This window comes from Pipistrellus hanaki, assembly GCF_964339955.1.
Source record: "Pipistrellus hanaki genome assembly, chromosome: X".
Lineage (NCBI taxonomy): Eukaryota > Metazoa > Chordata > Mammalia > Chiroptera > Vespertilionidae > Pipistrellus > Pipistrellus hanaki.
Genome location: NC_140524.1, coordinates 22,270,314 through 22,414,492, shown reverse-complemented (window position 1 = coordinate 22,414,492; position 144,179 = coordinate 22,270,314). Strand labels below are relative to the sequence as shown.

The 144,179-nt window shown below is 40.5% G+C and overlaps 3 protein-coding genes and 1 long non-coding RNA gene across 8 annotated transcripts in view; 3 read left to right on the top strand and 1 right to left on the bottom strand.

Annotated features, from left to right (window-relative positions):
• Positions 1-5,035: 5,035 nt before the first annotated feature.
• On the top strand, positions 5,036-5,489 carry LOC311615325 (small integral membrane protein 10-like protein 2A). The gene has a single exon (XM_084870691.1). The coding sequence runs from the start codon at positions 5,175-5,177 to the stop codon at positions 5,409-5,411; it is 237 nt and encodes a 78-aa protein (XP_084726817.1). The 5' UTR covers positions 5,036-5,174; the 3' UTR covers positions 5,412-5,489.
• Positions 5,490-5,602: 113 nt separating this feature from the next.
• On the top strand, positions 5,603-8,570 carry LOC311615326. Its single transcript, XR_014793762.1, has 3 exons — positions 5,603-5,743; positions 6,558-6,713; positions 7,337-8,570. It is a non-coding gene; the product is annotated as an uncharacterized lncRNA (long non-coding RNA).
• Positions 8,571-58,034: 49,464 nt separating this feature from the next.
• On the top strand, positions 58,035-117,795 carry LOC311615032 (integrator complex subunit 6-like). 5 transcript variants are annotated; one of them, XM_084870186.1, is made up of 19 exons: positions 58,036-58,218; positions 58,417-58,502; positions 58,650-58,727; positions 83,282-83,431; positions 84,235-84,324; positions 84,560-84,743; positions 85,003-85,131; positions 87,308-87,471; positions 88,860-89,012; positions 93,980-94,112; positions 102,787-102,881; positions 103,873-103,983; positions 106,166-106,384; positions 107,231-107,354; positions 109,502-109,644; positions 110,883-111,117; positions 114,917-115,288; positions 116,164-116,257; positions 116,624-117,795. In XM_084870186.1, the coding sequence occupies exons 2-19, from the start codon at positions 58,431-58,433 to the stop codon at positions 116,724-116,726; spliced, it is 2,649 nt and encodes an 882-aa protein (XP_084726312.1). In that variant the 5' UTR covers positions 58,036-58,218; positions 58,417-58,430; the 3' UTR covers positions 116,727-117,795. The 5 variants fall into 5 exon arrangements, with proteins under 5 accessions (XP_084726314.1, XP_084726315.1, XP_084726312.1 ...); XM_084870188.1 differs by having other exon boundaries at positions 58,035-58,502; positions 110,883-110,985; XM_084870185.1 differs by having other exon boundaries at positions 58,036-58,502.
• A 17,643-nt stretch (positions 117,796-135,438) lies between these two features.
• The window catches only part of MMGT1 (membrane magnesium transporter 1), an 11,087-nt gene continuing 2,346 nt past the window's right edge, over positions 135,439-144,179 (bottom strand). Inside the window, exons 2-4 of the mRNA XM_084870247.1 lie at positions 141,962-142,014; positions 138,198-138,301; positions 135,439-136,146 (exon numbers count right to left, since the gene is read on the bottom strand). Of these exons, the coding sequence (XP_084726373.1) occupies positions 135,984-136,146; positions 138,198-138,301; positions 141,962-142,014 (320 nt within the window). The 3' untranslated portion in view covers positions 135,439-135,983. The remainder of the gene's footprint in view (positions 136,147-138,197; positions 138,302-141,961; positions 142,015-144,179) is intronic.

Here is a 144,179-nt window from a genome sequence, read left to right as displayed (position 1 = left end):
ACAATAAGATTAAAGACCCTAGTGGACCTTGAATCGATAACCTTTTCTTGGCCCCTTTACACTGGATCAGTTGCCAGGGTAACTAGCCATCCTTTACATCAGGATGGGGAACATCCAGCCCATGGACCATATAAGGCCTGCAAAATCATTTGGTCTGGCTCTGCCAGGGCAACCACAGGTGGGACTCAAAATGCAATAAATGTAGGAGCCTTTTTCACAACAACATACATTTATATTAAATGGGTTATAAATATCCAAATGGCTCTTGGCAGAAAAAAGGCTTTCTACCCCTGCATTAGGTGCTCAGAGACATCAGCACTCTGAAAGTCTCTTATGAACACACATTGCCTTGAGTTGTTTATTCATTCCTCATTTGTTTGGCATCTTTTTTTCTCCAGACACCAAGCCTCATTTCTTCATATTTCTTAGCACAGTGTCTGGAACTCTGGTGTAATCCCTTGCCAATTGTTAATGACTGACTCACAAACCGATGGATGGGCCCTTCACATTATATGGCAACTGCCTATTCTCTTGGCCATATCCCCCTTATTAGAAATTCAATGAAGAAACGAACTTGTCTGTCTAACTACTTGGATTAGTCCAGAATAGTCAAAGAGAAAACAATACAGAACAGTGCTAGATGTGCCAAAGCCAGAGCTTTCATGGTGTCCCAGAAATGGAGATTGATGGGAATGTGGAGTCTGAGAAAAGTGCAGGGACCCCCACTCCCTTAAGCCTGCACTAGCCTGCCACCACTAGAGCCAGAGAAAGAATGCACCCCTCTAGCCTCCATATCTTGCAGAAGTGCCTTTAGAATAGACTCTGTCTGGAACCGTGCCTGCAAGGGGTTATGGGCATGAGAATGGGATCAAATGAAAATGAAACCCAGAAGTTATTACCTGTTGCTTGAGTGGTGTGTGTGTGTGTGTGTGTGTGTGTGTGTGTGTGTGTGTGTGTGTATGTGTACTTGTGGGTATGTAACATTTTAGGGATGGCCAATACCTTTTATAGAGTCTAGTGGTAGTTTATCATGGAATTCTTTCTTAATCACTACTACCATTTGAAAAGTGTGTGTGTGTGTGTGTGTGTGTGTGTGTGTATAATTGATTTCAGAGAGGAAGGGAGAGGGAGAGGGAGAGCGAGAACCATCAATGATAAGAGGGAATCATTGATCAGCTGTCTCCTGCATGCCCCAAACTGAGGACTGAGTCTGCAACCTGAGCATATGCCCCCACCAGGAATCGAACCGTGACTTCCTGATCATAGTTTGATGCTCAACCACTGAGCCATGCCGGCTGAGCACTATTATCATTTTTGAGTGCTTACATCATTATGCTAGCCAGTTACTCTGTCAGATACATTTCCATTTATTCATTCATTTAATTAAAATTTGTTGAGTGTTGACTAATATATTATCCTGAGCACTTGGAATAAATCAATGAACAGAAAGACAAAAACTTTGGTCCATGTAGAAATAACATTCTTGTGGCTTGAGGAAAGGGTAGATGCTAAAGCAATAAATAACTAAAACATATGGTATCTTGGAAATTTGGGAAAATATACCAGGAAAGGAAGTTCTGGAGTGCTGGGGAAGGGTGGCAAGTTGTATGTTAGAATAGGGTAGTAGTCAGAATAAGCTTCATTAGAAAATTAATAGTTGAGCAAGGATTTGAAGGAGGTTAGAGTTAGTGAGATAGACACTTGGAATAAGAACTATCCACAGTGAGACTTTGAAATCATCCCCTTTAAGATCAAGATCAAGACCAAGGAAGCACTGGAGACTGAAAGTTTTAACTAGGTTTTGTAATGGGAAAAAAAACCATCAATATAAGGTTAGAAAAAAACAGAGAACTGTCATTCTTTACAGATTATAGGGTTTTCTACTTAGAACGCACAAAAAATCAGATATTTTTAAAAACATATTTTTGTTGTTGCTAGTATTACAGATATTTCCCATTTCTCCCCCTTCATCCCCTTCCTCCCAGCCTCTACACTCCCCTAGGTCTTCACTACCCTATTGCTCGTGTCCATGGGCTATGTATAATATATAAGTATATGAGTTCTTCGATTTCTCTCTCTTCGTGCCCCCAACCCCACATAGAAGTATGTCAGTCTGTTCCATGCCTCCATGCTTTGGGTTTTATTTTGTTGTTCAATTTCAGATATTTTTTAATGTTTATTTTTTATTAAATCTTTATTGTTTAAAGTATTACATATGTCCTCCTTATTCGCCCCATTGACCCATTCTAGCCAGCCCCTGCCCTCTGTCCCAGGCCTTCACTACACTATTGTCTATGTCCATGGGTTATGCATGTATGCTTACAAGTTCTTTGGTTAATCTCCTCCTACCCACCCCCATCCCCACCTTTCCTCTGAGAGAATCACATATTAATCATTCAAATTATTAAAAGAGTTTAGCAAGCATGCTAGATGTAAAATCAATCTAAAAATAATTTTTATTTCTACCAAACAGTCCAATAGAAAAGCGGACAGGGAAAAAAAAAAGTGGACAGAAGATTTGGTAGAAGCAGTTCTTAGAGGAGGGAGCCAAATTGCCAATAGACATTGAAAAGATACTCGGCATGCCAGGCCGCTGTGGTTCAGTGGTTGAGCATTGACCTAAGAACTAGGAGGTCATAGTTCGATTCCCAGCACATGTCTGGGCTGTGGGCTAGATCCCCAGTGGGGGAATGTACAGGAGGCAGCCAATCAATGATTCTCTCTCATCATTGATGTTTCTATCTCTCTCCCCCCCTCCCTTCTTCTCTGAAAGCAATGAAAATATACATTTTAAAAAAAAAGAAAATATTGAATAGAAGATACTTGGCTTCATCAGTAACTGGACAAATAAATGCATATTAAATGCACAATGACATGTCAATCCAGATCTCTCAGACTGGCAATAATTTTAATGGGTTATATCAAGAATAGGATAGGACAGGTGGTGCAACTTTTATCTACTGATGGAAGGCAAATGATTGCTGCTGACACTTTGGAATATGGAATTAGTTAATAAGTGTTCAAGATGCACACATTTTGGCTCACATTATGACTCTCCTGAGTGTACCTCATAGGGAAACGTTGCCCATTGGCAGACAAACACTACAAATAACCCTGGCACATAATAAGCACCCAATAACTCTAGGAAAAGGGGCTGCATAGATACATAAATTATGAATGATTCATAAAATACAGACTATTCAGCCTTCTACTCCAAGTGTGGTACAGCACCACAGGGTTCATTCTTACTTTCCTTCTTGCTTACTTGTAAGTTATTTCTGGGACAGTGATAACCTGATTTCTTATGTTCTGTGCACTCACTTTCATTTTACCAAAATGGTACTTTGTTATATACATTTCATCCTCTTTCTTTCTTCATCTGTAGATTTTCTATGTGTATATCTAGTCTCTTACTTTCAAGTATAACATACAATTTCATTATGTGTGTCCACTTATCTTATTGACCTGCATTCTTTGCAGAAAAAAAATATATTACCTAGCTGGTTTGGCTCAGTGGATAGAGCATCGGCCTGTGTACTGAAGAGTCCCAGGTTCAATTCCGGTCAGGGGCATCCCCAGTGGGGGCTGTGCAGGAGGCAGCTGATCAGTGTTTCTCTCTCATCAATGTTTCTAACTCTCTATCCCTCTCCCTTCCTCTCTGTAAAAAATCAATTAAATATATTTTTAAAAAATATATATTACCTTTAAAAAGAGCTTAGGTAAAGACTTCATCAACAGTGCCCAAGCAGAATCAACCTTACTGCATCAGCAATTGCTGTTCTCTCAACCTGGGTGGCTCTTCCTTTAGCTTTTTCAAAGCTATTTCCTTCCCAAGTCCCTTGGATTTCAGCTAAAATGTGACCTCCTTATAGTTGCTTTCCCTGACCAAATTATATGAAAGAGTTCTCTTCTAGTGTGAAACACTCTATTAAACACTCCTGCTATATTGTATGTCCCTGGTTACTAGCTGAAAAATCTTATCTATTGATTTACTTACAGATGAATTGTCTGTCTCCCCCCCACACCGTGCTCACACCCCCCCCACCCCCCATTAAATATTAGGTCCTTGGGAGCAAGGATTTTATTGCCTTTCTCTGCTTCCAGCACATAGAACAAAGCCTGGAGGATAATCAGTGTTTAATAAATACTTGAAGAAGTATTGAATGAGAGAAGTGTAATGTCCCAGGCAATTCAAGGCAACCTATGGAGAGGATCTGGCTTCAAAATGACCAAATCAGAACATTTCACTTTCCCACTTGTCTCTTTCTTAACAGTATTCCTTCTTATTCCTGGTAATGTTATACCGTTAGTTGTAAAGAGAAGGGGTATTGCTCAGCAGATCTGAGATCCAGATCTGAGATCCAGTCCTAGCTAGGTCTCTTCTTGGTTTTCTGCCCACAGGTTCCAGGCTACAATTTGTAGGTGAAATTGCCAAGGAACTTGGAATTTCTGTGATTTTTTTTTTAAACTCCCTGGTGTAGATGAGTTGCAGTCTGTAGTAAAACGATGTTCCTAAAGTAAGGTGACCAGATCATCCCGCTTTTGGCGGGACAGTCCTGATTTCTAACAAATTTTCCTGCTTCCCGCAGCGTTTTAAAAAAGTCCCGATTTTTGGAAAGAATCCTTTCCAAAAATCAAGACTGTCCCGCCAAAAGCGGGACGTCTGGTCACCTTCTCCTGACCTAAAGCAACAAAAGCTCTGTAAAAGACATTGGGGAGGGTCGTGAACAGGAGGGGCCTTCTGATGGGCCTACTGTACAGAATCAACAGAGCTGTCCATGCACTCCAACCCCCCACCCCTCTACACCTCTCCAGGGGAGCAGAGCCTTTAACTTAGCTCAGGCCCTCTAACTGCTCTTCAGAGCTTGGGTTGGCAAGCCCAGAGGCATCTCCTATGGGGCTTGCTTAGGGGCTGGCTCCATGGGCGGGGCTATATCTGCAGCCGCAGCTTATTGGCCCCCAGTGAGGGGCGTGCCCAGGATAGGGGCGGAGCTACGCTGGCAAGATGGCTGAGCAGCTCTAGAGCAGGGGAGGAGGAGCAGTAGCTGCTGCTGCGGTAACCAGTGCCTCGTTCCGGAGGAGACCGTGGGCGGGGCTTGAGGGTGCCCCGGCCTCAGGTCCCCCTGCCCTCGGCTGCTGCTCCAGCGGGTCCGCGGGGCCCGAGCCGCCAGGCCATGGCGGTGTCGGCGGCTCTGTCGGTGGCGGCGGCGGCCGCGGCCCTGTCCGGCGTGGCGGTGCGGCTCTCGCGCCTGGCGGCGACCCGCGGCTCCTACGGCGTCTTCTGCAAGGGGCTCACGCGCACGCTGCTCACCTTCTTCGACCTGGCCTGGCGGCTGCGCCTCAACTTCCCCTACTTCTACATCGTGGCCTCCGTCATGTTCAACGTGCGCCTGCAGGTGCGGATCGAGTGAGCGCGGGGCCGCGGGGCCCCCAGGAGGGCGCCGCTCCCGCCCCCCGCCGCATGGGGGCCGGCCGCGCCGCCCGGCTCTCCGGGTCGCGGCGCGGGAAGGAGGGCGGGTGGCCCGGGCCCCTGGCCCCCGGGGCTCCCCGACAGGACGCTGGCCACTGAGCCACCGGGCCACCCGACCGCGGACCCGGTCGGCCTGGTGCGCATCGCACAGACGCGGACAAAGCGGACCCTTCCCTGGGCTCCTGAAAATCAGCTGTTACCTCACGTTGGCCAAAGGGGGAACCAGACAGAAATGCTCCTGCGGGCCCTGCTTTGACCGGTCTCACCAAAAAGGTAGGCTGCCAGAAAGGCGGTTGGAGGGAGGCGGTTGCCATGGCATCTAACCGTCCAGGCCCCTGGGGTTGTGTGTGTGGGGGGGGGGGGGGCGAGGGGGGGAGGAATATGGAAGGACCCCAGGACTCCAGCCCAGAAAGCTGCTGAGCAGAGGCAGAGCCACAGGCTCCTGGAGTCCCTTGCTGTGATTCCAAATTGGGGGTGAGGGTGGCTGTGGCTTAGGCATCTTGCACCTCAGCAGTTCAGCCTTCCACCCATGGAGACCTGGGTGTCCTGTCCCGCCCACAGCCAGCTCCCCCTCCCCCCCCCTTCCCCCAATCCCGCTCTATCCCCAGAGGCCCAGGAGGTGTCACCTGAGAAAGAGGCCATGGAGGGGAATGGGCTGGGGTGGCCCCTGTCCCACACTTCACCCCCCTGGAGAGGCAGCCTGGAGCCCCAGGTCTGCCCCCTTCTCAGCACTCAGGCCCCGGCTCTCTGCGGCCCCCTGAGTCCTGCCCCTGCTCTCCCTGTTGCTCCCCCTTCCTCCTGGAGGAAGAGGGGAGAGATGCCCTCCTCCCTAGCCGTCCCCAGTTTGGCTCTTCTGCCACCTCCAGCCGTCCCCTGGCCACAGAATGCCGGCCTTTGGCCCAGACAGCGCCCAGGAGTGCCCTGTGAGCCCAGAGCACCTGGGAAACGTGGGTGTCCTTGAGCAGAGGCAGCTTCAGGCTGGGGTGGGGAGCACAGAGGGAGAAGGGGCTTGTGGAGAAGACAACACGTGGAGAACTGGGGCCTCTCTGGGTAGGGAGGCAACTCTCCATCTCCATTTCTTTTTCAGGAACCAGTGTTTGCAGCCAGTGACTCGCCCCCTCTCTGGCCTCATTGAGAGTCAAATCTGTGCCCAAGGACCCCTGCCCCCAGAGCTTCCTGGCAGCAGCCGAGTGAAGAGCCTGGCTGAGGAGAAGATGAAGGGCCTGCCCGGCAGAGGCCCGAGGTATGGGGGCGGCCCAGATGTCTGGTTGTGGCAAGGGAAGGACAGGACACTGTCACCTGTCACCGGGGCACTGAAATCTCCGAGATCACCCAGAGGGTGTTCTGTTCTCCCCACCTGCTGACATGGGAAAGGGTTCTGGGAGGGGCTCACATTTGTCCTTTCACACAGATAGGAAGTGGTGGAGCTAAATCTTCCCGAAGGCCTGCTCCCCCACCCGCACCCCGTCTTCTGGAAGACCTGGCCCAGTGGGATGGGCAGGGGCCCACAAGGCTCCCAGGGAGCTAGGGAGAGAGGTTCCGGGTGGGGAACGGGGGAACTAGCTTTCCTTGGAGGGGTATGGGCGGCCACAGGGAACACCAGGAGGACAGTCTGAGCTGAGATGGGCAGAAGACAGATGTGTCCAAGGATCCCCTGGGGGAGCTAAGGCCCTCACCCACAGAGCCAGGTCTCCCACCACCACCACCCCAGGCTTAACCAGGGGCTCCTCCGCAGTTGGTCACCAGCCTCTCAGTCTGGGAGGGGGAGGAGAGGTAGCTCCTGGGGACACGATGTGACCAGAGGGTAAGGAATGAACTGGGGGTGGGGAGACAGGGAACCATGCACGGCCCATTTCTCTGTCCCAGGCTCGGATCCCCCACGCCCAGGATCACACAGGAGACTCTCCTCCAGATGGGCTTGGATTTGTCCTGGAGGCCCAGCTGTGCTGCTGACTGGTGTACCGGCATGGCCAGGAGCAGCCCGGAGCGGAGCCCGGAGAGACCCTGGCCCTCACCACCCACCCCGGCCCCCATCTGCTCTGACACTGGCTGCTGCCAGCCCAAGTCCTCAGAGTTCCTGAGACTGAACACCACAGCAGTGTGCCCAGCCCCAGGGACGGGGTGGCCCGATCTCACCACGTCTGCCCTCTCAGCTGCCCGGCTAGAGCCTGGGGCCCCGGTGAAGTGCTCCTCCTGCCTCACCACAGGACTGGGGACCCCGGCTGCCACGTGCCCCTGCAGTTTCCCACCAACAGAGCCTGAGGGCTCCCTTCCTTGTGCCAAGTCCCCTGGGAGCCCCTGGTCCTGGTGGCCCCTCCGCCCCCACGCTGTCCACCCAGGACCACTTCTGGGAGCCTGCCAGCCGGCCTGCCAACTCCACCCGCCGATCTCCGGGGACGGCCTCAGGAAAAGGAGAGCAACACGGGCTGTGTAAGGTGGGAGGAGGGCCCGGGGCCTCCTTGGGGATGGTGCACAGATGTGCCCCTTCCTTTCAAGCCCAGGTCTCCCCTCTGGGCGACTCGATCCGCAGCTCCAGCCTCTTCCTGGGCTGGCCAGGGAGGAAGCAGACCTGAGACTGGCATGAGGGAGGCCCCTCACTGACTGTGGGCTGGTGTCCCACCGGGGAAATATGTCTCTGACCTCAGGGTCCCCCGGCCTCATAGACCCGCTCCCCTGCCAGGAAGCTCCTCCCCCTCCGGGGGGACCCAGGAAGCCCTCCAGCTCTGGCTCTGGCTGGCTGCTCAGAGGGAAAGGCTGGGGAAGGGGCCAGCCGCCAGCCAGTCCTTAGCCTGTTCCTGCGCTGCTTTTCTTACCATTTTGGCCTTGAGTAGTGTGAGCTGTTTCTGCTTTCCCACCTCCCCCGGCCCCACTGGGCCCTGGCTGCTCGACTGGCTCTCAGTGCACTTTACTTGTTAGCCGTCTGTGTTCCAGGCAGCGGAAATTCTGCCAATCTGAGACACCAACCTGAATTAGATGTCTCAGTTTTCTGTTTGTGTTCACTCTGTTCTGGTCAGAAATGTTCTTGTTTCTGGTGTTGTTCACAACTTGTTGTCTAAGTTATTAAAAGGTTCTCAAGTTCAATAAAGTAAATAAAACTGGAGGGCGCCTGTGTCTGGTGTGGGCCAATAGCCTGGGAGGACAGAGGGGCCAGTGGTGAGATCTCCGCCAGAAGGAGAGCTGCAGGTGGGAGGGCCTCCTCAGGAGTCGCTGAGACCCCACTGGCCCTGGACCAATGCCCCCGCGAGGGGAAGGCGGCAGCATGGGCCTGGCCCCGCGTTGGCAATTGTGCCACTCACAGCCTTGTGTGAAGACACTAATACCTAAGTCTCAGCTTCATTTCAGAGCCTGGTGCTACAAGGCGCTTCATTAAATTGAACCCAAGCGTGGGCAGAGGGAAGTGAGGTGAGATTGTCTGTCTGCTAATCGTGGTGTTTCACCAGAAGCCCCCCTGCAGCAGCAGGTGGCAAGGTCCCCATTGCCTCCCTGCCGGCCCCTTGGTTGCAGAGTTTTGGCGGAGATAAATCAGAGAAAAAGAAGCTTCCCTTCCCCCCACCTTAGATCCCAACTCCCATTGGAGCTCTGCTCCCAGTGCCTCCCCAGAGGAGCCAGGCCAGGGTGCTGCCTTCTGAGGCTGCTGCAGGGGAGAGGGTGGCAGGTGGGCAGAGGGCTGAGTGCAGGAGGCCCGGGGAGGAACACAGCAGCCAGGAGAGAGAAAAGCAAGTCCGCAGGCCACAGAAGGAAGCCGTCTTGAGGACGCAGGATTGTGGTGACAAGGAGGAGCACAGCCTGGGGAAGGGCCCTGGGTGCACTCCTCATCTGTCGCCAAGATCTCCCCAGGGGTCAAAGCATCCTGACAGGACAGACCCTTTCAACATCTGCCACCACAGGAAGGAAGGACCCAAGTGCCTTGAGCTTCCCACCCTTTGTCCAGATGGTCCAGTGCAGTCCCTGATGGTGTCACACCCACTCCAAGGACCATGTGTCCTGGCACACCAAGATGTGAGAGGATCAGAACAGAGCCCCAAGGCCCTCTGAAGAGGGAGGACCACTGTTCCCCAGACACACCCTGTTCTGGTTAAGATCTGTGCCCTGGCCCAGCTGGCATGGCTATCTATGAACCAGGAGGTCACAGTTCGATTCCCAGTCAGGACACATGCCCAGGTTGCAGGCTAAATCCCCAGTTGGGGGTATGCAGGACACAGCTGATTAATGATTCTCTTTCATCATTGATGTTACTATTTCTCCCTCTCCCTCTCTGAAATTGATAAAAATATATTAAAAAAACAAAACAGAAAAACAAAAAACGCTGTGCTCTGAGGAGGTGAAAGGAACTGGCGTATAATGAGAACCTGCTGAACTCCTGGTTTGCTCCCATCATCTATATCTATATATCTATATCTATCTATATCATCTATAATATATCTATATCTATATCTATCTATATATTTCTATCTCTATCTCTATCTATATATTAGCGTAAGTGACCATGTGACTGTTCGACCAGTAGCTATGATGTGCAATGACCACCAGGGCGCAGATGCTCAATGCAGGAGCTGCTGAGCTGCAGTGACTTGGCAGCTGGGGTTCTCAGATAACCCACCAGGAACCAGAGAGGAGGGAGCCAGATTCCAAGGTGTGTCACCTGAGAACTGCCCTCTCACAATCACAATCCAGGACCCCTTGGGGGATTTTGGAGAGCTGGTTTGGGCCCAATTCCTGCAGGCCAGGCCGAGGAACCACATTGATGTATGAATTCATTCACCAGGCCTCTTGTTTTATTATAATTCCACAGCCATCTATTGGAGGAGGTCATTGAGAGGATGTGACCACCAATTGACTCTTGAGCTGGACCTGGACAATTAGGCGCTTTACCCTCATCCTTGTCCTTGGGTTGGACATTTTGCCCACCATTTCCATAGGCAGAGCTGTTTCAAAGACAGAGCCTTGAGAGAGTAAGGTGTTGAGATCATCTGGACAATAGAGTAACTGAACCAATTAGGGAATCTATACAAACTTTAAGATTCTCACAGTCACACAACAAGCCTTGAATGTTAGTTCCCTAGCTTATTTAACCTTTCCCCCACCAATCTGAGTGGTCTGTCTCTAGTCACTCTACCCTTGTCCTCCATATTCATTGAGGTTGGAGGATGCATAAAATTTTGACTACATATCTTTCTAATAGATATATTTTATTAGTATAAACAGCCCCTCATGGACATGCTTAATGCATGATTCTTTGATTTGTTTTGTTGGAAAATGAAAATGCTATTTACTCAGCCATTTCTCCAAGGATTCCTGATCCTTCTTATTGTAGAACATTGTGTTTAGAAGCCAAGATCTTATTTCTGTATCTGTTGAAAACCATGAGGTTACAGCAGCACCTTCTGTGCCAGTCCAACACTACAGGGATCACACCATATTTCTTTCACTTTTTACCTTTCCATGTCTATAGTGCCTTCTGACAGGAAAACTCAGCCTCCCAGTATCCTCAATATATTTGCCTTTTTGCACAATCCTTGTGTATACACTTTGACCCTGCTGGGCAGCCTTTTCATTATACTCTAATTCACTCCTCTGATGGGCCCTGGCTTTCACTAGGCCACCTTCACACCTTTATGAGGAAGGAACCAGACTACCATCCTACCCTCAGTGACATACCAATTAGGAACAAACAGCTAAGACTCATCCATCTCTGCAGGGGTTCAAACTTCATTGGCAGAGAAGCAGTTGGAGACTGACACCAGGAAGGCCAAGACACTGCTGGGAGAGGAATGCTCACCAAAGAGGAATCACTTCCGAGCACACTGTGAATTTATTCCCATAGGGGAAAGCCCCTCAGGGGTTAGAGTTCAGAGATCAGAAATGGCTGCAGGGCCATGGACTGGGTGAGACCAACCTTCTGCCCTCCCTTCCCTGGTGTATCTTTTTGACACAGATGTAAAATGAGTTTGACAATACCATAACTTGTCTGATAAGAGTTTTTTGAGGATTAAAATTATGAATACCTTTAAGGCCCAGATGTAATGACCACAGAAAATCTTCTCATATTTTTCCAGATTCCCACAAAAAAAATATATATATAAAGCTTAAAATTGTCCTCTGAGTCATCAATTCAGTGCCATATTTGGGGCAGATTTTTAAAATCCAAAAGTGAGCAAGATAAATGCGTCCCCTGCGCTTCAAGGGGTGATAGATATATGACTCATCCTCTTGGCTTCCAATAATCCATTGAATTCCATTGTATCAATAAGGCACAAATTATTTATTCATTTGTCTAATATAGCAGCATATTCTATCTAACAAAAGAGTAATATGCAAATTGAGCCCTACAGGGGAGGGTCACTCTATGGAGAAATGAAGGGACTCAAAGAGTAACTGGCAGGGCCCTGGCTGCCTCGGGAACTGTCACCCCATGGAGTCTGCCCTGCTGCAGAAGAAGACCACAGCCATGTTCAGAAGCTTGACCATAGCCTGGGCACTCACCGCAGAAGAAAAAGCACAAGGCTGCCTCCTGACTGGCTGTAGTGACAAAGACCTCTCAGGGTCCCTCCTCTTACTTCACTTTGTTACTCATCCTCAAGGGCTCCCCACCGTTCTGTCCTAATGGGACCTGCTGCCATTCCAGGAGCTGGCTCACCAAGGCTGCAGACTCCCTACCCCTTAGTGCCTCTCCTGCAGGGCCTGTGTCCATCAAGGTCTGGCCAATGGGGGTGCAACAGGAGGGTGGGTTCCTGGGCCACTAATGGGCAGTGACTGGGCTGTCTTGGCTCCTCCCATCATTGAGAAAGACACAAATATGGTGGCCAGTGGGCTGGGTTCTGGGACCTGTGTGTGCTTCAGGGGGTAGAGGTGTTCCTCTGTGGTTACTCTGTTGCTGGGAGGATGAGAGGTGTGGCTTTTTGAGCAGGGCTGCAACCCTAGAAGAGACTGGTTGCTCAACACCACCAACACTAGGATTTCATTTTTTCTGCCTCATAGATAGCATTCTAGAATGCAAAATAAGGAGATCTGGCAAGGCCTGGTGCAAACACCCTATATATACCATGGCCAAGTGGAATTTATCCCAGGTTCAAAGCTAGCTTAACATCTGAAAATCAATAAATATGATTTCTCAGTAAGTTAAATATAGACTTACCATGTGTTCTAGTAATTCCCCTCTTAGATATGGATCTCCAAAATGAAATTAGGTTTTCAAATAAAACTTTTACATGAATGTTCACAGTGTCACTATTCAAAATGGCCAAATGGTTGAAACAACACACTTTTATCTACATTATTAATGCTGGGGGCGGGAGGAGTGACGGGGATGTCCATTGCAATAAATGTATAAAACATATTTGACATAATCTAACACCCACTCATTTTTAAAATGTTCAACAAATTTAGACTAGAAGGAAATGTCCTCAACCTAATATAAACTCCCAGTGTGCATAATAATTAATGGTGAAAGAATGAATATTTTCCCTAATATTGGGAACTATGTAGGATGTCCACTTTCACCTTTCTGTTCAACATTGTATTGGAGGTTCTAGCCAATGGAATAAGTGCCCCCATCCACTAAAATAAAACCATCCTTATTGAAAAGGAATAAATAAAATTTTCTTTATTCACAGATGATCCTATATGGAGAAATCCCAAGAAATGCACGTACACAAAAAAAAGCTGCTAGTTCCATAAAGAAATTTAGCAAGGCAAGAAAGCACATGATCAATAGTAAAATGTTGATTTTATTTCTGTATACTGGTGACAAAAATTCCAAAAATGAAATTAAGAAAATAATTTGATTCACAATAGCCTTATAAAGAATAAAACACTTATGTGGCCCAGTTGGTTGGGTGTCATCCATGCAACAAAAGATTGCTGGTTTAATTCTGGGTCAGGGCACATGCAGGGATTGAAGGGTCATCCCAGATAGGATGCATGCAGGAGGCAGCAGATTGATGTTATGCTCTCACATCCATTTTTCTCTCTTCTCCTCTCTCTCTACAAATCAATAAACTATTCTTTAAAAAAAGAATAAAACACTTAGGCACAAGTATTATAAACTATGCATAAAACCTGAATATTAAAAACTACAAAACATTTCTAGGTCAGATTTAAAGAAACAAGGACATTTCATAGATTGGGTAACTCAATATTGTCAAGATGGCAATCTTCCCCAAATTTATCTGTATATTGTCACAACATCTATCAATATCTCAGCTGATTTTTCTATAGAAATTGACAAGCTGAACCTAAAATATATGTGGAAATGTATGTTACCTTAAATAGCCAAAATATTTTGAAAAACAAAATTAAGTTGAAAACTTACCATACCTATTTGAAAAATTACTATAAAGCCACAGTAATTAACACAGTGTTGTATTAGTGCAGAGATAGCTATATATTCAATGAAACAGATGAAGACACTATAAAATCCTTGAATTTTATTGTGGCAAAATACATATATTATAACAATTGCCATTTAACCATTTTTAAATATACAATTTAGGGACATGAAGTAGAGTGCAACCATAACCACTATCTAGTTCCAGAATATTTTCATCATCCCAAATATAAATGCCATACCCATTAAATGGTCACTCTCCATTCGTTCCCTACCTCAGCCCTTGGAACACATAAAAATGCTTTCTGTCTTTATGTTTATGCTTATTCTGGATATTTCATAAAAATGGAATCATATGATATTTGGCCTTTTATATCTGGCTTCTTTAACTTAGCATAATGTTTTGGAAGTTCATCCGTATTGCTGCATATATCAGTATTTTTGTTCATTTTAAATGACTGAATTATATTCCATTGTATGGATATACCACATCTGTCTATCCATTCATATATTGGTGGATATTTGTGTTCTTTGTACCTTTTGGACATTTTAAATAGTGCTGCTATTCATGTACAAGTTTTGTTTGAACACATGATTTCAAATTTTTGGATTCATATTGAGAAGTGGAATTACTGTATCACATGGAAATTCTATGTTTAACTTATTGAGGAACCATCAAATTGTTTTACATAAAGGCTGCACTATTTTTCATTCTTGCTAGTAACGTTGATGGTTCCAGTTTTACAAATCCCCTCTAACAGTTGTTATTTTCGTTTTTTAGAATTATAGCTATCCTAGTGAGTGTGAAGTGGTCTCATTGTAGCTTTACTTTGCAATCACCTAATGACTAATGATATTGAATATCTTTTCATTTGCTTGTTGGCCATTTGTATATCTTCTTTGTAGAAATATTAAGTACTTAGGGGTAACTGATAAAATATATATGAGAACTGTACACTGAAAGCTACAAAAGAAATTAAAGAATACATACATACATAAATAAATGGGGAAACATACATACTATACTCACAGATTTTTAAAAATATATATTTTATTGATTTTTTTACAGAGAGGCTTGCACACCCCCTACTGGGGATGTGCCGGCAACTCAGGTACATGCCCTTGACCGGAATCGAACCTGGGACCTTTCAGTCCGCAGACCTATCACTGAGCCAAACCGGTTTCGGCTATACTCACAGATTTAAAGACTCAATATTGCTGTCAACTCTACCAAACTGATCTATAGTTTCAATGCCTACCAATAAAGTCATAGCAGGACTTCTTTTAAAAAACTGACAGGTAATTCCAACATTTATATTTATAAAACCCTAATATGCAAATAGACCAAACTTCGGAACAACCAAACAAGTGGTCACTATGATGTGTGCTGACCACCAGAGGGCGCATATGGAACATGGTGGACATCAGGTGTGGCAGGATGGTGGAGCAGGTGAGCAGGAGTGCCAGAACAAGGTGGGGCACCGGTCGCTGTCATAGGGGTGAGCCTCTGGTGGTTACTGAAAATTCTTTGCTCCCACATGCCACAGTCCCTCCCAGCGCTCACATCTGCTGCTGGCATTAGCCCCAATTGCACCCACTGCCAGTGTCTGGTACTGGCCCTGATCTCCCCTCAGGGCTTCTCCACCTCTCCCTGCTCCTAAGGGGCGATCAGGGCAGCAAGTACTGCTCACACCCAGTGATGGTGCAAGCTCTGCTCTCACCATCTGCTGGTGTCAGCCCCAATCGTTTCGTGCTGTCAGCAGATATGAGAGGGGCTGGCACCATCAGCAAGTGGGACCAGCGGGGGCAGGAAAGGGGGTTGCTTTCAGACAGGGGACCTGGGTTGAGGCAGGAGGGGCGAGGCAGTGATGCAGAGGATGGGCCAAAATTCACCCCTGTGCCCACCGCAGCCTCATGGCCCACAGTTCCTTTCAAGGTGCACAAATTTGTGCACTGGGCCCCTAGTTCATGTAGAAATGTAAAAGGCTGAAGACAGGGAAAAACACTTGAAAAAGAACAAAGTTACAGGACTTACACTACCTAGTGCCAAGATTTGCTGTTGAACAGCAATAATCTGAGCATGGTGGTGTTTCATTAAAATAGAGATCAATGGAACACAACACAGAGTTGAGAATATATTCACAACTATATAGACAATTGACTTTTGACAGAGAAGTTAAGCCAATCAAATAGAGGAAGATTATTTTCAACAAATAGTATTAGAAACAATGGAAAAGCATATCTTTGAAAACAAAATATGATTCTTATTTCACATCATATACAAAAATTAACTCAAAATCATAACATACTTGTAAGAGACAAAACCATAATAACATGTCACCTGCTTGTTACTTCAGTTCGAGGATGCAGTGCCAGGCCAGCATTTCCCTGGTGTCAAGGAATGAAGTCAGACCATATCAACCTGAGAATCAAGTGAAATTGCTAAAGCAGAGGCTCTACAACCACACGCTGACTTCACTCCCCCAGTCTCTTCCTGATCCAAAGGACCTTCCTTCTCTTTCCTTTACCAACAACACCTATTGTGCCCAGGTGACTGGGGCTCTGAGCTATACTTAGACTTTCTGATACAGTTCCAAGGATTAGGCAGTAGATGGCGCCGCTATACTAGAGCAGGCCAGACGGGGGCTGTGGAAAGGGGCATTTCACCCCTCTTAGACAGTCAGCTTCCTGTAATTGATCCAAGCACAAGAAGGAGAGATACAAGTTTTCAAAAGTTAGACGTGGTGCGAGCTTTTGAACAAATAAGAACCTCTGACCTGAGTATGTGTTTCTGATTTCTATGCACATTACAGCAGTGATTTGCAGATACAACCTGGGAGGAGGGCCCCTCCCTAAGTCAGGTTCCTTTCAGAACACCAGTGATACGGGGAGATGGTCAGTCCCATCTTTGGTCTTGGAAAATGCGGTTTCAGCAGGCTTGGGAGAGGGAAGCCTGGCTCTCCAGGTCACGAGCAGGGTGACTATGGCCAGCTCCCACAGACTGCCTGAGCTTCACTTTCTTCACGTGCAGAGCGGTCAGTACTTGAGAGGTTCTGTGAGGAATCGGTGAAATAGTGCACATCGCTCAGTGAACACTGAGCACCGTGCCTGACCCGTGGGAGGTGTCAGTGAAGGAGGACTAGTCTTTGTTAGCTATGAGCCTCATTCACCACCGGAGCTGTTCAGTCTCAGGGCATCCAAAGACAGCACCGAGTCCGTGTCAAGGGTCAAGGCACAGACATTGTCCTCAGATACAGCAGCTCTCCCACTTGACAAGGACTGTGGGAACCCCTTGGCCTCTCTGAGCCCCAGCTTCCTGACTGATAAAATTAGCTTGTGCACCACGCACCTCAAGGGACGTCATGGCAATCAAATGCCACTCTGTGTGTGTGGAAGTGCTTGGCACTTGGAAGGGCTCCAAAGGTGGCAGCTGCTGAGGCACTCTGCCAAACAGCAACACCAGCAGCCTGAGCTCCCCACCCCCTCACCCCCACCCACCCCCACCCACCCCTCACCCACCCTCACCCCATGGCAACAACTCATTCCTTCTGCCTTCACCTTCTCTGAGCCCTAATAATCTATTTCTCACAAGCTCTCACCCTCAGTTACACTAATCTGGTAGCAGATATTGGGAAGGGGGAGGGGCAGTGACATAAAACAGGACATTCTATGCATCAACAATTTTCTCAATTTGGAAAAGACAGTCACTCCATGACTTTGGTGGTTGTACTACAGCTTAAATCCACATTGAGCCTCCCCGACGCTCCCAGCCTTCCTCTGCTGGCCCCAGCTTTGCTGGAAACACACAGTGTCTTCAGTGTGCCTGATCCTTTGGCCTCCCGCAGCCACAGAGCAAGCTTCTCCAGGAGGGTGCCTCTGGGGCGGGCAAATGAAGGACAAGAGCCAGGCCACATTCCTGCCCCCACCATTTCTTCCTGTGAGTTGGCTGTTTCCCACTGCCAGGTTGAAGCAGGCCTTGTAATGCTTTGCAAAGTTTCCTGTCCTTGCTTCCTGAGAAGTCTCTTAAGCAGGCATACTTATTCCCCACTTGTTAGTTCAGTCCAGCCAGCAAGGCTCTGTGGCGTGGCTTGTTTATAGTGGAAAGAATTCTGAATCCCAGCATTTTAGGGACCAAACATAATCTATGTGTGTGTGTGGTTTTTTTTGTTTGTTGTTGTTGCTTTTTGTGTGATTTGGTTTGATTTCATTGTGATCACTAATAATATTATTGGACACTGAAGAGAAACATGGCCACTCTCTGCCATGCTTGCTTATTGATTATTTGTCTCTCATTAGAGAATGTGAATCCCAGGAGGGCAGCATCCTTGTCACACACACACACACACACACACACACACACACACACACCTCAGTTATCTCCAACACTTAGAACAGTGCCTGGCACATAACAGGAAGCTGGTAAATATTGGTTTAAAACTATCAAGATAATTGGACTATTTTTTTCCCTCTTTTCTTGAACATACAGTGATTCTCCACCTGGTTTTCTTATACTTTATAGTGATTTTAAGCTGGGAAATGGAAAAAGGATCCAGGTATGGATTCTTGTCCTTGAGGAATTTTGGATAAGTGCTTCAGCTTTTCTAAACTTTAGCTTTACTTAAGCCCTACTTACCTTATGGGCTCTTAGAATCCTATATAATAAAGAGGTAATATGTGAATTGACCGCCACTCCCTCACACAATATGGCTATCCCCATGTGGTTACAAGATGGCCAGCAGGGGATGGCAGTTGTGGGCAATCAGGCCTGCAGGGGAGGGAAGTTGAGGGCGATTGGGCCAGCAGGGGAGCAGTTAGACATCAATCAGGCTGGCAGGCAGAAGCAGTTAGAAGCAATCTGGCAGGCAAGTGAATGGTTGAGAGCCAGCAGTACCGGATTGTGAGAGGGATCCCAGATTGGAGAGGATGCAGGATGGGCTGAGGGACACCCCCTCTTCCCCCCCGAGTGTATGAATTTCTTGCACCAGGCCTCTAGTTAGATAATAAATGAAAGTGAAAGCTGCCGAAACCGGTTTGGCTCAGTGGTAGAGCGTCGGTCTGCAGACTGAAAGGTCCCAGGTTCGATTCCGGTCAAGGGCATGTACCTTGGTTGCGGGCATATCCCCAGTAGGGGGTGTGCAAGAGGCAGCTGATTGATGACTCTTTCTCATCGATGTTTCTAACTCTCTTTATCCCCCTCTCTTCCTCTCTGTAAAAAATCTATCAATAAAATATATTTAAAAAAATATATTTTAAAAAAAAGAGAGAGAGTCCACTGCATGGGAGAACATATTTGCCAATGTTATATCCAATAAGGGTTTAATCTACAAAATGTATAGGGAACTCATGCACCTTAACAAAAGGAAGATAAACAATCCAATAAAAAAAATGGGCAAAAGTCCTAAATAGTTAAAAAAATGAAAAATATAATAATAAACAAGGTAAAAGTAAGTGAGAGGGAAAAAATGTAGTTTCTTAAGTAAAAGATAAAAAATAAAAATGTGAAGTAGTGAAGGTCATTCACTTCATCTACTGTTCTGCTTGGCACGTTTTATTTTCTTTCAGGCAGTCAGCACAGTATTGAAGTTCCCTGTGATCCACTGCTCCTCTGTGTCATAAGCCGCAACCCTGTTTTTAAGCAGGCATGATCTCTCTGCCCTCTTTGGTTCTCAGCCTGCCTCTAGTTATATTTACATACACAAGTAAATTTCTGATACAACCCCTAGGTGGCAGTGTTTCTGTCTTAACATCCATGGCTAAAAGGCCTCTCTATCCAGCATTCAGATTTTGGTTTTCCTGACACACTCAATACTTGGTTGGGGGGACAGACTGCCCCAGAGCTGGTTTTCTGTTCTTTTCTCCCAACTCTGATCTCCAGTTTCCACAAAAATAACTTTCCTCTGCAGTCTTGGTGAGTGTTTTTAATTGGAAGATCTTATATACTGGACTTAGCAAGCAAAAGTAAGGATTTAAAAAGAGTAAAAAAGCCAGAGGAGGCACACCGACTGGAGTCTTTTTCCCCTGGCACTGCACGCAACTCCCCCCGCCACTCTCCCGCTCTGTGCAAGTCTCTGCGAGAGTCTTTTTCCCCTGATTCTGCAAAGTTGGCACAGAACTTCAGGCTGCCTTTCTGGGCCCAGTTCAGCTGTGGGTTGATTTCTAGAGTTCCCTTCTGTTTGCAGCTCTGTGGACCCCCTACCACATTCATGGGCTACACTGACCCTAACTACTGCGGATTTTGTGGGGGTTCAGTCTTCCTCTGAGACTCTGGTTCCTGCCGTATACGATTCTCCCTCCAGCCTGGATCCCAAATCTCACCATTCTTTAGGCTAGGGGTGTCGAACTCAATCAGAGAAGGGGCCAAAATCTAAAATCCAGCCTAAATCGCGGGCCGAATGGTTTACTGAACAGTCATAAACTGACAATGTCATAAACTGACAGCGGAGTGCAGTGATGACAGCGCGGTGCGGGCCACATTGCAAGGCCTGGCGGGCTGGATTTGGCCCGCGGGCCTTGTGTTTGACACATGTGCTTTAGGCGATCTATTTCTGACCTTTCTGTCTGTGGATTGCCTCACCGACTGTGTTTAATTGCCAGTTTTGGGTAGATGTTGTTAGATCCAACTATTTTTTTTTATTTGCTCTGTGAGAAGGCACAGTGCCTGTCCGCATTTTTGGTGTCTTTTTGTCTCCCCCTTAACAAACCTCCCAGGCACCCATGGTTGGAGAGGGTGGAGTCCCGCATTCACAGGTTCACAACTGAGGTAGCTGGTTCCTTGGTGTTGTAGCTGTAAGGTCCCGGAGGTATCCAATGTCTCCCCAGTTAAAGTTAAGACTGGGGTTCTGATCACATCTGGTCTCCCAATCACCGCAGGTCTCCCCTTCAAGATGATGTGGGCTCCGTGGCAGAGTTGGCTGCTCTGGGAGAGATTTCAGCAGCAGTAGAGGCTGCCTGGTCAGAGGGACCTGGTCTGCCAGCCCCCAAAAGTCCCTTGGAATCTAGCTGTCCCTCACTCACAAAAACAGACACTCACCACACATCCACACACTCTCCTTTCATTCTCTCACTCACACACTATCTTGCACTCTGCCGTCCCATCGGCAGCCATCTTCACTCTCCAGACTTTTGCTATTATATTTTACTAGAGGCCCAGTGCACAAATTCGTGCACATTGAAATGAAATTAATTAGAAGAAACATTTTCGCTATTCGCCCTTTCTCTATTATAGAAGTGTCAGCCAAATTCGCAATTGACAATGACAGATTGAAACACATGTGTGCGATTGACACCAGTGAGAGCTTTATATGTATCACACATGCACAAGCCAACTGAGCCTTTTAAAAAATATATATTTTATTGTTTTGTTTTGTTTTACAGAGACGAAGGGAGAGGGATAGAGAGTTAGAAACATCGATGAGAGAGAAACATCAATCAGCTGCTTCATGCACACCCCCTACTGGAGATGTGCCCACAACTAAGGTACATGCCCTTGACCAGAATGGAACCAGTGACCCTTCAGTCTGCAGGCCACTGAGCCAAGCTGGTTAGGGCTCAACTTAGCCTTTTATATAGAGAGAATAAACTTGCTTAATTAGATCTGCTTTCTGATTTAGCTAAACTTTTTCTAGCCCAGTGAAGCACCCCAACTTCTCTTTCAGGTAATTGTTAGCAGCACAGCAGTAAATATCAACATGAAGAAAATTATTATCATAGATCACACAGGGAGAACAAAACGTTAAACATTTAACTGCAGCAGTGTTTAACTTTATTCTATGTTGTGAGAAAACGGAAGGTCTCCAGTTCCATTCCCAGAAGATTTGGCTTTACTCTCCAGTAGGAGATGGGCAAGAGGCAGCCGATTAATGTTGATGCTTCTCTCTCCCTCTCCCTTCCTTTTTCTCTCCTGGTGCATCAGTTGATGCTCAACCACTGAGTCACACCAACCGGGCCAAGAAACATTTTATGATTCTGCTTTCTCCATAATGTTCTAAGTTCATCAACTGTAAATTCTCTTACTGTGATGATTTTCAGGAGCATAACCAGAGCAAGTGGAGAGAGACTACAGTATAGGTCTTTATCTGGCATGTTTGCTCTATTACATTATGCAAAAATAACTGTGACTTGACTTTAAAAGCTATAATCTTAAAAGCTAAATAGGAGCCATTATAAGAAGCTTTTTGTTCCCAAAACTATAGCCTGACCTGGAGCTTGGAACTATTTTGACAGTGCAGAATAATGTATTCTGTGCCCACGAGGTATGTTAGCAGGAGTAGTCATCTACTGTGATGATGTCTTCACAATTATTTACTAGGCCACCTGTGTGAATAGGGCTAGAAACAAAAACAAAAAACAAATAACCTGCCAGTAAAAAAATCCTCTATATCCCACTCCAGACACAACAATTATTCTTGCTTTGTTTCAGAGAAGGAATTATGCAATGTTCAAATTCTCCCCATAATTATTAGAACGTATGTCTGCTTAAGTCCAGGAAGTAACTACTGTGATCAAATCTCCTACAATTATCTATTGACCCTGAATGGGATTCAGATGGTCTTTGATGGCCCTGAAATTATAGGTATAATTTTGTGCTAATGTGAATTTGAGAGTGTCCATGGCTTTCATCAGTTGCCTATGGTGGCCTATGGCCAAAAGAATTATAAGATCCATTGATTTAAAGGTTTCCTGGATTGAGAGTGATGAAATACATTCCTTCATCCACCCCCACCCTCACCCAGATTCTTCAAAGACAGCTCTGAGTCTGGGGTAATCCCTGTACCTGCAGTTTCTTTGACACTATATCCAGGCAGAGGATGAAAGAGCTGAGGGGAAGAGTCGGAGAAAAACATGAAAAGACAGAAGGTTGCTTCCAAGCTCCTGACCAAAAAGGGTCTTCAGAAGGATCTATCCCAGCTATTAGAGTAACCCCAGTCTAGATGAGAGGGAAGCTGGATGTTTCTGGATGTAAGGACCAGACAATGAGTAACTGCCATGTAAGGAACTATCATGAACCATTTTCTAGTTGGATCCCTAGGAATTGTCCCTGGGACCCAGACAAGATAAGACCAACAGCCAGGGCTGAGTAAGATAGCCTGCCCAGCCTAGAGTGAAATAGGCTGGAACTGGGCATCATCCATAATATATAGGGAGAACTGAATAGCGGGACAAGTCCATAAATCTCAGTCCTTGACCAATTGTGTGCACTTGAGGAAGACCTCTTACCTTTAGAGATCTCATTTCCTTCTTTACAGACTGTGAGTTTTGGAATAATGACACTTAGGAGCATGTATCAGTTAGAATTTCAGATATAAATATTTGTTTATGTTCTCAAAACTCAGAAAAGCCTGACTTAAGAGCTAATTTCAGTCAAGTAAGATGTGACTCGGGTGATCACATAGTGTACCTATTTGGGGACTTGATATGCCTCACACCACAGATGAGTAGATTTTGATGTCTCAATTGCTATCTCAGAGTGTTTGGATTTGAATGAAATGCTAATAAAGAAAGGGCTGGAAGTGTAATAATCTTAGAGCTGCAACCAAAAAATTGCTTTTCTAACAGGATAAATGAATGCATTTAGCATTCAGCAGCCCTAAAATAAAAAGGCAGAAAGAAGACAGGTGCAGTTGGATTGATCCAAGATTGAAGTTCTTCTGGAGAAGTGAAATGGAATATAAGGGATGCCTGGCCAGTATGGCTCAGTGGTTTAATGTCAAACCATGAACTGAGAGGTAACTAGATCAATTCCTAGTCAGGGCATATGCCTGGTTTGTGGGGTCAGTCCCCAGTGGGGGTGTGCAGGAGGCATCCAATCTATGTTTTTTTTCTCATCAATGTTTTTATTTCTCTATGCCTCTCCCTTACACTCTCTCTAAAATCAATAAAACATATTTTTAAAAGAAATATAAGCCAAAACCAGTTTGGCTCAATGGATAGAGCGTTGGTCTGCGGACTGAAAGGTCCCAGGTTTGATTCCGGTCAAGGGCATGTACATTGGTTGTGGGCGCATCCCCAGTAGGGGGTGTGCAAAAGGCAGCTGATCGATGATTCTCTCTCATCGATGTTTCTGACTCTCTATCCCTCTCTCTTCCTCTCTGTAAAAAATCAATAAAAGATACGAATCTAAAAAAAAGAAAGAAATATAAAAATATAGGGATTCATTTTTGGTATGGTCTGGATTGGAAAGGAATTGAAGACAGGGAGTAATTGACTAGGAAAACTTGGGAGGGTTTGGGACTGAAATCTGGTGAGATTTTAAAAACCAAACAATAACAAACAAAAAAACATGTATGCTATGGGTTGAATGTGTTCCCTTAAAAAAAAAAAAGTTAAACTTTTAATCTCCAGTACCTCAGAATGTGACCTTATTTGGAAATAGGGTCTTTACAGTCAATCCAGTTAAAATGAGGTTATTAGTATGGGCTCTAATCCAATATGACTTTATATGTTCTTATAAAATGAAGAAATTTGGACACAGAGACAGACACATATAGAGGGAAAACAGTATGAAAACACAGGATGAATGCCATGTGAAGGTAGAGGATTGTAGTGATGTTTCTAAAATCCAAGGAATCCCCAGAGATTGCTGGCAACCCACCAGAAGTTAGTAAGACATAAGGAAGGAATCCCTTAAAGGTTTCAAAGGGAGTATGACCCTATCAACACTTTAATTTCAAACTTTTAGCCTCCAGAATGTGAAAGAATAAATTTCTGTTATTTCAATTCATCTAGTCTACAGTACTTGTTGTAGTAGACCTAGGAAATTAATACTAAGTATATGGAGAGTAAGGGAGGCAAAAAGCCTGAAGGATAAGGGTTGATTAGAGAGTAGACTTTGAGTCCAGATCCTTAAATCAGTTAAGAAATCTTGAGAGATATCTTATTATACAGAATAATCAGTTGCCTCAGACTTTCTGAAAAACCCAGATTTTAGAGGTTGATGCCAAGTAACTAGGGGGCTTAATTGGAGTCACTAGACTCTTTCTTATCTCAACCCAAATCTCACTGGTGGTCTTAGGACACCCCAGAACAAACCAGGGGTTAAGAACTTCCCCAAGGTAATTGTTTGAGGTAAAGGAGCACTGTGTTGTTTTTATCAAACATTGCTACAAGGCCAGTTTGTGTGAAACTGTAATGGCAAACAGACTTGCGGTTCACCATAGGGTGATTTCCTTTGGCCGTCACTAAGCAACAAGTCAGGATGTGTCCATCTGTAGCTAATTACATACTCTCCAGAAAAAAAGACCCTTTCTTTAGGAAGCAAACCTAAAAATCCCATACAATGTCATACTCATAGCAGCAATCCTTTGCTTTGCTAAACACACTTAAACCTTTTGGAATTTCTTCAAAGCAAAGGTCAAAACTTCATGCTATAAATTGGGTTATAAGTTGTAGTTAGGACATTCATTATTGTATGAGAGTATCTGGTTTTGTTTTATAAAGATAGAGTGGCAGGTGACCCATTTCACTGACCTATTTTCAGTCTACACAGAAAGTGTCAACTAAAATCCACCTCATGTCAGTTACAGAGATCTGTCAAAAACAGTGCATTAGGAAAAACTATTACTTCCAGTTTCCTCATAATCAACAACAAATTTCCATTGGATATTGACTTCAAAGATGAGTAAGACCCAATTCCTGCCCTCAGTGATTTGCTACAACCTAATTGGGAAGACAGTACATAGATTGTAAATAGAAAGAGAATAATTCAAAGTAGTACAGAGATTATCTCATTTAACACTCACAACAATCCTATGAGGGAGGTACAATTATTGTGGCCATTTTACAGATAAGTAAATCAAGGCAAGGGAGGTTAAATAAATTGTCTAAGAAAACATAACTATCAAATACTACCTCCAAAATTTGAGTCCAAGTAATCTGGTTTCAGAATCTACCCTCTTAAGACTTTACTAGAGTGAAAATGAATAACTCATGAACATTAGCTTTTCAGGTATTCTAAGTCTCAAATTAGGGCAAGAAGATAGACACTTAAGAAAGAAAAGCTTTTTGAATATATAAACTTAATCTCCAGTACCTCAGAATGTGACCTTATTTGAGAGAGAGAGAGAGAGAGAGAGAGAGAGAGAGAGAGAGAGAGAGAGAGAGCACCAGGGTCCATAACATCCAAAATGACCAAAGGGATGACCGAATGCAGCAGGCTTGGGTGTGCGGGGACTGGTGAACAGGCTGAATTGCTGACCTCTTGGGGAGAAAGAGAGAAGCAAAGACTGATCCGCAGCCACCATGGCAACTGCTAATCAGCCCTTGCCTCTCTCTCTCTTTCTAGGCCTCTTCAGCAGCCTTGCCTCTCTCTCTCTCTCTCTCTCTGAGAGGTTAGCAGTTCAGGCCGCTCACCAGCAGCCTGGGGTGGCTGCTGGTCAGCCCCGCCTCTCTGATCAGGCCCGGAGATAGGCCCACAGACACTGACTGGCATAGAAACTGACCACTCAGAACCAAACCTGGGTTAACTGTGAGGAGCCAATGACTGTCTAGGAGGCAAAGCTTGTGACACTGACTGGCATAGAAACCAACCAATCAGAACCTAATCTGGGTGAACTGGGTGAAGGCAGAACCTAAGGTGTGGACTGAGGAGGGATTTTAAGGGCAACAGCTGTTTGGTGTAAGGTGTAAGAAAGCAGTTCAATTTCTTAATGACCAGTTTGGCAGCATAGTGCATATGGTTGGCTATCAGTCCAGATATAAGGATTATGTATTTTTGTCTGCCAAGAACATATCCTCCTGCTGAAAAAGGCTCCCCCCACCATTTAAGCAATCTTATTCTATATAATCTATCTATACTAATAAAAGACTGATATGCTAATTAGACGGGGTCAACCATCCATCTTTTGGACATCCTACTTCCTTCCAGACAAAGCCATGGTGATGGGGGCTGAGGCAGAGGCAGTTAGGGGTGATCAGGCCAGCAGGGATGGGCAGTTAGGGGTAAGATCAGGCTGGCAGGGGAGGGCTGTTGGGGGGAGAGATCAGGCCGGCAGGGGAGAACCATTGGGAGCGAGATCAGGCTGGCAGGGGAGGATAGTTGGCAGGTGAGATCAGGCCAGCAGGGGAGGGCAGTTAGAAGTGATCAGGCAGTCAGGCAGAAGCAGTTAGGGGTGATCAGGCAGGCAGGCAAGTGAGGGGTTAGGAGCCAGCGGTCCCAGATTGTGAGAGGGATGTCTGACTGCCAGTTTAGGCCCAATCCCAAAAGGGTCCCCAATTAGAAAGTATGCAGGCTGGGCTGAGGGAACCCCCCCACCCTGTGCATGAATTTTGTGCACCAGGCCACTAGTAATTGTACACTCAGGTCCATAGTCTCTTTATAAATGGATAGCTTTTTAAAAGTACACTAGGTTATTATAGATGGTTAGCCAGTACCAAACTATTATAAAAATCCCCGGGCATAGGTGAGCATGATAAAGGCTCTAGATCACCTATACCTCAGTGGAGAATCATCTCCTCTCTGGTTTGTTGCATTAAGTATTTCCATGATTATCCTCTGACTTCACTGTGATGGTCTGCCATCTGGCCAGGTGAGAAAATATTATGACTAATAAGAGACATACAATCTTACATTTGCATTTAAAGGACAATAGCGATAATATATTGAACACTAACATATCTCAACCTGTTTGTATCTATTATTTCAATCTCTATAAAAAAATCTATGGAATTAGTATTGTTATTATTACCCCATTCAACATCTGAAGAACCTGGGGTGCAGAAAGGTTAAAATCCATACAGCTAGCAAGTGGTGGCTGGGATCAGGTCTGACTGTGGTGTGTCCTCTTAAACATTGCACCCTAAGGAGTTTCACACAATATTGAATTAAAAAATTATTTCTACATGCCAATTGACTGTACTATTTTATATTCTTATAAATTTTGTGTGTTTATTCTGAATATCTCTTCTTAGCTTATTTTGAATGTGATTGCTATAATATTTTGAATGTGATTCCTGTCATTAATGTCTACAAAGAAACCAGAATCCCCCACTTCTATTTTGGGTGGCAAACATCTCTAATTTGGGCTAACTCATTCGATTCACTCACTTTTCCTCTTTAAATGTGCACATATGTACATGCATGTGTATGCATGTGCATGTGTGATGGTGTTTGAGTGTGAAGCAAAAATTTAGTTCAGGATAGCTATCAAATGAAGGACCTTACTTATACCAAACTTGCATTTCTAGATGTGATTTCTGTGAAACAGCTAACACACACACACACACACACACACACACACACACAACTTATGTCAAGTCAGAAGAATCATTCTTACCTTAAAGTCATTTGAGCAGGTGACTTTGGGATCCCCATTTTGCTGGAACTCATGTAAAGGGAGTGCTAGGAGAGGGAATAAATCCATGACATTAAAAAAAAAAAAATTACGTGGCACTTGTAAAGTGAGACTGTAATGTGAGAGAGTGGCTTCCCTGGCAGCCATCCTCAATCATCCTGCTCTGACTTCTTTTCTCTTTACGACTATCTTGATGTGCATTTTAACTGGATTTGAAAAGTAGACTGCAATGATCAGTAAAGGCATTGTGAGGTGATTTTCCTAGGCTCCTATTACTGATTACTTAAAATGTTCTATCATCATCTATTCTTCTCCAGTCCCACCACCTCACACCTAGCCCAGACTCTCATTTTCTCCTGATTGAATTATCACTAGCTGGGTGGGATAACCACAGTGAATCCCCACTTCAATCCATGCCACATACCGATACTAGAATAATGGTCTTTGAACATCATACATGACACTCACTCTCTAATGCTAACTTCTTTAATGGCACCCCAGATTTCCAATAGCAAAATATCTAAACTTACCAATTAGCCTATCAAGACCCTCCCCCATCAGGCCTCATCCCATCACCCATTCTTTTTTCCCCACAGCTCCTAACATTCCTCTTCTATTCTGCTCAGGCCTATCCCACTGGTGCTGCAAGAACCTAGCAAGATTATTCAGTCACACATTGTTATATTACAATGAGATACTGTATTTGTTTCATTCAAAAACATATTTTAAGTCTACTCTGTGCCAGGATCTTGATGAGGTGTTAGATCCAAAGATGAACAAAATAGCCGCTAGCCATCTGGTGGAGGTGACAGATAGCTAAAAGGGCAATCATATTGTTATAGCATGATAAGTGATGTGGTAAAGGAGGCCCGAAGTTGTGAGTGCCCAAAGGAGAAGTACCTAACTCAGACTTGGGAGAGCAGTGAAAGATTTAAGAAGTAGTGCCATAATCCTTACACATGAAGGTTTAGTAAGAGCTAGGGAAACAAGGAACTGGAGAAGGGAAGTGATATTCCCAGTAAAAAGAGCAGGAATTGAAGAAGACCACAGAGACATAGTTGGGATATGTTTCAGACATATTTGTACTGTACCTGCACCTAGCATTCTCTTAATCACATAGGAAGCACCCAGGAATTGATTCTTAATAGACCATTCTGCCTCTTTACCTTATTGGCTATTTAACAGGTTCATTTTGGCAAGGGATCCTGTATTATTTATTCTGTGGTAATAAACAATAAAAAACCTCAGTGGCTTAATTTAATTTCTTCCTCAAACAAAGTTCATTGCAATTCCAGGTGACTATCTGGGATATCTTTCCTCCATGTGGTGACTCAGTGATATCTGCTACTCTGATTTTGTGGCAACTACATCTCCACATATATTTTCCCAATAACCGTGGAAGGAGGAAGAGAAAGTGGAAGGTCTCACACAGGCAATGAAATGCCCCGTCATGAAACATGTCACTTCATCTCACAATTCATGGCCCCTCACAAGAGCAAAGGGTTATGGAGTAATGGAATCATTCAATGTGCTCAGAAGGGGAAGAAAGCCAGTTAGACTAGCACCAGCAATGTGAGTGCTAGACTTCACTTAAGCAGATATTATTTCTGATTATCATGTACTACGTAAGCTGGTTTATTGGTTATTGTGTTCAGGGAAGAAACTACTCAAATGTTTGGGCTTAGATGGTTTTGTTACAGTTGTTGCTTTTCCTGAGGGGAAATTATGCCATCATCTATTCTTGGGTTTGAACCAAGAATGCTGTCATCTGGCAAAGTGATTACATTACTTGAGCCACAGTATTAGTGATTATTTTGTCACCATTTGGAAAATATAATTTATACATGATATGAGTGAAATAAGTGGTAAACAGTCAAGTGGTAGACTCAAGACAGATCTGCAATACTCTCTAGGTCTTTGTTACTTAATATTTTCTTCACTTGTGTGTTTGATGGATGATTAGGCTAATTCTTTGGATCAGGCTAGTATGCAACCTGTCACACCTATTATTCATTTATATCTATATTTCCTATATACACACTCTAAGCAGTCATGTATACCAGACAAATGTCTTGGTGTGTTCCCATAGTGGGCATCTAACATCTAAAAAAATGGTCCTAATAACATCTAAAGATATTTGCAGGTTTTATGGAAGAATCAGAGATGCCAGTTAATACTACAATAGCTTCCTTAATTCATCCTAAATATAGAAGTTAAGCATATATTGATCATATAACAATAATAGCAGGAAAGGTTTAAAAGTTTGATGCTACTGAAGCAGATGTGAACAAGCCAGCACACTCTTACTGAAAGTGAAAATTAGTATAACATTTTCAAAGAGATATCAAACATATCTTTCAATATATATTAAAAGATAACTTTAAGACCCTATGATATAATATTTCCAGGGCTAGAAATTTATTCTATGTAAATGTCACTTTAAATGTGCAAAGCTTTATGTACAGGATGTTTATTGCAGCATTGTTCATAATAGAAAAAAATGGAAACAACCCAAAACTCTATTCATAGAGGAAGTGAGAAAATAAATAATGGTGCATTATTTTTTAGAAAATTAGATGGATCTTCATGTACTGATATGGAAAATTTTCCACATTTTATACTCTGAAGAAAAAAGTTTGAAATAGCATGAATAGTTTGTTTTAAAATGGTTTTGTCTTAATAAATGCTATTAATACATACAAGAAAAAATTTGGAGGAATAGATAGCAATATAACAGTAGTTATCTCTGTAACACTGGGACTATGGGACACATTCAGTTTCTATATTACCTCTATAGTTCTGTAATGTTTGAAAATTTTGTAATAAAAATAACGTTACATTATTTTTCTAATTTAAAAAGCAATGTAAACCCCTTTCCCATAAAAACATAAAATTCTTTGAATAAAACCTAACTTCTGAGAAAATCCTGATTTACTCTGAAACTCAGGGAATATATTTGACCAGCCAAGTGTAACAGAGTAGAGCTTAGTAAAAGCCTCTGAGCAATTAAAGCTGCAGAATAATTACCAGTCATCAGAGCTTTTGATAGAACCCAGGCCTTTGCACTGTCGGCTTTGATCTACTCTCAGGGCCTAATGATCTAAGTGCTTAGTGCTTTTGGGACAAGAGCACAGTTCTCATCAGACTAGACTCTTTAAAACTTTCCATGGCTACCAGTTGTCTACAGAATAAATCCAAATCATTTAATATGGCATTCAAGGCCCTATGCTATTTCTAACCGTAATCCCAATCTATTCAAAGGGCTTATATAGCATAATGTCTAAGAGATGAAGCTTTAGATTTTTATTCAAATCTAAGATTGAATTTTCTGCCTCATGACTATTTCAACAAACCCTAAACTATTTGTCTTTCAAAACCAAGTTCACATTTTCTTTATTCCATACCCCACCCTTCCCAGATCCCTAACAGAAAGCATTAAACTGCCTTTCTCCTAAACTCCTGCATGTTTATACTGCTTTCGTGGTACTTAGTTGCACTTTCTTACAAATGACATTCCTAATAAAATGTCATCCCATGAAGGCAAGAAAAGCCCCCAATAGTGCACAGCATCTTGCTTGCACCCTCCAAGCTAATAGTAAATATTTATGGAATTAAATAAGTAAAGAATGAATGAATTCCATATTAACAAGGGCCCCATCAATTTACACTCGCTGTCAGCCAGTGGCAATAGTCTCCTTTGGCTCTTCTACCATTCAGCACACTGCTCCTCAGAGTCCAAAATTATTCTGTAAATAGAAAGTAATTCCCAGTTTAAGATAGTTTGGAAGATTTCAAAGTGCTGAACTCAGAGGCAAGTAACCTGGCCTTTTAGCCTCAGATCTTCCACTAACTAGATACGTGATTTTCAAGCTACTTCTTTCACTTTCTGGATCTATTTTCATGTCTTCAAAATGAAAGAATAGTTTGGATCATTTCCAGAGTCTAACATTCTATGGTTTACATGCTCTGCAAACTCAAGATAACTAGAGCTATGAGATCCTTGGATAGCTGCCACCACCATTTCTCATCTATTCCAGAATGTACTTATGATAACAATATGGACAGAGGCATTTCCTTAAATTTTTTCTCCAAAAGCTCTTTCCTTGTTTGGGTATAATGGGACACATCAGGGCCCAGCCATCTCAACTGTGTGACTAGTGTTGACTCTCAGGAGGAAACTGGGTAGAAATCCTTAAAAGTGGGGGTAGGGAGGATAAGGGGAGCACATTCAGTTTCAGAACATGGAGCCATCCAAAGCCTCTAATAGTGTGAAAGAACTCTTGCATTTATTTTAAACCTTTTTTCTGTTAGAAATGTGTTCAAAAGCTATATTCTGGGGGAAAGCAGTAATAACTTTTAGCATTATTATAATAATTAAACTAATTGATTTATTTTAAAACCACAGTTTGATATCAATAAAACATTGTTCTTGCCTTCCCAGGTGGGAAGTAAAGAAAAGGCCAAGGTAAGTGCAGGTAGGCATAAGAAGAAGAGAAATTGTAATTATTTAGGTCAGATTTTAAAGACAAGAAAGAACCAAGGGCTGCCAATTTACTTAGAAAAATATGTATATAACGAGGGTTTTATATTTTTTTTTGCCAGATTTAATGGATATTGCATTTAAAATTTGGGTACTTATAAAATTACATAAAGGAATATATTATTTTGATTTTAAAAAAAGTTGAACCTGGTGTAGAAGTCTGATTCTAGCTCCAACAAAAAATAATCACCATTTCTCTATTATACGATGGCAAAAGGTAAAAAATTACAAGAACAATGATGAAATTTGGAATAAGAATCTCCCCTGAGAAGGAAACTACCTGGTGAGGGGAAAAATAAATGACTGCTTTAACTTTTGCTGAACCAATGATATAATAATATTTTAAAAAATAGTATCTGCAGAAGACAGCAAGAGAGGGGGGAAGGGCGGAGAAAGGGGAGGTACACACATATCACACTCTCATATACAAACCTAAAATAAAACGTTTGCAAACAATATCTGACAACCAGGCCTGGTTTCCTAGTCATGTGACCTGTATAGTAGTCCAGAGCTCTATGTCTGGGTCCCTCACTGTATTGAAATACTTAATAATTTTATTTTAGAACTTATGTTTTGCAAGTGAAGTCAGATGGAACAGTGGAGCATGCCTGCAAGCAGATGAGATTCGGGCAATATGTGTGTCTGCTGCTATTTCTTGATGTTCCATTTGCATATAGAATTTGTGATGCCACATAAGCCTAGAACTCCAGTGAGCCCATGATGCATGCTAGCTCAGCAAGAGTCAAAGTGAGAACAACTTCAGTAAGTTGTATCTACAGTTGAGTAAGATTGGGGTGTGGGGTGTGGTGGTGGTGGTGACAAACCAAAGAGGCCACACTTTCCTTTCCAAGCAGAACTTGTTTCCAGTGCAGAAAGAATGCAATAAAGTTCTGAGAAACACGAAGACCAAGGAACCCAGTCACATCCTATTGTGTTACTTTCCTGTATTAGCCAACAATTTCTGCAGAAAATGATGACATCAAAGGAAAAGGAAAGATAAGCCAATTAGTTTTCATTCATCCTCCTTTATCATCAGTATATTGGAGTTAGACAATGTTGATAGAATGCACATGTATGAAGAAGTGAAATAAAAACAGTGGAATTAGTTTCATGCAGTGTGCCCAGTGTTCTGGTTAAGAACTAAATACATAATATATGTGCATGTATGAATTACAAAATATGAACTATGGGATTTTGGTGATTGTAAGTTAAGTGCTGGTACATTTGCATTTTAAATTGGTATTGCAAATGTATGGTAAATTCATGTTAATTATTATTTTTTACTTAAGATGATAATAAATATTAAATAAAAATACTACGATGAGAGAAAGAATGCAGAAGAAAGGAAAAAGCTTTACATTTGAATATTTTTAGCAACACTTTCTCCCCCTGCTTTTTGATCAAGCAGGCTCATATTTTCATTTTGCACTGGGCCCTCCAATTCTGTAGCTGGTCCTGCTTATAATGTGTGAGGCGCTGTCATGCTCTTTACTCTAATCTTCCCTGTTTCTTTTTAAATATTGTTCATAATCCACTAAATCGATTTCATGACCCCTAAAGGGTTGTGATGGATAGATGGGAGAACCCTGGCTTAGAAGTGAGAGGGCATGGTTAATATTCCCTGAAACACTTTTCTCCTCAACCAAAGTAAAGGTCTTAACAGCCAGGCCTGGGGTCAATCAGAGGTGGTATTGGTCCCCTTGAGAGAGATAAGCAGAGGTATCAGAAATGTCCTGCCAGCACTTGATTAATTATTGCCATGGCTTCTAGAACCAATGAGATTGGTCATTTGGTCCCTCAAGGCCTTACGCATATGTCTCTTTGATCTTACCTCAGAAGTCTCTGTAATCCATCAAACTAATGCTTCAATTACGTTTATCCCAATGCTATGCCAAGTACTAGGTCAAGAAGTCAGTCATCCTATGCTATTTCCCATCTAAAATCATGCGTGACTCTATTATCCCAATAAGGTTATAAAACAGAATTATACAGTGTGTACCAGATATTCACATCCTGCAGAAGAAACTACAGTTTTAACAAAACTAAGACTATAGTGGTTCAGAACATAAGCTTAGGAGTCAATTGCACACAGATAGTAATCCCATCTCTGCCCCTCTCTTGGGCATGTGACTTAATCTTTCTGAGTTTTGATGTCCTCATCGGTAAAATGGGAATATTAATCCTTACCTCATAGTGTTGGGATTAAATTAGTTAATGTTTTCAAAGTGTCCAATAGCACTTAGTAAATGATAGCTGTTATCATTGTTGCCGTTAGTATTTCCAACAGAAATTTAAGTGATGTTATCTACAAATATATCCTCCTTACATCATTTTTATCCTGAATTGTTCAGTCCAGACAGAAGGGTCTTTCTTGAGTGCCTTTTAAGTGGTTCTTAATGGAAGTTGACTTTGACTCACCAGGTGATATTTGGCAATGTCTAGAGAAATCATTAATTGACACAATTGTGGGAGAGATGCTACTGACATCTAGTGGGTAGAGGCCAGAGATACTGCTAAACTTCCTATAATTTACAGTACACCTACCTCCTGCCCACATATAACAAAGAATGATCTAGTGCAAATGTTAATAGAATCAGGGTTGAGAAACCTACCCTGGTTGAAGCCTGGACTAGCATCTGTAGGAAAAGTACATACTCTTTCAACTCCTCCAAAATCAAATTATTCCAACTCACAACTCCTATCTTCCAAAGCTCCCAGAGCTGTCCAATTACCTGACACAAGGTGTAGTATCAAAGAAGAATATTCATAACTGTCTGAAAAAGTTATTAAAATATGCCTCTTTAGCCCTGGCCATTTTTCCCAGTGGTTAGAGTGTAGGCCCACAGACTAAAGGGCCATGGGTTTAATTTCTGGTCAAAGGCACATATATCCATTGCAAGCCTAATCCCTGGCCCCAGTCAGGCCACAAGCAGGAGGCAACCACTACAAGTGCCTGTCTCACATCGATGTCTCTCTCTCTGTCTCGCTCCCTCCCACTTCCCTTCCTTCCACTCTCTCTAAAAAAAAAAATCAATGGAAAAAATATCCTCAGGTGAAGATTAAATTTAAAAAATCCTCTTTTTCAAATAAATATCTATCTGAGTCCCAATTATCTTCACATACTATAACCAAAGCAACATATGGCAGCCAATTGAACACAGAAACATTAATGTGAGAGAGACACATAGATTGGGTGCCTTCCACATGCGCCCCAACCAGGCCAGGGAATGATCCTGCAACCCAGGTACATGCTCTTGACTGGGAATCAAATCCATGACCCTTCAGTGTGCGGGCCTATGCTCTACTACTGAGCCACACAGGCCTTGGCTCCTGTTGTTCATTCTTTATAGCTTATCTTGTTCTTTTCTTTCACAAACTTTTAATGATTTAAAGTTATATATTATTAGTTTGTTCATTTGTTTATTGTTTGTATTTCCTACTAGAATGCTATTTCTCCAGGGTCTAGCATTTATTCACCAATAAACATCTGGTGAGTGGATAAATGAATACTCTAATCCTCCTAACTACCTCAAGAGGGTTTTGTTAGTCCTTTGGAGGATGCTATGAAAACTTACCTAACGAAAAAGACAAGGGAATTCTGGATGGAATAGAGAGAGGAGAAATAGTGTAATAATGAAGGGCATCTGTTGTTTTAAGGAGTGCCCTAGGTGATTCTGAAGCAGATGAGCCCCAAATGGGACTTATGCTTTAGTTGGTGCTACAAACAGTTAATTGGCCCTGGGTGCAATGGATACAACAGAGAATGAGATAAACAGTTCTGCCCTCACAGAATTCACATTCTTGTAGAGCAAATGACTGTGAAGTATAATTTTAAGGCTGTGGTGAGTCTAGAACTTGAGCTGTAGCAGTGGCTCTATCTACTCTATATCCACCCCTACCATTAGAAGCCTAGCAAGTACCAAGATGTACCACCATGACCTGATCACATTACTTCTCTCTGAATTCTCGCTATTTTGAACTAAATCCTGACCAGGCACTGCCCTTTTTATTTTTATTGTGTTTCCCAACCATGCCTTCACAACAGAATTACTTGGGGAGTTTTAAAAACTACTAATACACTAGATTCTGGGCATGTGGTTGTTGTTTTTTTTAAGTTCCCAAGGTGATTCTATTTGTGTGACCAAGATGGAGATGCTGCATTAAAAAGAATACTTCCAGAGTCCAGCTGTCATGGAGCAGTGATTGAGCATTAACTTATGAACCAGGTCACAGTTCAGTTCCCAGTCAAGGGCACATGCCTGGGTTGTGGGCTCAATCTCCAATGTGGGGCATGGAGGAGACAGCTGATCATTGATATTTCTATCTCTTTCTCCCTCTCCCTTCCCCGCTGAAATCAATAAAAAGGCATTTAAAAAAACACAAAAGAATACTGTCAGACACACTAAAGCTTGGACACTTGTGATTATTTGCAAGTCCTTACCCTTTGTTGAATGTTTTAACCCCAAGCAGAGGTTGTCAATGTGTAGTCCTCTGAGTGCCTAAATCTGCTGAGGAGCTTGTTTAAGGCAGACTTCAGGATTTCAAACCCAGAGTTTTTAAGTGAAGCCCATGGATCTGCACTGAAACAAGCATCCTCCATGGCTCTTAGAAATTCTAAATTCTGAGATCCATGGGTCCTAGAGATGGGCCAATACCAACAAGTGAGGGTGCAAAGCCCTGTTATAAGTGATGCAGTGAGTTACAAAAAGAAAGAATAAATCAAGGAGCTCACAACCTAATTAGAGTGTTTAAATATCAGTAATTTTCTATTTTCCACCTAAATATAACTGCTATGTCATCCTCCATATTACATACATTAATGCTCAGCTATTCATGTTCAGCTTTCCTCTCCCCTACAAAACTGTAATGCAAAAAGAATTTTAAAAATGTAATCAAATAGAATCCAACAATACATAACAACTAGAGGCCTGGTGCATGAAATTTGTACATGGGGGAGGGGAGGTGTCCCTCAGCCTGACCTATTCCCTCTCCAATCTGGGACCCCTCATGGGATGTCCGACTGCTGGTTTGGGCCTGATACCACAGACAGGGATCAGGCCTAAACCGGCAGTCAGACATCCCTCTCACAATCCAGGACTGCTGGCTTATAACCGCTCGCATGCCTGCCTGCCTGATTGCCCTTAACCACCTCTGCCTGCCTGCATGATTGCTCCCTAACTGCTCCCCTGCTGGCCTGATAGCCCCCAACTACCCTCCCCTGCCGGTCAGATCGCTTCCAACTGCCCTCTCCTCCTGGCCTGATCACTCCCTAACTGCTCCCCCATGCTGGTCTGATCTCACCCCTAACTGCTTGCTCCCCTGCTGGCCTGATTGCACCTAACTTCTTGCTCCTCTACCAGCCTGACCGCCCCTTACTGCCTCTGCCTCAGCTCTTGCCACTGTGGCTTTGTCCAGAAGGAAGTTGGACATCTAGAAGATGTCCAGTTGATCCAGTCTAATTAGCATATTACCCTTTTATTAGTATAGATTCTATATCATAACCAAACTAGTTTTATTCCAGAGATGCAAGGCTGAGCCAGTAGTTTTCAAAAAATGAATCAATAGAATCCACTATAATAATCTAAACTTATTTATAATTACTTCCTTGACTATTTTTGTACCTAAGTTCAGGAGAGATATTAGTCTATAGTTTTTGTTTTTGTAATGTCTTTGTCTCATTTTTTATATTAGAGTAAATCTGGTCCCATAAAATCAGTTGAAAAGTATTCCCTTCAACCAGCCTGTGTTGCTCAGTAGTTGAGCATCAACCCATGAACTAGGAGGTCATGGTTTGATTTCCAGTCAGGTCATATGTCCAGATTTGAGGCTTGATCTGCAATTGGGCAGGGGGGGGGGGGTAGGGGGTTGCACGAGGCAACTGATCAATGATTCTTTCTCATCATTGATGTTCCTCTCTCTGAAATCAATAAAAAATATGTTTTTTAAAAAGTGTTCCTCTCTTCTATTTTCTGGAAAATATGGTAGATTATTACTGTTAATTGTTCATTAAATGGTTGGTAAAATTCTTTAGTGGAATCATTGGGCCAAAGGATGTCTTTTTAGGGAGATTTAAACTTAAAATTTCAATTTCCCTCATTGTTCTAGTGCTAATAAAATTACTTATTTCATATTGGGTGAGTTTTGATAGTTTGTGCTTTTGAAAGAATTGGTTCATTTTATCTAGGTTCTCAAATTTATGGGTGTAGAGTTGTTTTTAGTATTTTCTTATTATCCTTTTAACTGCTTCAGTCTGTAGTGACATCCTGTTTCATTCCTGATATTAGTCATTTGTCATTTCTCTTTTTACAGTCTGGCTAGAGGTTTCCTAATTTTATATACTTTTTCAAAGAACCAGGTTCTTATTTCAATGATTTTCTGTAAATTTTTTCTATTTCCAATTTAATTAATTTTTCCTCTTTATCATTGCCATCCTTCTCCTTGCTTTGTGTTTATTTTGCTCTTTTTTTTGTGGGGGGGGGGGTGGTTCTTAAAGTGAATGTTTAGATTATTGATTTGATATTTTTATCCAAAAGAAACAAAAAGACTATTTTGAAAAGATTTATTACCTCTACATATATGCGTATTGTAGCATTGTTTATAATATTTTTATTCTTTTCTAATGTAAGCATTTAGTGCCATAAATTTCCTCTTTAACGCTACTTTAGATGGGTCTCAAAAACATGATATATTATATTTTCATATCCATTCAGTTCAATGTATTTTTAATTTCCTTTGAGACTTCTTTTACGACCTATGGATTATTTAGAAGTGTGCTCTGTAGTTTCCAAGTGTTTAGAAAATTTCCTGTTATCTTTCTCTTATTAATTTCAAGTTTGATCCCATTGTGATCAGAGAAAAAACTCTGTATGCTTTCAATTCTTTTAAATTACTTAAGGTTTACTTTCTGGCCCAAGATATGGTCTATCTTGGGGTTATGTTTCATGACTCCTTGAAAATAATGTGCATTCTGCTGTCATTGGATGGAATATTCCATAAATGTTGATTAGATACTTTGGTTGATGGTGTGCTTTGCTGATTTTCTGCCTGGTTGTTTTATCAATTGTTGGAAAAGGAGTATTGACATCTATAATAATAAAAGTGTAATATGTTAATTAGACCAGACAGCTGAATGACCTTCCAGACAACCTCTGGATGAAGCCTCGTGGGCCAAGGCAGAGGTGGTTAGGGGCGATCAGACAGGCAGGCAGAGTGGTTAGGCGTGATCAGGCAGGCAGGTGAGTAGTTAGGGGCAGTTAGGCAGGCAGGCAGAGTGATGAGAGGTGATTAGGCAGGCAGGTGAGTGGTTAGGGGCAACCAGGCAGGCAGACAAGAAGTTGAGTGATGATGCAGGCAGGCAGAGTGGTTAGGAGTGATCAGGCAGGCAGGCAGGTGTGTAGCTAGGAGCCAGCAGTCCTGGACTGTGAGAGGGATGACTGACTGCAGAATGGGACTGAAACTGGCAGTCAGGAATCCCCTGAGAGGTCCCAGATTGTGAAAGGGTGCAGGTTGGGCTGAGGATTCCCTCTGTGCATGAATTTCATGCACAGAGCCTCTAGTTTCAATTAGAAATGTGGATCTATTTTCCTTTCAGTTCTGTCAGATTTTGCTTTACAAATTTCTCAGCTTTGACATTTGGTGCATATATATTTAAGATTCTTAGCAAATTATCTCTTTTGTCATTATGTAATGATCCTCTGACCCGAAACTTTTCTCTGGTTTATTGTTTCTGTCTTCCTATAGATTTGAACATTTTTTTACAATTCTATTTTGAGTTATAGATAACTTACCTTTTGAGACAGCATGGATGGACCCAGAGAGTATAATGCTAAGTGAAATAAGCCAGGCAGATAAAGACAAATGCAATATGATTTTACTTATATTTGGAATCTGATAAACAAAATAAACCAACAAACAAAATAGAAACGGACTCATAGATACAAAGAACAGACTGATAGCTGTCAGAGGCGAAGGGGTAGATGAGATGGGTAAAAAAGGTGAAGGTATTAATTTTAACAAACCCTCATAAACAGAAAGACAACAGTATGGTGATTACCAGAGGGAAGAGGTATGAGGGGAGAGGTAGGGAGGGTTAAGGGGGAATAAATGGTGATGGAAGAGACTTGAATTGGGGTAGTGAAGACATAGTACAATATAAAGATGATGTATTAGAGAATTGTACACCTTAAATATATATAATTTTATTAACAAACTAGAGGCCTGGTGCACAGATTTGTGCACATTGAAAGAAAATTAATTATTAGTTGGCTGGTAAAACAGGACTGGGTGAGAAGGGCTGAACACACTGTAGAGCCAACCTCCTATGGTTCCTCTCCAGCCAGCTGCACCTGGGGTGGCACCAGAGCTCAAAGGGTGTCTGAGAAGTGAGCAGGATCCCTCTGGCAGGTGGGGTCCCTCAGCCTGGCCTTCAGGGATCAGACCAAAACCAGCAATCTGACATCCCCCTAAGTGTGAGAGGGCACTCTGCAAAGTTGCTGTCTCTAGGCAGCTCCTGCATTGAGCCTCTGCCCTCTGGTGGTCATTGCACATCATAGCTACCAGCTGGCCGGCTGGTTGCTTCGGCTTTTATGTATATGGACTAGTTAACTGGTGCACAAAATTTGTGCATGAAGTGTGTGTGTGTGGGGGGGGGGGAGGGGTTCCTCAGCCCAGCTTGCACCCTCTCCAATCAGGGACGTCTTAGGGGATGTCTGACTGCCAGTTTATGGCTCCTAACTGGGACTGATAGCTCTTCCTGGGGTTACATTGTGTATTTATATATAACTTACCATGGTCTATCATAAAATTATCTTAAATAATTGACAACCAGGTAAAAGTACTGTTATAATTTTTGCTTCAACCATCAAACATCTCTTACACCTGCCTGCCTGCCTGATCACCCCTAACTGCCCTCCCCTACCGGCCTGATCTTGTCCCCAATTGCCCTCCCCTGCTGGCCTGTTCTTGCCCCAACTGTCCTCTCTGCCTCACCCCCCACCACCATGGCTTTGTCCGAAAGTAAGTTGGACATTCAGAAGATGGCCGGTTGACCTGGTCTAATTAGCATATTACCCTTTCATTAGTGTATATATAGATTATATAGGATAGGATTGCTTACATGGGGGGGAGCCATTTTCATCAGGAGGAGATGCTCTTGGCAGACAAAAATACATAATCCCTATATCTGGATTGATAGCCAGCCATATGCACTATACTGCCAAAATGGTCATTAAAAAATTGAACTGCTTTCTTACACCTTACATCAAACAGCTGTTGTCCTTAAAATCCCTCCTCAGCCCACACCTTAGGTTCTGCCTTCACATTCACCCAGATTAGGTTCTGATTGGTCAGTTTCTATGCCAGTCAGCGTCAAAAGCTTTGCCTCCTAGACAGCCATTGGCTCCTCACAGTTCACCCAGATTGGATTCTGAGTGGTTGGTTTCTATGCCAGTCAGTGTCTCCGGGTCTCTCTCCGGGGCTGATCAGAGAGGCGGGACTGATCAGCAGCCCCAGCAGAGGCCCAGAGAGAAAGAGAGGCATAGCTGCTGGCAAGGCCCGGAGAGAAAGAGAGAGGCATGGGCTGATCAACAGCTGCCATGGAGGCTGCAGATCAGGCCCTGCTTTTTTCTCCAGGTCTCTCTCTGGGCCTGATCCTCAGCCCCTTCAGCAGCCAGTGCTTGGTTGCCACCTGCAGCAAAGGCAGTCAGTGCTGGGTCACCACAGTAATGCAGGACTGACTTTCGGTCAGTCAAGCCTTCAGTCATTATAGGCCTTGGGATTTTATATATTAGGATGTTACCCCAATAAATTAAAATTTCAAAAGTGGGTTTTAATAATGTCTCTTCCTACAACTTTTTAGTAGCTGCTCTAGTGTTATATTATGTATTTATATATAACTTACCATGGTCTACTAGTATCATCATTTTACCAGTTCAGGTGAGTTTAGAAACTTTATCTCCCTTTATGTGCTTTTTGCATTCCACTACTTATCATAAAATTATCTTAAATAATTGACAACCAGGTAAAGGTACTGTTATAATTTTTGCTTCAACCATCAAACAATTTAGAAAACACAAAAAGAGATTTAAAGTTTTATGTATATATCCATATTTTTCTTCATTCTCTTATTCCTCCTTCCAGATAACCTGATACAGTACTCCTATTATCAATATTTCCTGCCTATTTATAGAAGTTCCTGTAAACATTCTTTGCTGCTGGCATCTCTTTCACTTAATTTATCATTATCTGAGAATGTCTTTTTTTCCCTTTTTTAATATAAATCATCTTTTATTTTTCAATTACATTTGACATATAATATTTGATTAGTTTCAGGTATACACTCCAGGTATATAACTTACTAAGTGACCATCCTAATAAATCTCATACATAGTTATTAGAATATTATCTATAAGTAGAAGCCTGGTGAATAAAAATTCATGCATTTGGGGTAGGGGTGTCCCTCAGCCACGCCTGCACCCTCTCGCAGTTCAGGAAATCTCAGAGGATGTCCACCTGCCAGCTTAGGCCTGTTCCCCAGGGTATTGGACCTTAGCTGGCAGTCAGACATCCCTCTGGCAGCCCAGGAGACCTTGGGGGATGTTGGATTGGTGGCTTAGTGCTGCTGAGGAGGTGAGAGAGGCTCCTGCCACCACCACTGTGCTCACAGCCATCAGCCCAGCTTGTGGCTGAGCAGAGCTCTTCCTGGGGGAGCACTCTGACCACCAGGGTGAAGCTCCTGTGTTAAGCATCTGCCCCCTGGTGGTCAGTGCACATCATAGTGACTGGTCATTCTCAATCATTCTGCTGTTAAGGTCAATTTACATATTAATAAAAGGGTAATACGCTAATTAGAAGAGACAGCCAAATGATCTTCCAGATGACCTTCCAGATGAAGCTAGGGCTGTGAGAGCTGAGGCAAGCTGCCCTGGCTGAGAGGGCCAAACCCCTTGCATGAATTTCGTGCATCAGGCCTCTAGTTGACTATAAGCCCTTTGCTGTACATTACACCCCCCTGACTATTCTATAACAACCAATTTGTACTTTTTAATCTCTTCTCCTTTTTTATCCAACCTTCAGCCCCCCTCCCCTCTGGCAACTGTCAAAATGTTCTCTGTATTTATGTGCCTGCTTCTGTTCTACTTGTTCCTTTATTTTGTTTTTAAGATTCTATTGTTGATAGATATGTATTTATTGTCATTTTACTTATATTTTTTATCTTTTTCTTTTTCCTAAGGAAGACCCTTTAACATTCAATTTCTTGCTCTCTCTCTTCTCCTTCCATCAAGTCCATAATGTAAATGTTGGTGCACTTGAAGTTGTCCCAGAGGCTCTTTACACTATATATTTTTGGGTTCCTTTTTCTATTTGCTATTCTGATTGGGTGTTTCTTTTCTTCCTTGTATTCCAAACCACTGACTTTATTCTTGGCTTCATTTACTCTACTATTGATTACCTGTAAATTATTATTCATTTCAGTTAATGTATCCTTCATTTTTGACTGGTTCTTTTTAGTGGTGTTGAAGTTATAAGTTCATTGACCACCTTTTTTTTTTAATCCTCACCTGAGAATATGTTTTATTGATTTGAGAGAGAAAAAAATTGATGTTACAGAGAAACATTGGAAACATTGATCAGTTGTCTTCAGTTCTCATCCTACCATGGAATGAACCTAAAATCGAGGTATGCTCCCAGACCAGGAATCAAACCTGTAACCTTTTGGTGTATGGGATGATGTTCCAACCAATTAAGCCTTTTGTTTTTTTGTTTTTTTGTGTTTTTTTTTTTTTATTTTGTAAATAAAATTTTATTGAAATACAGCCATCCCATTCCTTTACATATTATCTATGGCTGCTTTCATGCTACAATGGCAGAGTTGGATACTGGTTTTTTTTTTTGTTTTTTGTTTTTTTTAATAAATTTTTATTGTTCATATTATTACAAGTGTTCCTTTCCCCCCCCCTTCCCACCCCACCCTCTGCCCTTTCCCCACTCCCCATTGTCCTCATCCATAGGTGCACAGTTTATGTTCAGTCTCTTCCCACATTCCCCTCTCCCCTTTTCCCCAAGAATCATCAGTTCACTCCCCTTCCATACCTCTGATTCTATTATATTCAACAGTTAATATTGTTCATCAGATTTTTTTTTAATTTCCTTGGTTTTTAGATTCACTTGTTGATAGTTACATATTTGTTGTTCATAATTTTTATCTTTATTTACTTTCTCTTCTGAAAGAACCCCCTTCAGCAATTCATATAATTCTGGTTTGGTGGTGATGAACTCCTTTAGCTTTTTTTTATTAGTGAAGCTCTTTATCTGACCTTCGATTCTGAGTGATAGCTTTGCTGGGTAGAGTATTTTTGGCTGTAGGTTCTTGCTATTCATCACCTTGAATATTTCTTGCCATTCCCGTCTGGCCTGCATGGTTTCTGTTGAGAAATCAGCTGACAATCGTATAGGTGCTCCTTTATAGGTAACCACCTGCTTAGCTCTTGCTGCTTTTAATATTCTCTCTTTGTCCTTTGCTCTTGGAATCTTAATTATGATTTGTCTTGGTGTGGTCCTCTTTGGATTCCTCTTATTTGGAGTTCTGTGTGCTTCCTGGACTTGTAAGTCCAATTCTTTCCCCAGGTGGGGGAAGTTTTCTGTCACTATTTCTTTCAGTATGTTTTCGATATCTTGCTCTCTCTCATCTTCTGGGACCCCCATGATTCTGATGTTGGATCGTTTGAAGTTGTCCCAGAGGTTTCTTACATTATCTTCAATTTTCTGGATTCTCTTGCCTTCTAGCTTCTGCAGAGGAGTGTCTTCTGGCTCTTTATGTTCCAAATCTTTGACTTGATTCTTGCGATCTTCTATTCTGTTTTTAGGACTCTGTAGAATATTTTTTATTTCAGACAATGTATTCTTTATTTCTTGTTGATCCCTTAGCATTTCTTGTTGATCCCTTTTCATATCCTCATAGGTCTCATTTATTTTATCGGCCTTTTCTAGGAGTCTCTTGAAAAACCCTATAAGTGTGGTTTTGAACTCTATATCCAGTCGCTTTTTGTCCTCCATTTCTTTCGTTTGTGATCTATTTGGTTTAGGCATTTTCGCAGGCAGCTTTCCTGATGGGGGCGGAGTTTCAGGGTGGAGCCTACAGCCTTGGCTTCCGTCAGCCCCGCCCTATGCGACTCCTGAGACTCAGGGTCCTTCAGTACTTGTTGCAAGCGCCTCTGAGAGAAAGGTGCCCTCGATTTTCGCCTGCTACCAAACAGTGTAAGCTCTCCCGCAATGGGTCCGAAACTGGGGTTCAGTTCAGTTGGAAGTGGAGTTGGAGGTGGCGTTCAGAGCAGTCTGGAGCCTGTCTCCTTCCCGCCAGGGCAGCCCTACGGCACAGCCGGCCGGCCCTTCTCTGCGCGCTGTGTGTGCGCCTCTGGGACCTCCTTTCGCCGCCTTACAGCCCAGCTCCCTCTGGATGAGCCTGGGTCCCCGGGGTCTGGCCTAGAACGGGGGTTCAGAGCAGTTGGGGGCCCAGCACAGTCCGAGTGTTTATCTCCTTCCCGTTAGGGAACGCCAGCCAGGCACTCGGCCTCCCTCCTCTCCGGCTCCGTACTCTCCGCGCGCGCCGCGTGTCTCCGTACCTTGGGCTTTTACAGCTCCTCCGCGCTTCCTTCTGGTTTTCTCCTTGCTTCTCGTTGTAGAATTTCCAGTCAGTTGACTTTCCTGTAGTTCTGGGTAATGTCCATTTTATATTTTAGTTGTATTTTATTGAAATTGTTGCGTGCGGCTGCGGCTAGGTGCCTACCCGAGCAGCCATCTTGGATTCTCTCCAATTAAGCCTTTTGGAGAGGATTACTTGAGCATCCTTATAACCAGTGAGGTTTTTTATTGATTTGTATTTTTTATTGATTTGTATAAAAATTTATTTTTTATTGATTTCAGAAAGGAAAAGAGAGGGAGATAGAAACATCAATGATGAGAGAGAATCATTGGTCATCTGCCTCTTGCATGGATTGAACCCAAATCCCGGATACGTGCCCTTGACTGAAATCAAACCTGGGACCCTTCAGTCCACAGGCCTATGCTCTATCCAATCTGACAGCTGGGATAGCTCAGATATTTGAGCATCTTCCCATGCACGGAAAAGTTTCTGATTCAATTCTTCATGAGGCACAAGCCTGGTAAGAGTAAGAATCTCAAAAGTGGCCAGAGAGAGACAGAACGTTTCCTACAAATGATCTCCCATCAGACTAGCGACTGACTTCTCATTAGAAACACATCAGACCAGAAGGGAATGGAATTTAATATACAAAATCATGCAAAAACAAAGGTCTGAATCCAAGAATACTGTACCCAGCAAGACTATCAATTAAAAGTGAGGGTGAAATCAGGAGCTTCACAGATAAAAAAGGACTAAGGGAGTTTATTACCACCAAACCAATAATGCAAGAAATGCTAAAGGATCTGTTATAAAAAAAGAAATAGGAAATGGAGAAGGAACACAGTCATAAAGAATAAAAATTGTGACAAAAAAGTACCTATCAATAATAATTTTAAATGTAAATGGATTAAAAGCCCCAATCAAAAGACATAGGGTAGCTGAGTGAATAAGAAAACATGACCCATATATCTGCTATCAACAAGAAACCTACCTTAGAAAAAAAGATGCACACAGACTGAGGGTGATGGAATAGAAACATATTTTTCTAGGCAAAAGGAAATGGAAACAAAGAAACAAAACCTGGGGTAACAATACTTATATCTGACAAATTAGATCTCAAAGTGAAGGACATAACAATAGATAAGTAAGGCCACGTCATGATATTAAAAGGAGCAATCCAACAAGAAGAGATAACTCTGGTAAACATATATGCACCCAATACAGGAGCACCCAAGTACATAAAACAACTTCTGGGGAATATCGAGGGAGAGATTGGCAGCAATAGAGTCATAGTAGGGGATTTTAATACCACACTGTCACCATTGGACAAATCATCTAAACAAAAAAATCACAAAGAAACATCAATCCTAAATGACTCACTAGATCATATGGAATTAATTGACATTTTCAGAACATTTCACCCCAAAGCCACAGACTATACATACTTCTCAAGGGCACATGGGTCATTTTCAAAGGTAGACCATACATTGAGTCACAGGCAAAGTCTCTTCAAATCCAAGAAGATAGAAATCATATCAAGCAACTTCTCAGATCTCAATGCCATAAAATTAGAAATAAACTACAATAAAAACAATTAAAAAATCAAATACCTGGAGGTTAAGTAGCATGATATTAAACAATTACTGGGTTACTAGAGAGATCAAAGAAGAAATAAAAAGCATCATGGCAACAAACAACAATGGAAACACAACAATCCAAAATCTATGAGACACAGTGAAAGCAATCTTGAGAGGGAAGTTCATAGTTCTACAAGCCTACCTCAAAAAAACAAGAAACAATGGTAATAAATTACCCAACCCAAAGAAAGCAAGAAGAAAAGCCCAATGTAAGCAGAAGAAAGGAAATAATAAAGATCAGAGCAGTTTGGCTCAGTGGATAGAGCGTTGGTCTGCGGACTGAAAGGTCCCAGGTTCGATTCCAGTCAAGGGCATATACATTGGTTGCTGGCACATCCCTGGTAGGAGGTGTGCAAGAGGCAGCTGGTCGATGTTTCTCTCTCATTGACGTTTCTAGCTCTCTATCTCTCTCCCTTCCTCCTCTCTGTAAAATATCAATAAAATATATTTTAAAAAATAAAGGTCAGAGCAGAGATAAACGACACAGAAACAAAAACAAAAACAACAACAAAAAAATCAACAAAACCAAGAGCTGGTTCTTTGAAAGAATAAACAAGATTGATGAACCTCTAGCCCGGCTCACCAAGAAGCAGAGAGAGAGGACCCAAATAAACAACAACAAAAACAAACAAACAAACAAACAAACAAAAAACCACGAAAGAGGTGGTATAACAACTGATCCCACAGAAATACAAATGATTATGAAAAAATACTATTAATAACTCTATTCCAACAAAAAGAACAACCTAGACAAAATGGATGTTTTCTTAGAAAAATACAAGCTCCCAAAAATCAAACAGGATAATTAAAAAAATCTGAATAGGCCTATAACTACCGAAGAAATTGAAACAGTGATAAAAAAAATCTTCCAGCAAACAAAAGCCCTGGTCCAGATGACTTTCCAGGGGAGTTCTACCAAGCATTCAAAGGAGAACTAAACCTATCCTCCTCAGACTATTCAAAAAAATGCAGCAGGAAGACACATTTCCAATCTCTTTCTATGAAGCCGCCATCACCCTAATACCAAAATCAGATAAAGACAATACAATGAAAGAGAATTACAGGCCAATATCCCTCATGAACATAGATGCCAAAATTCTCAACAAAATTCTAGCAAATCAAATTCAGCATTACATCAGAAAGATCACACACCATGACCAAGTGGGATTTATTCCAGGAATTCAAGGATGTTACAATATCTGCAAATCAATAAATGTGATATATCACATAAGCAAACTGAGAGATAAAAATCACATAATTATATCAATAGTTGCAGAAAAAGCATTTGACAAAATCCAGAACATCTTCTTGATAAAAACTCTCAGCAAAGTAGGGAACATACCTAAACATAATAAAAGCCCTATATGACAAACCTACAGCCAACATCATACTCAATGGGCAAGACTAAACCCATTTCTCCTAAAAACAGGAACAAGACAAAGATGCCCACTTTCACCGCTCCTGGAGGGGATGAGGAGAAAAAGGAACCCTCCTTCACTGCTGGTGGGAATGCAGACTGGTGCAGCCACTGTGAGAAACAGTATGTTGTTTCCTCAATAATTTAAAAATGGATCTGCCATTTGACCCCATAATACCCCTTCTAGGAATATATCCCAAGAAAACGGAAACATCAATCAGAAAGGATATATGCACCCCTATGCTAAGATTTGGAAACAGCCTAAATGCCCAGCAGCAGATGAGTGGATTAGAAAACTATGGTACATCTACACCAGTGTTTCCCAAACTTCTCTCAAGATGAGAATCACCTGGTGGAGTTGTTAAAATACAGATTCCTGAATCCCAACTAAGAAGTGCTAAACTAGAATTTTTGGGAACATATAGGCAAAATTGTATACTTAACTAGTGCTCTAAGACAGAGCACTAATTGTATACTTAACTAGTGCTCTAAGACACAGCACTAAGTTAACTAGTGCTCTAAGACAGAGCACTAATTGTATACTTAACTAGTGCTCTAAGACACAGCACTAAGTTAAGTATACAATTTTACCTATATGTTCCCAAAAATTCTAGTTTAGCACTTCTTAGTTGGGATTCAGGAATCTGTATTTTAACAACTCCACCAGGTGATTCTCATCATGAGAGAAGTTTGAGAAACACTGATCTACACAATGAAATACTATGCTGCTATAAAAAAGAAGGAATTCTCACCATTTGCAGCAGCATGCATGGAACTGGAGAGCATTATGCTAAGTGAAATAAGCCAGGCAGTGAAAGAAAAATACCACATGATCTCACTCATTTATGGATAATAAAGAACATTATAACCTGATGAACAAAAAGATATATACAGAGGCAGAGAAGCATCTAAGAAACTGTCAAATTACAGAGGGAAGGCTGGGGAGTGTGGAGGTGAGTTATACTAGATCAACCAAAGGACTTGTGTGCATGCATTTAAGCATTACCAATGGACACTAGACACTGGAGGTGGGGTAAGGGCATGTGTCAGGGGGTAGGGGAGGCTAGGGGAAGATCAATGGGGGGGGGGAAGGAGATATATGTAGTACTATTTGTAATACTTTAAACAATAAAATAAAATTAAAAATAAAATCCAGGACACCCAGTTACACTTGGGTTTCAGATAATCAATGAATAAAAATTTATTTGTTGAAATTCAAATTTTAAAAAAAAGAAAAGAAAAATTTAGTTGTCCATGGACTTACCTACTTTCCAGAAAAATCTTCTCTTAATGCTGCAGTATATATAATTCCAGACATTATGCCTTTATACAAAAATGGAATAACACTATGCCTTCTCTCTTTTTCACTTAGGATGGGGAACATGTTTTCATGTCAGTGATTCAAAGATCTACCATATGCATTTTAATGACTGTATGCTATGTATGTATACAATATAATTTACTTAATCACTACCCTTTTGAGACACTTAAACTTGTAATCCATTTTGTTGCTAATATGTTTTTTTAAATTTGGAATACAGATTTAAATATTTAAAAATAAAACTTTAAATGTACTAGGAGAAATGTAAACATTTTTATAACCATTAATTAGGGAGAGCTTCCTAAAGCATGACATGAAACCCAGAAACCATAAAGAATATATATTTTTTTAATTTTTAAATATATTTTATTGATTTTCCACAGAGAGGAAGGAAGAGGGATAGAGAGCTAGAAACGTCGATGAGAGAGAAACATCGACCAGCTGCCTCTTGCACACCCCCTACTGGGGATGTGCCCGCAACCAATGTACATGCCCTTGACCGGAATCGAACCCGGTACCCTTCAGTCCCAGAGTCGACGCTCTATCCACTGAGCCAAACCGGTTTCGGCCATAAAGAATATTTTGATCAAACTTGACAGCAGCAAAAAATTACAACTTTTAAAAAAAGTTTTTTTAATTTTTCAATTACAGCTGACATTTAACATTATATTAGTTGCAGGTATACAGCATGGTGGTGAGACAGTTGTATAACTTAAAAAAAAATATTCTCCCAAAAAAACAAGTACCCACCTGACACTTTACATAGTTATTACAATATTATTGACTATATTCACTATGGTGTACATTATTTCTCTCTCTTTTTTTTTTTATAAATGTATTTTATTGATTTTTTTTACAGGGAGGAAGACAGAGGGATAGAGAGTTAGAAACATGGATGAGAGAGAATCATCGATCAGCTGCCTCTTGCACACCCGCTACTGGGGATGTACCTGTAACCAAGGTACATGCCCTTGACCGGAATCGAACCTGGGATCTTTCAGTCCACAGGCCGATGCTCTATGCACTGAGCCAAACCGGTTTTGGCTGTACTTTATTTCTTCATGATTACTTTGTTAGCTGCCAACATTCACTTCTCAATCCCTTCACCTTTTTCACTCAACCCCCTACCTCACTCCCACCTGGCAACCATCCATATGTTCTCTGTATCTATGAGTTTATTCCTGGGGTTTTGTTGTTTGTGATGGTGGTTTATTTTATTTAGATTCCACATATTAGTGAAATCACAGAATATTTGTCTTGCTCTACTCATGTTGCAAATGGTAAGATTTTATTCAGAACTTTCATTTTTTTCTATCTTTGAAAATGTCTCTCACCATCTCATGCACCTCACTATTTCCTGTCTAGAAGACTCTTCCTCCTCCCCCACATTATTCTTCACCCCCACCAGCCTTCCTTCACCAGGATACTTCCTACATTTCCTGTTAGTGATGGCTTTAAAGTTTTACCTTCTGGAAAGTCTCTGCATGGCCCCCTGACCTTTCCACCCTCTCTAGAATATATGCTCTTTCTGAGTGTTCCCATGTATTTCCTCTTTCATAGCACTTATATCACATTGCATCTACTCTTGTTTATTTTCCCTACTTAATATAATTTATAAGAGCATGTACCATATTTATCCTTGCTTTTATTTAACAGTCATATAGAATTTACTCTGTGCTAAGCAATTCTATAGACTATTGATAAATATTAATTTAATCTTCATAGCAATCCTATGAGGAACTATTGTTATTAGCATTATACAGATCATGGAGCTGAGGCAGAGAGAGGTTAAGTAACTTGCCCAAGGTCAATAGCTAGTAAATGGCAGAGCTGGGATTTGAACCTTTAAATCCAAGCTCTTAAACACTACAATACACTGATCTCCTTATTTACCAATGTTCTTCTTGTTTGCCTGAAATATAGAAGGTCTACCCAAGAAATTTTTTAATAAAAGAAAGAATGACTAAATGAATAAAGATAGTGGAAATAATAAAGGCCTTCATGGGAGCAGTAAGAAGGAAAGATGTAGCCACAGATTGAGACAGAGATTAAAGCCAGGAGTCAGAGAAGTTGAAAGCAATAGTCTGAGGGGTAAGAAAGACACAGGAGAAGTGGCAGGTGATGAAAGGTAAGGTAGCAGAGCGGGGGGGGGGGGGGGGGGGGGGGAGGGAGGGGGGGCGGGGGGGCAGCTCAGAAGGGTAATTGACAAATAGCTCTGCAGTCAACAAAGGAAAAAATAGAGTCGACCATTTGATTTGACCAGCAGCTGGCCTCTGGGGACCTCAGAACAGTTTCCAAAGAGTGCTGGGGAGAAAAACCAGATTGCATTTTCTTCGGGAGGTTGTGGGTTAGATTTTACTTCCCTCTGAACCATGAAAGGCAGGATTTGGGAAGTGGTATTCATTAGGTTAAGTAAGGTCTTTTTTTTTTGTAAAGATGTGGTGATTAGGACTTGCTTGAAGGCAAGAGGTAACAAATCTTCAGAGAATAACTCAAGTCAAACCAGCTCTCACCAAAACAAAGAGTCCTGTATAGTGGAGGACCACACCATAAGTCAACTACATTAAATGTAATCATGACCAAAATATGTTAATGTCTGTTGTGAAGGGAATGAAGGCCAGGAGAACAGTGGTTGGTAGGTATTTTTTCCTGAGAGATGTCTGGTAACCCTAGGCATGAGTTAGAAAGGTCTGGTATGATGGATAGAGTGATTTTATTTAGAAGCTACTAATGAAATAAAAGCATATTAAGAGTGGAGATAAGAAGAGGAAAAAGGAAACTATTTTCAAGAGTTCAAAAAGCACGAGAAAGCCAGAAAGCAGACAGGATGGTTAGGAAAGGTCATGGAGTTGCAATGAAAAAAGAATTCTGTTAACTGGCCAGAGGCCTGGCAGTGAAAATGGGCCTGATATTTAGGATCAGTTGGAAAAAAGATTTGGCTAAGGGAGCTAAACAGTTACTAATGGCCCATAGAAGAGTCACTTCAGAAGGGCAAGTGCAGAGATTCTAGAGGGGGTTATCAGCTCAAGGGCTTGGTCTAAAAAGGCTTACTGAGGCCCTGCATACACAGAGAAAGGGAGCTAGGCCTATTGCCTCTTGAGTAGGGGATAGTAGGCAGGGCCAAGATACAGGGCTGGGCAGCCTGAGAAAAGAGCACCTGGGAAGGCAATGAAAGAATAGTAGCCACAGCATATTCAATGATTTCTTTCAACAACTATTTATTGAGCATGTACCTCATACCAGTTATTGGTTAGAGGCTCTGCCTGTTCTCAAGGAGTTTACATTCCAGTAAAAGAAAGTCAAAGCATAGATTACCCTATAACACAAAGGCACTGAAGTTCAGTGGCTGAGGCAGACGTAGAAACAGTTCTGGGGATTTTAGTGTTGATGTGTGCCAAAGAAACACAATAAAATGTCTGTACATACTCTAGTTAATATAAGGTCTACTTTCCTCCAGGAAGTAAAGAAGAAAGACAGAAGTCTTGGGGTTTGGTTTAATCTGAATAAATCCATAAATCTATTAGATGTTTATTTTTGGTATGTTGTCCCATTTTCCATTTTATAATAAGACATAAATAATAACTAAATTTTTTATTTAGTTATTTATTTAAAAATAAATATATATATATATATATATATATATATATATATATATATATATATATATTATTGGTTTTTTTACAGAGAGGAAGAGAGAGGGATAGAGAGTTAGAAATATAAATGAGAGAGAATCATCAATCAGTTGCCTCTTGCATCACCCCTACTGGGGATGTGCCCGCAACCAAGGTACATGCCCTGGACCGGAATCGAACCTGGGACCTTTCAGTCCGCAGGCCGACGCTCTATCCACTGAGCCAAACTGGTTTCGGCAAGACAGGTATTTTTTAGACATTATCTTTATACTAGAGGCTTGGTGCACAAAATACCTGCACTTGGGGTGTGGGGGCCTTTAGCCAGGCCTGTGCCCTCTTACAGTCAGGGAGTCCTGCTATTGATTGCCCCACAGAGGGAGGCCCTGCCCACCACTGCTGGCCGGGTAGCCTGGGCCTCCTTCTTTGGGGCGATTGTGGGGTGATGACAGGGCCCCCTGACCAATCCCATTGCACAGGCCTTGGTGGTGGCAGTCAGTGCTGGGCCACCATGGTGCCCACAAACTAGGAGGGACTGAGAGGTCAACAGTTCAGCCCGCTCTCCAGTCTCCACCCACCTGAGCCTGCTGCGTGCTCAGTCTGGCATTCAATCATCTGTTCGGTTGTTTTGGATGTTACGGACCCTGGCTCTTTATATATTAGGATCATTTCAATTCCATTTGAGCATTTTCCAGAAAGGATCAATAATAAGTCCTGTTAGAAAAAAATAAATATGGACCTGCCTGAGGAGCACATCCTAAGGTCCTATGGGGCCTGCATGCCCTCAACCTCTGGAGCACTGTGTGGCTAAAATCATTTGTGTTTCCCTGATACTGATAAATCAATTTTGAAAACTACTTCAATAGTATTCACCTTGGAATGATTTTTAAAATATTTTGTATTTACATTTTTTACATATCCTCTTTCTGATTATAAAAATAAGGTATATTCATTTCAACAATTTGTCCCGTGTCCCCTGGCGCTTTAAAAAACTCCCTTCCCTGCAGGCCTGATCACCCACAACTGCCCTCCCCTGCCAGCCATCATGTGGCAGCCATCTTGTGTCCACAGGGGGGAGGCCATCTTGTGTGTTAGAGTGATGGTCAATTTGCATATGACCTCTTTATCATATAGGATAAACTAATAGAAATTTTTGTATTTCTTCAACCAAAGGCTATTCTAAGCAACCAATTAACCCTATGCATTTATCTGATGGGCTGAAAGAGACACAGTATTACTTGGAGTTGACTTTAACAAGAAAGTTTGTTTCCAGGTACTAATCCCATCCCCACTTAATGTTAGGCAAAATTATTAGACTGCCCCATGATCTCCACCTCATGGTGTTACATCCTGTATAATCCTCTCTGCTGAGTGTGGGTGAGACTGGTGGCTTGCTTCTTCTAGTCAATAGAATATGGCAAGGGTGATGGCTGGCTTTCTCATGATTAAGTCAAATTGCATAAACTGAAGCAAGTGAGTGTCCCGATGGCCCTGAAGAAGCAAACAACCTTGCTATAACTAAAATTATGGAGAGAGCCACATGCATTGAACTGAAGCTTCAGAACTGAAGCTGCGGATATACTGGAGGATGGCACTGAGCCATAAGAAAGTAAATTCTTCCAATACTCTGAATGGGCTTGGAAGCTGATTCTTTCCCAGTCAAACCTCCAGATGAAAACACAGCCTGTCTGACACCTGGATTGAAGTCTTGTACAACCAACTGAGCAGAGAATCCAGCTACACCCAGACCCCTGACTCACAGCAACTGTAAGGTAATAAATGAGTATGTTGTTTTGAACTGCAGAATTTATGGTACAGTTTTTTATTTACACAGAAATAGAAAAATGACACATCAACCCTCACCAGCCCTGTAATTTATAGCACCATTGCCCATGTAGGCACTGCCCTTCTCCAATAATATTTGTATGAAAATGGAAATGGGGACTTCTAGGGTCTATTTCCCCATTAATTCCCACCAGGTGAATCCCACCAGACTTTCCTAAAATGCAGCATGCAAATTACTATCTCTGGCTGAACTTTTGTTTACACCATTCCTTCCAACCTATAATCTCTCTCTTTCCTCTTTGTGCTTCATCCACGAAACCTTCTGAACTTCTAGACCACTGGACCATTGGTTTCATTGCACTTTTTGTTTTAATCACTTATTTGCTCCTGATTCATATACTGCTATGTGGCCTGTTCTGAAATAGTATTTTTCTGAAACTATTATTGAATGTGTGCACATATTTATTATATATAATACAAAGAACATAGAAAATATTACATAAAGAAATGTATCAATAAAAGTATAAACTCATTGAAATTCAGAATTCCATATCATGCATAGGATCCTGCTAGGAATACACACCTCTGCATTTAAAAATTGTGTTACATGTCCGGCAGGTATGGCTCGGTGGTTGAGCATCAACCTATAAACCAGAAGGTCATGGTTTGATTCCTGGTCAGGGCACATGCCTGGGTTGCAGGCTCAATCCCAGTGTGGGGCATGCAAGAGGCAGGCCATTGTTGATTCTTTCTCATTATTGATGTTTCTAACTGTCTCTCTCCTCCCTTCCTCTTTAAAATCAATAAAAAATATATTTTTTAAAAAATTGTGTTACAGCCCTAGCTGATTTTGCTCAGTGGTTAGAGTGACAGCCTGTGGACCAAAGTGTCTCAGGTTTGATTCCCAGTCAAGGGCAGATCAAGGGCATGTACCTTGGTTGCAGGTTTATCTCAGGTCAATGTATCTGTCTCACGCCAATGTGTTTGGTGTTTTTCTCCCTCTCTACCCCTTCTCTCTCTCTCTCTCTCTCTCTCTCTCTCTCTCTCTCTCTCTCTCTCTCTCTCTCTCTCTCCTTTTTCTCTCTCTAAGGATCAATGGTAAAGGTATCCTCGGATGAGGACTTTTTAAAAATCATGTTACATAGTCAGTCAAGGGTAATTGGCCACTTATTGAGCCTTTTCTTGGAGTCAGACCTGAGAACGTTTACTGAAAAATGCCATCTACTATAATCATTTCAAGGATTAAGGGAGGCTAACACGGTTGCCTGGTACTTATAGGAGCTCAATAAATGTGAGTTGAATGAGAATCTTGGTTGGCTAACTTCCCATGTGCAAAGGCTGTGCAGATACAAGAGTGGGTGGGCTTATCCCTGGCAGGCCAATATCTCAAAGAGATCAGTGAAATTGAAGAAGCTTGTGCACACAAAAGACCAGTTTAGGTAACTATGTTTAAGTTTTAGTTTCCTTTCAAAGTAGATATATGTGGAATGCAAGGCCAGCAACCAACTTATAAATACTGATCAAGAGTGGGGAGGGAGCTAAAGGAATGTGAGTAGGTCTTGCCAGGAATGAGGTTTGCTTTTTCTAAAATGTTTTGGTCTCGGCTAGTAGCAGGATTGATGGGCTGAAGTTAGAAAAGTTTTTTGTGCAGCCAATCTAAGCATCTGCTTCTGTACTCTGTACAACTGTTGCTCAAATTCACTCTTCCTTTGGAATGAGTCATCATCTCTGAAGAGCAAGAGAAAATCCATCCATCCCCCTCCCCCACCCCCACCCCGAAATAGCCTAACACCTCCTAAGGCTTTAAAGAAGGGTCCTTCACATTTCCCCTTACATCCTGCCTGGGTTCAAACTTCAACTCCCAGGGTTCGCCCAAATCCCTCCCTTTGCTGTCATCTAATGAATATGCAAATAAACATAATTGGCAGCCAATGGCGTAGGTCCTGGTCACATGGTGCCGGTGGTAGGTGAGCGAACAGAAGTTGAGTGTCGGTGAACACAGATAGCTCTCAGTCTGAGGCGAGCGCTTGAGTGAGCGTGGACGGATGCTTGGGCAGCAGTGGCTGTGGCAGCGGCGGCGGCTGTAGTGGTGGCAGAGGAGAGGAAGGGGGAGGGCCCCAGGGCTACACACGCTAACACTTTCAAGTTCCCTTGGAGGGAAAGGAGGTGGGGCTGCAGAAAGAGGAGGCCAGGGGCAGTCTCATCTGTCCAGTCTCTCTCATCTCCCTCTCTCCTCTGGCTCTCTGCGCCCTGGCTCTGCGAGAGTTGAGGGTTCGGGTGGCAGAACGCAGCAGTGAGGGCCCGGATAGCAGGGAACAGAGCCAGGGGTGAGGAGGAAGATGCCCATCCTACTGTTCCTTATAGACACGTCCGCCTCTATGAACCAGCGCACTGACTTGGGTACCTCCTATTTGGACATTGCCAAAGGCGCTGTGGAGTTATTCTTGAAGGTAAAGGGAAGGGAGGGGAGAGATGGGAAGATCTCCCGTGGGGCTGGGGGTGGGGGTGGGGTGGATTGAGGTGCTTCGGTAACATTCGTGTCGCCCTTTCCTCCCTCCTTCCCTTCGCGGGCCCCCTCTGTCATCCCTCTCCCGCAGCTGCGCGCCCGGGACCCAGCCAGCCGCGGGGACAGGTACATGCTGGTCACCTACGATGAACCCCCGTACTGTATCAAGGTAAGGGGGCATCAAGAGAGTGGGGCGACCAGAATGGGAACCGGTGGGCTGGGGCAGCTTCCCTTCCTTGCAGCCCTGCGGCCGGAGGGACGCCGGGAGGGGCGGGAGGCGCGGAGGGCCGGCTGAGCGGTGCAGTTGGCGGTTGCGGAGCCTCTTGGGTGCCAGGGGTCAGGGGAGGGGCAACCCCGGGGAGAAACCACGGGAAAGCCCGACCGGTGTCGGCGGGGCGACCGCAGTGGCCACGGAAGATGGCGGACATTTTGCTTTTGTATGAGCCAGGGAGGGAGACTGTGGGCGCTGCTGAGATGGAAAGGAGGGAGAGGAGGGAGGGGAAGAGACCCGCCCCTTCGGGGTGCACCCCGCGCGACTGTGGCCAAGGGGAAGGGCGAGCCTGCGACTCCGCCCCAGGTTCCTTGGCCCCGCGCGGGCTTCCCTGCAGCCCGGGCTCCACCTCCAGCCCCTCCTTCCTCCCCACTCCGGCTCCCCGCAGCTTCCCCTCTTCCACCCCCCCCCCTCCGCTGCTTCTCTCTCCCCCCTCCCTCCCACTTTCCTCCCGCTCCCTCCACCCCCTTCCTGCTGAGAGCGTGGCAGCGTCTGCTGCTGGCCTTCAAAGATTAGAGTCCTGCTTTTGCACTTCTGTGGTCTGTAACCCACCCCGGGCGATGGAAAATCTGGCCTCTGAGCCAGCCTCTCACCCCCCAGACCAGAGGAACTCTTTTCGTTTGTTCTTCCTAATTGTTTGGTTACCTTAGCTACTGTGAGCGTTCCATTTGAGACCAGCCGCGATGGGGTGGGGCGGGAGATGCCCATCGGAACCCCCAGGAGGCAGAGCTTTTTAGGGACCTGGCCTACCTATTTACATCGTGTTAGGCTTGTGTTAGCCTGGTAGGGATGTGTCGGGTGAAAAAGAAAGGAAGGACTCGACTAAACGCAGTTACAATAGTAAAATGGGATGATTTGTTCCAAAGGATTCTGACCTACAAGGAGAAAAGTAGGGAGGACTTCATCTCCATGGGGTAGTTAATATATGTTACTAATGGAGAGGAGATAAAGAATCGCTTTGCCTGCAGTGACCCGATGAAATTGAGTTCAGACTATTAAATCAACCTGGGTAAGAGTCCCGTTTGCATAGTGAGCCTTAAAAAAAATACATTACCGTAATCCTTGAAGTCTTTTTCTAGATTCCTTCTTAGAATTATCTTAATAGTGTTGGAGAGGTGCCATTTGGATGTGTTGTCATTCGTTTTAGTCAAGTATTGTATTTATAAGAACGGAAACTACCAAACTGAATAGTTGGTCAAGGAGAGTGTTCTTACAGAAAGGAAACCAAAGGGGGAAAGATCATAGACAAAAAAAAAAAAAAAAAAAAAAAAAAAAAAAAAAAAAGGCTTTAACTTTGTAATTCTTAGTTGCCAATACCAGTTTGATTAGTAGGTTCCCTTTAAAAACTTCTGGTTTTGATACTTTATTTTTTGGTTTTTGATTTACCTATTTAGAAAAATGGAGCAACTAGACATCTTTCAAAATACCATAATCTTTTCAAAAATGTCTTTCCCAAAAGGGTGTGACCTTTTCTTCCACTTGGAAGAGCAGATGTTTTACATCTTAAGTCTGAAGGTCTACGCCCCTTGAGTACTAATACAGATAATAACCCACCATTTACAGTGTGGCCACTTAAAGGATACACTACAAAGCAATGTGCCGTTTCTTTTCTTTAAAGGAACCACTTATTCAGCATTTTTCTGAATGCCAAGACCCACAATTTAAAAAGGGTTTTGAGCAAACATAAACAAACTCATAGCTACAGACACCAGAATTATTTTAAAAGTAAAAATGGGTTTTGACCCATAAAACTCTCATGGCAATATTTACAGAATCTTTGGAAAGGAAAAATAAAGTCTCACTACCACCCCCCTTAACAACCATCATCACATCTTTTTACCTAGAATTGTAATCACAGTGTTCATATTACTTTGTGTTCTGCTTTTTTCTACCTATAATGTCCCATGAATTTTTCTGGACTGCCACATAGTCTTCATACTTAAAATATTTAGTGGCTGTGTAATTTATCCACGGTATTTTAGAGGCTCCAGATAGTTCTGTGAACAGAGGGGGAAAGTTGAATATTGTTTTTAGTGGAAATTTCATCTGATACCTCTTTTTATTCTGCCATCTTACATACTTCATTTTTTCCTAAAGTAAAAAAAAACAACCTTCTTCCCATTTGAGTTTGATCTTTTTTCCTTATGTAGGCCAGGCATGGAAAGATACTTTCTGTAATACCTTTAATTACCAATCCTAAGTTATATTTTTTTAGTCTTTATGTTTTTTCAAGGTTATTCAGGTTTTTCACTTTAATCTTACATGATAATTACATGTTCTAGGAAATGGTTAATGATCTTAATGATGCTCTTCTATACCTAAAGTCATGCTGCTATCTATACCTGAATTACCAATGATATGCTATCTTTTGGAAGCATTTTCTTTTTCTGAGTCTCTTTCAGCCACTCCCTCCTGCTTTCCCCCAACCCTCCCCGCAGCATGTGGTAACTATTTGGTTCTTTAGCTGTTAGGATCTAGCCATTTTGGAAGCTCTGAAATTTTAGAACAGCTGGGGAATTTTTCTTAAAATTTAGTCTAGTCTTTCATTTGCTCATAGCTAGGAGTCATAAATATCTGTTTTCTGTCACACTGATTATCAAATAGTTCTTCCTTTGATTGTTGGCAGACATCTTAGTTCCTCAGGTCTTTTCAGCAAAGTGATGTTAGGGTTTGATTTGTAGCTTATTTTTTTATGCAGAATAATGTGAAACGTATTTTTCAATTTCTCTGTAGTTGGAGGGCAATTGTTTTGATCTCTTCTCAAAATAGCTTTTAATTTTGGGGGTCTTGGTTATATTCAACTGTAAACACTGCAAAATGAAAGGTGTTTTTTTTTTTCCTACTAGATGGTTCAATTCTGTCAGTGTTGCTACAGGCATAAGTTGTGCATTTAGTTGGGAGGTTTTTTCCCCTAATAGGCATGGAACTATTCCCAGTATATCCACTTACAAGCTCTGACAATAAATCTTGTTGTGAAAAGTTACTGTGACTGGAACTTTTCACTAATGTATACTGTGGAGTATGTGAATATAGTATTTCACCTAGGACTTAGTAACTTCTTGCTACGCACCCCTTAGGACATGGATATGTGCTCTTTTAAAATTAGTCATACCTGTTACTTGCAGTCAGCATTGGATGGATGGAATTAAGTGTGATTGGGGGGGGCATATAAAAATCATATGAAATTTAAGCATTTGTGCTACATCTGTTCCATGTGCTGCTTTGCAGGCAAGTTTTATACACACAGTGTCACAAATGTTAACACTACATTTATACAATGGTATCTTTAGTGTATGCTAAGATGAGATTAATATTTTAAAATTTCCAGTGTACCCTCATAAGACTAAAACATGGTTTTTAAAAGTGGGGTTTTGGTATAATAGTTAATAGATTTGTCAGTAGTTCTGCTGTCTTCTCGTATGTTTTGTTTTGCTATGAATCAAAATTTCTTTTTATTCACTGAATAGTAGAGGTAAACTTGTCACTACTACTGACTCTGGGTAAATTAAGGGCATCAAGAATAAAGTGAATTATCACCCCAATAAGTTCAATAAAAAACAAAAAGAATCAAAATAGCTTGATGTTTGCAATTAGTTTCTTAAAATTAACTTTGGAAAAAATGCTATTTAAACATAAAAGCAAGTCACTTTTCTAGAAATAGCAAAACACATATATAAGTAGTGGACAAAAGGATTTCTTTTACAATAGGAACACTTGTTTCAAAGAAACATCCCAAGTCTGTAATTTGGAAACACAGAGCATTTGAAAAAAGTGAAAATGTCCCTAAAGTGTTGCTTTTTCAAGTCCTTGAGCTTTGCTTACTGTTATCTGCATGCCTTTGTCAATATGTATCAGTAAAAGGTAGCATTTTGGCTTACAGATTTAGGAAGTAAACTTTTTTTTATGATCTGGGCTCCTAACATTTATGGGTATTTTGACTAAAATATAACGTTTTCATATGCCCTTGAGTATATTTTATGGGTGTTATTTGGAAAAGGAGCTACTTTTAGGGGAGTCTTTAATTGTGGCTGGAAGGCAAATAAGTGCTTTTGGGTGAAACAATAGCAACATGGCCTGTGAGATCAGCCTGAGAGAATGGAAGGGGCATTTAAAACTTAGAATGCCACAAAGGCAGTGTATTGAGTTATATAATGAATTGTTTCTTTTGTGACCTTGCTTCCTTTTCACCTTCCCATTGGCCATTTGAAGCATATGGTGATAGTTATTTTGAAATAATAAAAGGGTATATAAACCATCAACAAAATTAAAAGGTTATTTACTGAATGGGAGGAAATATTTACAAGTCATATATCTGATAAGGATTAATATCCAAAATATACAAAGAGCTCATACAATTCAATCAATAGCAAAAAAATTAAAAAATCGGATAAAATAAATGAGCAAAGGATCTGAATAGACATTTTTTTTTTAGAAAGGACATACAGATGCCCAACAGGTAAATGAAAAGATACTGAATATCACTAGTCATCAGAGGTTTGCAAATCAAAACCACAATGAGATATCACCTCACACCTGTTAGAATGGCTATCATAAAAAAGACAAACATGTTGGCTAGGCTGTGAAGAAAAGGCACCCTTGTGCACTGTTGGTGGGCATGTAAATTGGTTTTGCCGCTATGGAAAAAAAATGTGGAAGTTCCTTAGAAAATTAAAAATAGAACTGCGCACACACACACACACACACACACACACACACACACAACAGAACTACAATGCAACCCAGCCATTCTACTTCTGGGTATTTATTTGAAAAAGTGAAAACACAAACTTGAGTGATATATGTACTCCTTTATTTACTACAGCATTAATTACAATAGTTAAGATATGGCAACAATCTAAATGTCCACTGATGGATAAATGGATAAAGAAAATACGATTATACTAAAGTCCCTCCATGTGTATGCCACTAAATTGATAATTCTTAAAATACAATAAAGTAAAATAGAAAGTACCTAAGGAGTGTCTAGATTTTAGTGGGTACTCAATAAATGGGGGGGAGGGGGATTTCACATAATACATGAGTGTGAAAGCTACCCAGTCCTCCCCTCCCATTTTCACTACTCTTCTCCAGAGGGTGATTCCCATAACAATTTGATATGTTTAATATTTATTACAGCCAGCGTTTTCACTTAGGTTCAAGTTTTATAATATAGTAGAATCGCATTTTTACAAGAACAGTGTATATGTGTCCCCTTTCTTTTGTTTATTGAAGTATAATTAATATACAGTAAAATATATCAATCTTAATAATGATGCATTTTTATATCTTTGTATATTCATATAACTAAGATGCAGAACATTTCCATCTATATAATAAAAGCCTAAGTGATTGTTATAGTGGAACGACCAGAATGACAGGTTGCTATGATGAGCACTGACCAAAAGTGGGCAGACACTTAATGCAGGAGTTGCCCCCTGTGGGTCAGTGTGCTCCCACAGGGGGAGTGCTGCTTAGCCAGAAGCCGGGCTCACAGCCGGCAAGCTCAGCGGTGGTGGTAGGAACCTCTCCCACCTCCACGGCAGTGCTAAGGAGCAGCGAGCAGGCAGGTGGTAAGGAGGGAGGGGTCCCAGACTGTGAGAGGGATGTCTGACTGCCAGCTTTGGCCTTATCCCTGGCAGGTGGACATTCCCCTGAGGGGTCCCAGGCTGTGAGAGGGTGCAGGCTGGGATGAGGGACTGCCCCTCCTCCCCCACCCAGTGCACGAATTTCATGCACCGGGCCTCTAGTCAATCTATAAAATGCCTCTTGCTTATTTGGGCAGTCTCTTTCTACCCTACTGATAACTGTTGGTCTGCTGTTTATCAGCAATGTAGTGATATGATCAAAATGCTGTTTCTGGTAGATATCTCTGAGAATGGTTGCACAGCATTCTAAGTACTCATTACCATATGTTTATTGATCACACTCTCTGGACCACACTTTATTAGAGGGGCTTAAAATGGGAACCAGAAAGACCTGGCCCAAGGGGAAATCAGAATAGTAAAATAGTCCTACTCATCAAGGGTCTTGAGAATAGTTATTGAAGAAAGGTGACCAGATGTGGATTAAGGTGGGGGATATTTCAAGAACAGTGGACTCTGAACCAACAGATTGGAGGTAGGAGGGAGGTTGGACAGGACCCACTGAGAATTCTGTTTATCTAGTCAAGATTGTAACTGGTTGAGACTAGATCACAAAAGAGCTTTGAAACCTACAAGCTATAGTTTATACACTTCTCCCGGGATAAAGGGCTATGGATGGATTTAAGAGAAATAGGGTAAGGCTTGCTGTCTATGCAATTGTTTGGTTATTACATAGAAGCAAATATTGAGGAGGGCTGGGGAGAGGGAAGAATTAAAGATGGGGGGAAACCCAAAAGACGTAGTTGGAATTGCCTATTTTGCATTAGTTCTGACAGCTCTTGGCCTTGAGTTCTGGATTAGAGTGGGAGGGATGGCAGAAGGGCAGGGCCGCATGTAAGGAAAAGGCAAATATTGTACTTTTCAGTTTGACTTCACTTCAGGAAGATAGTTAGAATGACTCAGGAGATAGGTTTATTCATTTCAAAGTGGCCCAACATTACAGCTCTTCCACATCTCAGGGAGAAATGTACTTTTCAGAGAAAGGCAGGTTTGAAGAACCCTTCCTATTGGGTTGGGGAGAGACAGGGTTGAAGAAAGGAACCCACTAGTTTGGGTCCTTAAATGAAAAGCTCCTGGTGAATATGGCCTTCACAAAGAATTTAAATGAGAAATTCAGGCAGTTTATGTGTTTGCATATTGAAAGTTTGGAATGTACCGGTACTCTTTCCTAGATACAATGTTCTATATGGTGATTAGGTTCCCAGATCTTCCTCCCTAGGAAATCTTTTTTAAAATCCTCACCTGAGGAGTGAGGATATTTTTTCCATTGAGAGAGAGAGAGAGAGAGAGAGAGAGAGAGAGAGAGAGAGAGAGAGAGAGAGAGAGAGAGAGAAAGAAGGAGGTGATTTGGCCCAAGGTGATTTGTTAATAACACATCCTTCTCCCTCTTCCTCAGAACTCTGATGGACTAATGAGGGGACGGGGACATTATAAGGGCTCCATCAAAGAGGGTGATGGGCCGAAACCGCTTTGGCTCAGTGGATAGAGTGTCAGTCTGCGGACTGAAAGGTCCCAGGTTCGATTCTGGTCAAGGGCATGTACATTGGTTGCGGGCACATCCCCGGTGGGGGGGGTGCAGGAGGCAGCTGGTCGATGTATTTCTCTCATTGATGTTTCTAGCTCTCTATCCCTCCCCTTCCTCTCTCTGAAAAATCAATAAAATATATTAAAAAATAAAATATTAAATATTAAAAAAAAGAAGGTGAAGGGCTGAAGTGGCAGTGAGGGTGGGCATGGCTCTGCAAATATACCAGTCATTCATACTTTAGATTAGGCTGTATTTACACTGTTTGATACACATCCACTAGCCACAAGTGGTCATTGAGCACTCGAAAGGCAACTAATCTGAATCAAGATTATGTTATAAGTGTAAATTAAGCACTAGATTTTGAAGACTTAGTAAAATCTACACTAATAAAAGAGAAACATGCAAATTAACCATTACTCCACTATACCCACAGCCAATCAGGAGCGAGTATGCAAATTAACCTCCCCCCAAAACGATGGCAGTGGCAACAGAGCTGGAGCAAGCAGGATGCTTGGGCTGCCCCCAGTGATGGAGGAAGCCAAGTTTTCCACCAGCCCTGGCCTCCAGTCAAGGCTACAAAGTTTCAATTATAGAAGATAAATAAATCCCAGATACCTGCTTCCAGCTGACCCTGGCCTCTGCTCAAGGCTGCACTGACAAAAGAAAGAAAGAAAAAAAAAAATAAGAAAGGAAGCCTCTTACCCAGGCTGGCCACACCCCTGGGAATTCTTGAGCTAAGTAGCTATGTAAATCTAATAAGAGATATGCTAAATATTTCTAGTATCACTGAAATCATGGAACATTTTTAGTGCAACTGGTGAGCACATATTACAAACAGAATTCTGAATTACTGTAGTTACATTAGGAGCTCACATGTACCTTCTATTGTACTTAGCCCAAGAAAAAAATTCTAACCCAACCAGTTGGATCACCAACTATATCCAAGGTCTAAGGAACAAAACTGGTTTTAAATACAACCAAGAATGGGATACTTTCATCAATAAAAGTACACTAAAAGATAAATTATCCAGCCTGGTATAATGTAAAACCTGTTAAACAAAGGGGAGTTTGTATCTGCTCTTATTGAAGGTTTTCTTGATGTTCCCTAGCAGAGCCCTTGTCTTATATAATGGGAAGTCATCAGTTGCATTAAAAGAATGAAGAGGTCCAGATCCACACAGCATGATTATTACTTTCTCTGAACTTAGTCCTCTTAATGGGGATTGCAGAAGTGACTGTGATTTTTTGTTTGTTACTGTAATGGCTCCCATTTAGGGAATAATATTGGTGTTTAATTCTGAGGCTGTAAGAAGAGCTGTTCTGATGAATAGCATGTATAGGAGGTAGAACCATTTTATGCCCTAGTTTTGGGTTCTCCTAAACCTATCTTATAGTCAAGGGTGTTATTTAGCTTTTACCAATATGATTTGACTTATATCTACTTCCTTGTAATAATGAACAATAATACAATATCTTTCTAATGATGATAGTAGCTGACATTTATTGAGTAATACTTATGTACAGGACAGTGTGCCAATGAATATGAAGTGCATATTTCATTTATCTTCTCAACAATCCTACGTTGTAGGTACTATTACTATCTCCATTTCGCAGATAAGGAAACTGGGGCCCAGAGAGGTTAAGTAACACAGCTATAGTAACCCAGGTCTGTCTGTATTCCAAAGTCTTAAGTAATGAGCCACTATCAATCATGGTACAACATTCTTTTTAATAACTTCTCACTGGTATTTTCAAATTATGATATACTAGAGGGCCAGTGCACAAATTTGTGCATGGGTGGGGTCTGGCCAGCCCACCACAATCAGGGCCAATGAGGCCAGGCTGGTGAGGGCATGCGGGAGGTTGGCCCCGATCCGGGTTGGGGGCCTATTGGAGATGGGACCGGTTTGGGGGAGGGAATGCAGATGGTTGGTTGGCTGGCTCCTGATTGAACTCCTGGTAGAGGGGACAATTTACATATTAGCCTTTTTTAAGAATTGTCTTGCTGTTTTTTATAGTTGCTTTTGATATAACAGTGTTTGGTATTATAGCAAGCACTCCATGAATAAAGTTTATTACCCCAATGTTACCATTTTTATTTTTCTGACTACTTAGGTGAATATCATAGGCGGCATTTGTTAAACACTTTGGCCTTTGATGTCTCATAGTTATGCCCCTACTTGGGGACAGATGTGGAATTGTTGGAACTCTTAGCTGATGGAATTTGAGATAGTATGTATATTTTGGGAGTGAAGTTTGAGGAGTGGGACCTAAAATGAATAGAACTATAGGAAGGATGGTGGGAAGCCTGAAAAAGCAACAGGATAATCCTTCCTTATCACAGTGGCCTCCAGAAACTGATTTGCCATTTTCACTTTATCAATCTCTTTATAAATATTTTTCTAGTAGGGAAAAGAAAGACATTCAATGTACTCCACAGTAACCATTTAGTTTATCTTAATCCACAATCTGTAGGGGAAGCAGCAGTGATTTTGTGAAAGCCCTGAATGCACAATACCACCTTTGTGGAGTTTTATGTATCATCCTGTGCCTCACCTAATGTTGCAGTCTTCATTTCATCCAAATCTCCTATTCTCCTCAAGCCATTCACCTGCCATAACCAGATAGAATTTTTCCCCCCTTTCTGCTTAATTAGCTTGGTAAGGGGTACATTTCAGAGATGCTTCCAAATCAGCAACTGGGGGCTTAACCAGAAGACTTTTGTGCTGATATGCCAGGTGTTGTAGAAAAAGTAGAGTTGTGCATCTCAAAGTATATTCACCTGATTAGATTATTCTTTAATGGAAGTTATTCTTTCATTTTTTATATCCTGCCCTGAAGTTTGAGTAGTTCAGTAAACTTAGTACCAAGAGCCAAACTCTGGACTTGAATGCTATTGAACAAAAGACTTGAAACATTTATCGATATGTGTGTGCAAGTAAGGAACAGTACTAGTGAGAAAAGTAAGTATGGTTTATTAAGGTCTTTGGATTTATTATATAGCTCCTTGGGCCAATTTACTAATGTTTATTCTCTTTGCCCTTGACTACATTTGAAACTGTTAATACTCTTTCCTTCCTTCCAGAAACTTATCACTTCCTCTGTTCTGTTTCTCCACCCCTCTCTCTGATAAATCTTTCCCCTATCTTCCTAATTCTTTCCCTTGTGGAATGTATTCTGCCTCATTCATGGTTTCAAATAGTCCTACATCAAGCATGTAAAACTTGTGGCCCATGAGCCGCATGTGGCCCACCATGAATATTTTTGCGGCTCAACCAATATAACAGTATGCAAGAAATGTTTTAATAAAATTTTGTAACTTAATTTTTACAATATCCTATTACACATAATAATTAATAACGAACTACAACATTTGCTAATTTGCAGCCACACCATTTCCCTCCACTAATACTAGCAGTGAATATTTTAGCAGCAGATCGCCATGTCATTAGCCTTGGACTGACTTGTTTGGTGTGTGCAACAGGAAATATTTCGCTTTCAGAGAACAAGAAAAATAGGTTTATTTGCTTTAGCTTATTAATTCAGTGTCTGGTAAGTTAATGTTCAAGAAACATATTAATTTTTATTAAAATGTCCTGTTATTTTATGTTAACGATGACTCATTTATTTCAACCCTTTGTATTCAGCATGTCTCTACTAGTATGGAAATAAACCTATGTTTCTATGAAAATTGAAGTTTTTGTTTTTTTGTGGCCCACATAAACTTAAACCTTGTTTATTTGGCCCATGTTAGCCTTTGAGTTTGACATGCTTGTTCTACAATATTGCTCTCCATCTTAAGTTTCTCACCCAGGCATCTCTAGCTAACTACCGAACATCTATACCTGGCTATCTATCCTACCATCTGCTCATACATAGTTAACAGGTCAAAAACTCTTACCCCCTCTCCTATATTCCCCATCTTTTAGTTACCCATAGATCCTGTCCTTGCATCTTGTTCTAAGGCCCATCTGTCATCTCTTTGAAATATCTCTTACATGTATATGTTCCTTCAACTCAATTTCTGGGGCTATCACTTTCTTAAAATGCTAGTTTTATCAAATCACAACCCCTCTCCCAAGCCATCGAAAAATTCCTACACCTATGAATGCCTTAGCTCTCTGGGATCTGCTCCATATCCTATATAATAAAAGCCTAATATGCAAATTGTCCCCTCCACCGGGAGTTTGACTATTTGCTATGATTGCACTAACCACCAGGGGGCAGCACAGAACATGGCGGGAGTTGGTGATATGGTACTGGCAGTGGGTGGCAGTGGAGGCGCTGCTGGTGCCTGATGGACCCCAACAAGAGCAGGGTCAGGCAGGATGGTGGAGCAAGTAAGCAGGTGACACCAGGCCAAGGCTGGTGTGAGTGGGGCCCCATTACCCTGCTGATTGCCCCACAGACGTTGACCAACAGCTGTAGCAGGGGCCGGGCTGCCACCTGGCTGGCTCCAAGGCTCTGAGAGAGCCAGGCAGGGGTCCTAATGACTCAGGAGGAGGGGGGCGAACCTGGGGGCCCAGGTGCTGCCCAGGGCCCAGAGGTCAGCTTGGACCTGTCCTTCTACGCCAGACACTCTGGCTTCGATCACTGGTCAGGCCTAAGGACCTGAATTTCGTGCACTAGGCTTCTAGTGTTTATATAAACTTATTTCCCATCATTTTCTCAAAGGATCTCTGTGATTCAGCCATACCTGTCTTTCCCACCCTATGAATTTGTCTCTTCATTCCTGATGCCAGCCCTTAGAACACAGATTAATAAAAGGAAGAGGAAATACAAAGCCAAAAGAGCTGGAGGCCAGGGGGAGGAGAACTTGCAAACTGAAAGCATTCCATTTGGAGTGTGACTTGAGGGGGAGGTGCTATTTTAATGATGAGGAGTTGCTGAAGGAAGAGGGAGGGAGCTGGTTATGACCTTTAGTGGTTGATTAGCCGGAACTAGACCAAGACATTTTGATTTAGATTGGCCTGAAGTTGCCTGGAGGCACTGCTGTTTAATCATAAACCCTAATCTCTCTTTGAATTGTCTCTACAGAAGGAAACCCACATAACTGGACAATAGTAATAGGATTCTAGGGAGAATATCTAGACTTTAATGCAGGCATGGCATTAGAAAGTTGGGAATCCCTCTTTTTTTGCTTTGTTTTGGTAGGAGTTCCTCTTTTTTATTTCTTGTAGGAGAATGTTAAAGTTATGAGGAGCAAAGCTCTCCATTTTTCTTTTTAATCCTCACTTGAGGATATTTTTTCTTTTTTATTTCTTTTTTAAAATATATTTTATTGATTTTTTTTTTTTTTTTACAGAAAGGAAAGGAGAGGGACAGAGAGCTAGAAACATCAATGAGAGAGAAACATTGATTCAGCTTTCTCCTGAACAGTCCCTACTGGGGATGTGCCTGCAACCAAGGTACATGCCCTTGACGGGAATCAAATCTGGGACCTTCGGTCCGCAGGCCAATGCTCTTATCCACTGAACCAAACCGGTCAGGGCTTCTTCTTCTTTTTTTTTTTTTTTTTTTAGACTATGTTTTTTTATTGCTTTTCAGAGATAGTGAGAGGGAGGGGAGAAAGAGAGAAACATGTGAGAGAGACACATACATGGACTGGTTGCCTTCTGCACTTACCCCAACAGGGTGCGGGGTGAGGGGGAGCAGGGAGAGAACTGCAACCCACATACTAGCTCTTGATGAGAATCAAACCGCTCCCCACCACCCTTCAGTGCTTGGCTGAAGCTCTAACCCAAGCATGTCAAACTCAAAGGCTAGCATGGGCCAAATAAACAAGGTTTAAGTTTATGTGGGCCACAAAAAAACAAAAACTTCAATTTTCATAGAAACATAGGTTTATTTCCATACTAGTAGAGACATGCTGAATACAAAAAGTTGAAATAAATGAGTCATTGTTAACATAAAATAACAGGACATTTTAATAAAAATTAATATGTTTCTTGAACATTAACTTACCAGACACTGAATTAATAAGCTAAAGCAAATAAACCTATTTTTCTTGTTCTTTGAAAGCGAAATATTATTTGGCACACACCAAACAAGTCAGTCTAAGGCTAATGACGTGGCAATCTGCTGCTAAAATATTCATTGCTAGTATTAGTGGAGGGAAATGGTGTGGCTGCACATGAGGCACTTAAGGGAAATGAATGCAACACAATTATATTGTAGTAATCAGTCATTAGCCAATGCTGTAGTTCATTATTAATAATTATGTATAACAGGATATTATAAAAATTAAGTTACAAAATTTTATTAAAACATTTACATACCGTTATATTGGCTGGGCTGCAAAATTATTCATTGTGGGCCTCATGTGGCCCGTGGTTTGCAAGTTTGACATGCTTACTTTTACCACTTGCAACACCGGCCAGGGCCATTTTTCTTTTCTTTTTTAAATAGTGCACGTTTACCACTCCAAGTCAAGTTTCTTTCCATTACCATTTATCCATTTTGTCTTTTTTTTTTTAAATCAATCTTTATTGTTCATATTATTACAAAGGTTCCTCATTTCTTCCCCCCTCCACCAGGTTCCCACCCCCCCTCCGCCTCCTCCCCATCCTATCCATTTTGTCTTAAAGATTACATGTGTGTATAGATATTGTAAACTCCATTTCATGGTGATGCTTCTGAAGTTCTGTTTAAGCCTAGGTATTTTTTAGAAAAATCAGATTTTTAAAAAGTGGTCATAGTACAGCCAATCTGGTAGATCACACCATCCACTATCATGTAAATCTGGCAGGTTTTATTGCTTTAGCAGCTCTGTGAAGAGTGCTGAGCTTGGAAGGCAATAGACCAGGGTTTTTAGCCACAATCTGCTACTGATTAGATAGCTACATGACCCAGAGCAATTCACTTCACCTTATTTTAGATGACAGTTTTCTTATCTGTAAAATGAAGGACTAGATTATTAACACTTCCTTCCAAAAAAGTACTAGAGAGAATTGTATAACTGAAAGGCAGGAAGTGGAATAATTGAGGCATTGGCATTTAGGTTGATTTCAAATTTGCTTTAAATTTTAGAAAACAATTCCTACATGCTTAATGCCCTGTGTCTCACACTGGTTAAATCTGTAAATGTCACTCCATCTTATTGTTGTTCTTTATTTTTGCTGCTAGCAATTTAATATTCAGGACAGAGTCTGGCAATGATTAGCTCTGAATGGTAGAACTGAGAGTTTGGTGAAGAGATGGACTAGCCTTGTATATCGGTTAGGATTTTTAACAGTGATTCTGATATAAAAAAACAGTTCGTAAACTTTTTTGAGAATTATTTTTTAAAAATTAGTCAGGAGGAAAGAGATTCTATATAATCCTTAGAAAGTAGTGAATGATCTTTCTGCTATGTCTTCTATTTAGCTCTTTCTGCAATGTTTGAGTGGCTTAGTGTCACTCGGATCTTTGTGTATTTTTCCAAGATCACCTTTTAAAATTTTAATTTTGTCTGTGTCTTCATAAAAATATCTCATCAGAGTCCAAAATTCTGAATAATTGAGCACATGATCTGCACAATAGCTACCACTGAAATGGTATAATAGTGAGAGAAGAAACTTGACATTTTTATCTGAATGAGTTTGGCAAATTCTTTGCAACTGTAAGGTATTTTTCCTTCAGTAACAGTGCAATTGGTTCCAGGAGAAAGCAGAATAGTTTCTGAAATTCAGTTTGTACATGTTAGCATCCTCCAGTGAAGATCAAATTTCTTTTGATCTTGTCATGCTTTCAAGTGAACTCAGAGAGGTGTGTTATTTCATAATCTTATCCTAATTCCCTATGGTAAGAATTGAAAATTCATAAATGTATTTTGCAGATATTTTAGACTAATCCTTATGGTTTTTTTTTATCTACTTAAAAATCATAGTCGGTATTTTAAAAAGACAGGTAACACAAAATGGTAAACTTTGTGTCAGTAGAATCAAATTGAATTTTTTATTTGCCCTGTTTATTTTTTAGATTTTATTTTTTCAATTATAATTGACATACAATATTATATTAGTTTCAGATTTCCCAGTTTATTTTAAAATATGTGGTCATGAAAGTCTGCTGAATAAAAATAATTCTGCAAGCCACAGAGTGTCAAATAAGTTTTTGCAATATATTAGGGAGTAAATTTCTTAAGAACTTTTTTTTTTAAGTAGAAGATTCAAGTAAGCTAGAATTATTTCATGTAATTTTGACTAAGTATTTCCTGAAGCATGTTCAGGAAAATTGTAGATTGAACCAAAGAATGATAGCAATCAAGAGTTATCAGGGAGAAATTTGATGCAATCAAATAAAATGGACTTTGAGCATTTTTGAAAGTTCAGGACATTAAAAAGTGCTCCTGGGAAAGTAATTTTGAAAAAAAAGAATCCAAGAGAACTGGATTTTTGTTTAAATATATTTTTATTGATTTTTTACAGAGAGGAAGGGAGAGGGATAGAGAGCTAGAAACATGAATGAGAGAGAAACATCGATCAGCTGCCTCCTGCACACCTCCTCCACACATGCCCTTGACCGAAATCAAACCTGGGACCCTTCAGTCCGCAGGCCAACCCTCTATCCACTGAGCCAAACTGGTTTCGGCAGAACTGGATTTTTAAAAACAAGTAATTTTATAAGAAGAAGCTATATTACTATGCATAAAACAATAATAGAATGCCTCCTTTGAACCTAGGAGTGCATCAGTACCTGAGTCAAGTGAGAAAACCACAAAAAAAGTGGAGACTAAATTACTAGAGTATTAAGGAAAAATTACATCAAGTAGGGTTAGAAAATGTAATGTGAGAAAAGAGTTTGAAAAGGAGTTATAAGAAGCAAGTCAATTCCATTACTTTAATAATATGGCATCTTCCTAAGGTTCATTTCACAGTTTAAAAAACTTCCTTTATAGGAGTGGTAGCTATAAACAATTTTAAAAGACTTTTGAACATTTTAAAGTGATTCAACTCTCACAGTGTTTTGTTTACCTAAGGGGACAAGTAAACCTGCCTTATATCTATCAGAATTGGGGTCTGTTTGAATTGTGAAAAGGAAATTCTTCAACTTCAAAAGTTTAACTCACACAGATATTCCATATAAAGCCAGGGAAACGTTGTGTCCTCGGGAGACAGAGTTGATTGGAAAAGCAGAGCTTCTTATTTTTCATCTCATTCTGTTTCACTGGTTGGTTTACCAACAAAAGAGCAGCCTGTGGTGACAACGATGATACAGTGTTAAGTTGGAGAAGATATTAAGTTGGTTGAAAAACGCTGTTGAGATTGATTTTTCCAATTGTCTGGGTTGTCGCAGAACGTATTTCCCCCAACCTTGTAGAGAGCAGATGGAAAAAGAAAAGTAGTTTATCTTTCAACAAGAGAATTGCTGGCCCTACTAAATTTAGACTCTTTGGCTTTAACTTGCGACATCTGGGAAAATACTCAGATCCGTTAATCATCTAGTTTGTAAGCACCTAGAAGAAGAGCTCAAGGTCCAGGATGGCCCTCTGTATGGGATAACAAAGGGCAAATACTATCAGGCTGATTTCATTTCCTTTGGGTCTAACAGAAGGAGCAACATGTATTGTCTCTAAGATTCCAGCAAGGCTTTTTATTTAGGGCTTGCTATCAAGCTAGGAAGACTTGGACTGAACTGAAACTACTGTCCAAATAGACTTTTGGGTGTGTGTGCCCCAAATAGGTCCGTGCATTGGCTCTGCCCCAAGTCAGAGGGACATATAAATGGTGCCTTGCAGGGAGAGGTTCTCTCACTGCTGTAGTAGAGAGCCTGGCTTGTGACCATCTATACTCTAGAAGGTTTATTTTTGCTCTTTGAAAACATTCACTGCCATTCTCTTTCAATAGCTATCATCCTAAAGAATTTTAATTATTCGATTAATTTCTGGTTTACAAACAACCAATTTAAAGAGGCATTTCTCTAGTGGAAAGTTAGATGCAGCTGCCTTAAATATGTTTTTCCGTTACCTTGGATGGGGAAGTTAACAGCGTGTTCATTAAATCTGCACTCTATACCAAGTCTGACCAGATCATTTGTGTTTTGAAAGAGGATTACAAGTGGCCTTTAGAGAAAGAGCAGCAGTTTTCAGAACACCACTGGCCCTAACACCACTCCCATACCCCCTTCAAGGACAGTTGATTGGCTTTTTTTTTTTTTTTAAGAAAATTTTTATTTAATGTCAAGGTTTGTTCAACTAGCTGAGAATTCAGAGATAACTCTGAATTTACATTTTATTGGTTCCCTTTCTTTTTTAAAAAATTTCTTTATTGATTAAGGTATCACATATTTGTCCTCAATCCCCCATTCCAATACCCCACCCCTCCCACTCACACCCTCACCCCCCTATTGTCCTCGACCACTGGTTAGGCTCGTATGTATGCACATAAGTTGATTGGCTTTTATCTCTTTTACTTGTTTATACTTCCTGGCAAGTTTTTAGTGGAGGAAAGTGTTCTTCTATTTTTAAATATATATATATATAAATTAATCAGAAAAATGGTCTAGCGAAAATGGGATGAAGTACAGGAAGGACAAGTAATGGGATGCTGAGGTTTGGAGGACCAGCTAAATGGCAATCCGGCCTTTCCCTCCTCCATTGAAACCAATGGGGAAATTAGACACAGGAGCCAGCCAGAGTTCTAAATAACCGTTTTATTCCTGTTAAAAGCTAGACTGGGGGATATAGCCTTGATGTATGTTCTCAAAAGCTTTCAAATAGCTCACATATATACAGACCTCCCTTATAGGTCTTTTGGAAGGACAGAGCCTACCTCTTAAGCACCATATGTCAGAGAGCAGACCAGAAAATTAGAAAAAGCTTCAGCAACAGGCCTAGAGGGAGCATGCCAGTTTCCTGTTGCCAAACCCACCCCTCAGATAAGTACCATATTTTCCCGCATATAAGACGCCCCCATGTATAACACCCCCTACCCCCCACTTTTCCAACCACAATTAAGAAACCAATATTTTAAACATTTTACTGCTTTTCCTCTTAAGGCCGTCTTTTTTTAATTTTTTTTATTGCATCTTCAGGAGTTGTAGGTCCTGCTTTCTCCACTGTCTGGTCATACTAGTACACTCAGTGGAGGGAGGTCCAGATTGTCTCTTTGCAGCTCTAATTCCATGCTCTTTTGCATAGCTGATTATATTCAATTTGAATTTTTCAGAGTAAGACAATTGCTTACCGGTATTTATCTTTTTGGGGTTTTTTTTGTTTTTGTCTCTCTTTTTTTTTTTTTTTTTTTTTTTTTTTTACCTTTTTATGGGCTCAGAACACTCTGGCCCCTGTTGCATTTGCGCACTCTCCACCTCCACCTCCAATTATGGCATCAGCTGACGTCCATAGCAATAAGGCTCGTGATTGAAGGAAGTCTGTTTGACAAGATATGGTCAGCTACTCACTGTGCAGCTCCCTCCTCCCCTGACTTCCTTGTATAAAATGCCCCTCGATTTTCAGTCTAAGGATTTTAGAAAAAAATAGAGTCTTATACATGGAAAAATACGTAGATGGAGATAAGGGTGAAGAAGGTCAGAAACAGCCCCAGTAAGGAGTAAATGACTTACTTGCTTTACTTGCTTTGATAGTTACAGCCAGGAATAGACTAGGGTTTTCCAAGTCCTGATCTACTGTTCCCATACCCAATTGGTCTGCATTTAGGCATCAGAAAAAGTAGGCTTATATTGAACAAATTTGGAAATTCTATTAAAGTTACAAACTTTTAAGCTAATATAAGGAGACATGTCTATGACAGGAATATGTGAAATATATAGTAGAATCTCTAGTACAGCGGTTTAAATTGGTGGGCTCTCAGGTTACCTGGGTTCAAATCCTGGCTGTATCATTTACTAGTTGTTTTACCTGGACAAGTTGCTTATCCTCTCTGAGCCTCAGTGTGCTCATCTATAAAATGGAAATAGTAATAGTACCTACTTGGTTGGTGTGGTTATAAGGCTCAGATGAGAAGGATACATATAAAATGCCAATGAGTGGCATAAATGAATTACTGACACATAGGCACTGGTAAATATTACCTATGGTTATTATTATTTATCATCATCATCATCATCATCATCATCATCATTTTACTTCTGGGAGACTTTAAAACTTTAATACAATAAACTACTCTTTAGGGTTTCACCCATCCCGGGCTATTCCTTTGTCTTAAACCTCCATTTTTTAGGTTTTCCAGGCTTGAAGTTTTGTAATCATCTTTTTTTAAAATATATATATTTTATTGATTTTTACAGAGAGGAAGGGAGAGGGATAGAGAGCTAGAAACATCGATGAGAAAGAAACATCGACCAGCTGCCTCCTGCACACCCCCCACCGGGGATGTGCCCGCAACCAAGGTACATGCCCTTGACCGGAATCGAACCTGGGACCCTTCAGTCCGCAGACTGATGCTCTATCCACTGAGCCAAACCGGTTTTGGCTGTAATCATCTTTTACTCCTTCTTTTTTAGGCTCATTGTCTGTCACCGAGTCCTATCTTATTGGTTTGAAATGTTTCTCAGTTAGCCTCTTCCTCTTCATTCCCATTCTAACTTAGGCCCTGATTCCCTCTGGCCTGGATTACTGCTGTTTAAGCCTCCTAGCCTCTTTTTCCTGATATAGCTTCTCCTTCTCCAGTCTATCTTATATGTCCCTGCCAGCCTGACCTTCCTGAGACGCTGATTTGATCCTGTTTCCCTCTGCCTTGGAATCTGTAATGAGTCTATTGTCTGCCAAAGCCAAGGTTTCCTAACTGACCCCTCAGTCCTTCTAGAACATATATTGAAAATTTTCTAGTAGCACAATAAAAAGTAAAAAGAGACAGGTAAAACTTATAGTAATATATTTTATTTAACTAAAAATATTTAAAACATTGTCATTTCGAAGTAAATATAAAAATAATATACAAATAAAATATATTTTCATTCTTTTTTGTTCCAAGCCCTCAAAATACCATGTGTATTTTACACATATCACATATCACATCTCAAATCAGACTATCCATGTTTCAAATGCTTAGTAGCCATATGTGGCTAAAGGCTACTATGTTAGTGCACTTGTAGGGTGTGACTCCCTTTCACTGTCACCTCCATAAACAAGACATACCTAAATCTTACTTCTTCCTGGTTAAAACAAAATAGGGATGATAATACCATGCCTCTTTTATTGGTTTACGCCAAGCAAATGTGAAGTGTGGAAGTGCTTTGTAAGTTGCAAAGTTCCATAAGAATGTAGGGAGGTTACTATCAGAAGTAAAGTTTTTACTGACTTGAGAGTTCAAGATATCTTTGCAGTAAATTAAAAGAAAATACTATATTAAGAAATTAAATGGGTTGTCCTCAATTCATTTGTGGAAAAAAAAACAACTTTAAGCAATGAAAGAAGAATATAAATATATGCTTCCTCCCACTAGCTCTTCATAATGATCTTTTTGAAGACTTATATTTTTTATTTCATTAATTCTTTAATCCTCAACCCGAGGATATTTTTCCATTGATTTTTAGAGAGACTGGAAGAGAGAGGAACTGACAGGAAAAAACAAACAAACAAAAAACAAACAAACATTGATTGATTGCCTCCTGCATGAGCCCCACCCGACTCGGGTGGGAAGGAGCCTGCAACCAAAGAACGTGCCCTTGACCTGAATCAAACCCAGAACCCTTCAGTCTGCAGGCTGATGCTCTATCCACTGAGCAAAACTGGCTAGGGCCATAATGATTTTTTTTAAACAAATTTGTCACATTAATAAGGTTCCCTAAATATATTTTTTTGGTTCCCTAAACATTTAAATTAATCTTTGGCCACCCCTCTAACCCCCCCCCCAACTTTAGTATTCCAAGGAATGGATTTATGGCCACTTAGTTCTTCTCTTGCTACCAAAAAGTTTATTGCTTTGGCTAATAAGTATAGCCCATGTGCCTTGTAGTACTGAGGAAGGAGAAGCTTTCTGATTTCATTCAAATTCATCCACTTCATTACAACGAATTGGAATTGATCTAAAAACAGAACACCAGTGATTTAAGTGGAGAAGTGATTTGTAAAGTGTTTTCAATCCATTTTATAAGGGAAATTTTAAAGAGCAATTATTTTGACAGGTTGGTTAGTAAGACTACACAATCAGAGAACACATTAGTTTAAACTAGAGGCCTGGTGCATGAATTCGTGCACCAGTAAGGTCCCTTAGCCTGGCCTGCACAATCATGCCGAAACTGGCTCTCTGACATCTCCAGAGGGGTCCCGGATTGTGAGAGGGTGCAGGCCAGGCTGAGAGACCCCACCAATGCACAATCAGGGGAGGGGAGAGACATGGAAGGTTGGTCAGCTGTGGAGGGACCATCTGCCCCCTGGTGGTCAGTGCACATCATAGCAAACAGTTGAGCAGCCTTAGCATATCATTAGCATATTATGCTTTGAATGGTTGAATGGAAGACTGGACATTTAGCATATTAAGCTTTTATTATATAGGATAGTGATGAGTTATAGGGTGCTTACTTAAGTGATATGCAAATCTTATCCCAGCCCTTTACCAAATCAAGTAGGTCACTAATTTTTCTTTAGTTGTGACTTGAACTATCTGTGGCTTACAGGAACTCAACACTTGTTATAGATATAACTATAAACTTAAGTTTACAGTGTGGGAAGTAAAGTCAACTTTATAAAGTGACATCTGGGTGAAGAACCCCACCATTTACAGGTTTGCCTAACTAGAAACCTCAACCTAATGCATGACACTTTTCCCCCTCTAATTATATACTAAATCCTTGACTTCACCTCTGAAATACTTTTTTTATCTGCAACCTCCTCTCTATTCTCACTGCCCTCACTCAGGTTTTCATCGCTTCTCTAATAAGCTATTGCAACAATCTTCAAACCAGTTTCCCTGCCTTAAGCTTCAGCCTCCTTTCCACCCCACAATTTATGCTCCAATTCCCAGCAGAATGAACTTGCTAAAATTAGGAATCATGGCACTCCTCTAAGGAAAAACCTCAAGTTATTCCCAGGGCTGAAAGATATGATCCAAACTACTGAGCACAATGTACAAAGCACTTATAGTCACAGCCTGACTTATCACCCTTGCCTTCTTCCATATACCCAGAAAAATGATAATCAAATTTCTTGTGGTTCCCAGAGGTTCCTATCCTCTTATGAACTCTCTGTTCTCTTCCTTTGGCCTGCCCACTCCACTCCTCACTTCAGTGTGGGGAGTCCCATGACCTTCATGCCATTAGGCTTCCTCAAACCCCCATGTTCTGTGAGAAGCCTTCCCTAACTTTCAGATCTTTCAGACTCCATAACTGCATTCCTTATTACTTTGTGGCATAAACTCCTAAAGGCTAATTCCTTTTTATGTTCCTAGCACGTAACATTCTTCTCAACATATCCTGGTTGGGCCATAAACATTTGTTAAATAAATAAAGGAAAGAATTGATGAAATCCCTTTCAACTCTACACCTTTCTCTTCTACCGCAAAGAGGAAAGCTAATTTTTGAATTCAGTGTGCTTTGCAATCACCTGCTGATATTTCTAGGTATTTGATGACAACAATTAAAATAATAATCCTTCCCTTTAGCTCAAGTTTAGATGGTCCAGTGCAATAAGATTTTCCTTGGGCCATAGGTAATTATTCTCAAGCCCTACTTTCCCCTAGTTTTAAAAGCCATATATACAGTCTGGCCAAAAGAACATGGAAAGGTTTTACCTTTAGATCCATTTACCTATAGAATATGTTAGGAATATTTTTTAAATGAAGTACATTTTTAATTAGAATCCCAGACTAATGGATGGGGATGTATTTTAATTAGGACCACCTTTTACCGTGTGTGGTTATGCAGATTGTGCACTGTTCAACCTTAGGGGGCACCATTTTCACTCACCATTACAGTGTAAATGACTCTCTTCCAGGGTTATCATGCACAGTCTTACATAGTGTGCCTGCTTACCTCATCCTCATCATTTTAAGATAATGAAATTTAGGTTCTAAGAGCCAATAGGTTTGCTCAAGGTCATGCAGATACTTCATGAGAAGGTGCAGGCAACAATCTGTCCACTTTCCACCTCTTAGTCATTCTGATGCAAATTGCTTCAGGAAACTAAACCTAGAAAATATAGTATTTGCAAGATAGTATTTGCTATATTTGTATGGATGTGGGCAGTGTGCTTTTAGCTAAGCATGCAATTTAAAAGATTTTGTTCATCTCTGTATTATCTATTCTTTTTTTAAAATATATTTTTATTGATTTTAGAGAGAGGAAGGGAGAGGGAGAGAGAGAGAATAATTGATCAGCTAGCTCCTGCATGCCCCACACTGGGATTGAGCCTGCAACCTGACTGGTAATCCTCCTGGTTCACAGTTCAACTCAACCACTGAGGCATGCCAGCCTGGCTGTATTACCTGTTCTTGCTTTCCATCACCAACTGTATTGGCCTGGTCACATGACTTCAGTATTTTTAATATCACTACTGCCCTCAGCTACCAAGACTCAGGTGGCTGCTTTGTCCCACCAAGTTGCCAAATGGTGCTGTTTTGTTCTCTCCCTTGCTGCCCTACTCCTTTGTGACCTTTATTAGCTGCCTTCTTCTTTTGGCTTCTCTTCTTGGCATTTTGTGTTGCTCTGTTTTTATAGCCATTGCTGACCCATCAGCCATTACTCATAGCATGTTGGCTATTGACCTTGGGTCTTTCGTTCTTTTCCACTGTGGTGTGCCTAGGGGATGCTGCTTCTTTGCTAAAACATTTTTCTTTTCTTTCTCCAATTATTCTAGATTTGGGGCTTTCTGCATGCTTGAAGATGCCAGAAGAGTTGTCTCCAAATAATTGTGGCTCTAGTCCTATAACAATTCCCTACCTCCACTGCTTTTACTCTTGCTTGGGAGGAAGAATGTTGATTAGAAAAGTTCATGTATATCACACACCCATAGCTGATTTTCTTTTTTAAGGACAATGCATTTAAAAGTTACTCTGTCCTCTACTCCTTATTTCATGCTCACTCATGTCAAACTAAGGTAAATACTGAGGTGTTTTGGTGGGTTTGTTTGAGCTGGAATAGAAAACTGGTTTCAGCCAAAGCCCTCCGGCAACAATGGACAATGTACTGTTTGCATCTTTGTTCTTGATCATTAACCCTGGAAAATTTTTCTGAAACTGATTACTTGCCTTATTTCCACTTGTTCAGTCCAGATATAGAATATAACCAGATTAAGGAACTAGTAATTTGTTAAAGGTTTTATGCTTGCTATTTAGTGGTTGTTTGCACTTTATATATTATCCACTGTATAACTGGGAATTTCTTTGTACATGTTTGGTTTTCAGGCTGGATGGAAGGAAAATCACGCAACATTCATGAATGAACTAAAAAATCTTCAGGCTTCTGGACTGACGACTCTTGGTCAGGCTCTAAGATCCTCATTTGATTTGTTAAATCTCAATAGATTGATATCTGGAATAGACAATTATGGACAGGTAAAAATATTTTTGAGTGAGTACAGCTACTTTATTTTGGTGACTTGGGGTAAGAATTTAAGAATGGGTACGGTTACCAAGTTTTCTGCTACTTTTCATAACTTCCAAAAAGAAATCCATATATCTTTTAATTACATTTTTTAAAAATTCTATTTTGGGGAGGTCTGGTATGTGACTGGATCATAAAATAGTTAAAATTGCCTACCTGTCAGGTCATTAGATATCTGATAATGGGATGAATAAATTACTGAGAAATACTGGAGCACGACAACTGAAGAAAAACTTTCAATCTCCTTAAATCCCTCATCCCTCCCAATTCAATTAAAAAGCTCTAGAATGAGAGGAAGGCAGAATAGCATTTGCTGCTGCTATCATTGTCCTTTCCTGCTTGAAAAGCTCTGCTCACAATAACTAGTCCCTCTCCAGGTTGCAGAGAGTAAGTCACTAATGTTCCTCCAGCTGTGCCAGGATTTTGACTCATGCAGATGGTGTGGATGATGCTGCCATTATAATCTCTTTAATAGCTTTATTTTATGATTGCCTGGAAAGCAGAGGGAGAGGAGTATTTGGATGTGATAGCTTGGGAGTTCTTTCATTATAAGAATTTCTCAGTTTATTCTGAATGCTACCTCTTCAAGGATTGTTATTTCCATCCCCACCCACTCAGCCCCTAATCTTTTCCTTCTTATTTATCCAGGCAAATGTTATCACAGTATTGGGAGATCACTGGCAAGGAAAATGTAAAAGTTTAAATACAATTGTATTACTTCACATGGCTCTAATATTTTTTAAATGTATTTTAGGGGAGAAATCCATTTTTTTTAGAACCATCTATTTTAATTACCATCACAGATGGAAATAAGTTAACAAGTACGGCTGGTATTCAAGAAGAGGTGAGATTTCTTTTCTTTTTTTTTAAATTTTCACTTAAATGGCAGAGAACGTGCAGCTATTTCTGTGGGAGGCATACATTTCTAGTTAAGAAAAAGTTTAATGAAATCTATCTTGGTAATCCTTGAAAGATTGCTTCATTTTATTGAGTACATGAAAGACAAGTGGACCTCCTAATTCTTTAACTCTTCATGTTTAGGTTGTTATGATGAAACTTTTCAAATTTTGCCTTCTCAGCTTCATCTTCCTTTGAATTCTCCCCTGCCTGGGAGTGAACTAACCAAAGAACCTTTTCGTTGGGATCAGAGATTATTTGCCCTAGTGTTACGTTTGCCTGGATTGGCTTCTACTGAGCCAGAGCAACTAGGGAGTGTACCAACTGATGAATCTGCTATCACACAGATGTGTGAAGTCACCGGAGGTATTGGCGATATTTACTATTTCTAAAGGAAGAATTCAATGCAGCAGAGTACAGTTTCTCTTAAGCACCATATCTGGTTTTTACTTCTTTTCTTCAGAATATTTTTAATGCTGCTGCTTAAACTCATAAATAGTGTGATGTTTGCTGCCAATGTAGTTATGATTATTTCAAGTTATATTTTTAAATGTCAAATGCTTCTATTGTGAAATAGTATTTTATTTGATCAAACTTGTACTCTTTGTTTTTCCTTTTGATATAGGTCGTTCCTACTGTGTTAGAACACAAAGAATGTTGAATCAATGTTTAGAATCTCTAGTTCAAAAAGTTCAGAGTGGTGTAGTTATTAACTTTGAAAAAACAGGACCAGATCCACTTTTTATTGGAGAAGGTACAGTAGATAACTTTGTTTTTCCCTTATAGTGTTATTGAAGAGAACCATCTATGATTGGAAAGACATTAATCATAATAGGCAGTCTTCACTCTACACACACATTCAAATGGTTACAAACATCCATCCAAACAACTACCATTTACTCATGTCAGGTGGCCAGATTCTAGCAATTTTAATTCAATGTCAAATCTTCCTAAGAAAATTCTTCTTTTTCCCTACCGATTTCATATTCCCTGGTCCCCAGTCTTGGGATGATACTGAATTATTTACCTCTCTATTCATGAAATATCTGAAGATTCACTACAGAGTGCCACTGAACTAGTTTGGTCTTGTGGGTGCCAAATGTACCAAGCTATCTTTATAGAATCTTGTGTTTGTTACTACACGTCAGCAAGTGATTGTGAATATTTATGCTAGTATTCTATAAGATCACACACCAGTATTTTTCTGAACACTTTTTAACTGAAGAACATTTTCTCTTCAAATGAGATTTTACTTGAAGTTCAATATCTTAAAATACAAAATAAAAACAGAGCTATTTTTGTACAGAGGAAGGAATTTCATACCTGCATTACAAGGCTTCTCATTGCTGTCAGTTCACACACATACACACTTGTTTGTACCTCATTACTAAAGTGCTTGTCTGATCTGATCCATACATTTTAGTTGCCATGCCCACAATCAGTGGTAGCTAGCTGCCTAAAGAAGAAAAGGGCCAAGTGCATAGGAGCAAAAAGACATACATACATTTCTGTCTGAAGTAGTAGATCCTGTGGTTACTGACTTTTTTGCTGTTTAATTCGAGAACCCTTTGAGAAACTGTTGGAAAAATAGAAATCCCTTCTCCCTAGGAAAATGGATAAAGGCCACAAACACACAATTTTGTATCTAATTTCAGGGGTTTCTTGGACTTCAGTTTAAGAACAACTGCCATAGAAGACTGAGGCACTAAAGCCTATTTTAAATTAAGTTAATAATAAAGGAAGGACATGATATATTGCTAACAATTTACTGTTCAATCCACAATTTTGTGTCCATTTAACATGAGCTTGGAAATTTCTTACTGAAAACCTTTGGATTTGGTCTCATATAAATAGTTCAGATTTTCTTTCTGGCTCCATTTCCTCTTTGTCCAGAGTTGTTAACTCTTAAGATTCTGATGAAAGCTAAGAACTCTCTCCTCAGAAAAATACATATCCCCAGAATTGTGAGTTTAACTTAAAGGGGTGGGGGAGGGTCTCTTGTTTCCCTGAAGTCATTACATGTATTCCATAGAGCTCCATATACCCCAGTAAATCTCCTGGTCTAAAGTAGTTTCTTGTTTAAAGGAACACTTAAATAAGTAGATAAAATAACCTGAAATTGAGAAAAAATTGACATTCAAATAATTAAAACATATCTTTTACAAATATAATTTAGATTGATGAATGGTCACATTAAGGGTTATATAACTCTGCCTTGCCCTGTTTGGGGAGGTGACAAAATAAATATGCTAGTTTAAATAATTAAATTGCACTCAGGATACATTATGCAGCATTATACAATATCTATTTTCCTTGGAATTTTAATGATGATGGGGAACTTGATGCATTTGTTTTGTTTTCTCTCCCACAACTATGTATACAGATTTTTTTTTTTGTCAGCATTCTTCCTACTTTTATGTGACTTGGATAGTTTTTATTTTGCCTTTGTAGTGATTGGGTCTAACTTTTTAGTAAAGAATACTTTTGTCATCTAATTGGGATTATAAAGAAAATGGAATTTATGACCTATTTTGTCAGATTTGAAAAATGTAAAACTATACCAGAGAGTGAACAATTTCATTTGCCTAATTTGGAAAAAAAAAAAAAGAAGAAGAACTTTAGTGGTTTGGTATGTTTATGTGTCCAAATCTCAGAAAATTTAAAACTAATTTTATAATAGTTTTTCTTAGTCTGTCTATTTTGGTCATAATTAAAGATGGAGGGGGATGGGATGTTGGATTAGAAAGGATGGATTAGATGAAAAGAGTTGGTAAGGAGAACATTCAGAAATCCTAGTAGAATCACCTTTTTACTTCTATTTTTCATGAATCACTGTCTTGTACTTTGCTTTTAGCTGACAATTTTATACAAGAAAATCATCAGCTATAAAAAGAAATCATGCCTTTGTCTGTCTTTTGTTTAACTTTTAGATGGACTTATGGATTCATCTAGGCCAAGCAATTCATTTGCTCCTCAACCATGGCACAGTTGTCATAAGCTCATTTATGTACGACCTAACTCTAAAACTGGTGTTCCTGTTGGACATTGGCCAATTCCGGAATCTTTTTGGCCAGATCAGAATTTACCTTCACTAGTAAGTATAAAACAAAAGGCAAACATCCTTCTGGATTTCCAATTTGTTAGTTAATTTTAAGTTTTTAAAATTCTCACCCGAAGATTGAGGATTTTTCCCCCATTAATTTTTAGAGAGAGAGGAAGAGAAGAGAGAATTATTGGAGGGAGAGAGGAGAGAGATATAATCATCTGTGTGATGGAGACACATTGATTAGTTGCCTCCCACACATGCCCTGATGGGGGTGGGAATGAGACCTGCAACCCAGGTACATGCCCTTGACTGGGGAATCGACCCTGACCCTCTGGAGGACAGGCCAATGCTCTAACTGCCGAACAGTGCTGGTCAGGCTGCTGATTAATTTTAAATAGCTTTGATACTTTTAAGTCATATCTAGTCTATCTCTTGCTGGAAGTCTAGCTTGTACCTAAAAGCAAGAGAAGACTTTCTATCCTGGCATTCTTTCTTTCAGTTGTCTTTTCTATTTGAACTGCCCTCTTTAGAGTTTAAGGCTATTGCAGTATGTGACTTGGTTTTTATTTCAGAGCAGCTAATTTGATTTACATAGTAAAAGCAATGACTAAGAAGTGTTGGCATTGACTTTCATGTATATCCTCAGGAAATTAGGACTTAGTCTATACTATGTATAGGTTCTCAAGACATATTCAGATTATGTCTTGGGGTGGTGAGCACACAATATAATATGCAGATGATGATGATGTGTTATGGAATTGTACAACTGAGACGTATGTAACTTTATTAACCAATGTCACCACAATAAATTCAATAAAAAATAAAATAAAGTTTAGAAATATATTCAAATCATTTGTCATTTTAATTCCTCCCCGGAATTCAACTGGAAAAAATTTTTACTAGGCCCTGGAGTTTTGAGTTACTAACTAGACTCCTTTTCAGTCTCTCTTTTGCCCTTGCTATGCATTACAATTTTTCATCTTGTTTGTTAGTGGCTGTAGCTGTCATTACCTCCTTAGAAAGCTTCATGGATTTATTCTTTCCTAGCAGTGTTTGGACTATCTGTAACCTCATGGTATAAAGGAAGGAAGAGCAGGTAATATTTGGAAGTCCCAAAGTAGATCTGAAATCTAGGGTTCGTCCTATAGATCATAAATGACTTCTGAAACATATTCAAAGCAGTTTTATTTTTATTCCACTGCAATTGTAGTTATGAGCATTATAATATATGCCTCCCTTCCCCATTGGCAAGTAGATGGTATAGATAAAGAGTGCCCTCCCCCCACTGAAGCCATTGGTGATGCCTGGAGATCAGCAGCCCTGTTACTCAAAACATTAGTCTGTATCTCAGTGATGGTTTATAAAAGGGGCTGCAGAATTGTTAGAAATGTAAGCTCACTTGTAACAGACCATATTTTCCCCCTCTTGTTTTTTAGCCTCCACGAACATCTCATCCTGTTGTGAGATTCTCCTGTGTAGATTGTGAGCCAATGGTAATCGACAAACTTCCCTTTGACAAATATGAACTTGAACCTTCACCTTTAACTCAGTACATCCTGGAACGAAAATCTCCCCATACTTGCTGGCAGGTAACTTATCCTTACTGGTTGAACAAATACCTATAACCGCTGTTGGATCAGGGAATTGTTTTAAGAAATTTCAAAGGTTAATCTGGGAATAATTAGGCTGAATTTGTTATAAATGTTTCTCAAAAATGCTATCAAATAAACAGTAGGGCTAAGCAAAAGTTTTACTCTGATATGAATCATTAGCCTACTATACCTTGCCATTTAAGGCAGTCAAATCTGATGAAATTGTATATTTGAGGATTTGGAAGCCTATCCAAGGACTTTAGGTTTATAATTCATTGCCTGGGGGATGTAACTCTATTCAGCTATGACTTCTGCAGGTGAAGAACAACAGATTGGAAGTACAGATTTCTTTTCTTTTTAAATGTTTTTTTAAAATATGTTTCTACTAATTTCTTAGAGAGAGAGAGAGGGAGAGAACATCTACGGCTTCCTCCTGCATGACACCCACTGGGGATCGAGCCCCAAACCTGGACATGTGCCCTGACTGGGAATTGAACTAGTGACTTCTTGGTACATGGGTAGGTGGTCAACCACTGAGCCACAATGGCTGGGCTAAAATATGTTTCTTTTAGAGAGAAAGGGAGAGAGAGGGAGGGAAGGAGGAACAGAGGGAGGGAGAGGACACTCAATTAACTGAGCCATACCAGCCAGGGCATAATATATTTTTGAAAAAAAACCCATAAGCCTTAAAACTACTTTATGTATTAGTGTAATGTAATCAAACTCTTAGTGGTACCAATATTGGTGTGAGTAGTTTCAATTTTACTTGAACAAAGCAAATGCACATCATTGGTTTTTCCAAGTGCAATCCTTCAACCAGAAGGGCTTGCTTATTTGTTACTAGATTCACCTTTGGATTTTGATTTGTAAAAATCCAGACATGGCAGTCACAGCCTTTTTATTTAGATTAATAAGGAAGTCCTACACTGTAAGGTTGTTTGTTCTATTTCTAAACTATAGTACCATGTAGAAATCAGTAATTGTTAGTCTATTTATACAAGGAACACTTTCAGACTGCCATCTGTTTCATCCTAAAATCTCTTTCATGCTAAATTGCTACTAGTTGTCTTTAAGCTACTTAAATTCTCCAAAGATGCTAAAACTGGATAGAAGAAAAAAAAAAAAGAAACAAGCTTAAAGCAAGATTGTAAAAGGGCAAGAAACAGAACAATCTCATAATATTGAATGAAAGAAGGCAGACATAAAAGATCACATATTAGCTGTGGCTGGTATGGCTTGGTTGGTTTGAGTGTCACCCTGTCTACCAGAAGGTTGAGGGTTCCCTGACTAACTCTGTTAGAAGTCAGGATAGTGCTGAAACCGGTTTGGCTCAGTGGATAGAGCATCGGCCTGTGGACTGAAAGGTCCCAGGTTCCAGTCAAGGGCATGTTCCTTGGTTGTGGGCACATCCCCGGTAGGGGGTGTGCAGGAGGCAGCTGATCGATGATTCTTATCGATGTTTCTAACTCTATCCCTTTCTCTTCCTCTCTGTAAAAAATCAATAAAATATATTAAAAAGAAGAAGAAGAAAATGTCAGGATAGTGGTTTCTCTCGGGGTGCAGCGTAGTAACCAGAAAAGGACACGAGAGGGCTTCTGGTCATGTTCTGTTTCTTGATCTGGGTGTTAATTACACATGTACATTCACTTTGTGAACATCCATTGAGCTATATACTTACAATTCATGCACTTTTTTATATGTATGCTTATATTTCAATAAATACAACCAAAACGTACTAGTAAAAAAGATACAGATAATAAAACACTAAAGTCAAGATAGGACATTTAAATTTATGGGTTAAAAAAGTTGGCAAAAAAGCAAATACAATTATACCTTTTCCCCTAAAATAAACCCTCTTTGTGTGTGTGTGTGTGTGTGTGTGTGTGTGTGTTGCACATTCCTTGTAAATGTTCTCCAGAGAAACTTAAATCCTGCCCTCCCTCCCGACATCACCCCTCAAATATGCCATATGCCTTTTATTCTGACCTTATGTTACTTTTGTTTAGAATAGTTTTAATGTGATTAATTAGTGGGTCTTAAAAAGAATAAGATGAACCAGGAACCAGGAAATTTGGCAAAATCGTAATGGAAACTTGGATTTTAACTCTAGCTCTGCCACCAACTATGTGGTTTTGAATCCAACGCTTATTTTTTCTAGATTAGATGGTCACTAATGATCTTTTTGAACAGCTAAATTTTATGACTCTGTAGGTGATAAGGAAAAACTCAAGGGGCTTATGGGAAATTAGGGAAGATAGGAAGGGTGCTAAGGGACAGAGAGAAAAAGAAGTGAGAGAGGAATAAAAAAAAATAGTGCTTTTCTTTTCTCAGGAATCATAGGTCTGGCTTTTGCTGGTTGCGTGTAAGCTTTTATCCTTTACTAGGGTCCCAGTGCATAAATTCGTGCACCTTGAAAGGAACTGTGGTCCACAAGGCTGTGGTGGGCACAGGGGCAGGTCTCGGCCAATCCTCCACACTCCCACCCAACCAGTCCCACAGTGGCCCCTGGTCCCTTGTTTGCCAGCAACCCCGCTTCTGCCACCACCGCTCCCACACAGTGACAGCACTGGCCCTGCTCGCACCTGCTGAAAGGTGCCAAGTATTAGGGACCAGCTCCAGGCACTGGCAACGGGTGAGAGCAGTGGCTCTGGCACTAGCTGTGGATGTGAGTAGGGCCGGTGCTGGCAGTGGTTGTGAGTGGTGGCCGCTGGTTCTAATCATCCCTCAGGAGCAGGGGGAGGTGGAGAAGCCGCTTACACCCAGTGATGGCGCCAAGCGATCAGGGCCAGTGTGTGGCTAGGCAGCAGGAGCTAGCAGCGGCTCTGGCACCCTCAGTGGGTGCGAGTGGGGCTGGCGCTGGCAGCAAGTGAGAGTGCTGGGTGAGACCGTGGCATACACAGGAGCAAAGAATTTTCAGTAACCATCAGAGGCTCACCCCAATGACAGCAACTGATGCCCCGCCTTGGTCTGGTACCCCTGGTCACCTGCTCCACCATCCCACAGTGGCCGAGGCCCACCATGTTCTGTGTGTGCCCCCTGGTGGCCGGTGCAGTTCAGAGTAACTGGTTGTTTGGTTGTTAGGTTTATTTGAATATTAGCCTTTTATTATATAGGATGATGACTTCCCCCTCTTCTATTATATACAGTTAGGAAGTAGGGGGAAATCCAACATGTTTTATTACAGTTTTCTGTTTCTATTAAGTTTCAAATTAAGACTTTTGTTTAGAGTAGATGAGTCATGTTTTAACAATTGTTTTGTGGAGTCATAAATTACATAGGAAGGATTTATTCTTAGCTATGACTAAATATAGCAAGAAATTAGTGAACTGGTAGATGATATTGCTGGTACCAAGAATTAGCAAGGTAAATGGATCCTGTTTACCATTAGGGCTTGACTTTTGTCTTAACCCTGTTGAAGGTCTCATGAAACATAGAGAAAATATGGTTGCTAGAGGACTCTAGTCCAGCATACCAAGTGTATGGTACCTGACAATATAATATATATCAAATAAAGAATATCAATAAGAAATAAGATGATAGTCATATGTAATAAAGATTAATGTTTTGATAATTATTAAATATTTGTTCTACTAGCATAATTTACAAGATAAATGATTTCCAGAATGAACCAAAGCATTTTCTTCCTGCCTCAAAATAATTACCACCAGTGCCTGACTATTCAGTAAATACTTATTTGATAAAAAATGAATAGTAGGTAGGGAAATGGGGCATCAAAGGGAAGTAGAGCAAGATTTAATAGTAGTATACACAAAAAGTATTAGCATAATCCTTTGAAAGGGCTGTCTTTTTACAATTGTCTGCTTTACACATGGTGCCATCTTTCATTTTCTTAAAAGTCTTTACTCTGGTCACCACTTCTTTTGAGAAGTCAATTTGTTTTAATGGCTGGTATCACTTAGTGGTATTGCAGCCTTATTTTCCACTGTGCTAATAAAGTAAATATTTGGGTACTGTAATGTAGACTGCAAACTCTGAATGGTTATTGCATATACAGTTTCATTTCTTAATGTAAAAAAATTGTGATCTGAACATTTTTATTTAGTATAATATACACTGAGTGGCTAGATTATTATGCTCTCTGAACGCATAATAATCTGGCCACTCAGTATATATCTGTTTCCCCGAAAATAAGACATCCTTCGAAAATAAGACCTACTTACAGGTTTCCTTCTGAGTGAAATATAAGGCACCCCCCCAACAATGAGACCCCCCTTAGGCTAAACATGAGAGATTTGGTCCACTGATTCTGAAAGAAATGGAGTCACAAGGAATTCACCAGGAAATTCAGGAATTGGATTGTTATGATGATATTCCAGAAGATGATGACATGATTGTCACTGAATAAATGAGTACATTCTTGATACTGTAAGATTCAGTTTGTCTGGTTTGTGTTGACAACTACCGTACTACCATACCATATACAGGTAATAAATTTCCTTTATTTTCATTTAACAATAAATGTGTACCATATTCTTCTTCATGGAAAAATAAGACATCCCCTGAAAATAAGACCTAGCGCATCTTTGGGAGCAAAAATTAATATAAGACACTGTCTTATTTTTGGGGAAACAGGGTATATATTAGAGGCCTGGTGCATGAATTCGGGCATGGGTGGGGGGATCCAGCCAGCCTGGCCAGAGGGAAGGGATATGGGCGGTTGGCCAGCCTGCCTGCTGGTCGAACTCCTGGTCGAGAGACCAATTTGCGTATTAGCCTTTTATTATATAGGATATACACTGAGTGGCCGGATTATTATGTGTTCACAGATCATAATAATCTGGCCACTCAGTGTATTTGACAAAACCATAGGTTAAAAGCACTATTTCCATTTTTAAATTACAATTAAATTATGCCATAGATGTGGCTATGGAATATTGCTCAGAGTTTGCTTTTACATAAAATCCATATTGTCATAACTGTATATTATTTCATGTTATTCTCAGGTATTTGTTACTAGCAGTGGAAAATACAATGAACTTGGATATCCATTTGGTTATTTAAAAGCCAGTACAACTTTAACTTGTGTAAACCTCTTTGTGATGCCCTACAACTACCCAGTTTTACTCCCTCTTTTAGGTAAGTAAAGTATGTCCTATTTAATCACCTTTAAAATACAACAAAAAAATACATGATGGGCTAAGCACTTTAAATGTAGTCAAATAGTAATTGATATCTGGATATATAAAAAATCTAAACATTTATTTGAAAGGATAGGATTTGTGTACTGTTTTCTGTCTTGTTTTCTTTTTGTCGCCTTTAGATCAAACAGAAGAGACAACCTTTGTTGTGTGATTCTTATGCTTTTCTTCAGGTTGCAAGGTTCAATGCTGTCACCCCTCTCTCCCAACCTCCATTTTAAAAAAATATATTTTTACTGATTTAAGAGAGAAAGGGAGAGATAGAAACATCAATGATAAGAGAGAATCATTGATCAGCCACCTCCTGCACACCCCACACTGGAAATCAAGCCTGCAACTGGGTCAAGTGCCCTGGCTGGGAAATGAACTGTAACCTCCAGACTCATAGGTCAATGCTCAATGTTCACTGAGCCATGCTGGCCAGACCCAACCCCCAGTTTTAAGTGCACTTGCCTTTTTTATAGACTAGTTTGAGCCCCCCCCCCAAAAAAAATACCATTGGTTGGGATTAATGCTCCAAAAATCTGATTGTTTTCTTCAGAAAATAGGGCTTCTATGGGAATATTGGCTCACACTAATCCTATATAATAAAACCCTAATATGAAAATCGACCAAACAATAGAATGACCCGTTGCTATGATGCACACTGACCACCAGGAGGCAGAAACTGCCACCTGGTGGTCAGTGCCCTCCCATAGGGGGAGCACTCTCAGCCAGAAGCCGGGCTTATGGCTGGCGAGTGCAGTGACAATAGCAGGAGCCTCGCTCACCTCCTCAGCAGCGCTAAGGAGCAGTGAGCCAAGTGGTAAGGAGTGAGGGGTCCAAGACTGCAAGAGGGATTCGGGGCTCTGAGATATCCCGGATCTCAGAGTCTGGGATGAGGGACCCCCCTCCTCCAGTGCATGAATTTCATGCACCGGGCCTCTAGTTCCTTCATAAAAGAATATTCAGTGCTCTTGGAGCATCTGGTTTAGGCACAGTAGCAAGTTATAGCAATAAGTACAACAATAAATTCTGCAATAACTGTAGTTGTAGACACTGTAGTTTCCATGGCAATATTCTAAAATGAAAAACTCAGGGAGAAGTTACTCAGATATCACCAAAAACATGTGTAGAGATTTTTTTCTCATTTAAAAAGCCACATTTGTGTAGAGTAATAATACCACATGGTATCCTTCTAGTTGTAAAGTTGTGAGCATTTTTATTTGGTCGAGTTTCTTAATTTTTTCCAAAAGAACCAAACCTTAATGAGTTTTAGTCATTAAAAGCATAATATTTTTTTATTATAGTAAGTGAAATAAGTCAGATAGAGATAGACAAATACCATATGATGTCATATATGTGTGGAATCTAAAAAACAAAATAAATGAATAAAACAGAAGCAAACTCCCCCAGCCAGAGTGGCTCAGTTGTTGAGCGTCGACCTATAAACCAGTAGGTCATGGTTCTATTCCGGGTCAGGGCATATGCCCAGATTGCTGACTTGATCCCCAGTGTGGAGCATGCAAGAGGCAGCCAATCAATGATTCTCTCTCATCATTGATGTTTCTATTTCTTTCTCCCTCTCCCTTTCTGAAATCAATAAAAATATATTTTGAAAAATCAGAAGCAAACTCATAGATACAGAGAACTTTATTTATTTATTTGTTTATTTATTTATTTATTTCCTTTTTATGGTTGCCAGATAAGAGGAGATTAGGGAGTTGGGTGAAAAAAGAGGAAGGGATTAAGTTGTGCAAATTGCCAGTTATAAAAACTGTTATGAGAAAGTAAAGTATAGATAGCATAGTGAGTATATTGTAATAGCTATGTCTGGTGTCAGATGGGTATTAGACCTATGGGATGATCACTTTGTAAGTCATATAAATGTGTAATTACTATGTAGTACACCTGAAACTAATATAATAGGGTATGCCAAGTGTCATTGAAAAATGAAAATTATTGGAAAAAGCATAAGATTTTTTAGTGCTCTATGTACTATGTGTATTAAATGTACTGAAAAAGAAATTATTTTAAATGTTGCAAATTAAGGTTAAGAACAGGTCATCAATAGGGTGGATGTGGGGTGGAAGGGGTCAATGGGGAAAAAGTGGACATTTGTAATACTTTCAACAATAAAGATACATTTTTTAAAAGAATGGGCCATCATAAATATATTAGCATATTGTTCTGTATAGTCTGTCTATTTATTAGTCTAATCTAAAAGTATCCTCTTAAAGGTGATTGCCACTGCTATAAATATAGGTTATGTCTCTGAGATTGATATGATTACAAACAAAAATTACCTATATTTTGTGGATTTATTTACCCTTTCTCTTAAATATACCTTTATAACCTCAGTTTTCACAATTATACAATTAAGGATTAGACTAGATAATTTTGTTGTTGTTGTTGTTAATTCTCACCCAAGGATATTTTTACATTGATTTTTAGAGGGAGTGGAAAGGAGAGAGGGAGGGGGGAGAGAGAGAGAGAGAGAGAGAGAGAGAGAGAGAGAGAGAGAGAGAGAGAGAGAGAGAGAAACATCGATGTGAGAGAGGCACATTGATTGCTTGCATCCCTCATATGCTCCAACAGGTACCAGGGATCAAGCCTCCAACCGAGGTAAGTGCCCTTGACTAGAATTGAACCCAGGACCCTTCAGTCCCTAGTCCGACACTCTATTAGTCTAGATAATTTTTACTTAGACTGTAAATAGTATTATTTTTCTACTTTCAAGTACACTTTTTATTTTGAGATATTTGTAGATTCACCTGCAGTTGTAAGAAATAAAAATATACATGAGACCAAAAGCACAGACAACAGAAGTAAAAATAAACATACCCCTCCATTCTGCTTTTGAGCCCACTCATTGAAATTTTTACTTTGTTTATTGCATTTTTTAATTCTAAGATTTCCACTTGGTTCTTCTTTATAGCTTCTACTCCTCACTTTCTGTTTCTTTTTTAATGTGTTTTCTATTGACGAGAGAGAGACAGAAAGAGAGAGAGAGAGAGAGAGAGAGAGAGAGAGAGAGAGAGAGAGAGAGATCAGCTGCCTCATGTACATACCTCAACTAGGGATAAAACTGAAGACTTTTAGTGCATGGGATGATGCTCAAGCAACTGAACCACACTGGCCGGGGCTCATTTTCTATTTCTTTGCTGAGGCTTTCTATTTTTCCATTTATTTCAAATGTGTCTAATATTTTGCTGAAATACCTTTTATTATGGTGGGTTTTAAAACCTTTATTGACTATGTTTAACATCTCTGTCATTTTGGTGTTAGTGTCTCTTAATTGTCATTTTGAATTTGCTTTGAGATCTTCTTGGTTCTTGATAAGGTGAATGATTTTCAGTTGAAATCTGAACGTTTTCAATATTGTAAATTTGTGGATCTTATTGAAATCTTCTGTTTTAGCTTTCTTCCTCTCACATTCCTCTGACTGAGATTTTGAGATACTTTATCATTAGTGCTAGAGTGGCAGAAGTCCAGGTTCCCCACTTGGCCTTCCCTGTTGACACCCAAAAGGAAGGGGCTCCTTATTAATGCTGTGCAGGGATAGGAGTTCTGAATCCTCACTGCAATGATAGCTCTCTGGCTGGGAGAAGTAGCAGTTTCTCCTTACTCTTCTCCACATGGTCTCCACTGACACCATAGGGTGGAGGTGTCCTCATTATCACAGGACAATGGAAAAGTTCTTCAAAACTATTATGGCTGGAGGAGGGTAGGTGAAGGCATAGGCTCGGGGGTAGGGGAGGCTGGGGGGAGGTCAAGGGGGGGAAAAGAAGACATATGTACTACTATTTGTAGTCCTTCAAACAATAAAAAAAAACTATTATGGGCTGAATTTCAGTATTTCATCTTTGGTCTATACTACTAGAAACACCAATCAGAAAGGATATATGCACCCTTATGTTCATAGCAGCACAATTTACAATAGCTAAGATTTGGAAACAGCCTAGACGCCCTTCAGCAGATGACTGGATCAGAAAATGATGGTACATCTACCCAATGAAATACTATGCTGCCATAATAAAGAAGGAATTCTTACCATTTGCAGCAACCTGGATAGAACTGGAGAACATTATGCTAAGTGAAATAAGCCAGTCAGTGAAAGTAAAATACCACATGATCTCACTCATTTATGGATAATAAAGAACAATATAAACTGATGAACAAAAAGATAGATACAGAGGCAGTAAAGCATCAAACAAACTGTCAAATTACAGCGGGAAGGTTAGGGAGAGGTGGGGGAGATAAGAGATCAATTGAAGGACTTGTATGCATGCATATAAGCATAACCAATGAACACAAAACACTGGGTGGAGGGGGCAATGGTAATATATGTATAAATATAATACCTTAATTAAAAAAATGGGGAAAAAAGAACTAGGGACTTGTATACAAAATAAACTTTAGATCCACAATGAGACCAGAAGGAGCAAAAGAGAATAAATGATTATACTTTTATGTGTATTAATCACTATATATCCAGTGCTTTACAGCTTACACCATTTTTCATTGTATGTGGTATTTTCATGTACATAATCTAGTTCTCAGAACAATCTTTTGTGGTAAGGCAGTTACTAAATCGATTTTATAGATGGAATGGAGACACAAAGAGGTGAAGTAATTTTTCAAAGCTCACTCAGCTAAGAATGTGGATGAGTTTGGATAAAAACCCACATCTTCCTTCTCTTCCAAGTGTGAAATGGGGAGAAAGGAACTGAAAGAGAATGGACTTCAGTAGTTTTGGGGTATTGGCAGTATCGTTTTAATCTCTTTCTACACTTACTTTCTTGTCTTTCAAATGTTGATTAGCTAATTGTTTATTATATCTTTACTGTAACCTCTTAGAGACTACATGTGAATGGAAATTTAATACCTTGGAAATCATTTTCTGAGCTATAGAGATAGTGACTAAAGCACTGTCACCCTAATAGATCTCTACCCTTAATTTAGACTGTGGAAGATTTCCTTTCTTCCTCCCACTCCTGTTTCAAAGAATCTGACAAGAAATAATTTGACTAAATTGGCTCCTGGGTAGAATCATTGCAATCAGCATTGTTAGCAATATTACGACTATTATTGACTCTCATTATCCAATCTATTTATATCTAAATGTCTCTCTAGTTTTGTGGTATTTAAATTTGTCAGTTAGTTTCCAAAATCTGCCTAATTCCCATCAAACTTCACATAAAAGACACAATATAACATGATATCTTGTTCCTCTCTGTCAATATATGAATGGCCTCTAAAAGACTTGCATGCTACAATGAGCTAGCAGTCTCTTCAGATCTTTCTTATTTGTTCTTTATACCCTGTTCCAAAAGAACAACAACAACAAAAAACACACACATTTTATGACTTTGTAATTCCATTTAAATTAGTTTCAACAGGAATGAATAATTTATTATAACAGTAAAGGAAGAAAATACGTAGTTGCTTTTCTTAACTAAAATAATTCAGAATTTCAAAGAATAGCCCATTTGTAGTAAAATTATGCATATGGCATAGGAATTGTAATTGAAACTAAAAGCATTTGTTTTTGGATAGGAACCAATAAAACCCAAAGAAACAAAATAAAGGTTGAATATATAATATTTTTGGTATTTATAGTAAGTGTGGCAGGTTCATGTTGATGTCTGAGAATATCAATTTAGAATTATTATGTTAGAAAAAAAATTTTTCCTTACCCTCGGAAGGAAATAGAGAGCTATTTTGGAAATTTTCATGAGGTGTATATAGTGCATTTACTTTAATAAAATAATTAAATTTAAATGTGAAAAGATGGCATAACTGCTTATATAAAGAAAATGTCTTTAGTTGTTTTAATGCACATGGCAGTCAAGAAACATTTAGTTGTGCAGAATTTAAACTTCAATTTAGCATCTCTACTTGCTTTTACTAATACAATCCATTTTTTCTTTAATTCTTTATTGTTTAAAGTATTACATATGTCTCCTTTTACCCATTGACCTCTCCCCAGCAGCTCCCACACCCCAGCACATGCCCTCACCCCCCTACTGTCTGTGTCCATTGTTTATGCTCATATACATGCATACAGTCCTTTGGTTGATTTCTTACACACACACCCACACCCTCCCCTGCCTTCCCTCTGAAGTTTGACGGTCTGTTCAATACTTCTCTGTCTTTGGATCTATTTTTGTTCATCAGTTTATGTTGTTCATTATATTCCACAAATTAATGAGATAATGTGATATTTATCGTTCTCTGACTGGCTTATTTCACTTAGCATAATGCTCTCCAGGTCCACACATGCTGTTGTGAATGGAAAGAGTTCTTTCTTTTTCCCCCTTTATTGATTAAGGTAGTACATATGTGTCCTTATCCCCCCATAACCCCCCCCCCATCCCCGGCACTCATGCCCTCACCCCACCCCTGGTGTCTGTGTCCATTGGTTAGGCTTATATGCATGCATACACGTCCTTTGTTTGATCTTTCACCCTTACCCCCACCCTCCCCTACCTTCCCTCTGAGGTTTGATGGTCTGATCAATGCTTCTGTGTCTCTGGATCTGTTTTTGTTTATCAGCTTATGTTGTTCATTATATTTCACAAATGAGTGAGATCATGTGATACTTGTCTTTCACTGACTGGCTTAGTTCACTTAGCACAATACTCTCCAGTTCCATCCATGCTGTTGCAAATGGTAAGAATTCCGTCTTTTTTACAGCAGCGTAATATTCCATTGTGTAGATGTACCACAGTTTTCTAATCCACTCATCTGCTGATGGACACTTAGACTGTTTCCAAATCTTAGCAATGGTAAATTGTGCTGCTATGAATATAGGGGTGCATATATCCTTTCTAATTGGTATTTCTAGTTTCTTAGGATATATTCCTAGAAGTGGGATTATTGAGTCAAATGGGAGTTCCATTTTTAGTTTTTTGAGGAAATGCCATACTGTTCTCCACAGTGGCTGCACCAGTCTGCATTCCCACCAGCAGTGCATGAGGGTTACTTTTTCTCTGCATCCTCGCCAGCACTTGTTGTTTGTTGATTTGTTGATGATAGCCATTCTGACAGGTGTGAGATAGTACCACATTGTGATTATGATTGGCATCTCTCAGGTGATTAGTGACTTTGAGTATGTTTTCATGTGTCTCTTGGCCTTTTTTATGTCCTTTCAAAAAGTACCTATTAAGGTCCGTTGCCCATTTTTTGATTGGGTTGTTTATCTTCCTTTTGTTAAGTGGTTTGAGTTCCCTATAAATGTTGGAGATTAAACCCTTATCAGTGATAACATTGACAAATATGTTCTCCCATGCAGTGGGCTTTCTTATTGTTTTGTTTATGGTTTCTTTTGCTGTGCAGAGCTTTTTATTTTGATGTAGTCCCATTTGTTTATTTTCTCTTTAGTTTCCATTGCCTTAGGACCAGTATCAGTGAAGATATTGCTTTGGCATATGTCTAAGATTTTGCTGCCTGTGGATTCCTCTAGTATTTTTATGGTTTCCCTTCTTATGTTTAAGTCCTCTATCCATTTTGAGTTTATTTTTGTGTATGGTATAAGTTGGTGGTCTAGTTTCATTTTTTTTGCATGTATCTGTCCAATTTTCCCAACACCAGTTATTGAAAACACTGTCTTGACTCCATTGTAAGTTCTTGCCTTCTTTGTCAAATATTAATTGAGCATAATGGTTTGGGTTGATTTCTGGGTTTACTATTCTGTTCCATTGGTCTATATGTCTATTCTTGTGCCAGTACTGGGCAGTTTTTAGCACAGTGGGTTTGTAATACAGCTTGATATCTGGTATTGAGATTGCTCCTACTTTGTTCTTCTTTCTCAGGATTGGTACAGCTATTTGGGGTCTTTTTTATTCCAGATGAAAGTATAACACTATTTATTTATTTAATATAATTGATATATAACATTATATTAGTTTCAGGTGTACAACATAATGGTTCAATATTTGTATATATTGTGAAATGGTTACAGTAAGTCTAGTTAACATTCATTACCCTACATAGTTATAATTTTTTTCTTACAATGAGAATTTTTAAGATCTACTCTCTTAGCAACTTTCAAATATGCACTATGGTATTATTAATTGTAGTCACTGTGCTCTACTTAACATTTGCGTGATTTATTTATGACCAGGAAGTTGTATTATTTGACCACCTTCAGTCATTTCTCCCACCATCACCTCTGGCAACCCTCAATTGGTTCTCTGTATCTATGAGTACAGTTTTGTTGTTTTTCACATTCTCTATTTGAATAAGGGGAATATGCCATCAACCAGTGATCATGGATTCCCTATCAGGTGGAAATTACTACAGTAGAGTTACCAATATGTAAAAGGTCAAAAACAATTTCACCTGGATCAGTTAGTGTTGTAATATTATATTTTAATGTAGCTTCACAGACAAAAGAGAAATATGTAACTTAGTAATTTATTTCATTTAGAATACTAGAAAATAGTATATGTAATTTTGGTAAATAGTGCCAAGAAAAGGCAATCAAATAAACTCCAGTGAAAAGTTCATCTAATATAATCAAAGTTTGAGATTTCTAAGAAATGATATAATACATGTGGGTTGCTTGATTTAGATCTTGATATTTGAGACTAGTATCATGTGTTATTGTATTTGATTTTCTCTTACAGATGACTTGTTTAAAGTTCACAAGCTTAAGCCAAATCTGAAGTGGCGTCAGGCTTTTGATGGCTACTTAAAAACTCTGCCTCCATATTACCTATTAGTATGTATTTATGTGTACATATGTATTAACTCTATCAGGGGTGATTCTTGTCACAAGAAATGTCAATTAACCAAAAACTTTACCCCTGAAATGAGATAGATTTTAAATTTATAAATATTTGTGCCCCATTGTTTTCTCAAATTTTGTGTAAGAGCTTGGAGATGTCATAGTGGCACAAAAAAAACTGTTTTGTTTATTTTTATTCCCTTTAACTGCCATGGTTATTTTTATAAAGCACATCTGTATTTCTTTTATAAAAATTAACCTCATGAAGTTGTAATTTTGGAATTTAAAAATAGGTCTGATTCATGTGTTATATCAACTTCCCTTTTTAACTCTAGAAATTATCTATATGGAGTCTCCCTCTGAAATTTTTTTCTGAAGACATTATATTTACTTACTGCATCAAGTAGAGACACTGGTGCAGAGGCAGGGTGGGAGGGATCCAAAAAGAGTAAAACATTTACTCGGCCTCATTTGGATTTTTACAATTTGGGAAACATATTCATGATGATTTTGAACTGGCCACATACTCTAAATCAAGAGTTATCCAAATCATTTCAGAGGTAGATGTAGAAAACTTTAAGTCAAGTTTCTAGAGGTGAAAAGGCAGAACCTTGGTGTCTGGTGTCACTGGGAGGAGAAATTGGGGTATATTATTATTTACCATGGCAGGAATGGGGTGCACAATAAATTGGAATATGAAATAATTTTATGACTTGGGAATTAAGACTAAAAACAATTTACCTATTTGAATTTGTTACTTGCTCTTCTTATCCCACTCGCTTCTAATTTTTTTTTTTTTTTTTTACTTTCTTCTCCTTACTTCTCTGCTATTTTCATTGCCACTTTTTAATGTTCCATGTTTGGTTTTATGTGCAGCACCTTGACTTCTAAGAAATGAATCATGTCCCTTTGCCCCTTATAACTGAACTTTGAGTATTTTAAGATTTATTCTATTCTTACTGTTGTGTATTTTGTTTCCTTATAGCCATTAAAGAAAGCACTAAGGATGATGGGAGCTCCAAATCTGATATCAGATAATTTAGATTGTGGACTTAGTTACAGTGTTATCTCTTACCTTAAAAAACTCAGCCAACAGGTAGTATTGGTAAAAACAAACAAACAAAAATCCTTTGCCCTCAGAAGTGCATTTCCTTATTCTCTAGTGTAATTGTAATTTTTCAAATTAAATGTGTATATATTTCTACACTTTATGGAACAGTACTAATGTGATTCTCTATGGCTTCTAGCTTCACCATTAAACTGCAATCAAAGGTCTGTCAGTATCATCTGATGCTGTGCCAGTTCTCCTTTTGCTTGCCAGCTTGTTCTATCCACAAGCTGGTTGATATTTTGTGGCCTAAGAGGGGCAGAGGTTTGAAAGGATTATTTCATGGTTCACATTTTGCCTATTCTCAACTTAGTTTCTCCTCAAATCACATTGGGGTAGAGCATCCCTGTTTTTAGGCCAGCACATTGAGGTATGGTGTAATTAAATGACTTGCCGGAAATTAGTTTTTAGGCAGTAAATATTCATATGCTTTTTCTTGGAGAGGGGGAGATGAGACCAGTGTTCCTCATACTAGAGGGTGATAGGCCCCAAGGGGACCTGAAGAGTGGAGTTCAATCTCCTCTCTTCTTGCCCTCCATCTGTTACTTTATACCCACACCTCATTTATCATTATTCACCTTGTCCCTTGCCTACCCCTCTCTATTAGTACCTCATCCTCCACTCACCCCTACTTATCATACTTCTCCTCTACCTAGCCCATTCTTGCAGGGAAATGTTTGAGAACTACTGAGTAGGAGCTTTACTGCCATACAAATGTGTTATGGTCTATGACAAATTTATTTTCATAGCAGCTTTATTTTCTTATGCACAATTGTATTCCCAGGTAGGGAACAGTAGTAGCATTTGCAGTGACTACAATGCTTCAAGTTCAATATGTTTGGAAGTTAGACCTTTAAAAAATAGAAAGTAGTAATCAAAAAAGTAGAAGATTTCACTAAAGACCCAAAATGCCTCCACAATTTGGGATGCTGACACACCTTGTAGGAACTGGCAAAAAACTTTATGTTCTGGAGTTTGCCAGCTCTCACCAGTCCAGTGTGCTCATAAATACAAAGAAAGGAAAGGCAAGCCCAGATTTCTAGTCCATAAGTGTGCCCTTAACCCCTTTTTCTCTCTGCTGATATTTTGTTGTTGTTAATGTTTTCTTTTTTTAAATTTATTTATTTATTTATTTATTTCTCTATTGATTTGTATATTTTTATTTGATGTTTACCTTAGGCCTTTAAGGCTGTGTCAGCAGGATGTGGCCACTAGGAAGAATAGTGAATAGAGTTGAAACTCATGCAAGTTCTGGGGCCTTCTGGAATATATTATTTGTGTAGTTTTATACATGAGGTTTCAGGATCATTTAGGAAACAGACCCTTCCTTTACTCTTATCGCTTATTTAATGACTTAATTTTTAAAAATAAACATATTTAATTATAATAATTATGGAAAATTAATGAATATCGCTAACCAAAACACACAAAAAAAATCAAAATTATTTTGAGCTTACTGGACATTGGTGGAATTCCATCTTTTGGAGAAAAAGAAAAGATCATTACTAATTTAAAATAGCTCTAATTACTATTTTCATAACTGTCACGTGTTTCTTGAACTATCTCAAATATATCACAAAATATGCCCATATGTTGTTATAATATACTTTCAAGCACTATTTATCAATATGGTATAATAGTGTTTAGTAAGAATATTCTTTTGTAAGTTAGTAAGAAACATTTAGCACATTTTACTTGGTAATATTTGTTAAATTAAGCATTAATTTTTTGCATGGTTCAATAGTAAAACTAAATTGTGTGTTTTTTTCAAATACCAATTTATGTAACCTGAATTTTAGCACTAGTTCACATTTATAAATACAGAGTCAAAGATGAATATGTAGACTAGATTTTACAATAACAAAATGTGATTTTAAATGTCTATGAATATAATTCTTATTCATAGTTTCTGTTCCCTCCATGATATAGTCAAAGTTTTGAAATAAGACAAGATGAAAAAATGTACTAAGTTATTTGTCTTTCTAGCCCCCCCTCTTTGTTTGCAGTGGTAGTACAGAGAAGCACAGGAAAATGTTTAATTATTTGTTTTTCTGTGATTTGCAATTAAAAATTATTCTGTGGGGTTCTTAAAGTATCATCTTTCTTAAGTAGTAAAAATGGCAGTGATGATACAGATCTTTTTATAATATACTGTGTACTTTCATTTTAGACCAAACTAGAGTCAGAACGGATTCTAGCATCAGTGGGGAAGAAACCTCCCCAGGAAATTGGAATCAGAGTGAAAAATCATTCTGGAGGTGGTATGTCCTTGACTCACAATAAAAATTTCCGAAAACTATTGAAAGAAATCATAGGGGAAACTTCGTCAAGACTGACTGAATTGAATACCAAAGAATTTGCTGGCTTTCAAATAGGGCTTTTAAACAAGGTAAATTGTGGCATAAGTAGTTTGTCTTTGTTTGAACTTGTCTGACACATTTATGTCTCTCACATTACTTCAGTTTTGAAATAATTACAATGCTGTTTTGGATCTTATACTTATCGATGGACCAGTTTAGGAATTATCCCGCCAGCCGACACCAATATGGAATTAAATGTACAAGATATGTTTAGGGGGTAATGTCTGTGAAAAGTAAAGGGGAGAGGGAACAGTAGTAAGCACAGAGATCCTTAAGATTATACTGCTGGCCTAGAACCTGTGAGAAGAAGAGGGCAAGGAAGGGAGAAATGGTTATGAAGAGCCTCAGACATTCTGTGTAGTTGGGAGAAAGTCTTGGCACCAAGATTTCCCATAAAGGAGGTCCACATTGGGCAGAACTGGCCAATGCCGAATATCCACCATATTTCTCAGTCATTGGCAGGGGACAGCCTGGGAAGAGAATGGCTTCAGATCAAATTCCCCACTAACAGCACTCTTCTCAGCAGCCATTGCTTCCTAGGGGGATATCCTAGCAACTCACCTCCATGGTGCCAGAGGAACACATCTAGATTGTAAGCAGTGGGCCTGCAAGGCTGCCACAGGAATAAATCTCAGGATTTGATGTTTTAAATGACACACTTGAAAAAGAATACTCCCAGTGGTTTGGAATACTTTGTGGGTGTATTAGAATTAAGAACAAGGCCAGCAAGTATAAATTTTCCACTGGGAAAATTCTACTGTAGTCAATTTTAGTGAATGTAGAGCCCTTTACTAAGATTTTAAGAGGGTTAAGAATTGTATTTCTATATTAAAAGTCTCAGGAATAACTAAAATTATTTGTTTCATTTCAAATAGGATTTGAAACCTCAGACATATAGAAATGCTTATGATATTTCACGTAGAGATCTTTTAGACCAGTTAACCAGAATGAGATCCAATCTGCTGAAAACACACAATTTTATTGTTGGACAAGATGAAGGTAAATGAACACAAAAGTAATTTTTGTTGATTAAGAAAATGTCAAGACTGATGTAAATGAAGGTGCTTATTATATATATATAATAAGGTGCTTATTATATATATAAGGTGCTTATTATATATATTTAGTGGCCTGTTGCACAAAATCTGTACAGGGGGCAGGGTGTCTCTCAGCCCAGCCTGCACCCTCTCCAATATGGGACCCCTTGGGGGATGTCTGACTGCTGGTTTAGGTCCCTCTCACAATCCAGGACCACTGACTCCTAACCTCTCATCTGCCTGCCTGCCTGATTGTCCCTAACCACTCTGCATGCCAGCCTGTTCATCTGAAACTGCCCCCCCTGTTGGCCTTCTCGCCCCCAACTGCCCCCTTTGCCAGCCTGATTGCCCCCAACTATCCCCCTGCTGACCTGACCACCCCCAATTGCCCCCCTGCCAGCCTGCTCTCCCTCAACTGGCCCTTCCTGCCAGCCTGATCACCCCTAACTGCCCTCCTCATCCTGGCCTGATTGTCCCTAACCTCCTCTGCCTCTGCCCCACCACGATGGCTTTGTCTGGAAGGTCGTCCAGAAAGTCTCCCCATCTAATTAGCATATTATCATTTTTTTTAAATATATTTTATTGAATTTTTACAGAGAGGAGGAGAGAGGGATAGAGAGCTAGAAATGTCGATGAGAGAGAAACATCGACCAGCTGCCTCTTACACACCCCCTACCGGGGATGTGCCCGCAACCAATGTACATGCCCTTGACCGGAATCGAACCTGGGATCTTTTAGTCCGCAGACCGACGCTCTACCACTGAGCTAAACCGGTTTAGGCATAATTAGCATATTATCATTTTATTAGTATGGACTAGAGGCCCAGTGCTTGACATTCATGCACTGGGCGGGGTGGTGGTGGATCTCAACCAACCTATGCCTTCTTGCATTCCAGGACCCCTGCCTGATAGCCGACAGTCAGACATCCCCTGGGGGCTATTTAGCGCTGCTGCAGAGGCATGGAGGTGGGAGAGGCTTCTGCCACCGCCACTGCACTCCCCTGCTGTGAGCCTGGCTTCTGGCTGAGCAGCACTCTCCCCAGGGGAGCAGACTGACCACCAGAGAGCAGCTCCTGTGTTGAGCATCTGCCCCCTGGTGGTCAGCGCACATCAAAGAGACTGGCCATTTGGTCAATTTGCATATTAGGGTTTTATTATATAGGATTAGGGAGGTTGTTTTTGCAATATTTTAATGTTTAGAATGCCTATTTTCAATAAATCCTCTATCTTTTAAAACACAAGTTTACTGTTCTCAGGTTTAAGGAAAAGCATACATTAATCAGTGCATATATTACGTTCCATGCTTTAGCTCCTTTAAGCTTCAAAATAACCCCATGAAATAGGTAATAATTTTGCCTATTTTATAGATATGTGAACTGCAAGTGAGTATTTTAGTAGTTTGCCCAGGGTTAGTGAGTTGGAAAGCGGTAAAACCTCATTCTGTCAGATCTCAGAAATTGCATGCCCTAATACTATGTCATCCACTACTGTGATGAATTCAATCCATAATTCCTCAGTTACATGAAAAGAATGAACCAGATAGTGTCCGTGTTAATTGGTGAAAATGTACAGTTCCCTTATACTCCATTTAATTCATTTCAGACAGAGTCACTTTTCCATTTAAATGTATAAATCTTAGCCTGGCCAACCTCTGGAAATTATACACCAAGTTTTTTGGGGAAGGAAGGACTTTTCTATGAAGAGAGCCTGCTATTGTAATCAAATTATCCAAGAGGGTGAGACCCACTAACAAAGGTTCTCTGGATGATAAAAGAAAACCATGGAGACTGGGCTCTTGGGAACACAGAGCAAATATGATGTTTTGAGTTGAAATGGCGGTATAAGAGATGTCAGCACATTGTCAAACCTGGTTTGAAGGGTAAGGGAGTTGTTCTAGAATTAGTGATTTGAGATTTTAGGTAGTAATGATGGCAGAGAAGTAATGAATGGAATGAACAGAGATTGTTTTAGGTCCTAGAATGCTAGATTCGAGCTTTTAGATGATCAGATCCAGCATACATATTGCTAAGCAGATTATGAGCATGTCCTCTTAGAAGGACCATACACTTAAGTGATGTAGCATCTTGTTTCTTTTATGGTGATTTTGCAGATTCCCTTCATAGTGTTCCAGTCGCACAAATGGGAAACTATCAGGAATATCTAAAGACAATGGTTTCTCCACTTCGAGAGATTGATCCAGATCAACCCAAAAGACTGCATACTTTTGGCAATCCATTTAAACAAGATAAAAAGGTAGAATATCTATTTCTTTATCTGCCTAAACATGCTATTCTCGCTATAATTCATTTCTTCTTGACATGACGAATTATAAAACAGAGATTTTCCTGTTAATTTAAAAGATAAAATATGACTCCAAGGCCCTCTGTGAATGGAAAGTAGGAACCTCCTGATGCAAGATTGTTTAGGTTGAAGACAACAATAGCTGACATTTATTGAGCACCTGGTAGGAGCTGGTGTTTGAAATGATCACATTTAATGTTCACAACTGTTCTGCAGATGAGTGTTATTATCTGTCCTTAAACAAGAATAAATCAGAGTTCATAGTGGTATAATGGTTTACCCTAACCATTTTAAGTGACACAGCTAGCAAGAGACAAGATTTAAACCCATATATTTCCAGTTCCAGAGTCTGTATTTTTTCCCCACCTCCACACACTAATTCATTTAATATTGAGATTACCATTTATTTCCTCTGTTTCCATAATTCAGATATCTAGTGTTCTATCTAGATAGTGGTAAATTACTCCTCTTGAAACATGAAGTATGGGGTGATGTTGCTTTATTTGGATTGTCCTACTAGAAATCTAAATATGAGGGGAAGGGTGTGTGTCAGAGAGAGAGAGAGAGGGAGAGGGAGAGGGAGAGGGAGGGAGGGGGGGGAGAGAGAAAGAGAGAGAGAGAGAGAGAGAGAGAGAGAGAGAGAGAGAGAGAGAGATTGAGAGATTGACCATAAAGGTATCTATGTATTTATTCCCATTTTGATTGCTGAGAATTGTGCATTCTTCAAGCTTTCTGCTTAATTGTGATTGCATTTTGCTTGATCTTGGGGCAACACTATATATTTTTTTACTGATTTTAGGAAGAGGAAGGAAGTGGGGGAGAGGGATAGAAACATAGATGAGAGAAATATTGATGGCTGCCTCCAGCATGATCCCCACTGGGGATTGATCCCATGACCCGGGCATGTTCCCTGACCTGGAATCGAGCTAGCGAACCTTTTGGTGCATGGGACAACTCTCATCCAACTGAGCCACACCAACTGGGGAACACCTTAATTTCAGTCTCCTCCTTGTTTCACTTAGATTGGATTAAAATTGAGTAGCATCTTCTAAGAATAGAGCCTGTGTGGGGCATGTTAAATCTTTGGCCTATGATTAAGACATATTGATGATGTAATAGATGATTGTATATGCATATGAAGAGTGCTTCCAATGTTGTCGTTAATGGATATGTTCATTGATGTTTTTTAGGGAATGATGATTGATGAAGCAGATGAGTTTGTAACAGGGCCACAAAATAAAGTGAAACGTCCTGGAGAACCCAACAGCCCTCTGTCATCTAAGAGAAGGCGGAGTATGTCCCCGCTGTTGAGGAAACCACAAACACCACCTACTGTAACTAACCATGTGGGCGGAAAGGGACCACCTTCAGCCTCGTGGTTCCCATCTTATCCAAACCTCATAAAACCCACTCTTGTACATACAGGTATAGAGTAGTGGCTGTGATTTCCTTATGTCTCCTACAGGACTAAGACACTAAATGATTTTACTTTTCTTTGTATTTATTTATTTTGTATTTCGTTTTCATTAAGTAAAACAATATGAAATAATCAATGTGGTAGGTACAGAGGGCCCGGGAGCAGAGACCCTATTTCAAGGATCTCAATTTCTATCAGGGGGGAAAAAAAGCCATACTTATATAGTAATTAACTATGTAAATTAGAATGGAGAGATGTGAGCATGTTTGTCTTGCCAACACAAAGTATAATGAGGTGCAAATATTTGGAGTTGCTGTTCCAGTCAGAGTGATAGAGCAGGTTCCTGAGGCACTAGGAGCAAATGGGCTAATAAGAACATGTATCTGCACTTGCTCTCTATGTCCTCATCTCCTATTTTTGCTTTAATCTGGTGCACTCTGGCTCTGTCTCCTCCACTCCATTAAAATAGGCCTTATCCAGGGGCCTGGTGTCTTACCACACATTGCCATTATTTCTTACATCATTTGACACAGTTGTTAATTCCCTCCTCCATGCAAACTTTTTGGGTTCCCAGACACCACCAACAACTGGGTCTTTCCTCATTTCATAACACCTGTTTTTTATATTCTTTTCTGATTTCTCCCCTTCTTTGTAAGGTCACTGAACCAAATTCGATAGAGGGGCGCCTTTAAATAGTGTAGGAACCCAAAGCTCAATTCTTTTTTTAAAATTCTTTATTGTTGCAAATTTTACATATCTCTCCTTTTCACCCCATTAACCTCTCCCCACCCTCTCCCGTCCCCCAACATATGCTCCCACCCCCTATTCTCTGTGTCCATTGGTCATGCTCATATGCCAAAGCTCAGTTCTGGACCCTCTCCTCTTCACTGCTCTCTCCCTAGATAATTCTATGTAGTCCTGGGGCTTTAAATAAAATTAACATTTCAACAACTCAGATATCTATACCTCTGGACTACAACTTGCTCCAAATTCCAGACTTAAATTTAACTGTTGACATAGTATCTCCACTTAGGTGACTAATGGACATATAAAACTCAGTAGGTAGGCTTCATTTGTTTCGACTGAACTTCTGCCTGACCTTCCCTCTCTGAAACAGCTTTGCCTGCAGCCATCCCCAATGCAGTTAAGGACACCATCCAGCAGTGTGTTTGTAAAGCTTTGACAGCCAGCTCTCCATGGGTGAAGGGTTTGGGAGGATGGAAAAGCACTGGATTACAGTGTTTACAGATTTCCACAGTATAAATAATGCTAACATTATCGATGTCAAGCTAGCTTATCAAGGTGAGGTCACTGAACCAGATCAAGAAGAGGTGCACATAATCCACTTTCTTGAGTAGTTGTGCACGAGCATATGTACACCCCTGCCACTATTTACCAAGTGGTTCAGGTGAAAAATCAGAGTCACCATGATTTCTCTTTTATTCTTCTCTCACTTCCATCTGTGAGCAGGTCTAGGCAATTTGATGGCCAATATAATTATTGCATCCCACACTTCTCTGTCCCTCAGTTATGATACCATCTCTGTCAGTCACCAAGCTACTACAATAGCTTTTTATTTGATTACCAGGCTGCTCACCTCCTCCTCATCTGACCTATTTCTGCCATGCAGCCAGAGTGATCATGTCAACATGGAAATCAGACAATGCTATGTCCATCCTGAAAACTCATTATCAGCTTTCCTATGCACTCACAACAGATTCTCAACTCCCAACTCTAGTCTACAAGATCTTCACAACCTGGCCCTGCCATCCTCTTTTTTAAATTGAATTTATTGGGGTCTTTGGTTAATAGAATTATATAGATTTCTACAATTCTATAATACATCATCTATAATAATAAAGGCATAATATGCTAATTAGATTGGACTGCCAAACAGCCTTCCCAAAGTCATTCCGATGTCCTTCCGGACTACACTGTGGTGGCAGAGGTGGTTAGGGGTAATCAGGCAGGCAGAGTGGTTAGGGGTGATCAGGCAGGCAGGCAGAGGCGGTTAGGACTGATCAGGCAGGTGAGTAGTTATGGGAGATCAGGCAGACAGGCAAGCAGTTAGGGGCAATCATGCAGGCAGGTGAGTGGTTAGGGGTGATCAGGTGGGTAGGTGAGTGGTTAGGGGTGATCAAGGAGGCAGGCGAGGGGTTAGAGGTGATCAGGCAGACAGGCAGAGTGATTAGGGGCAATTAGGCAGGCGAGTGGTTAGAGGCAATCAGGCAGGGGTCTTGGATTGCGAGAGGGTGCAGGCCGGGCTGAGGGACCCCCCTTCCGTGCATGAATATAGTCACCAGGCCTCTAGTCTATAATAATAAAAGCATAATGTGCTAATTAGACCAGAAGTCCTTCCAGATGAAGCCAGGACTGCAAGGGAAGCCTGGGTCCTGGGTGCCAGAGGGAAGCCGGTGCCAACACCAGGGGAAGGAAGGCCTCCTCTTGCACGAATTTTGGGCATCAGGCCTCTAGTATATTATATTGTGTGTTCAACACCCAACATCAAGTCTCCTTCCATCATCATTTATCCTCCCTTTACTCTCTTCCTGTCATCCTCTGTTAACATATGTCCTATCTGTCTCCTTGTTCTCTCTACCTCTGTTCTTTACTCTATGGTCCTGGATTGAACCCTCCTAGGGTTCCTGCACTTGCCCTACTGAAGCCTGGAACTTCCTCTGCATGTGCACAGGGCAGGCTGTTTTTCCTCCTCCAGGCTCTGCTCTAAAAGCCTTGCCCTATTACTTCATCCATTGAGGACCCCCCCCCCCCCCCGCTTCTGCTGTCTGTCACATCCCTGCTTTCTTCTCCCTAACACAAATTCAAACTGTCATTTGCTCATTATGCCTCTATTGTCTGACTTTTCTATCAGAATGTAGCCTCCACAAGGGTAGGTATTGTTTCTGTCTGTCTTAACAGCTGATCCCCATATCCTGGCATGATGCCTGGCACAGGGGAGGATGAGAAAATGAAGTAGGTGTGTCAGATTTGGACTAAAAAGAAATTCACTTTTCTGAGACAGAAAAGATAAGATCATATGCTGACTGGGATTTTGGTTATGGAGTACATTGAGAGGCCTCATATCTCCGTTTTCTTAGGTCTTTTGAGATGAAGAGGAGGGAGGATGAAAGGGACCCACATAGTTTGATGTCAAGCTTAGTAAAGCATGACTTTTTAAAAAAATATACTTTATTGATTTTTTACAGAGAGGAAGGGAGAGAGATAGAGAGCTAGAAACGTCGATGAGAGAGTAACATCGACCAGCTGCCTCTTGCACACCCTCTACCGGGGATGTGCCCGCAACCAAGGTACATGCCCTTGACCGGAATCGAACTCAGGACCCTTCAGTCTGCAGACTGACGCTCTACCACTGAGCCAAACCGGTTTCGGCAAGCATGACATTTTATAGGTAAATTACAGAAATCATGACATCAAGTGAGACTTGCTGATTTAAAGTGTGACGTTTTATAGGTAAATTACAAAAATCATGACATCAAGTGAGACTTGCTGATTTTCAGTTTGTAAAGCATAAGCTGCCACTAAACCACGAGTGCCAGAGATCTGAGAATATTAGTTGTATTGTCTTACTTAGTTTCTATAGGTAATCATAGTGCCATGAAGAAAAGAAAGTGGTTTAGCTGTATTATCTTCCTGATTTCAATTTGAAGGGTCTCAGACTCCATCTGGTAACATCTTCTTGCTTTATGAAACAACTAATTTCCTCAAAACTGAGGAGCATTGGGGTCTACCTGTGGAGCTGATATAATACACCTACCTCACAGCTCAGCTTCTTAATTTTGTTTCCAGATGCTACTGTCGCTCACGATGTCCCTGAGGAGAAGATGGAAAATGGTCAAATCCTACCTGATGGCTTCTTGTCAAAATCTGCTGCACCAGAGCTTATAAATATGACAGGAGATGGTATTCCACCTAACCGATTGGATTCTCTGTCTGATGATTTTACTAGTCTAAGGAAAGATGTCCTGACTAACAAACCTGTTAGTAATGCACTTGTTGGAGGAAGCAAAAACTGCAGTGTCCCCGCAGATGATCAGAAAGTCTCAGTAACAACTTTCAGAACTGTGCCAAATACATTGCAGATAACTCCTGCTATGGCGCAAGGAATCAATGCTGATATAAAACATCAGTTAATGAAAGAAGTTCGAAAATTTGGACGAAGTAAGTAGTGAAAAAATATCTATAGATCACATAATGGGAGGTCCCTCTCATTGTAAAATTCAGAGTAGATTCAAGCTGTCTTACGGTGCATTCTGGGGAAGCGTTGGGTTTTCACATAATTTAAAGTGATTCCTCTTGCTTTAACTTTAAAGATGCAGTAAACCTTTCTCCTCCCCCCCCCCCCTTAGTTAATTGTAATAGTTACCTTTTGCTGCTTTAAAAAGGTACCACAGACTTTGTGGCTTAAAACTATATTTTCTTACAGTTGTAGAAGTCAGAATTCTGAAATTATTTTCACTAGGTTAACATGAAGGTGTTGGAAAGCCAGCATTCCTTCTGGAGAATCTAAGCAGAATCTGTTTCCTTATCATTTCCTATTATATTTCTATAGGCTGTCTGTATTCCTTAAATCATGGCTCCTTCCCTCATCTTCAAACCTCTATCCTCTGCTACTATCCTTATATATTTTCTCTCTGCCTCTAACTCTACTGCCTTCCTTTTAGAAGGATGTCTGTAATTATTTGGGCCTACATGCACAAACCTGGGTCCTCATCTCAAGATCCATCCCTTAATTACATCTTCAAAATAAAGTCCCTTTTAACATAATAAGGTAACATATTCAAAAGTTTGGGAATTAGGACATGGGCAGTGTTGGGAACCATTAGTCAGCCTACCACATATGATTAATGTTTATAAGTGTTTCCTTAGTAGATATGCACAGCTGGTTTGATTTGAATGTTTAAAAAGTAAACTATAACTAACTTCTACCCCTGAAGAATGATTGCTTAAGGATGTGTAAAGAGTGCATTTTATTTCCCATTCACATTTTTTAAATACTGAAGGTTTTGTTTTTGTTTTTTTTTAAATATCTTCAGAGTATGAAAGAATTTTCGTTTTGCTCGAAGGAGTGCAAGGACCTCTTGTAGTCAAGAAACAATTTGTTGAATTTACCATCAAGGAAGCTGCAAGGTGGGTGTAAAGAGGAGCTTGTTCTTTTTTAAGCACTAAGGCCCAATACAGGACTGGGGGAGGAATAGGCTCTGCCATGCTTTGCTCAAACCCTGGCCCTCACTCATAGTTGAATTTCTTCAGAGGCATGTAGATATCTGAGTCCAACTCATTCATCCTATTCTGTGAAGCCATATAGGCTCACCACAGTCTGAAATGGGTTTGGGTCCTAAGTGGCATTGTTAGCACTTGCTAAACCCTATCTGTACATGAGGAGACATTTTTATTCTATGTCCATTGTCAGTTCCAATTGTATCCAGCATAGTGCCTTGCATATCATAGTGCTTTAAGTATCTATTGGTTAATATCATCCATCTTTATTTTTAGGTTTAAAAGACGAGTCTTAATCCAGTACCTTGAGAAGGCACTAGAAAAAATAGATTCCCATCACCTTCTTAACAACGTTAATCACATCAACAGCAGATCTTGATGTTAATGCAAAGACCAAGGAGAAAAAAAAGGACAAGTTTTCTGTGCTGTAGGATGGAACAAGATATTGTTGAAGCTTCCTAGAATGCTTTAGTCAAGGGAATTGCCTTCCACAAGCTAAGAAAAAGCTGTGTACATTTTTATATTTTATGAATTTCTAGCAGTAAAAGCTGGCTTTTGCCCTAAGAATTTTCTCTGAAAATATTAATTTGTGTTGTTTCTTTTCCCAAATGAGTTAGGTCAAGTGGTCGGCAAACTGCGACTCGAGAGCCACATGCGGCTCTTTGGCCCCTTGAGTGTGGCTCTTCCACAAAATATTACATGCGGACGCGCATGTTCAGTGCGATTGAAACTTCGTGGCCCACGCGCGGAAGTCAATTTTCGGCTCTCAAAAGAAATTTCAGTTGTTGTACTGTTGATATTTGGCTCTGGTGACTAATGAGTTTGCCAACCACTGAGTTAGGTAATGCTATTCAGTAAACACTGTCGCCCCTACCACAGGTGATAAAGGTTCACTCATCTGGGCATTTCCAGAGTGACTAGGGCCCGCATGTAAATAGAGTACTACTTGGTGCTCTTACTATGTCCTTTAGAAAGAATAGATGTTCAGAGTCCAACTGGTAATCTTGTGTCTGCTGAACAATGTTTTCAACAATTTCCAGCTGTGCCTTTTAAACAGTCACATATTCAGGACAGTTTGAATCAAAGAGTAAAAAAGCTGCTATTCGGGTAATTTATTTCTCTGTGGGAGGGGGTGGGCAGGGAGAGTCACCAAACAATCTACCTCCAACTCTCTTCTATTTTGTCTAGAGACATTACAAAGTGTACCTGAGGCTGCCCCAACCCCTGACATTTGTTCTTGCATGTGATGACAGTAAGTCTTCAGGTGGACTTGTGCATTTTGTGCTTTGAAAGCACTAAGGGGGAAAGTATGTATTATTTCCTTTAATATTTATATAAAGGTTTATATGGAGCAGTATTGTTACGTTTGTATTAATTTGAAAAAATATGCATACAAAGAGATTTTGACTTTGAATATATGAAATAAATTCTTTTATTGATTTTCACGAGTTTATTAATGCTAGAGAAATTTCTAGTTTTGTCTTTCTTGTGATTTGTTATTCCTTCCAGAAAAAAAGTACAGTTCAGTTAAGGTGTTAACATAAGGACTCAAACTTCAAATGTCACTCATAGAACTGAATGATGTTGGTGCAAATGATGTAGAGTACTCTGGAGGTCAATCACTCTCCAGAAACACTAAAACACTGGGGAGTGAGGGTAAGGGGGAGACTGTCAGAATCAATTTTATTGGAACTCTGGAAGATAGTCAAAAGATTGCAACCAAGCAAATGCTGAATCAGGAGAAAGGCCATTGAAACATGATAGGAGAGTCTTGTGGCATTTTCACTTGTTCTTGCCCCATTCCCCTCCCTGGCATAGCAGTGGTCTTGAAGATGGCAGCCTGCATTCCTAGTGTGTATCCCTGGTTCTTCAGGGAAGAGAGCGGACCTTATTCCCAAAGAATTATGTTTGTCTGTTTGAGGCTATCTTGGGGGCTCCCTGAAGGTTTGATAAAGGGGGATTGATTGCTTGTTTCACCTAACTCCAAACTCGCTTAAGGTGAAGCATCAGTTATATGGAGAATGGTCCTCAAAAATATTGAAAGGCAAGTGAACAAGCTGTTGCTGTTTATTAAAAAAAAAATACAGTAGACATGCCAAAATCCTGGGAGAAAAAATTGGGGAGTCAGATACTTTGGAGAATAAGGGCTTTGAAATACTCCCATGTATACCTGGGTTACTAGAAAACCATGTGCATGCCCTGGGAAAGACTCAGAGTCAGAAGAGACCTAAGAAGACTAAGATTTCACCTCTGCCTCATCTTTGGGCTTAGCACAGTGACAGATAGAACAACTAGTCAGAAGATCAATAAGGAAATAGAGGACTTGAATGACACTATAAACCAATGACATCTAAAGCATCTTCAGAATATCCCACCCCAAAACATCAGAGTACATTCTTCTCAAGTGTTCACAGTATTCTCAAAAATTGACCATATATTAAGCCACAAAATAAGTCTTAACAAATTTTCAAAGATTGAATCCATGCAAAATAACTTTTTTCTATAATGAGTCAAACTAGAAATCAATAACAGAAGTTGGACCCTCGACTCATACCATAAACAAACAAACAAATAAATAAAAATGAACAAACACCTAAATATATATGAGCTAAAGTCATAAAAATCTTAGAAGGAATATTTGTAGTGACCCTTCATGACCTTGAATTTGGCAATAGTTTTTAAAATATGACACAAAAATCATAAGCAAAAAAAAGAAAAATACAAGTAATTTGACTTCATCAAAATTAAAAGTTTTTGTACATCAAAGACTTTATCAGAGAATGAAAAGTCAACCCACAGGATAGGAGAATATTTGCAAAGCATGCATCTGATAAGAGTCTAGTATCCATAATATAAAACATTTGAAAAGATACATCATCAAAGAACATTTCCAATTGGCATACAAGCACGTGAAAATATGCTCAATATCATTAGTCATTAGGGGCATGCAACTCAAAACCACAATAAGATACCATTTCACACCTACTAGGATGGTAATAAAAAGAAAAAGGGAAATAACTAGTGTCTAGGATGTAGAGAAAATGAGACCTTCATACATTGCTGGGAATGAAGTACTGATACATGCTATGACATGGATGAACATCAAAAGCATTATGCTAAGTGAAAGAAGCCAGACAAAATAGGCCACATAGTGTAAGATTACATTTATATGAAATATCAGGAACTGGCAAATCTATGGACAGAAAGTAAATAAGTATTTGTAAGGGGCTTGAGAGGTGGAAAATGGGGAATGACTGTTAAAATGGAATTTCCTTTTAAGATAGTGAAAAAGTTCTCGAATCAGATAGTTTTATGGTGATTGTACATTATGAATGTATTATAGGTTATTGAATTACACATTTTTGAAAGGCAAATTTTATGTGCTATTTACACAACAAAATGCTCTAGAGTAGTCCAGCTTCCATCTGAAGCCACTTTATGCTATATGGAGCAGAATGATTGCCCATCTCAGCCTTGCTCAAATTCCTGACATACCAAATTATGAGATGTAATAATTATTTTTTTAAATCACTAACTTATGGTTTCCAGATTCACATGTAAGGAGCTCAAAAGTCTACACTCCAACTCAACAAGTAAAAGGCTGAACAGACTGGAAAATCAACTCTTCTTAGATCTGTAAGAGAAGAGAGAGCAGGGTAAACCATTGCCCCCAACATTGGAAAGACAAACAGGCAAATAACAGGGAGTTATGACTTACTGAAGCAGAGACTCATGACCAGAAACCACCATGAGAACCAGTGCCAGGGTAGCAAAACCTGAACTATAATGTACAAACTGCTTGATGCTTAGTGTGGACAAACTGAGAGAAAAAACAACTTTTGGTTGTCAAGATGTCAGTTCTTCCCAACTTGATCCATAGATTCAATGCAATTTTAGTCAAAATTCCAACAAGTTGTCTTGTGGATATCAATAAATTGATTCTAAAGTATATACAGAGAAGCAAAATATCTAGAATAGCCAACACAATATTAAAGGAAAAGAACAAATTTGGAGGCCGACACTACCCAACTTCAAGACTTATTATAAAACTATAGTAATCAAGACAGTGTGGTATTGGCAAAAGGATAAACAAATAGAGAAATGGAACAGAATAGAAAACTCAGAAATAGACCCACATAAAATAGTCAACTGATCTTTCACAAAAAAACAAAGGAAATGCAACAAGGCAAAAATAAATTCTTTAGCAAATGTTGCTGGAACAACTGGACATCCACATGCAAACAAAAAATGTAAACACAGACCTTACAACCCTCACAAAAATTAACACAAAATTGGTCATAGACCTAAATGTAAAATGCAAAAGTATAAACCTTCTAAAAGATAACATAGGAGAAAACCTAGATAATCTTGGGTATAATGATGACTTTTTAGATATGATACTGTAAGCACAACCTAAAGTCCATCAAAGAAAAATTGACAAGCTGGACCTCATTAAAATTAAAGACATATACTCTGCAAAAGACATATGCAATAAATGACAACTCTCTAAAATATTCAAAGTATTCTTAAAACTCAACCATAAGAAAGCAAATAATCTGACTAAAATAATGGGCCAAAGATAGCATATTTCACCAAAGATGATACACAGATAGCAAATAAGTATAAGATGTTCTACATCTTATGTCATCAAGGCAAATGAAAAGAAAGTGAGATACCACTACACTACTGATAGAATGGACAAAATCCAGAACACTGGTAACAAATGCTGGTGAAAATGTAGAGCAACAGAAACTTATTCATTTCTGTGTGAATAGCCAACAAGAAATCAAAGACTTCAGTCCCACATGGCAAGAAACTGAATTCTGCCAATAATCTGAATGAATTTGGAAGCACATTCCATCCTACATCTTCCAGATGAGAACACAGCTTGGCTAAAATTGTGACTTTGGTCTTTTAAGACCTGCCACGGAGAACCAACTCAAAATTGTTCAGACTTCTGAGCCACAGAACTGTGAACTAAGAAATTTGGTGTTATTTTAAGCCACTAAGTTTGGGGTTAATTCTTAAGCCACTAAATTTGGGTAATGTGTTACACAAAATAAAAACTAATACACACAGCACACACACATGGGATAAAGTGCAATAACTATTTTTCACCCAGGAATACTGCATGCTATATATTTCTGGTATATACCCTTCTTAATAAACGCTTTTAGATTTTTCTTCATAAATAGTTATTGCACTTTATCCCATGTGTTTTCTGCACTCATTGCAATGATCGCATGACTTTCCTCTTTTAATCTATTAATAAAGTGTGCTGGTTGTATTGCCTGTAAGCTCCAAATTCACTCCTTTTTCCTTGCTTTGTGAAAATGTTCTGGGTCCTCCCTTTAAAATGTTCTCATGTGGCAGTGGTTAATAAGGATTGTTCACTAGATGGCAGCAGAGACAGGGAAAGGGAAAAGTTTTGCTCCCTAGTTCAGGTATGCTGGCACTGCTGACTCCTGCTGAGCACCAGGCTTATCCACCACTGGGCTTGTCATCTCACGTGGCTTCTCCAGAGCCTGGCCAGTGCCGGGCATGGTGGCCAGGATCACTCCATGGACAGCAGCTTCCCTTACACCTTCCTTTGGCAATAATATATCCAAGTGCTTCTGGTGAGACATTTACTTCCCTGTGTACAACATTACTAGACACTTTAGAGGCAGATTTCCAGAAACTTCCAGAGGGCAGATTTCTAGAACGTTCCACTGGTATTGCACAATGACAACCTTATTGGCATTCTGTGAGTTTCTGCCAGGCTCCTCTAGCAAAGTGAGAACTTCAACACTGGGGGTGAGGATACTTTTCCTTGAGTGCTCTACCTCCTGTTTGGATTACTGTGTCCCTTATTTCAGCCTTGTGCTGAGGCAGTCTTTCCAGTGTGCTCTATCTCAGTCATGTTTTGGAAGGGGCTTTTCCTTGGGTGAACTCTCTCAGCCCTGGGCAAAGGCATTCTTCCTTGCATGATATATCTCTAATTCCAGATGGTGGATTTCCAGCTTGTTCCACTGGTATGGCACCTCAAAAACTCTCTGTCATCCATTTAGTCACACCTGGGCCACTCCAGACAGATCTAGATTTCAACGTGTGTGTTTGTGTGTGTGTGGGGGGGGGGGGTTGGGGGGGTGTTCTTGTATGCTTGCTCTAAGCAGAACTTCCATTGGTCATCAAGCTCAATATGAATTTGGTGACTCTTTCTGGGAGAGGGCTCTCACATGGGTGTACTACCTTAACCCTGCGTTTGGTGGCTCCTCGGGGGCTCTGTGGGGAGTGGGGTTATTGTTGAGGTGCTCTGTCTCAGTCCTGAAAAGGAAGTTGGTCTCTTTCAGTCCTAAGGAGGATACTATCTTGTGCACTTGATCTAAGTCATACAGAGGGATCTTTTTCTTGGGTGCACAATTTCAGCCCTGGAAGGAAGCCTACTCAGATGTCCTTTTTTAAAAATATTTTTTTCAATTACAGTTGATATTCAACATTATATTAGATTTAGATGTATAGCATAGTGATTAGACATTTATAAAACTTATAAAGTGATCCCCAGGAAGTCTACTACCCACCTGACACCACCAATATTATACACTGTATTTACTATGCTCTATTTACAACCCCATGCCTATTTTTAAACTGCTAATTAATACTTCTTAATCCCTTCACCTTTTTCATCCAGTCCACCAACACCACCCCCTTTTTGTATCTATGAATTTGTTTCCATTTTGTTTATTTATTTTGTTTTAGGCTTCACATGTAAGTGAAATCATATACCCTCTAGATCCATCCATGTTGTTGCAAAAGTTAAGATTTCCATCTTTTTATGGCTAATATTGCATTTATTGTATATTATTTGGGGTTTTCATAAATAATATGTTTATTTAAAAAGTTTTAAAAGAAGAAGTTGCCTGGGTTTCTAGCAGACATCCATCTCTCCCTGGCAGACAGAATCCCACTGCTTTTAACAGCCAGATGTTATGTGGGCTTCTCTTCCTGCCTCTGGTGTCCTGGGCAGCCTGGTATGGGGTTAAAATCCCTCACTCCTCAGGAAAATTTTCCCTCTAAAGAGAAGTGCAAAGGGAGCAAATTATTTTCATGGAGCATTTAATACTAGCCAGGTTTTCTTCTAAAGGCTTTACATGTTTTAACACTTAATTTTCCACGAAGCCATAATATTGGTAAAAAACAAACAAACAAACAAACAAACAAACAAAAACAAAAAAAAACAACAACTCAGGGACAAGTTTGGGAAGAAAATATTTGGGACTAAGAGAAATCAGTACTTGCAAAGATTCCCATAATCAGTGGGATGTTTTGGCAGTAGCAGTATCTTCTGCCAGGTCAAAAACAGTCAGCCTTGCTGAGACCGGTTTGGCTCAGTGGATAGAGCATCAGTCTGTGGACTGAAAGGTCCCAGGTTCGATTCCGATCAAGGGCATGTACATTGGCTGCGGGCACATCCTCAGTGGGGGGGTGTGCAAGAGGCAGCTGGTTGATGTTTCTCTCTCATCAACGTTTCTAGCTCTCTATCCCTCTCCCTTCCTCTCTGTGAAAAATCGATCAATCAATCAATCAATCAATCAAAAAGTCAGACTTGTGTAGCCACCGTGGCTCAGTGGTTGAACATCAACCTATGAACCATTTAGTCAGGGTTCGATTCCAGTTCAGGGCATATGCCCACATTGCAGGATCGAGCCCCAGTAGGGGGCATATAGGAGGCAGCCAATCAGGACATAAATGAATGTTAAGTAAACCTGACTAATTAGTACAAAATGAAAGTTTAAATATAATGAGACATCACTGCACCCCTCCCCCCCCCCAGAGTGGTTGAAATTACAGACTGATTATAGCGAGCGTTTGTGAGTATATGATACAATAATAACTATCATACATTACTAACTCAGATTCCCACATAAATGCCTAAGGACATAGTTAAAGGTTAGAAAGAACTTTTTCAAGCCTGAGATATAGAAATCAAGGAAAAGTAGCCCGCTTCTGGGTTGAAGCAGAGCATCCAAGGAGATTCCACCACCTAAGGCAGAGACAGAGCTCCAAAGTCTCCTGTTATGAGGACCCAAGGAAGAGCAGCCAGTCCTATACAAGTGAGATGAAATGCTCAAGGAAATGTTCTGAACTAGAGCAGAGAAAGATCCTCCTCCTGTACAGAGATCAACCTTCAAAAAAAAAAAAAAAAAAAACAGTCTCAGCCACCTCAGATCTCAGACTGAACCCTGACAAAGAGCCCCAATCAAGGCAAAAGTCCACCTCACCTATGGGTGAGGTAGAGCATCCAAAGAAAAGTTCCCCTCACAGGGCTTAGATAGAAAACCAAGAAACACGCCCAGCCTTGATGCTGAGAGAAGCACCCAAGGAAGAATCCCCTCCCCAGCGCTAAGAGAATTATACAAGAAACCCTTCATAGAATTGAAATAGAGCGACAAGGACAGTCCCCTCCCCAACATCGCTAACACAAGTTGGGGGGGGGGTGGAGAAACAATAATCACACTGCTGAAACTGGTTTGGCTCAGTAGATAGAGCGTCGATCTGCGGACTGAAAGGTCCCAGATTCGATTCCCGTCAAGGGCACATCCCCAGCAGGATGTGTGCAGGAGGAGGCAGCTGGTCGATATTTCTCTTTCATCGATGTTTCCAACTCCCTATCCCTCTCCCTTCCTCTCTGTAATATAAAACAAGCAATAAAAAAAGAAACAATGATCACAGCAAAACAGTACATTAGACACAAGGAAAATGCCTCCCTATTGGCGAGATCAGCATTCAAGGAAGTGTCTCTACAAAGCTGAGATAAATCATCCAGGAATAGTCCCACAACCTGGAAGAGACATTTTCCCGGCAGAGACAGAGCACCCAGGTCAAAGAATCCACATGCCAAGTGTTAACATCCTGACCTTGTTGGAGGATCCTACCGTAGAAGCAACTCAAAAAATGGAAGTCAAGTTGTGGTGCCTCTCTAGAAACAACTCCCTTTCTGGGAGTTACAACAACTACTACTGAGTGAGGGTGAGGTACCTGAGGAAGTGTCTCACCAAAAGACACTGAGATTTACTATTGCCTTGAGGAGTTCCAGCTAGACACACTACCCTGTACCAACGGGGCTCTGGGTGAGCTATGTGAGATGCAGAGACTGATGCTGGAGATTCTGGTGCCCAGCAGGAGCCAGCTGTGCCAGCATCTCCCAAAACCAGGAAGCAAAATTTTCTCCCTGTAATGAATGTCTCTAGCGCCCTCTACAGATAATCTTTTGTATTAAGTTCCACAAGAAAAATTAAAGGAACCATAACCATTTTCACAGAGCAGGCTAGAAGAGTGATTTTGGAGCTGAGAGGAAATAATAATAATTATTAAAAACAAAACAAAACACAGCACACTAGTACTGTCTTGGTAGCTCAGTTGGTTAGAGCAGTGGTCGGCAAACTCACTAGTCAACAGAGCCAAATATCAACAGTACATCACAATTTCTTTTGAGAGCCAAAATTTTTAAACTTAAACTTCTTCTAATGCCACTTCTTCAAAACAGACTCGCCCAGGCCGTGGTATTTTGTGGAAGAGCCACTCTCAAGGGGCCAAAGAGCTTCATGTGGCTCGTGAGCCGCAGTTTGCCAACCACGGGGTTAGAGCATCATCCCAATATGCTAAGGTTGCAGGTTTGATCCCCCAATTACGGGATTAATGTCAGGGCATATACAATAATCAACCAATGAATGCATAAAGTGGAACAACAAATTAATTTCTCTCTCTTCAAAGCATTTGTTAGGAAGGTATTTACTGAAAATCTATAAGACATATTATTCCTAGTAGTGAAAAATTGGAACCATTCCTCACAAAATCAAAACAATATTAGATTCCCACCTTTGTCACTTCTATTCAGCACTGCAGTACAGGGATTCCTACCTTGCTCCTCAAAATAGTGAATAGGCTGTTCAGACAGAGTGTGCTCTCAGACTGTTTAATTATGGACAAACCCCAAGAATGCCCTTTTCGAATAGTTGCCAGTCATGTTAAATAGTAATTCTCACAGGATAGTTGTGATTCTTGATTTTCAAGGCTATCATGAAGCAGAAGAGAGAAAGATGAGAACAATTTAAAACACCACAAATATTCCTATTATTGTGATTTAGCCATTTTTAAAAATTAACCCTATTAGGAATTTTTGCAACACTTTGGTTAATTCCAGAGTTCTGAAACTGTTGATTTTGACATTTGCCAGTGTTTTCATTGCTTTTCTTTAAAAAGAATTTTCAAGTACAGTTTAAATTCGTAATTAATTTGTATGTTTCAGGTGTATAGTATAGTAGCTAGACAACCATATACTTTATAAAGTAATCCCCCTGATAAGTCTAGTACCCACATATCAACATACATAGTTATTATAATATTATTATATTTCCTATGCTGTACTTCACATCCCCATGACTACTGTATAACTAACTACCAATCTATATTTATCAATCCTTTCACCTTTTTCACCCAGTCTGCAAATTCCCATCCCCTCTGGCAACCATCAGTCTGTTCTCTGTATCTACAAATCTGTTTCTGTTTTGTTTGTTCATTTCAGATTATTAAATTTTAAAAAAGTTTACTAAACCCAGTATCGGCATGGGCCTAATAATTAATTGTTATACACTAGAGGCCCGATGCACGAAATTTGTGCAAGGGCCTTGGCCCTGGCCCCCACCAGCTGCCACGGCCGGGGGCCTCTGCCACCTCTGCCAAGGCCCTCGCCCACTGCGGCTTTGTCCAGAAGGAAGGATGTCTGGAAGGATGTCCAGTCTAATTAGCATATAACACACTTATTATTATACATTATATGTTGAAGTATGGCTGGGCAAAAATTTCTGGAGAACAATTAGGCAATAACAACTGAAATAAAAAATACCCTTTGACCCAGCAATTCTACTGCTAGTAATGAACAACATTGGTATAATCACATTATATGTACAAGTATGTTCAGTGCAATATGGTTTGGCAATAGAAAAATGTTTAAACATTTATAGCACATTCATACATCAGAATATCACAGAGTTATTAAAAAGGATGAGTTATTTCGGTATATACTGATACTGAAAGGTATTATAAGACAGATAGCAAAAAAGCCAGGTACAGAGGAGTATAATACTGTTATGCCCAGACTTCGTGATCCCCCAAGGACCACCAGGGAGCCAAGTCCGATGCAATAAACAAAAGAGCCTTCACCATGCTAGCATGGGCGCCCCCAACTCATGCCGGCAGCATGGCGGAAGAGAGCGAATTTCTCCCAGTCCAGGGGTTTTGAGGGCTAGGGATAACTCCGCCCTGCGGGGTGGAGTTGGGAGCTCATCCTTGCCCCGCCCTGCCCTCTCATTCCCCCCTTGTCTAATGTGCCTAGTCAAATCATTGACTCAGCCTACTTCCTTTCAGCATAAACAACAAATACAGTTATCAAGACCCTTAGTACCACAGTTCCCATCAGTATTGTCCTCACTGAAGTCCAGTTCCCCTCCTGCAGGCACCAGTTCTCCTCCTGGCCTGTAGTTGCCAGGATCCAGGCCATGCAGGAGCTGGGAGTCATGTAGTCAGGTCTGGGTGCCATCTACAATACTTCAACAGCAGTGGGCGTGCTCAGGATAACAGTGCAGCATCCCTTTGAGTCCTTGGGCAGTGAATTTCTTTACCCACATTGAGTTCCGGGGCTACAGGGTCTGCAGTGGGCACTGGCAGTGCATCTGGAACAAGCAAACTGCAGAGCCTGTAAGGACTTGAGCAAGAAAATGGTTACCATACATGATCCCCTCCCAAAAAGGGGAAACTTGTCCCAGTAAGGGGTACACCTTTGCCCTCAAGAGGGCAAAGGACAGGGGGTTGGTCCAATTTTCACCGATTCTAAGATACATTTAGTTAAACCCCCTTCCTCCCGAGTCGCACCTACCTGTCCTAAGGCTAGAGCTATACTCTGAGATACCTCAGCTACCAAGGTGGGGCTGTTATCTGACAGTGGGGTATACCTCAACCTAATCTGAAGTGTCTATAAAAACTAGACCTTAATGCTGGTGGTTTAATCTCTGAAATCCACCTACCAATGCTCTCCTGGGGAGGTTCCCTGGGACCTGAATTCCCAGGGGGGGATCCCCTTACCTTGCTTAGCATTTACCTGTGCACAGACAGTACTTCTAGCAACTCTGCCTCATAGAAGTTCAGAAGTTGGTGACACTTAACCTGGTGTCACCGGGCAACTCTGACCTAGAGCCTCTGGGACCAACAGTCTTGTCATCTGGAGGGTCCATCAACCATCTGGTCCTTCAGTGGCTTGCTTCTGTTCAGCCAATTCCTTCTGGCTGCAGTTGGTAACCCTCTTTCCTCTGTGGATGGCACAGTGTCTCCATCAAAGGGCCTGGATTAAGGCCAAAAGTTCTGGAACTGTGCCCAAATGGTGTGGTCCAAGGTGACTACCACTGCCCCTGCATATCAGGTCCCATCCTGAACGTAACTGCTCCCATCCGTGAACAGTACCTTGTAGTCTGTTACCTCTGTGCAGTCATGAATGGGTTCCCTCATCATCATCTGGAAGCAGGCCGGCAGGGTTGATGGCCAGTCTTATACCTCCTTCACCAGCAATGCTGTGGTGGCCACTGCCTGGGAGCACGCTGGCCACCCTGCTACCACAGGGTCCAGTCTCTTAGACAGATAGGCATCAGGTCTCTTCCAGGGACCTAGAGTCTGAGTGAGAACCCCTTTGGCAATGTCTCTTACCTCACTCACGTAGAGGTGGAAGGGCTCCGCGTCGTCCGGCAAGGCTAGGGCAGCTGCTGAGATGAGAGCCTTCTTTAGCTCCTCAAAGATCCGTTGTTCCACTTTGGACCAGTTCAACAGCTGCATTCCCCCAGTACGTGTTCCTTCCGAGGACCACAGTCCTTCTTGATGTCCAAGGAAAACAGGCAGTTTGTCCGGTGGCTTTCTGGGCTGATGTATGGGTCCTATTGACTCTCTCAAGACTAAATAGGGTGCCCCAATGCCCATCAGGAAACTAACAGGCTTGCCTCTCCTAGCTAACCTGTCAGGACATACTCTTTATAAAAATTTTTATAAAAATCTTATCTTCCAAAAATACATAACCATGCCTCAAATTTTAAAGAATAGGCAAGGGAGGAGGGAGCAGGTCCAGTACCTGTTCCCAGGCCCCCAGCCTCTTGAAACTCAAAATGCCACATTTTTCCTACAGATACAGATCTATCTGCATTTCTAAGCCCCCTCTACTCCCCCCCGCAGAACATCGGTGAAAATTGTCCAAGCAGTCGCAGGGGGTTAAATCATACAAATAATTGTTTTCACATTGTTTTAACATAATTCTAAATAAATTATAAACCTTTGTGATGAAGTCTACTTAAACCTATAAAGTAGATACACATGACTGAAAGTAAAAATGATTCCCAAAGTTTAAACAAAATATAAGATGCAGGTACAAGCCCAAATTCAACAACAATGGCATATGAGAAAAGCAAAACAAAACAAATCAAATATAAAAGTTTCATGTTACATTAAACATTACTTCAGAAAAACTGACTTAAAATAATTTTTTAAGTGTAAGCATTACATACTTTTTCATCTGACAAATGAGAATAAATCAACCCTTGAGATCTTTGATCATTACTGCTTATTCTTAACACATATAATACAGTTTAGCCTGCCATATTCTAGGCGTCTAGTTACTGCAATTAACTTTTCTTAATTCAATTTATACTTTGAGCTTTTAAAGCTGGCAAGTCAAATATATTTGGCATTTTTTTAGATTAATAACATTACATTTCTAATACATCCTGCTTATTTAGGGTAAAGTTTCAGCAACAGATCTAATCATACAGTTTTTTCAGATCTCAAAAAATTTTTTTTCTGAAGTTCAAACAAAGCACTGAATAATCTCTTTGTAGGAGAGCTAATAGTCTTGCGCTCTCCGGCCTCCCCTAGACCTCTCCACACCAGAGGCAGTTTACTAGGATTTAAGACAATGTCAGAAAATCAAAGGTCAATCACAATTCATACTTAAGTAGCTATATGACTCTGCTTAGTTGATACCAATGACAAGGAAGAGGAACCATTGTAAGCAAGGCCATCTACTATACCACCAATCACCTGCTGCTGGAGCAGCATTCAAATGCAAATGAACACATTCTTGACCTGAAGACTCTCAGCCATTACCATCTATAATAGTTTCTGCCTCAAGGCTGGGAATTTCAAAAGCTGCTTACAATGACTTGGGAAACTAGTTTTAATTTATCTCCCGGTTATCTTCACCATTTTTAAAGCTCACTCTGTACACAGAAAAGTTTTAAGCACAGCCCAAAACTATGCGCACTCGTTTTGAACTGGCCTTTTCACTTTACTGAGCACAGAGATTCGCCCTTGAGCTCTTCTCCAGTACCCGATGTCGCCAGGGACCAGATGCCTCCATGCCGGCCCAGGCCACCAGAGCCCAGGCCCCCGGAGCGAGGCTGCTGCCACTGCAGCCCCAGCCACGCTACTCAGGCGGCCCCCAGAGAGAAGGTGCGGGTCGCCCCAGCGGCTTCCCAGCTCCACTTCCCCTTCTCCGGGCAGCCAGCAAATTAACCCAGGTGCCTGCTCCCCGAGCCAGGCCACCACTGCCCAGCCGCGCTCCACCGCACAGACTGAGCCCCGAGGGAGCACCCCCTCCGACCCAAGGCCGCCAGGGGGCCCCGCACCACCACGCCGGCCACACTTCACCGGCTCCATCCTGGGGCGCCATGTCGCCCACAGATACCAAACTCAGACCTGGGAAAGGCTCACTTTCCGCAGGTGAGGCAACGGCTCACGCCGCTCACCTCGTCCTGGAGAGGATTCATTCCTCTCCCCATGAGGGTCCCTCTAGGGCCCTCCAGGGAGGTCAGAACGTCTTCTGATCCTCCTGCCCGTAGCCTTCATGGTGCGTCCACCAGGCGTCTTCGGGCACCAATTCCATGAGGGGTTTTACGTCCCTCCAGAGCGCTCACACACCTACCGCGGCCAGTCAGACTCTCCGGATTGGGGTCCCTCATGGTCCTGGGTGGGGATCCCGGACGAGCCCCCATATGTTATGCCCAGACTTCGTGATCCCCCAAGGACCACCAGGGAGCCAAGTCCGATGCAATAAACAAAAGAGCCTTCACCATGCTAGCATGGGCGCCCCCAACTCATGCCGGCAGCATGGCGGAAGAGAGCGAATTTCTCCCAGTCCAGGGGTTTTGAGGGCTAGGGATAACTCCGCCCTGCGGGGTGGAGTTGGGAGCTCATCCTTGCCCCGCCCTGCCCTCTCAATACCATCTGATTACATTCACATAAACTTTTTTTTTAAAAGTATGTATTTACTGGGAAATAATTTTTTTCCTGAAAGAATATTCAAGACATTTTAAGCTGATTATCATTGGAGAGAAGTATTAGGAGTAGAAAGAAAAGGGCAAGTTTTCATTTCATGCTTTCAGTATCATCTGATTTTTTTTGGTCATATTCATCTATTTCTTATTTCCTCTTTAAAGAATACTTGATTAATAGGTTATTTTATATATTCTTAGGTAGATTAAAATACAATCAGCCCTCAGTTCTCAAACATCTCTCATCTCAAACAATTTCGTTTTCAACTGTTATTTACAGGGGGAGGGGGGAAATCTCTTTTTTAACTTTTGTTCTCCACCTGACAACACTTTCACGTTATACATTAGCATGACAGAAAGCATCTCTCAGGCCACAAACAAAGAAGAAAATGGCCCAATAAAGTCAGTTTCTAGCTAACCCTTGCCTTGCTAATGTCTGCAAGTGTGTGTGTGTGTGTGTGTTTGCTTTTGTTGCTGGTGAAATAATTAGAGCAATTTTAAAACAAAGAGGCAAGATGGCTGATGTTGTTAAAGTTGTGAAAGAAACAATGATCACAGGCAATTGAAGAGGTAGAAGAACTGTTGTTAAATTGGATAAACAAAAAGCAGTTAGCCAGTGACAGCATTTCAGAGGCCACCATATGTGAAAGACCAAAGGTGCCATATATGACTTCCTAAGATACCCCTGGAAAGAGTGCTGAAAGTGATTGTCTAAGGCCAGTAGCGGGTGGTTTGATATATTTAAGAAATGAGTGTTTGTTTACCCATTTAACAGTACATTAGACATATACTGTAATTAAGAAAGGTTAAAGCAGGGAATCATTTAGAAGTCTGTAACAAATTAATTCAATTTACATTCCTTCTAATGGGAAAAAAATGATTTGGTTTTCAAATGAATCACTTCTCTAACAGCCTTCCAGAAGAAATTAAGTTTGAGAACCAAGATTCCACTGTACTGGTAGTGCTATTTTAAAAAGAAATACTTACAGATAAGTGCCAAGTTTGCAAAACAGAACTTCCTTTTGGATTTTCATTAAACTTTAGATTTGCTTCCTAATGCTTTAATCATGATTTCCTGTTCAGTATAGAGTGACATTTTACAATGGCAGTTCGACTATCTAACAAATTGTGATGAAATTATTAGACACTGTTACTCAAGGACCAAAATTATTATATCCCAAAGGTTATTTAACAGATTTATAAATAAAAATGAGATTATTCATTTTATTTTGACTCTAAAAAAAAACCATAAAGCTGCAATATGTCATTACATATACAATAAAAATTAAAGTATCCATTGAATTTAGTAAAACAGCATCACACTGAAAAAAAGTCAAGCCCAGATGGTGTGGCTCAGTGATTGAGCATCGACTTATGAGCCAGAAGGTCACAGTTTGATTCCTGGTCAGGGCACATGCCCAGGTTACAGGCTTGGTCCCCAGGGTGAGGTGTGCAGGAAGCAGCCCATCAATGATTCTCTCTTATCATTGATGTTTCTATCTCTCCTTCTCTGAAATAAATAAAATCAATTTAAAAAATAGTCATAAAGCTGAAACCGGTTTGGCTCAGTGGATAGAGTGTCAGCCTTCGGACTCAAGGGTCCTGGGTTCGATTCCGGTCAAGGACCCATACCTTGGTTGCAGGCGCATTCCCAGTGGGGGGTGTGCAGGAGGCAGCTGATAGATGTTTCTCTCTCATTGATGTTTCTAACTCTCTATCCCTCTCCCTTCCTCACTGTGGAAAATCAATAAAATATATATTTTTTAAATAGTCATAAAATTAACTCTTAAACTTTTCGGGGGACAGAGAAGCATATGAAAATTAAAAAACCACCGCCCCTGCCGAAACCGGTTTGGCTCAGTGGTAGAGCGTCGGTCTGCGGACTGAAAGGTCCCAGGTTCGATTCTGGTCGGGGGCATGTACCTTGGTTGCAGGCACATCCCCAGTAGGGGGCGTGCAAGAGGCAGCTGGTCAATGTTTCTCTCTCATGGACATTTCTAGCTCTCTAGCTCTCTCCCTTCCTCTCTGTAAAAAATCAATAAAATATATTAAAAACACACACACACACACACACACACACACACACACAAAACCACTGCCCCAAACAGGGTGAAGGTGATACAATCATTTATTTATTAGACAGGGCAGGTCATTAAAAGAAAGGAAACATATTCAAAAGAATGTGCTTTTCTTATGTTATAGGCATTGATGCTCACAACAAATAACACTGCTCAATATGTCATGGAAACAGGCCACATACAGCCAAGAAGATGCTGTCATGCCACTGAAAAAGAAGCTACACTGCATAGAAAACAATCCCTAGGGGGTTACAGAGATCTCCAATTCACTGTTCTACATTTTCTGCAGCTGAGCCATTAGCTCATAGCATTTGGCTGGCTCCCTGCTTACTAAGAAGTGAGTCTTCCCATATTCTAGAGAGCTTTCAATAGTTTAGACTTCTGAATGTCGCTGAAATCAGTCATCTGCAGGCTGAAATAGCTTACATCACTACATTTTGGGGACTTACCCTAGGTCAGGGTGGGGACTGTCTGGCCCATGGACTGAGCCATATAAGGCCCATGAAATTATTTGGTCTGACCCTGTTAAGGCTTTATGGGTGAATTAATTAAATATTTAACCAAATATAGCAAGCTAATTTTTAAGTTGATAATGTTGAATGGCCCATAAATGATGTTATAAATATCCAAATGGCCCTTGGCATAAAAAAGGTTCCCCACCCCTACCCTAGGTAGTCATGGACTGTCTCATAGTATAAATAAAATTTGAACTTAACCCATTTAGCACTGTTACAATGCACCCAAATCACTTCAGTTCTATGGTACATACTTATAATACACATACAGTATATAAAAGCCCAGCAACCAAACTGCAGAATGACCGGTCGACCAGTCACTATGATGCACACTGACCACCAGGGGGCAGATGTTCAATGCAGGAGCTGCCCCCCTGGTGGTCAGTGCACTCCCACAGGGGGAGTGCTGCTCGCCTGACCAGGATGAGCAGCTGCTCCTGCAGTGGGAGCAGCCACTAGCAGGCCCAGGGTGAGGCCGAATCTCTGCACCTATCAAATACCTGAGACAACCCAGACTCTGGCCTGACCCCACCAGCTGATGGAGGCCCTCTAAGGTATGTTCTAGAAAGAGCATGGGGAGCGGGCATAGGCAGATGGCAAGAGGGGACGTGACTGTGGACGCCCCGGGGAGGCTGTCCTGATGGCTGAGGATCCTGGAGCATGGCTGCCCTGAACATCCCAATGGTGTCACAAACCTGGCATCGCACATCAAGGACATTCACTGAGTGGCTTTGGGGTGCAAGCTCTCTTCCTGGTCCCTCCAGGACACAGAACATGCCTTTACCTAAGACATTACCCCGAAATATCAGCTTAGACTAATTCCCTCATTTAGCAGTCACTCAGAGAGCGAGTCCACAGCCACTCAGCTGACCAGGATGAGTGACACTCTCACAGTGGGCCAATTCCCGCAGGCCACTCCCCTCACCAGTGCATGAATCTGTGTATTAGGCCTTTATTAGCCAAGATATGGAAACAGCCCAAATGCCCATAGTAGATGAGTGGATAAAAAAGCTGTGGTTCATTTACAAATGGATTACTTGTTAGCAGTAAAAAGAAGGAAATCTTGCCTTTTGTGACAGCATGGATGGACGTGGAGAGTATTGTGCTAAGTAAAACAGGCCACTCAGAGGAAGACAAGTACCATATTATTTCACTTATATGTGCAATTTAATGAACAAAATAAACTAAGAAACAAAATAGAAACAAACTCACAGATACAAAGAACAAATTGATAGCTGTCAGAGGGGAGAGGGGTTGAAGGGCTAGGTGAAAAAGGTGAAAGGATTTAACAAAAACAACTCATAGACACAGACAACAGTATGGTGATTACCAGAGGGTGAGTGGGGTGAGGGAAGATGGAAGAGGGTAAAGGGAGTATAAATGGTAATGAAAAGAGACTTGATTTGGGGCGGTGAACGCACAATACAATATACAGACAATACATTATAAAATTGTACAGCTGAAACTTACATAATTTTATTAACCAATGTCACCCCAATAAATTCAATTAAAAAAATAAATAAATCTTGAAATTCTCCAAAAAAAATAATTTGATTACAGTGTACAAACAAGGGCCATAGACTTTGTTTTAGTTAGATCTAAAAGATCAATATAAATACTGATGGGAGGAGTGTTTTATACTCCAAACTCCAATATTCCAACTCTGTGTCCTGTGCTGTTGTCATGATTTGTAAAAATCTTAACGACGCAGGGATTCAAGTTTTCGTAACTTCAACGATGTGTTAGAGGACAATAATGCATCTTGGTTTGAAGAATTTGTTATATTAGAAGGCTGGAACAGTACTCTACCACGATGATTAAATACATAAAATGATGGGTGATTCCTTAATGTGTCAAATGCCCTTAAAAGAAAAAAAAAAAAGCATCAATTTTAGATATATCCTTATAAAAAGACTATTTGAAAATAAGCAGGCTTCTGGTGAATTTGCTATGAGTTATATTTAAAACTATGTTTAAATTCACGAAACCAGACCATAAATGCTGTATCTCATTTCTTTCTTGTATAAGGAAAATAAGAAACCTGGGGAAGCAATATATAGCCATAGAATTTTTAATTCAATCAATCCTTCCAGTATACATTTGAATAACACAAGTACAGTAGTCCTTGGATTACATCGGACTTAACACGATTTTCGCTTTAAGTCAGAACCCACCTACATAAGCACCTATGTCACTCACATGGAGCACATACACAGCAGTAATGAAGTGAAACAGTAAAAAAAAATTTTTAAAGGAAGATAACAATTCCTGACCTTTACTTGTGGTAAATAAATAATAAAAAAACGTAAAGCACATATGTTGAAATGTCAGAACTTTTTTTTATAAATAAATGTGAGATGGCCACATAACCATGAAACTACGTACATTGAGTCCGACATAACCCGAGCACTCCCTGTAGTTACTCAACTTTAATCACCTCCGTAAATCTAACATAAGCCCATGCCAAATAGTCTTTTTTAAAAAACCATTACAGAGATTGTACTTTTGATTAGCCTCATTTGGCCATCACTATCCAAGCCCCATGATCATCTGGAAGACCTGTTTTCTAAACATAGTTCAAAAGTCACAAAAAAATTCCTTAAATTTCTTTCGTTTTTCTATTCTTTTTGTGCAGATTCATATATTTACCACCTAATAAAATCATATTTTGCTACCACCTACTTAATACCATTCTGTTTTACTTCTTTCTTTCCTGGCCCTTTGCTTGTGATTCTTAGTAGACTCTTTGTAAGAACAGTAGTGGGTGATTACAATGGCATATCCTTTCTTCTCCAGTGAGAGATATGTGGTCTAATAAAGTTCATAATCATCTAAAGGTATGGCTTTTAGTGTTGGTTTGTTTCTAAATATGAGTTTCCTGGAAAAAATAATTCTTCCTTTGATAAAAATTCAAATCTCAAAGTCAGCCCACCTAAAAATCCAAGTATATCCCCACATAAAACAGGAAACCTGAGATGTGACTATTTAAAATGTAAAGTAAAAAGAGGTTGATTTTCCTCTACCACATAAATGTTTATTGTGAATCCTCCTAAGAAAATATTGTAAAAGGTTAAATTTTCCATAATAATGAAAGTGGGTAAAGTCCCGACATAGAAATGAACAAAGCTAAAGGATGATTTTATAAAAGAAATATTGCCCTGGCCAGTGTGGCTCAGTTGTTTGGGCATTACTCCATGCACTAAAAGATTGCCTGTTCAATTCCCCTTCAGGGCATATGCCCAGGTTACAGGTGAGGACATGCAGGAGGCAGCTGATCAATGTTTCACTTTCACATCAGTGTTTCTCTCTACTCTCCCTTCATCATCATTCTCTAAAAATCAATAAAAAGTCTTTTTAAAAAAAATATTGACAAGAAAAGCAAGCAAAGTTCACAAAAATAGCTTAGAAGAAGTACAGGAGAAAAAAAGAAAGCAGAATAAGAAATATACTTTAATCCAGCAGTAGAAAAGGGCCTGAGAACAGAGTTTATGTCACAAATTAGGTTCAAGTAATAAAGGAAACAGAAAATCCCTTATTCTTCTAAAGAGAGAGCTGAGTCGGAGGACAAAAAGAGGAAAAAAGGAAGGAAGGCAAGGAAAGCAAAGAGAAGGAAGGATATGGAGGGAAGAAAAAAATTTCTGAGGGAATATCTTCCTATATATCTATTTCCATCCACTTATCTATCCAATAAGTAATTTTAAGCAAACACAACATCTTATTCTAATGTCAATAGCCTATCATTCAACTTCCATTTTTCCTATCATATCAAACAGTACCTCAATATCTTGATTTCATTACACAGACATATATAATCAAAATGTAAAAACCAAATTTTAAGAACTAGGACACATACATTTATGTAAATGAAGCATAACTCAAGAAATTAAATACTTATGAAAAGGGGAAAACTTACTTATTTTTTAGTTCTGAAGTGGCATCCATGTCTTTAAACTCGCCTGCAATATGAACTATACCATAACAGGTAACCGCAAAGGCCAGAAGTGTCTGAAGAACTATCTGTAAGCATAAAGATTAAAGATTACTAAATAAATACAAGTATTATTATAAACATTTACAATTTCCACAAAATTTTAGCCTCTAACATGTATTTCTCCCAGATCCCATCAAGGAGTCAATTCTCAATTTAAAGATTTGGACTTAAACACTATAAAATCTATAAATTCTGTGGATTGGCTACAAAAATACTTGTGGGTTTTGCTCAAATAGCAAAAACAGGTATGAGCCCTAGCCAGCTTGGCTCAGTGGATAGAGCGTTGGCCTGTGGACTGAAGGGTCCTGGGTTTGATTCTGGTCAAGGGCACATGCCTGGGTTGCAGGCTCAATCCCCAGGTGGGGGGGGGGGTGCAGGAGGCAGCCAACTGGTGGGTCTCTCTCATCATTGATGTTTCTATCTCTCTCTTCCTCTCCTTTCCTCTCTGAAATCAATAAAAAAATATTTTTAGAAAACAGGTACTGAGCCATTCAAAACTCAGTTATCAACTAATATTTGCTTCCAAAAGCAACTAAGAATTTTTAATGTATTATTGTTAAATATTATCCTATATAATAAAAGGCTAATATGCAAATCAACTGAATGAAGAACGACCAGTCGCTATGATGAGCACACTCCCACCATGGGGCAGATGCTCAAAGCAGGAGTTGCCCCGTGGTGGTCAGTGTGCTCCCACAGTGGGAACACTGCTCAACCAGAAGCCAGGCTCACAGCTGGCAAGCGCACGTCCTTGGCAGTGCTAACCTACACCCCATTGGTATCTACAAGCCAGTGTACCTAGTGGTCAGTGTGAGACGAAACCAGATTTCAACTCCTCCCATCTATAAGAGACACATTCGAGAGGTAGACTCAGTGAGCACCAAAGCCCCACTGAAATAAGTCCTTCCCCATAAGCATGTCTCCAGCACAGCAATTCTTCCATTATAGACACAGCAGGTCCTCACAGCCAATTGACCTGGAGGTCAATTCCTCCCAGTGATACCAACAACAATCAAGACTTAACTACAACAAGGCTGTACACACAGTCCACAAAGGAGTGCACCAAGAGTGTCAACCTCAGGTAACTGGGAGGCCAACCCACTGGGCCATATAGGACACCTAGCACACAAAGCCACCCTACCAACTCAGGGAAGCAGCGAAAATGTGGAGACAAAGAAACAGATCACAAATGAAAGAAATGGAGGAAAACAAATAACTGGATATAGAGTTCAAAACCACGGTTATAAGATTTATTAAGAATTTCCTAGAAAACGCCAATAAATTTAATGAGAACTTTGAAGATATGAAAAAGGACCAACTAGAAATTGAACATACACTGACTGAAATAAAAAATATTATACAGAGACCCAACAGCAGACTAGAGGAACACAAGAATCAAGTCAAAGATATGAAATACAAAGAAGCAAAGAACACTCAACTGGAAAAACAAAAAGAAAAAAATTTCAAAAACTTGAAGATAGTGTAAGAAGCCTTTGGGCCAACTTCAAGTGTACCAACATCAGAATTATGGGGGTGCCAGAAGAAGAGAGAGAGCAAGATACTGAAAATCTATTTGAAGAAATAATGACTGAAAATTTCCCCCACCTGGTGAAAGAAATAGACTTACAAGTCCAGGAAGCGCACAAAACCCCAAACAAAAGCATCCAAAGAGGACCACACCAAGACACATCATAATTAAAATTCTAAGAGCAAAATAAAAAGAGAGAATATTAAAAGCAGCAAGAGAAAAACAGTTGGTTACCTACAAGGGAGCACCCATACAATTGTCAGCTGGTTTCTCAACAGAAACTATGCAGGCCAGATGGGAGTGGCAAGAAATATTCAAAGTGATGAATAGCAAGAACCTACAACCAAGATTACTCTACCCAGCAAAGTTATCATTCAGAATTGAAGGTCAGATAAAGAGCTTCACAGATAAGAAAAAGCTAAAGGACTTCATCACCGCCAAATCAGTATTATATGAAATCCTGAAAGGTATTCTTTAAGAAGAGAAAGAAGAAAAAAAGTAAAGATAAAAATTATGAACAACAAATACATACCTATCAACAAGTGAATCTAAAAATAAAGTGAATTAAAAATCTGAGGAACAGAATAAACTGGTGAATATAATAGAATCAGGGGCATAGAAAGGAAGTGGATTGATAATTCTCACGGGGGAAAGGGTGTGGGGGGTGCGGGAAGAGACTGGACAAAAATCATACACGTATGGATGAGGACAGTGGGAGGGGAGGTAAGGATAGAGGGAGGGGTGGAGGGGAACTATGGGGGGAAAATGGAGAAACAATTGTAATAATCTGAACAATATTTATTATATTTTTAAAAAAAGAAAACCTCTCTGTTCTGATTAGCTAAAACTATACAGACATAAATAATGTTGTTTATGCATAGGAAGAAAACTGTACCATATAAACTATTCAGAATAGAAGTAGAAATGCTGAGCAATGGAGTCAGGTTTTTTTAATGGGGTCTGTTTTACTTTTTACACTTATTGTTTGATTCTGTTACAACGAACTTACTATTTTATAATTTAAAATACAATAAAGATAAAAATTGTGTGTGAAGTTCACACATATTATTTTAGCTTAAAATAACACTTCCTAGCTGAAACCAGTTTTGCTCAGTGGATAGAGCATCGTCCTGCGGACTGAAGAGTCCCAGGTTCAATTCCCGTCAAGGGCATGTACCTTGGTTGCGGGTACGTCCCCAGAATGGGGTGTAAAAGAGGCAGCTGATCATGACTCTCTCTCATCGATGTTTCTAACTCTCTATTAAAAGAGAGTTATAACTCCCTTTCCTCTCTGTTAAAAATCAATAAAATATTTTTTTAAAAATAACACTTCCTTGTTTTTCTTTAATTTTACCTCCTATGCATTGTTCCCAAACAATGTTTTGTTAATTTTGCTTGTTCTTAAACTTTATATAACAAGAAACTTTTATAAAACACACACAATGAAGTCAAAGCCTTGGCGGGGTGGTTCAGTTGGTTGGAGCATCGTCTGGTACACCAAAAGATTGCAGGTTCTATTCCTGGTCAAGACACATATCTAGGTTACAGGTTCAATCCCTGGTGGCGGTACCAGACACAACTGATTGATGTTTCTTTCTTCTCTCTCTTTCTCTCTCTCTCACCTCTTCCTCTCTCTCTCTAAAATCAATGAAAACATATTCTGGGATGAAGATTTTAAAAATGAAGTCAAACGTTCAACTGTTTAAGTGCATCTCTGACTATGGAAGAGCAATCTCTATCAAGACTATTTAAAATATAGTTCTAGCCAAAACCAGTTTGGCTCAGTGGTAGAGCGTCGGTCTGCGGACTGAAAGGTCCTGGGTTCGATTCCGGTCAAGGACATGTACGTTGGTTGTGGGCACATCCCCGGTGGGGTGTGCAGGAGGCGACTGGTCAATGTTTCTCTCTCATCGATGTTTCTGGCTCTCTATCTCTCTCCCTTCTTCTCTGTAAAAAATCAATAAAATATATTTTAAAATAAAAAAATAATAATAAAAACATAGTTCTAGAAACCAAACAGAATACATAAAAAATAGAGAACAGATGTAATTTCATGTCTGCAAAAATTTAATATAATAAAAATCAGTACAAATACTACTATAAAATATATGGTTAATTTTTTAAATCTATGTTACTAGAATATAAATGACCAACTTACATCTATTGGCAGTGATTCATCTTCCTTTTCCATTAATCGCATATAAGAACGATCTATAAAACGAGAAGCACACCATTAAGAAAATTTTAGCTAATATTTCTTCCTTAAAATGCAAGCAAATCAATATACCAAAGAAGCAGCTTACTTATATACTACATAAAGTAATGCTAATCCTAGATTCCTCAAAAACCTCTTTCTTCTAAGGTGATCAGCCTGAACTTGAGCTATTGAATTCTCATCATAACCTGCTTTGTACCCTTAAAAAGTGAGGTAAGAGTGAAAGATATAGAACTTGTATGTATATATGCATAACCCATTGACACAGACAATAGTGGTGAAGGCCTGGGGTGGGGGTGGACTAGAAGAGGTCAAAGGGGGTAAAGACATATGTAATACTTTCAACAATAAACACGAGTTTTATAGTTTTAAAAAAGAGTGAAAAGTAAGCAAGTATGAGGAAGAAACATACATAATTTTTCTTTCATTACCACAGGAAAACTAGAATTCTTTGAAAAAAATCATTTCTTTCACTAACTGGTCAAAGAAATTACAATTATTTTTAAATTAATAAGCTTCCAGAAATCTCCACTCTGACATAACATCACCATCACATTTAATTGGTAGGGAAATGTTTTTCCTGAGAGAATATGCTGGGGCAGTGGTGGGATAGGAAAAAATCCAAGACATAAATTTCTGCCATATATGTGTGTGTGTGTGTGTGTATGTGTGTGTGTATGTGTGTGTATGTGTGTGTGTGTGTGTGTGTGTGTGCCTAAGTGACCAAATGACTGAACAACAGAACGACTGGTCAACAGGTCACTTGATATGCACTGACCACCAGGGGGCAGACGCTCAATGCAGGAGCTTCCCCCTGGTGTTCAGTGTGCTCCCACAGGGGGAGCACTACTCAGCTGATCCAGGAGCACCAGATGCAGGGCTCATGGCTTGCGGCACAAGCCTCTCCTGATTAGGACTGACTGGGCGCAAGCCTGCAGCAGGTGCACCAGGACTGGAATGAGCGGGAGCAGCACAACATCCAGCTCAGGCTCGGGCTCTTCCACAGCCACCTGCCACTTCCCACACTACTTCGTGCTGTGCGGGATTAACGTGGACAGTGGGCTGGAGACCTATGAGCTGGCAGGTAAGGCCAGGCTATGGCAGCATGGAGGTCCACTGATCTCCACAGTCCAGGCTGAGGGACCCCACCAGTGCACGAATTGGTGCACCAGGCCTCTAGTAAAAATATAAAATCCTGATTCTATATGAAGCTTGCACAATCCCTACTTAATAATGTATTGTAAACTAAAGAAGCCAAATAGTTGTGAGTAAACATGACTGGCTCTTAAAAGAGAATTTGTTTAGAGATATTTCCAGAGTTCTTTCTTACAGAGTTTATCATAAGGACAAATGTAAAAGAAAAAATCAAACCAATACCAAAAGTAGGTTTTGCCTAACTTCCTACTGTCTGTTCAGATCCCAGCTAGCTTCTTCATTGCTTGAAGTCTAATCTGACTCTCTAATACTACCTTTAACCAGGTACTTCCACATCTGTAAAACTAAGGGGCTGAACTTCAATGATCTTGCTCTAGGACCTTAAAATTTTACAGCTGAAGCCCCTGGTAGAAAACGCTGCAGCACAAAATCCTCCCCTCCTCTAGAGCACGACTTCTCAAAGGAATGTGCATGCAAATCACCAGGAGATTTTACTGAAATGCAGATTTGGTTTCAGTAGATCTGGAGCAGGCATTTCTAAGTAGCTCCCAAGTGATTAAAATCATGCTGGTTTGTTGACCACACTTGAGTCAACAAGGCCCCAATTCCAAGTACTTTTACATACTTTTAACATGGCATTTATATCACTTTATTGTGATTATTTCTTGATCCATTTGTTTCTCCATTTCCCATTGAACTCCCTCAGGGCATCACTTAGTGCACCTCTAGCACAGGGGTGGGGAACATCTGGACTGTGGCCCATAAAAGAACACAAAATAATTTGATCTGTCCCTGCCAAGGCATTGGGGGTGAGTTAATTAAATGCTTAACCAAATATAGGAGGCTAATTGTTAAGTTGATAATTTCGTATGGTCCTCGAATGATGTTATAAATATCCAAATGGCTGAAACTGGTTTGGCTCAGTGAATAGAGCGACGGCCTGTGGACTGAAAGGTCCCAGGTTCGATTCCGGTCAAGGGCATGTACCTTGGTTGCCTGCACATCC

Bases quoted from the DNA above. Each gene is read 5' to 3' on its own strand.
- LOC311615032 (XM_084870185.1), top strand. From the start codon at position 58,392: ATGCCCATCCTACTGTTCCTTATAGACACGTCCGCCTCTATGAACCAG. The intron at 58,728-83,281 runs GTAAGGGGGCAT...TTTGGTTTTCAG, and splicing joins AACCCCCGTACTGTATCAAG to GCTGGATGGAAGGAAAATCA. The intron at 83,432-84,234 runs GTAAAAATATTT...AATGTATTTTAG, and splicing joins GAATAGACAATTATGGACAG to GGGAGAAATCCATTTTTTTT.
- LOC311615325 (XM_084870691.1), top strand. From the start codon at position 5,175: ATGGCGGTGTCGGCGGCTCTGTCGGTGGCGGCGGCGGCCGCGGCCCTG.